At 46.7% G+C, this 144,179-nt stretch overlaps 2 protein-coding genes across 5 annotated transcripts; both read right to left on the bottom strand.

Moving 5' to 3' along the window:
* Positions 1–28,254: 28,254 nt before the first annotated feature.
* On the bottom strand, positions 28,255–61,468 carry Cxxc5 (CXXC finger protein 5). Of its 4 annotated transcripts, none has more exons than XM_026401223.2 (3): positions 60,936–61,468; positions 30,652–31,758; positions 28,255–29,291 (listed from the first exon to the last, which is right to left on the bottom strand). In XM_026401223.2, the coding sequence occupies exons 2-3, from the start codon at positions 31,597–31,599 to the stop codon at positions 29,247–29,249; spliced, it is 993 nt and encodes a 330-aa protein (XP_026257008.2). In that variant the 5' UTR covers positions 31,600–31,758; positions 60,936–61,468; the 3' UTR covers positions 28,255–29,246. The 4 variants fall into 4 exon arrangements, with proteins under 4 accessions (XP_026257008.2, XP_026257010.2, XP_026257009.2 ...); XM_026401225.2 differs by having other exon boundaries at positions 61,197–61,468; XM_026401224.2 differs by lacking the exon at positions 60,936–61,468 and adding an exon at positions 60,773–60,878.
* A 21,730-nt stretch (positions 61,469–83,198) lies between these two features.
* On the bottom strand, positions 83,199–140,557 carry Ube2d2 (ubiquitin conjugating enzyme E2 D2). The gene is made up of 7 exons (XM_026401241.2): positions 140,070–140,557; positions 99,341–99,404; positions 96,943–96,974; positions 96,785–96,862; positions 96,595–96,700; positions 85,959–86,052; positions 83,199–83,303 (listed from the first exon to the last, which is right to left on the bottom strand). The coding sequence occupies exons 1-7, from the start codon at positions 140,091–140,093 to the stop codon at positions 83,258–83,260; spliced, it is 444 nt and encodes a 147-aa protein (XP_026257026.1). The 5' UTR covers positions 140,094–140,557; the 3' UTR covers positions 83,199–83,257.
* Positions 140,558–144,179: the final 3,622 nt, after the last annotated feature.

Below are 144,179 nucleotides of genomic sequence, written 5' to 3'. Positions count from 1 at the left end.
TAGGGAATCGACCTGGATTGGCGCACCACACTGGAGCTCTTGCCAAGACGGCACCACCCGTGGCTAAGAAGGCTGTGGTGTCAGAACCGAACGTTCCTAATAATTTACTAGCGGTGTGACTTTAAGCAAGTTACAACCTTTCTGCGCCTCAGCTTGTTCATCAGAGAAATGGAATTGTTGTGAGACTAAAAAGTCCGTTTAACGCTTAACATCGTTTTTGGCAAGTGGTTCTTAAAAATTGTGGTTGAGGTTATTTTTTCCTGGCTGAGAAAGGAAAGGCCGTACAGGCTTTGATTAAGGGCGCACACGCAGAGGCTGCGAGTTAGGCCTCGAGAGTTCCCAGTTCCTTTGCCTAGGCACACACGACAGGTGAGGGCTGCACTGGGCCTGGGCCCGCCTGAGGCGCAGCACGCAGGGCTGGAGGCTTCAGAGCTGGCCACATCCGCACCCGGAACCCTGGAAACGCTGCCCCCCGCGGAGTCCTCCTCCCGCCCCCTCGTTCCAGCCCCATTAGCAACAGGCCTGCCTGCCCTCCCTCCCAGGACTGAGGCCGCACCTGCCCCACCGGATGGCGGCCCGGGGGCCGGACCGTGCCCCCCACCGTGCACATTTCCTCCCGGACCCCCAGCGCCCCGTCGAGTACGCTGGGGGAGGGGACCGGGCCGCCCCCGCCCCACCAGCTTCCCACAGCCCGAGCTGCCCGGAGCCGGGGAGGCAGGAAGTCTCAGAGCCGGGGCGTGGAGGCGGGGTGGGGGCAGGAAGTTGGGGGTGACTCTCCCAGAGACCCCAGACGGGGCCTCGGCGTGGGAGCAGGGTGGGCGGTGCATAGGGATTAAGGGCGCCCACCTCCTCTGCAGCCTTAGGCCGTGTGACCCTGGCTGGAGCGCCCTGCAGAGTGAGGGCGAAGGCTGCTACCTCTGGCGACCCCCAGCAGCGCGCACGAGGAGGGAGGGGCCGCCTTTGTCTACTTTGCCGCAGAGGCAGCCCCCCACAACCCCTCCCCCCGCGCCCCGCCGGGCCCTGCACAGCCCGGGTTTTCCATCCGGCCCGGCTCGGCTCGGCAGCTGTCAGGGGACCGAGCTGACCTTCGCGAGCAGGGAGTTTCAATTAGCCGCAGATCAGATAAGCGGGCGGGCCCGTCTCTCTGGGCACCGCGGGGGCGCAGCTCCGCCCCCGCCACGCCGCGCCAAACGCGCTCCAGATGGGAACAAAGATGAGGACGCAGCTCCACCTGCCTCCCCGGGGAAGGGGGAGAGGAGGCCCCTCCGGGAGTTGCTTCCCACCCGAGGAAGGGGTCTCACGCTCTGCCCTGTGGGCCTGGGATCCCGTGCTCAGGCAGGGGCATGGCTAAGATGATCTTTATGACTCTGCTTGCCTCCTGCAGTGACCTCATCCCTAGTTGGGCATCATGCCCTCCCTCCCCCAGAGGGAACGTTTTGCCATCTCTGATCTCATCCAGAGCTTCTCTGGGAAGCAAGGAGGAGCAAAGGCCAACAAAAGGAAACTGAGGCAGAGGGAAATTGGAACCTCTTGATCTCGGACACACCAAGCACACATTGTTTCAGATATTTATTGAGTGCCTACTAAGTGCCAGGCCCTATGTAAACTATGGGGACTCCAGAGAACAAATAATCTTGTTCTCAGCCTCACAGAAGTTACATTCTAGCTCAGGGAGGCAGCCCATAGTTAAGTAAACAAATAGTTGAACAAGATCACTGTAGAGAGTCTAAGGAGCCAAGAAGACAGTAAAATAGGTCATGTGAGACTGAATTCAGGGATGGAACCATATTAGCTGTTGTAATCAGGGAAAGCCTCTCTGAGGAGGTGACATCTGAGCCAAGACCAGGAAGAACCAGCTAAGCAAAGAAGGAGTAGAGCAAGGAGATGAGGAGCAGCACAGCTAAAGTAAGGTCTCCAAGACAATAGTTCCTACCTTGTTGAAGGTAGGGAAAGGCCTTTGTGGGCATGACCATAGACCCAAAGGGGATTCAGATAGGGGAGGGCCTTGCAGGCCACATGAAAGGTCATGATTTGTGCAAAGTGCAACAGGAAACTTTGGAGGGAGAAGGGTGAAGCTGGACATAATAAGGTCTGACTTAATTTTTTTTTAAAGATCTTTCTGGCTACCATGTGGACCTAAGGAAGGCAAAAGTTTCGAGCAGTGGGGAGAGGGAGGGTACTACTGGGTGGAGAGGCAAAAGGAGGTGGCTTAGTAATAGATTTTGGCAGATAAATTGGAGGCATAGGTGAGGTGGTGAGGTGGTGAGGTACAGTGACAAGCCTGATGGTACAAAGAGCAGGGTTTGAACCCAGATTTCCCTTTGGGATATGGAGAAGCTGCTTGGAGGCTAAGGGTAAAGCTAAGGAGCAAGAATGCCAGGGTTCAAATACTGATGCTGATATTCACTAGCTGAGTATCCTTGGGCAAGCATCTCAATCAGTTTCCTTAAGCATTTAAAATGAAAAGGAGTTGGATGACCACAGAGATTGGCCTGTGAAGTTTGAACATGAGATAATTTGAAGTGTTTGGCACAGAGCATGGGCTATAGATGGGCCAGTGATCTACACAGAAGGTTGAGGAAGGATGGTCAAAAGTTTGAAACCAGCCTGGCAAGGTGTTGCATGCCTATAATCGAGAGCCTCTGGGGGCTTGAGGCAGGATGATTGAAAGATTGAACCCAATCTAACCTACTTAGACCTTTTCTCTAAGTAAAATATAAAAAGGGGCTGGGGGGCAGGGTATGGTGGCTCAAGCCTGTAATCCCAGCGGCTGGAGACAGAAGGACCCCAAGTTCAAAGCCAGCCTCAGCAACTTAGCAAGGCACTAAGCAACTCAGTGAGACCCTGTCTCTAAATAAAATACAAAATGGGGCTGGGGATGTGGCTCAGTGGTTAAGCACCCCTGGGTTCAATTAAAAAAAAAAAAATTGAAACCAGCTTAGGCAAGATAGTGAGACCCTTTCTCAATATTTACATATAGCTGGGCCTGACACACACCTGTAATCCCAGTGGCTCAGGAGGCTGAGGCAGGAGGATTACAAAACCAGTTCAAAACCAGTCTCAGCAACTTAGCAAGACACTAGGCAACTCAGTAAGACCCTGTCTCTAAATTTTTTTTTTTTTGTAGTTGGACACAATACCTTTATTTTATTTATTCCTTTTTATGTGGTGCTAAGGATCGAACCCAGGGCTTTGCAACATGCCAGGCAAGCACTCTGCCGCTGAGCCACAACCTCAGCCCCAAGAGACCCTGTCTCTAAATAAAATACAAAAAAGGGCTGGCTCAGTGGTCCAGTGCCCCTGAGTTTAATCCCCAGTATCCCCCCTCAAAAAATATATATATATATATATTTTTTTTAATTAAAAATTTTATTGATGGGGGAGTAAACACAAGATCTTGCCAAGCAGTGCTGTACCACTGAGCTACATCCCAAGCCCCAAATTTAAAAAATTTAAAAGAGCTGGGCATGTATCTCAGTGGCAGAGCACTTGCCTAGCAAGTGCCAGGTCCTGGGTTCAATCCCCAGTATGGCAATAAGTAAATAGATAACAAAAGAATATATACTCACCAATGTTGCCTATTATTGTGGGTGTTGCTGCTATTCTACCTACCTCCACACACATACTTCTGTGCACCAGAACTTTCCCCAACACACTGCCTGACCTTTCCACCCCACCTTTGGCCCTATTTTCATTTGCAGAGAGCAGAAACTCCTCCCATTAACCCCCCACCTTTGTTTGGAGGGCAGTTTGGGGGATAGGAGTCATTGGGAAGGAACCCACCCAGTCCACCTAGTTAGTTCACTGAGCTGTCTGAGATGGGATTCTCCAAGAGTCACTCAGTGATCTCCATGGGAGTGCTCCCTCCCCAACTGTCAGAAAAGGTAAGAGCATTTAGTTATCATTCATCTAGTCAGTTGAGATACCTTCTCTCAAGCAGCGCTGTAGTAGGGGAAGAAAGAAGAAAACCCAGGCTCTTCCCTTAGGTTCATGCCTGGTCCTTTCAATTACAGTTGGTATAGCCATGTATTTTGTTCTCTGGGTCCTCCTAGCCAGTCACAAGAGGTTGGAGGGGTGGAGGCAACCTTGGGAAAGCAGTTACTGTCATTACAGTTGCCATCTATGGAGTTTGTACCTAGAGCCAGTCACCTTGCACTGGTCCATCCATGCTGTACCTGTTATTGAGTTCTTTAACCATCCCATGAGAGAAATACAATTATTGTTCTTAATTTATGAACAAATAAACAGAAACTTCTGGGGGCAAAGGCCTTGCCCAAAATCACACAGCAATCAAATAGTGGTGCTGGGTTTGGCTGAGGCCAGGACAGGAGAATTCAACCATTCTGTGATATGGTCGTACGTGTTGTTTAATACCCAGATGCCTCTGAAAGATCCTCAAGCAAAGCCCTGTGGAGATGGATCTGCCCTTCTTGCCTCGACTTTTCTGTGTGCCTGAATCCTCAAGGACAGAGTTTTCATCTGAATCCTCAGGAGCCCCACCTGGAACCAGGTATGCAGTAGGTAGGATTTGAATGTGGCATTCTCTCTACAAACAGCCATGATGTCTACTGTCACCTCCATATCTCCCCTTGGGTACCAGGCCCCACTACAGCCCATTTCAGAGCACCTTGGAGTTGTTGACTAGAAAAAGAAAGTTCTACTTTGCATAATATTTGCATCTGCTTTGCATGCTGTGCACATAACATCAAAATGCACAGAGGCCCAGCACCCTATCCTATACCCTATCCTTGTCTTGGCCTCACCACCCACCCACCCAGAGCAGGGGGTGGGGATTCTTGCAACTAGTCTAAGCTTATCTACTTCCAGTGTTGTGGGGGGAGAGAAATGAGAAGGCTCCTGCCTCCTTTCATCTCTGTCCCTCCTTCCTCTCCATCCATCCTTGCCTGGGGGGCCTAGTGGGTCAAGCAGAAGAGCCAGTAAACAGATGCCAGTGTGCACACACTTAAGAATACCTCTTATTCTTTTTCCTTAACCTTCACTGTGGGGCGGCAGGTACTCAGACCCCAGACATTTTCTTGTGCACTACTGTGTGTGTGTGCATTATTTCAAGTGTGCACACTGGCCTCTGTTTACTGGCTCTTCTGGCTGACCCACTAGGCCCCCCAGGTAGGGATGGATAGAGAGGAAGGAGGGACAGAGATGAAGGCAGGCAGGAGCCTTCTCATTTCTCCCCTCCACGACACTGCAAGTAGACAAGCTTAGACTAGTTGCAAGAATCCGCACCCCTGTTTTGGGTGGGTGGGTGGGTGGTGAGGCCAAGACAAGGATAGGGTATAGGATAGGGTGCTGGGCCTCTGTGCACTTTGATGTTGCGTGCACAGCTATGGTTGCTGTGGCTGCTCGGGGATGGCTGGGCTGCCTGTCCTTACACAGTGCCAGACCTCCAAGTTACACACCCTTCTGTTGGCGCAGCTTGAGCAGTCCAAAGAAGGATGGGGCAGGAAGAAATGGAGATACCAGTAATGGAATGGTAGCAAGGACTCGAAAGAAAGAAACTGCTCTGTGATCTTGGGGAAAAGGAGGAAAGTCTGGGCATAGACTGGTCTTAGCCTGGACCTTTAACTGGGTCAGGGCCTCCTAAGAGATGCTGTGTTATGTTTTGGATCTAGAATGTCTCCCAGTGGCTCATGTGTTGAAGTCTTGGTCCCCAATGCAGCAATGTTCAGAGGTGAGGCTTTTGGAAGTGATTGGATCATGAGGGTTCTAACCTCATCAGTGAATAGCTGAATGAGATATTAGGAGAAGGTGGGTCACTGGGGGCATGACTTTGAAGGGTTTATTTTGTCTCTGATCCTTCCTCTTGCTCTCTCTTTGCTTCTCGGTTGCCATGAGGTGAGTAGCTTTGTTTCTTGCATCCTTCTACCATGATGGACTGCCTCATCACTGGCCCAAAGCAGCAGAGCCAAATGACTATGGACTGAAACCTCTGCAAACATAAGCCAAAATAAATCTTTCCTTCTCTAGGTTGATTTTCTCAGGTATATTGTCCCAGAGATGGAAAGCTAACTAAAATACATCCTATGTGGGAAGGTAGGAGGAGGGAGATCTTGTGATTGGCTAATGAGGAGCAACCCATGTGAGTCAACAAAGGCCAAAAGCCTGTCCTGACTGGACCCAACAATCATTGTAATGAGAATCTTAAAGTCTGATTGGCCATGAGATGTCAGCGGTTGAGGACTGGGATTGGTAGAGGTATCTTGCAGCCTACCCATTCCCCTTCCTCACTGTAGGTTGAAATTTCAGACTTGAATGCATCTAGTAGGTGCCCAAGGAAGAACCAGAGATCCAGGAACTCAGAATAGTGAGTTGAACTGGTCCATAGATGGATGGGCCAGGATACTTATTGTCTTTGTTCTAGCCATACAATGGGCATGGAGGGCAACACAGGGTACCAACAGCTCCTGGGGATCCTCACACCTGCAGACAAGCACTGCACAAACACTAACCTGGAAGCCCTTCCTGGAGGAGGCAGCACAGGTGCTGAGCTTCAAAAAATGGATAGAAAAAGTGGTGAAATGTGACCGAAGATGCAGTGGGCAGGCACGGACTTCTCCAGGGCATCAAGGAAAGCAAGGGGAGAGGAGAAGAGAAAGGCAGCAAGGACTGGATCGTGCCAAACCTTGAATTCCAGGCCCAGGAGGCTGCATTTTTGACAGGCATGAGGGACATGAAAGACAGATGCAGACTGAAGGAAGAGGCTCTTAGATCCTCCTGCCTTCCTCCCCATCCTTACCCTGCCCTGGACACCGTCCACTCCATCTACCACTCCAGCACAGGTTCCACCCCAAACCCAGCAGAAGCTCCTGAGGCTGCTGAGCTCTCAAGAAAACTTCCACCCCAGCATGGATCCCCTGGCCCCTGGCCTCTCCTCTTCATATATTCCCCTGTCACCTCTGTGCAGCTGAATGGCCAGGCTGGAAGCAGCCTTTGCAATAAACTTCGGATCCCTTATACCTCTAGGGTACCACAATCTGGAGGCTCTTCCAGTTACCAGAACTTACAGTCACATATTCTCCTTGAGCCTTGGTTTCTTCTCCTCAAAATAGACATATACCAAGTTTCTTGTGAGAACTGGGTTGGATGAAGTACTTAACAGAATGACTGCATTTCATTTATTTATTCATTCTCTATTTATTGAGGGCCTTCTAGGTGTCTAGCATTGATTGAGGTACTGAGGTTTCAGCAATAAGTCACAGCAAAGTTTCTTGTTCTCAGGAGTTTCCAATCTGAGAAGGGGAAAATCAATATAAGTCACAAATATGTAAATTTGTATGGGTATGTGAGATATCTATATAGAGAGATATATACACATGCATACATACATCCTGGGTATCGAACTCAGGAATATTTTACTATGGAACTTCACCCCTAGTTTTTTTTATTTTTTATTTTGAAACAGGGTCCCACTAAGTTGCCCAGGGTGGCCTTGAACTTGTGATCCTTCCTGCCTTAGCCTCTCGGAGTAGCTGGGCTTATAGGCGTATGCCACCATGACCAGCCACAAATATGTAAATTAAAATTTCACATCATGACAAACACTGTGAAAGTATAAATAGGATAATCTGACAGTGTGACATAACAGGGTAACTGGAGGTGAGAGAGAGGAATTTTGGATAAAATGGTCAGAAACCTGTCTCTGAGGTGTCCTTGAAGCAGAGACCTGAAGAATGAGGGGGTAGTAGAGGAAGGTTTTCCAAGGAGCAGAAATGGCAAGTGCAAAGCCCTTGAGGCAGGAAGAGCTTGCTCTTCAGGAGGTTGGAGTGACTGGAGCAAGACCGGCAAGCAGAGAGGCTAGGGGCCTCTGGTCCTTGGGAGAAGTCATAGAAAACCATTGGAGGATTTACACAGTAATTGCTCAATAAAGGCTTGCTGTTATCATTATGAATAATATGAAGCCCAGAAAGGAATAGCAATTTGTCCATGGTCACAGAGTCCCTTCCCACAGCCCTACTCCTCTTCCAGTTGGTCTTCCTCCTCCCCTGAGGAGCCATGTGGATCAGCCCAAAGCAGGCAGGAAGAGAAGATGGTGAGGGTGGCTTCTCTTCTCTCCTTCCTGCTCCTTCCCTCCGGCCATTTCCCGTGCTCCCGGCGCCTGTGCCCCAATTAGCTGGCGAGGCTGACGGCCTCAGCTCCGAATGACAGACACCTCCTGTCACCCCCTGACGGGCGAGGAGATTAACTCAGAGCGGCGCCGGCTGGAAGGGACAACAAGGGAAGGGAAGAAGGGGGAGGGAATGACCGACTGGACCTTCCCCCACCAAGAGTCCCCAGTATCTTGGAAGGAAGGGGAACCAAAGGGGACCCCTGACCTCAAACAGCTCGGAAAGCTGGGGAGAGCCATCCCTACTCTCCTGATCTGCTGCTCCAAGGTGGGGCCACACTGCCCCAGTTTCCACCTTCAGCTTCTCCCAGGGCTGGGACCATGGCTGAAACCTCAGCTCCAGGGTAGCTGCCCAATAAATATCTGTGCTAAGTACTTTCATACAGATTCATTTAATCTTCAGTCTTTACAACATCACCATTTTACTGAGTCTTTTTTTCTTTTTTTTTTTTTAATGCAATGGTGGGGATTGAACCCAGGGCCTCATGCACACTGCCTCATGCATGCTGGGCATATGCTCTACTGTGGAACCACAAACACAGCCCCTATTTTTTTTTTTTTTAGTTGTAGATGGACACAATATCTTTATTTATTTATTTTTGTGTGGTGCTGAGGATCGAACCCAGTGCTTCAGAGGCAAGCGCTCTGCCACTGAGCTACAGCCCCAGCCTCTGTTTTGAGACAGGTCTCACTCTGTTGACCAGGCTGGTCTTGAACTCAAGTGATCCTCCTGAGTGTTTGAGGCTACAGGTGCACCATCACCTGGTTAATATCCCTATTTTTTTAATTTTTAAAATTTTTTTGGTAGTTGTAGACAGAGAGAATGTCTTTATTTTGTTTCTATTTTTTTAATGTGGTGCTAAGGATTCAAACCAGTGCCTCACACATGTGAGGGAAGTGCTCTGCCATTGAGCTACAGCCCCAGCCCTAATATCCCTATTTTATACATGGAAACTTTTATGTATTAGAGATAGGGTCTTGCAAAGTTGCCCAACTGGTCTTGAACATTTGGGCTCAAGGGATCTCCCCACCTCATCCTCCTGAGTAGCTAGCTAGCACTCTTATGTGTATGCCATGATGCGCCTGGCTGTACCCTCCCAATTTTATTTTTATTTTTTTTAAAGAGAGAGAGAGAGAGAGAGAGAGAGAGAGAGAGAGAGAGAATTTTAATATTTATTTTTTAGTTTTCGGTGGACACAACATCTTTGTTTGTATGTGGTGCTGAGGATCGAACCCGGCCCGCCACAGGAATGCTAGGCAAGCACGCTACTACTTGAGCAACATCCCCAGCCCTCCTCCCAATTTTAAAGAAGGGGAAACTCAGAGGAGGAGGGACTGGCTCAAAGATCAGTCACACAGATGGGCTAGAATTTGAACTGAGGTTGCCTGATGCCAATAGATGCCAAACTTCTAACCACTATTCTTTTTCTTTTTTTTTTTTTTTTAAATACTAGGGATTGGGGGCTGGGGATGTGGTTCAAGCGGTAGTGCGCTCGCCTGGCATGCGTGCGGCCCGGGTTCGATCCTCAGCACCACATACCAACAAAGATGTTGTGTCCGCCGAGAACTAAAAAATAAATATTAAAAATTCTCACTCTAAAAATAAATAAATAAATAAATAAATAAATAAATAAATAAATACTAGGGATTGAACCCAGAGGTGCTTTTCTCCAGAGCCACATCTGCAGCCCATTTTTTATTTTTTATTTTGAGACAGGGTCTTGCTAAATTGCTTAAGGCCTCAGCTCAATTACTGAGGCTGGCTTGAACTTGCTATCCTCCTGCCTTAGCCTCCCAAATTGCTGGGATTACATACATGCACCATTCTTCTTTATAGGAGGGGACTCAGCTCATACTATTTAGGAATTTACAGTCCACCCTAGGGCTGTGAGAAGCAAGCCCGGAAAATTAACACATCAGTTGTAGGCATAGACACTAAGCCCCAAGGTCGGGGTCAGAAGTTCCAGGTAACTCTCTGGAGAATGGAGGAGAGAAGGAGAAAGCCTTCTGGAGGGGGTGAAATGAGCTGGGCCTCTAAACAGGCACTGCTGGTGAGTAGAGGACAATAGGAAGGCAGAGGAGCAGTGCATGGCCACAAGCTTGCAGACAGAAGTGGGCAAGGCCTGGGACAGAAACCACAAAGGCTTAAGCAAAAGTAGAACCTACTGATTTATTCTGAGGCTCAAGAATACAAGAGTGTTTGGCTTCCAGTGGATCAGGAGGCTGAGACAGGAGGATCCTGAGTTCAAAGCCAGCCTCAGCAAAAGCAAGGCGCTAGGTAACTCACTGAGACCCTGTCTCTAAATCAAATACAAAATGGGGCTGGGGATTGGCTCAGTGGTCAAGTGCCCTTGATTTCAATCCCTGATACCAAAAAAAAAAAAAAAAAAAGTGCTTGGCTTCAAGTACAAGGAGATCAATTTCCCTTTGTTGGCTTCATGGGAAGCTCTCTTTAGAAGATAGGAGCCCCAAATTCCCATACTACAAGATCAGACATCACCTGCTTCTTCTCAATAACCAAACCCTTAGGATTCAGCCTGTTTGGTCAGGCCTAAATCACATGCCTGAAATTCTCTGAAGGAATCAGAGTGGTCAGGGAGGCTGGGTCTGCTGATTGGCCAGGTTCTCCCCCACCCCATCCAAACTAGAGGTAGTGGGAGGAGACCCCCTACATCCCTAAGGCTGGGGAGGAAGGGAAAAGTAGTTCTTCCAAAAGGCAGTGGGGACTGGGTGCCCTAGTGCCAGGACTGGATTCTGGGCCCTGGGTGATCTTTCCATGGGCAACCTAAGGACCTCCACTCCTTCTGCACTTGTCATATTTCCCACCTGTGCTGATGATATCCTGCAGCCCCGTTCTGTTCTTGCTAGCTGAAGGGGGAGCTCCAGTAAGGCTCCCAATCCAGGACAGGAGGTGTCTTGAGGGTTTCTTCTGCCCAGTTGGCTGGGATGCCTTGGTTGTCTCCTTGGACCTGTCTGTTCTCCTCTCCACCCACTCTTCACCCTTAGCTTGGCTATTTCCCCTAGAGTTTGTATTATTATCAGCATCTTTACTTACCTTTTACAAAGTTGTAAGCTTTGATTGAAGCCCAAGAAGGGCAGTCTTGCAACAGGAAAGACTATGGCCTGGTGCCAGGAAGGACTTTCACAAGGAGAACATTCCACCCTCTAGACAGGAAAAGGTATAGCTGTCAGTCTTATGAAGCAAGAGGACAGTTACTATTGGGCCCAGCCCCCAAGTTAGGGTGAGAGTTGCTGCAGTACATCCTGCAACTAGTAACCTTGGAGGTAATGAGCTCACTTCACCAGGAGGGGAGAGGCAATGGCCTTTCCTCTGGGGTTTGGAGCATGAACTTGGTAGTCATATTGACAGAGATCTGAGTTCTACGTCAGGTGGCTAAACTTAAGGCTTGCCCTCTCCAGCCTTGGTTTTCTCATCTGTAAACTGGGAAAAAATGCAGGGAAGTCCTGACCTTGAAGGGTAGTAATGTTCCCATGAGATATTGCAAACCAGGTGCTGGCCACACTCTTGGCACAGTGACTCTTCCATAAAGGGACAGCTGTTTTACTACTAATATTCTTCTAGCTCTAAGATTGGCCCTTTGTATGGGGCTCAAGTCAATCCTTTCTGGACCTCAGTTTCTCCATTTGAACTTCCAGCCCTCTCACTCCTAGAGTGGGTGACTTGGATGATTTCACTGAGGGGAGGACCCCTCCCACGTGGGTCAGTCCATGGGGGGGATAGGGGGTAGGAAGGCGGCAGTGCCCAACCAACATTTTCACCAGGCTGGGCAGGCAGCGCCAGGCAGGCGGGAGCTGGTCAGGTTTTTAATTGAACGCGATGCAAATGAAATGTAAATACCATGCAAATAAGCTCTTGCCAGGAGGCGCTGGGCTGGGAGCAGAGGGAGCAGGGAGGGGACTGCAGAGCAGGGCCTCCTTCCTGGCCCCCCCCACTTTTTCTCTCCTGTGGCTGCCCACGCCCACCCCCTGGTGTTGCCCACCCAGCCAGGCCATTCCATTTATTCCATTTGGGGAAAGAAGCTCTTCTTCCCTCTACTCCCCCTCCCAGACTCACTTCCCTAAATGGGAGGCTCCAGGTGACAGTGGGTGCTCAAGGAGGAGCCAAGGACCCCATGGACAGGGCAAGGCCAACACAGGCACTCACAGTCACACAGAAAGACCCACACAGAGACATAGGAACAACAAACAGATATAAACATGAAGAAACACATGCCCTCCCAAGCCGCCTGTAACACTAAAACCCACTCAGAGACAGCAGGTCACACACACAAGTGCACAATCAGTCATAAATACACAAAGTGAGACAAACAGACCCAATCACAGGAGCATGTGTGTGCAGAGTGTGCACTTGCAAGCACATGCACACACACACACACACACACACACACACACACACACACACACAGCCTCCCCTATCATGAGGACTGCATACTGAAGTCCTGTACTGGCTAGAGGTCAGAGAGGATGAGAGTTGGGGAAGTGGGACAGGCACCCTGTGTGGTCAGAGCCTGGTGGCCTAAGCAAGGCCAGACAGGCAGTAGGCGGTAGAAAGATCTTCGGGGTGGCCTGAGCCTTTGCCCAGCCCCCACACCCCAAGACACATGGCGTACCCCAGAGCTCACAGCCCTAGAGATCTCAGGTGTTAGTCTCCAAGTCCTCAGGGTACTCTGGGCCCCATTCTGGGAATTTGGAGTCCCCTTGTGGTCCCTCAGTCCCCTGCCCTGAGGCAGCCAGACATTTGGGGGAGGTTGGCCCAGGGTGACAAGATGGCCAAGGGGAGGGGGGTGAGGTGCAGGGGAGTGGGGAAAAGCTGAACAGTCTGGACAAACCTCCCTTCCACCCTCCACATCTGGGGGTGGTCCCAGCCCGCTCTCTGAAGTGACTCACGCCCTACATTTAACTCTCATTAGCGCCTCTGAGCCCAGCTGGAGGGACAACTGCCAACTTCCCCCAGCAGACAGGGAGCTCTGGGTGGGCCGGCCTCGAAGCCTCAGTTTCCCCCTAGGGGCCTGGCCCAGGGACAGGGGCTGCGTGGGAGAGGAGCACTCAGTCCCCTAGGCCTTAGCAAGGGCTGTCCTCCACCCCATGGAATGAGGGACAGGGTGTGGCCTCTTCCAGGAACCACCCTCCCCAGGCCCCCACCGGATGCGCCACAGCCTCAGATAGTCCCCCGCCCCACCCAGGGCCCAGGCATCTCAAAGGAGGGGAGGAGGCAAACTGTCTTGGATCCAAGGAGGCCTGGGTTGCCGGTGATCCCGCCGCCCGTGGGCCCTGGCTGCTCCTGCTGACCCTGCGCGAAGCGCTGGGCGGGGGCAGATGAAGAGGGATCAAAGAAGCAGAGATGTGGCCGGGGATCCATGGTCGTCCCGGGCCTTCTTCCTTCTCCCGCTTCACAGGCGGACCCTGCTCTTATTCACTGCTGGGTGCAGAGCGCACCATGTGCCCGGCCCTGTGGGCGCGGCCCTAGCCGGGGTGCGAGGACCCTCGGCTTGCCCCCGAGGGCCCCGTTCGCCCGCCCCCCCGACTCTTCCCCACCCCACCGCCTTCCCTGCTCTGTGGGAAGGAGGCAGCTGGGGCGGGGGTGGCCGCGGGAGCGTCTTGCCGGTGTGATCGTGCCGAGCAGGGAATTCGGGGCCATGTGGGAAAGACATTAGTGCCGGCCGCCCTGCCAGCCAGGAATGCGCCCCCCGCTCCGCAGCCGCCGCCTGCCTGGCCCAGAAACGGTGACTCACCCGCTCCGTGTTCCCACCCGCTTGTCGTGCACCCTCCACAGCCCACCACAGGCCTGGCCGGGGCTTCCCAGCCTCCCTGCCTTTGCTTCTGCTGGCCCTGCTACCTTCCTTGCCCATCCTCCATTCTCCCAGCGTCTTAGAATACTGAGCCAGATTGCACAGGAGGTGCACAGGGGGAGTCCTGAGACACGCGCCCCCACCCGCCGCCACCACCACCACCGGCCTGTCTATTCTCTGGACTCGCTCTGATTAGAACACTCCTTAGGAACCGGTTGGGGTGGCTCACGACTATAATCCCTGCGAAGCCAGAGACTGAGGCAGGAGGATCCTAGGTTCGAGGCCAGCCTGGGCAATTTAGCGAGACCCTATCTCAAAATTTAAAAAACAGACCCAGTCAGAAAAGTGTGGGGGGGGGGGACGAGAGTGGGTAGGGATGAAGCTCCCTCGTAAAGCACACCTGGATTCAATCCCCAGTACCAAACAACAACAAAAATCTCTCCTTTGGGATTTAACTCTTGATCTGTCTCACTCCAGAATGCTACATCCACACCTAGCAGAGGGCAGGTGGGGTAGGGGGAGAAGGGAGTCAGGTTAGGAAGCAGAGCTTTGTGGGGGACTGCTGTTCCCAGGGCTCTTCCTCTTTGAATAATAAAGGAATGCCACCTCACAGGGCCTGTGACCTTGGACCCTTATCTCCATGTCGACCTTGCTTTCCTCATCCCACCGAATGAGAAGACAGGACCCACCCACGTGCTAACATGGACAGCCTCTGCAGGAATCTCTGTCTACACAGTTCTAAACTCAGAGCCTTCTGCTTTCAGTGATTCAACTGGATGAAGGTGGTTATAATATTAATAGTAATCTTGGCTGTTTAATGAATACCTACTATGTGTCATGCCCCCGGCTGGGTGCTTTCTAGACATTATCTCATCTAATTCCTACCTCAGTCCTATGAGATAGGATCTGCTATGATCCCTCTTAAAGATGAAGAAACATAGAGGCAACTGGGCATGGTGGCACTCACCTGTAATCCCAGATACTACTCTAGAACCTAAGGCAAGGGGATCACCAGTTAGAGGTCAGCTTGGGCAACTTAGCAAGACCTGACCTCAAAATTAAAAAACAAAACAACAACAACAACAAAAACAAACAAACAAACAAACAAACAAACAAACAGAAAATAAAAAGGGCTGGGAACCAGGAACTGGGGCACATGCCTATAATCCCAGCAGCTCTGAAGGCTGAGGCAGGAGGATCACAAGTTTAAGCTAGGCTCAACAATTTAGTGAGGTCCTAAGCAATTTAGTGAGAGATCCTGTCTCTAAATAAAAAATAAAAATGGGGGTTAGAGTTATACCTCAGTGGTAGAGCTCTTGGCAAACATATGTGAGGCACTGGGTTCAATCCTCAGAACATAAAAATAAATAAAATAAAGGTATTGTGTCCATCTACAACTAAATTTATTTATTTATTTATTTGTTTGTTTGTTTGTTTATTTTGGGGGTGGTGCTGGGAATCAAACCCAGGGCCTTGTGCATGTGAGGCAAGCACTCTACCAACAGAGCTACATCCCTAGCCCTAAAAAATATTTTAAAAAATAATAAAATAGGGTTGGGATTGTGGTTCAGTGTACAGCACTTACCTAGTACGTGGGAGGCACTGGGTTCTAACCTCAGCACCACATAAAAATAAACAAAGTAAGGGGGCTGGAGATGTGGCTCAGTGGTAGCGCGCTCGCCTGGCATGCGTGCGGCCCGGGTTCAATCCTCAGCACCACATACCAACAAAGATGTTGTGTCCGCCGAGAACTAAAAAATAAATATTAAAAAATTCTCTCTCTCTCTCTCTCTCTCTCCTCTCTCACTCTCTCTTTAAAAAAAAAAAAAAACAAAGTAAGGCATTGTGTCCTTCTACAACTAAAAAACAATATAAAAAATAATAAAAAAAAAAGGGGGTGGGCGTGGCTCAGAGGTTAGGTGCCCCTGGGTACCAAAAAAAAAAAAAAAAAGAAGAAAGAGAAAGGTGCTATTCCAGGGACCCCCACAAGAGGCAGAATTTATGCCCACAGGGATCCCCCCATTCTCTCCCCCCAGCTCTCCAGTGCCCATACAGGAGCATCCCCTCTGTTTACCTCTTCCAAAGACAAAACTGGGCTCCAGTGGGCAGCCGGTTCTAGCCCTCACCCTCACCAAAAGTCCTTCACGCAGCCTCCACCCAGGGCCACTTCTCATGTTTTTTTTTGCAGGGAGTGGTACCAGGAATTGAACTCAGGGGCACTTGATCACTGAGCCACATCCCCAGCCCTATTTTGTATTTTATTTAGAGACAGGGTCTTACTGAGTTGCATAAAGCCTTGCTTTTGCTGAGGCTAGCTTTGAACTCAGGATCCTTCCACCTCAGCCTCCCGAGTCACTGAGATTACAGGTCTGCACCACTGCGCCCAGGTCTCATAAGAGGTAATAAAACCAAGCAGTGGGCATCAGCTTCATTTTTAATTATCTAATTTACATTTAATTTTCCCCACCAATGTGTTGCAGTTTATTAATGTTTTACCTAAGACCATCCATTAATGGACTGAAAATATGTTCACAAAACTAATGAACATTTTTGGAGGCCCCTAGTTCAGAGTAGGGGACCCCATCTAGAGTCTCAGGCCCCTAGATCCAGCAGCCAACACAGTTCTCAGAACTATAATAATTTTTTAAAAATATTTATTTTCTAGTTTTTCGGCAGATACAACATCTTTGTTTGTATGTGGTGCTGAGGGTCGAACCCGGGCCGCACACATGCCAGGCGAGCACGCTACCACTTGAGCCACATCCCCAGCCCTACACTATAATAATTAATAAACAAATGTTCCAGAATTCTCTCAGAGAATGCTTCTTTCCTGTCAGCCTCCAGAAATAACGATTACCCTGCCAGACATTTTATGGGAATATCACGTTCATTTCTTATACCTATTCTAGAATCTACCCCTAGAGACAGGTATTTCCCCCCTAAGTGCTGGTAATTGAACCAGGGCCTCAAACATGCTAGGCAACTTCTGTACACTGAGCTACATTCCCAGCCTGACAAATACTATTAAACACCTGTTTTCATAGGTGTGACTAGGGAGTATGACTCAAAGCCCAATCTCTATCCTGCAGGATTGAGTAACCTCTTCAGAAAGTCCACATACTGGTCTTGCCAGTACCAAATCCAAACTTTGAGACATTGGGTCTATGAACAAGGGTGCCCTGTGGTTTTCAAGATGTCTAGGGAAAAGAAAAAGATGTCTATGGGCATGGTGGCACATACTGTAATCCAGGTGACCTGGGAGGCTGAGGCAAGAAGATTGCAAATTGGAGGCCAGCCTTAGCAATTTAGTGAGAACCTAAACTACTTAGTGAGACCCTATCTCAAAAAAGACGGCGGGGGCGGGGGGGGCAGGAAGCTGGGGACATAGCTTAGTGATATTGTACCCCTGAGTTCAATCCCTAGTTAAAAAAAAAAAAAAAAAAAACAAGATGTCAAGATGTCCTTGGGCTGGTAGAAAGAAGAATAGGAACCTAGTGACTAGGGTTCCACAGTGGTAGATCCCCAGACTTCCATATTCCCAGTGACCAATGTGACTTCCATGGTAGATTTTCCCTGGTACTCCCAGAAGTTGTGTGTGCTCCAGCTTTCCTCCACTGTCACCAAAATGAAGCTAGGTCTCCTTTAAAGCAGAGACAATGAACAACTTTCCAAGAAGAAAGAGAGGATTTGAAATCCAAACTGAAATCCTGAGCCCAGGGCTGGTAGTAAAAAGGCTTAGACCCAGGGCAATGGACAGTGTAGATTCCCCTTGACCACAGCTCCAGAGGCACAGGGTGAACCCTCAACCCAACGTCAGCCAGCACCAGGCAGACAGGCAGAATGCACAGGCACCCCAGCCCTGGTCCAGCCCAGGCAGTTGGGCAATACAGATATTCATTCTGTGCCTTGGCCAGGCCTTGCCTAAATGAACGGTGAGCCTCAGACTCCCTGATGAAGTGGGACTGTGAACCTTCACCGGGGCTTGGGCAAAGCCCCTGGCAGATAGGAAGAGTGGATGAGCCTCAACCAGACCCTGGTAGAAGTCACCGTGGACTCCCCACCACATTCTGTCATGCTGGCAGAACCCAGAACTCAACTGAGATGTCATCAACTAGGCCCCTTTCCCACTATAGACACAAATCTACTTTTCTTTTCTTTTCTTTCTTTTTTTTTTTTTAGTTAGACATAATATCTTTATTTTATTTATTTATTTTTATGTGGTGCTGAGGATCGAACCCAGGGCCTCGCACGTGCTAGGCGAGCACTCTGCCGCTGAGCCACAAACCCAGCCCACACAAATCTACTTTTCAACAAATACTTAGAGGTTTCAGAAATACAACTGGCCACTTCTGGGCCAGAGGGCCTCCATGGAACCCAAAGGCTTGGGTTATCATCCCTTGAGCCTCCTTACCTTTCTCTCCAGCCTCGTTGTGCTCATCTGGAAAAGGGAGATTCTGACTCAAGGAGCTGTCAGACTGCTGTGATAATGAAGGGTGATGGGGTAACCGGATTCTGGATTCTTTTTTTTTTTTTTTTTTAGAGAATTTTCAATATTTATTTTTAACATCCTTGTATGTGGTGCTGAGGATCGAACCCGGGCCACACGCATGCCAGGCGAGCTCGCTACCACTTGAGCTACATCCCCAGCCCTGATGATTCTGGATTCTTAATCTTCCTCAGCCTCCCCTCTTTCCTGTGCCTTCTTTATTATACAAAAAGGAAACAAAGGACCAGAAAAGTCAAAGGACTACCCCAAGAGCACACAGCAAATTGGGGTCAAAGGTGAAAGTGGAGCCTAGATCTCTTAAAGTGACATAGAAGAGGAACTTTGGGAACCTCCATAGACCAAAGCATTGTGTGGTTAAGTGGCGCAGTCTGGTCCAGTGTGCGCCTGGGCATGTGTGTGTATGTGTGTGTGTCTGTTGCTGGGGGGGGGGTAGGCAGGGTGTCGGGAGAGCTGCTGCCACCGCCTCCCTGGTATTTTTAGAATGAGCTGAGCTCAGGGCTCTAAGCTCCCATCAGCAGTGAGGGAAATGGGAAGGTCCCCACCACTCTCCCTCCCCCCATCAGCCTGTAGCTGGGTTGAGAGAGAGTGGGCCTGGAAATGGAAAGGGACCCTAGGGACTGGGGGCTGGCAGGTCCTGACCCCTTGCACCCTAGCCCACCCCATTTAGGTCATCCTGCCAATGGCCCCTTCCCGAGGGGGAATCCAAACTGGCAGAAACAGGCGCTCCCATCTGCCTGGCTACCATCAGCTTCCCTGCTAGGAGCTCCAGGCCAGCTCTCCTCTGCACCAGGTCAGAGCTGCAAGGTTCCCATGACAACGGATGACAGCAGCAGAGGCTGCTGGCCACTAGGTCAGGGGTGAGGGGGTGTGGGTGGAGGAGCAGGAAAAGAGAGGTGGCCCAGCATGAGGGTGGAGGAAGAGCTAGAATGAAGGACCCCTAAATGATAGCCCCCTCCTGAGGCGTGAACCCCCAGGAGAGTCCTAGAACCGCGCCTGATTGATGCTACAAAGTACTCCAGGCACTGATTAGGAAAGCTGGGCGCGGAAGGGCTGGCTATGCTTTTGGTCATGAGCTCACGAAGCCAGCTAGGGGTGGGGCTTAGAGATGAAGCAGCTGGGTTCTCGGTCTTCCTCAGCTTCCCCTCTTCCATGTAGCTCCCTTATTATACAAAAAGGAAACCAAGGACCAGAGAATTCCAAGGACTTCTAGAAAATGGAAACCCTAGTTCCCCTGCCTCCCAGCCCATATTCTTCTTCTTCTAGTTCAAGCTCCTAGACACTCATCTCCACCTCCAGGAATTGAAAGGGTCCTGAAGTCCTCCAACCAGCCTGACCATTCTGTAACTTGGATTCCCCATCCTATAACGAGTGGTCAAGGCCCCCAAACAGACAGGTCATTTCCTGTTAAGTCTAGTCCCCAACTTCCGGAATGTTTTGGTTCCCCTCCAAAGAGATATGGCTTGGGTCATGGCCTCTGGCTGACTTCCCACCTCAGCCCCAGGGGCCCAGAGTGGGATTGAGAAGTTGCCCCACAACCCTGGTTGACCAAAGGCTTCCTTCCAAATTTTAGCCCCTCCAAAGCTGTCCAGTTTGAGAACCATCATTGGCTTCCACGGTCCCCAAGATAAAATACACCCACTTATCCTAGACCTTGATATTGAGGCCTGTGGTCCTCTGAGCTTTCTCCAGTGTGGTGTCACTGCCTCAGAAGTACCAGTCCCCAAGCCTTCTAGGAAAGTGGCATGGTCCTTCCTCCTCTAGGAAGCTCCTTGGGTCTTCCCACCCAGTCAATCCCTTGCTTACTTACCATGGAGTATGAGCCTAGAGAGTTCACAAGATCTTTCACACAGGACCTCTTGTTCCAGCCTCATTGTGTCTCTGAGAAGTGACATCACTGACCTATGAGTGAACTGTCTGCGGGGGAGGGCAGCCTCTTGCAGAAGGTCATATAACTGGTGAGTGATGCCTGGATCTAGACCCTCTTTTCTTCTGACCCTTCTTGGGGCACCCCCTTGACTTCCACTTGGAAGCTCCTGCCTGTGGCAGGCACTGTTCCTCAGATCCTCAAGCTCAGACAGAACAGTTCTTTCTCCAGTGCAACAGGCGCTGGCCTCCTCCCTCGGTGCATCTACTTATTCAACATGGTTGAGCACCTGACGCTTGCCAGCCAGGCAGGTCCCTTCCCCCAGTCCTCCTAGCTGGGAAGACAGCAAGCAAACAGATGAGTTCACCCAGTGGGGTTCCAGCAGGGCTGTGAGGGGGCCCCTGGGGCACTGGGTACACAGAAGGCCTGTAGGCCCAGATTTACCATCAAGACAGACTCCGCCTCCCTTAGGTCCTCTCTGCCTTGACCTCAACCCCACTTGCTGCAACCCATAAAGACTTATAAGGGGATAAGTGGCTGAGAAAGGCTTGTCTCCAGGCCCTGGACCCCGTGGCTGTAGCAGCCAAGCACCCTCACTATTTCTACCCAGGACCCCCTCTCTCTATTATCTCCCCAGGGCCCCCAGGATGGGCAGAGGGGGCTGCTAGCTGAACAGCAAAACCATCAGGTCCATTACGCCTCTCTGAGCCCCCCCATATAAACACTTTGGATCCAGAAGGTTTCCTGCAGCAGCCCCCAGCTCTAGCTCTGCTTTGGGGCCAGTAGAGCCATGGGAGACCCAGGGACACCAGGGCCCTCAAAATGTTGGCAGGCAGGCCAGGGTCAGGCCCTCCCCCTCCCAGGGCTGTTAAGCCAGATTGGAACAGGGGGAGGGAAAGAAACCACAGGATTGCTGCTTGCTCCTTAGGGTCCCTCAGGGCCACCAGGAAAGGAAGAGAAAATGAGAAAGAAACTCTGTCTGGGCCCCCAAATTCCTCCCACGAGTTAGACTGGGGGCCATGGGAGCAGGGCAGGTTCCTGACACGGGACCCAGAGCCCCTCCTGGGGATGGGGGTGTTGAGCCCTGGGCGCCCTCGTGATGAGGCCGACTGCAGGGCGATTAATCTTGTGAGGGCTGCGCGACAGCACCCCCTCAGCCTCCCATGGCCAACCCCGCCCGTACTGCCCCAGGAGTTAATCTCTGCTCGGGGGACTTCTCAGCCGCTGTCACTGCTGCATTAATTCTGAGGCAGAGGGAGGCAGGAAGGAGGGAACATGGTTGGGGGGTGGCGGTGAGTAGGTTCCTTGGGAAGGTTTTGTTATCAGCAGCTGGTGAAGAGGGGTCCCAAAGGGTGAGACCTGGGTCTCTTTCAAGGTCCAGCCCTAGAGGAGAGGTGGGGGGCATCCATATTACCCCCCTCAAACCATCAGAACCCTTGCACCCCTGGCCTCCAGCTCTGGTAGTCCACCAGCTGAGCCCCAAATGCAGTTTGCAGTTTTGACAGCAGATGTCTCTGCTATTATGATTTATCAAAATGCTTAAGGTAAATAATACACACATATTTATAAGGAAGGAGGGAATGGTAGAAGGGGAGGAACTGAATGGGTTAAGGGGACTTTGGGGGACACCCCTGCCTGTTCTCAGTCCTCCCTACTCAGACCCAAAGGCTGACCCCAGCCTGGCCCTGGGATGACACTAAGCCTGCCCAGCTGCTAGCCTAGCTCCCAGGAGGGCAGAGTCAGACAGCCAGTGGCTGGACTTGTCTTGCTGGGCCCCCTGCCAGGCTTGGGAGGTGGCCACCTGGGGGAAGTGGCTGAGCCAGCTTCACACCTCAGCCATGTTTCCATGGCTTCACTGCGTCCCTGTTCCTGAGGGCTCCGTCACCTTACCAACGCGCAGCGGGCACTGCACTTGCCCTCGCCCTCGCAGCCACTCCCCCAGGGCCCCAGCAGCTGCTTGTGGATCCTACTGCTGCAGAGCCAAACCTCAGCCCCAGGGCTGCAGTTCCCGGGCAGGCTGGGTGAGGGGCTGTGAGCCAGCGTGCCGGGCTCCAGGGAGGTGGAAGGGCAGGAGCTTGTGTAGACGCAGGCTGTGCCCACCGTGGGCCCCCAGAATACCCAAACCCTGTCACACTCGTCTACTTCCTCATCTCCTACCCTTCTGCCACACAGTGCTCTTTGTTTCCAGACCTTTCTGGACTAGAGAACGTTTGCTTAAAGAATTTATTGGGGCCAAGCCTGGTGGCCGCATGCCTGTAATCCCAGGGACTCAGGATTACAAATTCGAGGCCAGACTCTGCAAGTTAGTGAGACCCTGTCTCAAAATGAAGGTGTCTGGGGGCAATTCGGAGGTAGTGCCCCTGGGTTCAATTAATTCCCAGGACTGCAAAAAAAAAAAATGTATTGGGCATTCTGATTTGAAAAACAATATACAAGAAAAGGGGGAAACCCCAAAAGTCAGAAAATGCAGAAAAGTGTAAGGGCAGGGACATAGGTGGCATGTCAGGTGGGGTGGTGGTGGGGAGGAGTCCTTGCAGCCCACCCCCAAAGCATAACCAGGTGTTAAAGGCTAGCTTTGAAAAGCAGAGGAACCTAGCTAAGTGACCTTGCATGGTCTCTCTACCTCTGAGCCTCAACTGTCTCATCTATAAAATGGGGATAACTGATCAATGCCCTCCTCACGAGATTGTTGGGCATGTGTGAACTCAACAGATTGACCCCATTTTTGGCCCACAGCCATAAGTTCTACGCCCTGGGAGGCAGGATATGATCAGCGTCTCTAACCAAGCACTCCTGGAGGTTCCAGGGGTTGGGAAGGGAGGCTTGTTGGGGGGGGCTGGGGAACAAGCACGGAGCCCTGCTCATGCTACCAAGTGCTCTACCACAGAGCCCCAGCCTCAGCCCGAGGAGTCTCTATTTACTAAGTTTCTCTCACCTGTCATCAGCACCCCAATTAGAGTCAGAAATGCACAGGTGGGGGGGAAAGGCCCAGAAAGAGGAGACGATGTTTATTTAGCCTACAGAGGCTTTCCACCCCTTCTGTGTGTGAGCTGCCAACACTTCCTTTACTGAGCCACAGGACCATAGGTTACCAAGGTGGTGCCCTCGATGGTCAGCCCTGGGATGGCAAGGGGGGCTCAGGGAAACCTGACACAGCAGGGGTCAGGAAGGTCTTGCGGTGCTACCTGAAGTGGGAGGAAGGCACCCACAAGGACGAGATGGGGACAGGAAACAGACGTGCATCTCATTGAGCACTGGAGGCTGAGGTAATGGCCACCTGAGCCCCCAGATGAGATCCCACCGGCTCAGTGGCTTTGCACCCAGGCTAGAGCCCTGGAGGACCTGGCTCACCTCCCCTGGGCCGCCTGTCTTCACGCCCTGCTGCCTGGAATCTGAGGCAGCCCTTGTTCTCCGGCAGGAGCGGAATTTAATGCCGCTCAGAGATGGCAGGTCGACAGGCGGAGAGAGATGAAAGTGTCCGCTCTGGCAGCCTGGCCAGCCTCAGGGGACCCTCTTATGCCCCCACTATCCTCCCCAGCAAGAAGAACCCTCAAGGCAGGTGTGGGCCTCCAGGGACAGGACTCGCTGCGAGGCTGTGTGACCTTGGGGGACAGCAAGTTCTCTCTGTGCCCCACTGATTCCCTGTCTGCAGGGCGTTTGGGTCAAGGTCTGTATTATCACCAGGCTGGTGGCTGCCTGTTCCTGCCCCAACCTTGGCTGTCGCCAGCAGTGGCTTGTCAGCCCAGGGCTGTGGGCGGGCAATGAGGGGCTGGGGGGGGCGCTGTGCAGTGACCTCCATCTATCCATCTCTGGCACCTTGAGGGGTGGGAAGCTGGGGCTACAATCGAGTCAGATGCAAATGGACTTGACTACATTCAAGCCATGGCCATCACCATCTCCTTTGTGGCAATGTGAGCTGGGCTGAATCTAGGAATGGACACTGGACCCTCAAACCACGGTCCCCCAGGCCCACCAGGCCCACCAGCCTCATGTCCCTGCTGGGAAAGATGTGGGTCTTGGCACTAACTGAGGTGATCTTGTTGCTCTGCAAAACACGCTGGCAAGGGCTCTCTTCTACACCCCCTGGCTATGTTGTCCCTCTTTCCTGAGAACACAGAGGCAAGGGCATTTGGCCAAGATCATCCAGCAAAGACACACACACACACACACCAAACACACATGCACAAAATGCAGTGTTGACACAATGACCAAGAAATGAGGGGGAACCCATGTCCAGACTCCCATGCCCCCTCTGCATTCTCCTGGGGGGAGCTGCTCCTCCTCCCCTAGGCAGCCAGGAGCCTGGGTTCTAATTAGGTCTCTGACACTATCTTGCTTATGGGCCAGTCACTTAATTTCTTGGACTTCAGTTTCTCATCTATAAAATGGGTAATAATCCCGGTACTGATGATTTCTTAGAATCAATGAAGTAAATTTACTTAGTAAACTGAAACTGTCCCAGACTAAAGTCTGTGCCTCCAACAAGTCTTGGGCCAAGGGGAAGTACCCTGACAAAGAGCCCAGTTCAGAGCCCACAATTACCCAGTGCAGCCACAGAAGCTGTCCTGCTTCCTTTTTCCTGCAGAGATCAACCATAGCAAGCTCAGAGCAGAGGTCCAAAGGCCCTGTCTGGAATCCTGAATCAGGCCCCAGAGGTCTCTGATAAGGGTGACTAGAGACTAGGTCAGGCCAGGCCTGGCTGCTGTGGTGGGGTAATGGGGAGGGGGCGCTGCCAGGCCATGGGCAGGCCAGGTTGAGGGAGGCCTTTGGCGGTCACAGAGAACAAAGAGGTTGGGGTTGCCAGGATTCTGTGTAGCTGAAGCAGGCGGTGATGGGTCTGGGAGAGGGGCCGCAGCAGCCGTGGGAACTGTGCCTGCTGCCCCCACGCCAGCTCCCCCATGTAGACTGCGCCTCAGGACCAGGCGAGGGGGCAGGCTGGGGATAAGAGAGGCCGCCAGAGCCCTGCTCTCCCTCTAGAGTTGCAGGCTGTCAGGGCAGAGACCCAGGAAAGACAAGGAAGCCAAGACATGGCAACAGTGTCCCCATCACTGAGGATCACAGGTGCACGCTGACATGGTGTCATGGCACACACCCAGCGTTATTTAGGTAGTATCACACGGTCAAACCGAGGTCACACTGACACAGAGAATCCATGTCAGTCTCAGGGCCACATCCATGAATGGTCTTACGGACACAGCGTTACACATTCATATAATCACCCAGTTTTGTCACAGGGCCACACAATGCCATACAACAATAATGCTGTAATCAATGTCACACATTTAGTTGTCCACCCTGGTAACGCACTGGGTCTCTTATAGGATTATGTCAAAGGATCACACAAGCAATGTTACAGAACATCCCAAAGTGTGGCCACTGGTGTCATATACTAACCTCCTGTGTGGTCACAGGAGGTCCCATATCATAGTCTTCCACACAGTCACACACCCATTTTCACGTCACACTTGATGCCAAGTATAGCCACCTTGCTGTGTAAGACCTCAGGGGCTTTTCAGGGCTTCGTAGCATGTCTCCATCTCTTTGACACACACACAGGGTCCTTGCAGGAGCTGGACTTGGGTTCAGAACATCCATACATCCAGCTTCTCAAACCCCCACTTTGCTGGGCATGGTGGTGCATGCCTATGATCCCAGCAGCTGGGGAGGCTAAGACAGGAGTAGGAGGATTGGGAGTTCAAAGCCAACTTCAGCAATGTGAGCCGCTAAGCAACTCAGTGAGACCCTGTCTCTGAATAAAATACAAAAATAGGTCTGGGGGTGTGGCTCGAGTGTCCCAGACCCTCCCCCCCATAAAAAGAAAAAGGTCACTAGGAGGTCAGACTCCCAGCTGCAGCAAAGGGGAGTTGAGGAACCCTGGAGGGTATGGAAAAGGGCACACTACTCCCAGGGAAGTCTGCCTCTAAGTGCCTTGTGAGGCAGGGGAGCAGCGGGTGGGGTTTGTAGGCGTGCAAGATGGGGATGGAGTTGCCAGCTATAGAGAGGTGTGGAGCCAGGAGAGATGAGTGCCACACAGAGGTCAGAGGTGTCAAAAGATGAAGAGACTCATGACACATGGAGCAGAGACCATCAAGTTGGAGCTGCAGACAGCCAGCCAGAGACAGAGGCAAAGGAAGCAGGGCGAGCTCGGCGGGCTGGGGCTGGGGCTGGGGCTGGGGCTGGGGAGGAAAGGCCTGCTGCTGGCCACACCATGGAGGTGGGCGGCCTGGCTGGCTAGGGTGGCAGGGAGGATGCAGAGTCTGGGCAGAGGTGGGAGACGTTTTGGAGAGGTTTAAGTAGTAAGAGCAGCTGCCATTGCCTGAGTGCTGACGGTGGTTCGTGTGATCTCAGTTTCCCCTCAGGCCACTTTCTGTGGGAGAGATGATTATTGTCCCCTTTCCCGGATGAGGTAAATGAGTCCTCATCACATGTTCAGCCTCACAGCTATGTCCTCCCCCTGGCTTCCTCCAGACCCAGGAGGCAAGAGGTGGGAGAGGTGAGGGACTTTGAACTTGGGGTGACTGGGCTGGGAGGTGGGTCCACGCGACTCAACTGGGCCATGGGCTGGCACACTAAAAGCAAGGCCGGCTGAGTCACAGCACCCCCCCATAGGGACTGGCACCAGAGCCATCCACCCCACACCTGCAGGCGTGCCAATGAGGGCCAGCCGAGGCCATCTGCAGCCAGTGTGCTGCCAGCCCTGGTGGAGGCAGGCGGGGCCTCCAGCCAGCCCGGTGCCCCCTGCTGGCCGGGCTCCCCCTCCCACAGCCCTGGGGGTCCTCCCCACCCCCTTGAGATTCTGGAGGTGCTGCAGTCTGCCTGTGCTAGGGGTGAGGGTGCCCCCCAGCTGCCAACACCTCCCCCTACTCCCTGCTGGACACCCCCCTTAGGCAGAGCCGCCTGGAGAGATCACAGGCAGCCACATGAAAGGGAATTTTCCCAGGCAGAGATGCAGTTGAAAGCTGCCTCCCCGCCCCCGCCTGCCCCCGCTGTGCCAGGCCAGGCTGCTGAGCCCCTGGTGCTCCAAGGGAGCCTGCGACACCCGGGAAAGGACACCCGGGAAAGGGTTGGGGGTCAGCACCCCACCCCCCTGCTTTCTCTTTCCCAGAACAATGGCAGAGACAGCCCATTTCCCCCACCTCACCACCCACTCAGCTTTAGAAGTTGCCCCTTCCTTTGTTCTGAAATCCCTCACCCACCTGAAGCAGGGTTTCAACATTGTCAGGAAGTCCTTCCTTAAGTCTAGCCTCCATCTCTGCCAGGCTCAAAAGCAGCTGGGTGAAAATAATGCTTCCCCCAGTGGATGGATAGGAAATATCTTTCAGGCTGGCCTCTGTGATATGTAGAGAGGGGCATGCAACTGCCACTCCTTCCTGTTCAGGCTAGAGCATGTGGCTTCCTAGACCCTGTGGCTGTGTGTGTGATGACTTCCCCAGAAGTCAAGTCTAGCAACTCTTAGGCCTGAAGAATGGAGGGAGGGGTCTCTGTGTGCTTGGATACAACCTGGCCACAGTCTGAACCTGGGCTCAGACTGCTCCATGGGGAACAGAACAGTGGCTGGGGAAGTACTAGATCCCTGCCATGGCACAAGAAAGGAATGGGATTCCAAGAGGCAGCCCAGACCCCTCCTCAAGACTGCAGGTTGCTTTGCACCATGAGGCCCGATTAATCAAGGGGAATAGAAAACATGGCTCCAGGTGAGTGAGGATCCTGGCGGCCCAGGTTCTGAGGTCCGGGGTGTGAGCAGGCAGGTGGGGCGCTTCAGGATAAGCCCCTTCCAAGTGGAGGCCATTTCTATCCTCTCTCCAGGTTGCTCCTTACTGGATCCAGAAGGCCTCTCTTACCAAGAGACCCCACTCTAAATATCCCTGGGCCACCCTTCTCCCCCCTCAAGATGGTCCCAAAAAGCCCCAAACCAGCCCCCCAAAACCAGAGAGCAAGAATCCAGTGGTGCTTCAGTGACACAAACATGCATTCGTTTTATTCACAAAACAGCCTGGTTTCCTAAAACAATACAAACAGCATGTTCATCAGCAGGAAGCTGGCCATGGGCAGGGGGCCCCAGGCCGCAGGGGGCCCCCTGGGCACCCACCCCCACCGGCAGGGGACCACGCAAAGAAGCCCTTTCTTCTGCTGCTATTAGCGAAGCTGAAAAAAGGACTTATTTTCTCTAAGGGAAAGTAGCCAGGATTGGAAATATCAAGACACGGCCCCCCCCAGATCTCAGTGGATAAACAGAACTTTCATCTTTCCAAAATCATCACGGTTGGGGTGGGGGGGAATCCCGGTCAGGGACAGTGGGTGTAGCATGGCTGGCCTGGGCCCGGGGGTGGGGGGTGCCCCCTCCCTGCAGCGAGCTCCCACCGACAGCTCTGCACACGTGGATGGATACAGAAGGGGCTTCTACACGGCGCCATCAACAATCTCTTTATAAACGTGAGTGGATTCTCCAGGCAAACTATGCACTATTTCATGATCGGAAAGAATCAAAGGAAGTTTAAATGAGGGTGGAGTTAAACTGTGCTAAATTACAGTAGTGCTTATTAGTAACTAGATTTCAAAAGGTTACAGAAAATTTACATTCTCTACACAAAAACGGCATCTCCTGCACAGACAACATCGACATCGACACAGGAAGGAGACTGATTGTCCATTCTTTGCCCAGGAAGTCTCGGTACTTTATAGATTCGTCTTTACCTCTTTGTTGTTGCTGTTGTTCTTCCGAAAAAGCAGTTAAATTTTTTTCTTTTCTTTTTTATACTAGGGACGTGGAGATGTTAAAACGACAACAAAAAATATATATATAAAAACAGGAATGAAATCTGTGAGAGAATATTTTTGGTTCTAAAGACGGGTGCATCCGTTTGTCTTCGCCCGAATCCCTTGCCGGAGACCACGCGAGCAGTGACATTGCACGGAGAGGGCAGCTTTGGATTCCCGCCGCCGTCACTGAAACCACCGGAAGGCGGCTCCCGTCGGAAGCATCACCTTCTGGCGGGGCGGGAGACAAAAACAAGGAGAGAGTTCAGTCAGGGTCCAGGTGGGCCAGGCGCAAGATGCTCCCCGTGGACGGCCTCATGGCGGAAGGGTGGGCCTGGAGTAAAGGCAGCCACCCCGTAGAGTTCCTGCTATCCTGGCCAGGCCAGGCCAGGCCAGAGAAGGAGCTGTGACCGCTGGAGGGCCCAAAGCACCCTGAGGCCTCCCGAGCCACTGTGCCCAGGAACCCTCTTTCCATAGGAAAACCCCTTCCCCTGGCCCAAAGGCACAGAGCACCCGATGGCCATGCTGCAATCTGGGGGCTGTGTCCATGTTTCTGTCAAATCAGCGTGTGCACTGGCTATGTACAGGGGGTGTCTGTCGCGCTCTGCTAGACTGTGAGGTGCACGTGGAGCAGTGTGGGGAAGGAGGGTAACTGGTGGTCAACAAGCAGCTGTGTCTATAATGAGATATGAGGACCAGGCAGGTGTGCGTGCTTCTCTACACCAGACGAAAGTGGGTGCCTTTGTTTGCAAATAGGCAAACACACCCATGAGGTCTGGGGCTGGAGGGGGTGGCCAGGGGCCATGGCCAGGATACCATTGTTGTTTTCCAACCATTCTGGAGATTTGCGTCAAGCCCACTGGTAGAGGGGCGGTGCCAGGGGCAGGGGACAGAGCAAGCTGAAAAGATGCTTTGTACCCAGGCCTGGCACTCCAGCTAGGTTGTCACGTCTGGGGGCACAGAGACAGGCCCTGCCACAGGGTGGAGAGAAAGCAGCATGGGAACTTCTTTGCCTTCTCTAAATCCACCCCATGGTAGACAGGCCCTTGCTGACTTGCCCGTACTGCATCCAGGCTCATGGCCACCCCAGCCCAGGCCCCCAAATCCGTGAACTTGGTGCACAGATTCAGGAATCTTCCAGGCCTCAGCGTAGGGCAGACTGGACTGGAGCTGCTCTACCCTTGGGAGGCCTTGGGGGAAAGGCTGAGCTCTACGGGCACAGGGGACAGAATCCCTCAAAAGGGACAGGGGACAGTTCCAGAATCTCAGATCACGGATTGGATGCTGTAGGACATGTGTCAGAGAAACGGGACCTATATGGTAATCTCAATCCTTGACCCAGAGCCCAGGTGGGGCATCGGCATCCCAGTGCCTTGCAAACTACAGCCTGTTCAGGTTTCAGGATGTGGCTCTGACTTTTAGGGCAGTGAACTGGTTGGTGTCTTGAAGCCAGACCCCCAGGCCCCAGGACTGGCCGGGCCTTCCCCCAGACACTTGCCCAGGTAGGAAATTTGGGCTCCAGGGCTGGGGGATGGGTTTGGACTGCCAGACGGATCAAGAGCCCACACACCTCCCTCTAAGGAGCCGTTACCTCCAGAGCAGCGGAAGGCTTCTTTTTGAGTTCCTCACATTTTCTGAATTTGCAAATCTGATGGCCAGTCTTTCGGTTCCTACAACTGCTGCACTGCTCACAGTTGATGCGCCGCCGGCAGGGCGCACACATGCCGCAGCGTTTCCGCTTCTTCTTGCCCGAGCTGATGGCAGAGGCTAGCTCTCCCTGCATGGGGTACTCGGCCAGGCCGGCCATGTGCAGCGCGCTCTCGGCCAGGAACACACCTGCGGGGGTCATGATGAAGAGGCCTGGGTTGATGGGGAAAGCGCCCAGGTAGGGGAAGTCGGACTGGCCATTGAGGGCCTCGGCGCCCGCCACGGCCTCCATGTCGGGCAGGCCAGCGCCCGCCTCGCTCATCAGTGGTAGGTGCTCCTGCACCACGCGCTTCAGCATCTCCGTGGACTGCGCGAACTGCTGCAGTGTCAGCTGTCCCTCAGCTGCCAGCTCCGAGGCCCGCTCTGCCTTGCTCAGCAGGCTGGCGACAGCACCACTTTTGTGCTTTGAGGTAGGGTTGCTTTTGTCCACTGCCATGGCTGCCGCCAGGTCGTGACCATTGGCCAAGAGGGAGGCCGCGGCCGCAGCAGCCGCTGCCTTGTCAGCAGACTCCCCGCCCATCAGGCTGCCACTGCCACCACTGCCACCAAAGGAAGAGTAGTGGGAAAGGGGACGGGAACGACGCAGACTCTTGTTCAGGGGTTCGCTAATGATGCCACTCTTGTTCCGACGCTCTGGGGGTGGTGTGTCATCTGCCACCGAGGCTGACGCAGCAGTTGCCACTGCTGCACCCTTTTCAGTTGCTCCTGCCTTTGGGCCACTGCCACTGCTGCCACTGCTGGTGGTGGTGGTGGTGGTACTGCTGCTGCTGCTGCTGCTGCTGCTGTTACTACTGCCGCCAGCCTCTTGGGAGCCACCGCTGAGGCTCGACATGGTGGGGCCAAGGCCCAGACCCTGCTGCAGAGGGAGGCTGCCAACTGCTGGGGTTCACAGGCAAGTGTTCGGCCCTGCTGCCCACAAAGGAGGTGCCTGGTGGGCCTTGCTGCTCAGGGCCGGCACATGGTCAGGTGTCCCCGTGGAAGAGTCTTTACTCTGTTGGGACAAGAGAATATAGGGTGAGAAGAGCAGCAAATCCCTCCTCCTTCAACTTCCCCACCATCACCACGGTAACCACCACCAGACTGATGAGGCATTTATTAAGTGCCAAGCCCACCTTGGTCAGGGAATTTTTTATTTGTACCACCTCAGTTCTAAGACTCAGAAGAACCCTGCAAAGTAGTGGCTGGTAATCCTCTATTTCACAGATGCGGAAAACAAGGTCTAAGAGTATTACTAGCCCAGACTACAGATGGAGCTCAATGGCAGAGTGCTTGCCTAGCATGCATGGGACTCTGGGCTCCATCCCTAGCGCTGAAAAAGGAAAGAAAAAAAAAAAAAAAAACTAGCCCATGGACACATGGCTCTCAGGTGGCACAGTGCAGGCTCAGACCACAGCTCCAAGACATGGATTTGTCCTGCTTTGTTCTAGAAGACCTGGTAGAGACAGGCACTCCTTCCTTGCTGGGGTGGAAAAGAGCTGGAGATACTTATTAACCTTGGAGGATTAAGGTCACTTCTACTTTCTAACCTTCCTGCCCTGGACCTTCCTAGGGAGAGGAGTGCTTAAAGGTATATATCAAAAAGTCTGGGAAGCTGTTCTTGGATTCTCGTTTGGAGATTTCTAATATACATCTGCTATTTCAAGGCTCTGACAAGTACTAGAGGAAAAGGAACCTGGTTGCTATGTATAAACCAGAGTCCCCAGAGTCTGCCAACAGAGTACAGAAACCTTCCTTTTCTTTCCTTCCTTCGTGTGTGGCGCACGCGTGTGAAATCACGAGTGTTCTACACTGAGCTACATCCTCAGCACTTTTTTATTTTTAGGTAACAGGGATTGAACCCAGGGGTGCTTAACCACTGAGCCATATCCCCAGCCCTTTTCTATTTTTTTTTTTTTTTTTAAATTTTGAGACAGGGTCTTGGTAAATTGCTTAGGGCCTCTTTAAATTGTTGAGATTGGTTTTGAACTTGTCCTCCTGCCTTAGCCTCCTAAACTGCTGGGACTATAGGCATGAGCCATTGTGCCTGGCCACTTTTTATTTTCATTCGAGACAGGGTCTTACAAAGTTGTTAAGGATCTTGCTAAGGTGCTAAGATTGGCCTTGAACTTGAAATCCTCCTGCCTCAGCCTCCTAAGTTGGTGGGAGGACATAGGCCAGGTTTAGAATCCTTATTTCAAGGAACATCTAACTTCCTACTAGAGAGCAGGCAGCACTGAACCAGAGGACAAGCCTTCCCCTGAGAGGGGGACAACATGCCTATGCATATACTTCTTCCTCAACTCCCAAACCACAGTCATTATCATCTCAGACTCTACTCTCATGTCTACTTGGGTCTCTGCTATGCTCTGGCCTGGCTCCCAGATACAGTAGGGGCAGAGGCCTCACAAGATCTGTCAAGAGTCTGGCCTGGGTGAGGTCCACATGAGAACCCAGGGGTGGACTGCAGGCAGGAGGGGACCCTGGCTGGGGCAGGCAGGAACCAAGAGCAGCTGTGACCCTAGAGGAGTGGAGCCACGTAAAAGTGTGTCCTTTAGCCGCTTCCACGTGTGCCCCTTCCCAAGACAAGGCCTCTGTATGCGGGCTTCAAGGGTAAGGCATCTGAGCAGCCAGCCTCCACAGCTGGAAGGAATTGGCCCACATGGAGCAGGGTGGCAGTTTCCTCATCAGTTCTGGCTCTCTAGTGTCCCTTCTCTGCCTGCTTCTAAGTCAGCACCTGTCAGAAGAGGGGTGGGAGGACAGGGCCCAGCAGCTGGTGGCTCAGGGGGGAGGCACACATCTGGTGAACCCCGTCCTGCCCTGGGCTTGAAGGAGGGAACACATTGGATCTTTGTCCCCAGACAACCCTATCATCCCCCAGTCCAGCTGCCCCCGACACTCAGCCTGTCCCAGAAGATCATCTAGTCCTTGGCATTATAGAGGGGGAAATGGAGACCCTGAGCAGGCAGAGCCTGCCCCAAGACTGCCAACAAGTGACCACAAAGAGGGACGAACATGGTCAAGGAAAAAGCTCCAGGGTGAGGCAATGCTGGCGTCAAGAGCCGCAAGTTCCCTGGCCCACCCCAGCGACATGAGCCCACCAAGACTCCTCCCTAGTGAAGGCAGATGCCTGAGGAGGAAGAGCTGGGCAAGCTGGCTTGAGTCCAAGACAGACCCAGGAGGGCCTGGCAGTGTCCTGGAGGGGCTAAGGGGTCAGAGGTCAGAGATGTAGTGAGAGCAAAAGGTCCACATTATGTCCAAGGATCAATTCTTCAGCTCAAAGACTGGTGAGGCTTCAGGCATCAGAGACCCTGGTTAGGGGTAGCGGTCCAGGGCTAGTGGAGATGAGGGTGGTCACCACCGAGTCACCTCTCCTAGCTCCTGCTCATCTGAAAGGCCAACATGCCCTGGACCACACCCCAGCAGCTCCAAATACAGCAGAAGGGAAAAGGCAGGGTCTTCACGCTATAGAGGTAGGGCAGGGAGCACTCTGCACCCCGGCCCCTGCGTGCGTCCCCCACTTCTGTGGCCTGCTGGCTGGTGGCAGAAATCAATAGCTGCATTAACGCTGCTCTTGCTCTGCTCGTCAGCTCCCTCCCTCCTCGCAGCTCCAGAATCTGGCTCTGCGTGCCGGGCGGGCAGGTCAATTAGAAGTCAGCTCCCTCCAACAGCCGGCCCGCGTTGGTTCAGGGCTGGCGCTCTGGCTGAGCCCCTGCTTTTGTCTCCAACCTGAGTCTCTCTTGGTGGGTACAAACCTCCTGTTCTGTTCATTGCTGGCCCCCTCTTAGAATTTCTCTGACCCTCTACTTTACTGTCCTTCCTCAGGGACCACCTGGCCCTAGCTCCCCAGTTCCTGGAACATGATCATGAGCTTGGGACAGAGAATGTGATGTTACTAAACAGGTGCTGCAGGCAGAACATTGGTGTGTCAGCTCCAGAAGCTGAAGGTAGGGGAGGATACACAAGGGGGACTGGCCCCAGGGGGTTAATTGTCCTCAAAACCCCAGAAAGGGCAGACAACTGCATTTGGTTTTCACGGCCTCTTCCTTAAGCTTGTTCCAAATTTGCCCCTGAACCTGCTCATCTCCTTCAGACCTTGGGAAAAGCTGATGCCCTGGTCCCAGTGGACCCCTGATCACGGACCCCATCTGCCCTACTCACAGAAGGGGAGGACATGGAAGCGACATTCTCCTAGGACCCGGCCTTCTACTACAGGGCACACAGCAACATCTCCCAGGCCAGGAAGGGCCTGGCAGTGCCCAGGCAAGCAGGGGAGGAGCTGGGGCTGCGTTGAAGCGGAGCGGGAATGAGCGGGAGGGAAAGCTGGCGGGCAGGCGGGCGGCGGCGGGCGCATCCATCATCGGCCCTGCCAGGAACGCATCCAGCCCCCAAAAAGAAATACTGCGCCTGAGGAGGGACAACAAAGGGCTCCGTTTCATCAGCAATGCGGAGCCAGCGCCCCGCCGCCCCGCCAGCCGCGGTCAGCCCACAAAGGACCCCTTTGTCCATGCAGGAGCCGGGCGGGCGAGAGCTGGGACCAGGGGCTGACGGGCGGGGACAGAGCCTAGGGGGCAGGGGAACAAGTCATGGAGAGATGGGGACACAGGAGGACATAGCGGCAGAAGAACAGAGACAGGTGGTAGGGATAGAGAATGGAGAGACAGAGGTAGGTTTGAGAACAAGGGACCTGGTGAGGAGGGGGCAAGGGTCAAAGTTAGAGGACAAAGGGCAGATAGGGGACCAGAAACTGGGGTGATGGGGCTCAGAGAGATCTAAGGACCCAAGGTACCTAGTCTGGGCTCAGGTCTTCAGGGTCTAAGAGATCCATAGCCCTGAGAGTCCTAGACCCCAGGGGCATAAGGACCAAGAGAAGCAGTTGGACAAGTCTGCAGAAGGAGACCAGCTGAGATCCACCAGGCTTGGGGAGAAGAGAAGGAGAGAGGAGGGTAGAGGGCAGTAAGTTCTTGGCCACAGGACCTGGCCATGGGGCCAACACCTTTTGTGGCTACACTGGGAAGAGAAAGTCCGAATAGGGTCACCCTGCTACAGGGGACCACTCCCTGCCTCTACCCTAGAAGGCACAGATCCTCTACTTCCGGATCCAGTGTCAACCAAAGTTGACATGCCGGTTCCCTTAACTAATCCTATCAGCTTGCATTTATTGAGGACCTACTGTGTCCCAGTGTTCTTATGCTTCACATGTTAACGGAACCCAAGGAGAGAACTATTAACCAATTTCAGAGATGAGAAAACTAAGGCTCACTGCAGTTCAAGCAGTCTGCCCAGGGTCAAAGAGCTGGTGCCCAGTAGGGGCAGAGCTTGAGCCTGGAGCTCAAGTATTAGTCACCCTGCTTTGTGACTGCCTTTGTTCTATTTGGGCAATTAACAAGAATGGCCCAGGGCAAGGTGACCCAGTTAGCCAACACCCCCCCACCCCAGAACTGTTACCATGCCTGTCACCTCTCTGTGGTCAGGGGCCAGCTGTCACAGACCCCAGGGGAGTGCCCCCACCTGGGGGCTTGGAGATGCACAGGCAGGAACTCAGAATGCTAGACCAGCGATGTCATAATGCCAGCAGGCAATGAGGTCACTGGAGGTAGTGGTGGTACCCTCGCTCCACCCTCAGCCCCAGAAGAGCTTCCCTTCACTCCTGTAGGGCTGGGCAGCGCGGGGGAGGAGGTCATACTGTGTGCCCAGACATACATGTACACAGGTGGTCCACAGCTGGATGTTCCAGATGTTTGGCTGCACACAGACCCTCTACCACCTACCTGTTCCAGTGGCAGCCCTTGCCCTGTGATACTTGAGGAACAAAAGGACACAGACTCCGGTCTTGCCTCCAGGAGTGCACGGGAGTTGGACTGGTGGCCACACGAGCCAGTGGGAAGCAAGAGCTGGAATGGGACAGAGCAGGGCAGGAGGCCTTCCTGGAGGAAGGGGCTGCCACAGAGGTTCCCAGAGAGGATGCCGCCTGAAAGCATCACTTAAGAAGCAGGGAGGCAGGTGTGAGGTGTGGCCATGAGCTTGAATGGGTCTCAACTGAACAGGGCCTTGAGACCAAGGGCATGATTTTTAAAAACAGTTTTATTCAAGTATAGCTTACATACTGTAAAATCTGCCCATTTTTAAGGGTGTAATTCAATACACCCTTATATATAAGATTTTGAGTACATTTTTTACTGTGCAATAGTCACCCCTTTCAAGTACAGGGTTTGTCTAAGACACCTACCCTCCTTGATTCCTTGCTAGCTGTACCAGTCTTCCAGGTCTTTCCTGCCTGCAGATGAAAGGCCTTCTGGAGGAGACTGCATTTGGGGACCCCAAGGCACTGGCCACCTGGATGATAGTAGGTGGGCTCTGCAAACCCACATGCCCTGGCACAAGTCCATTTCTACAGTTGCTCAGAGCCCCACCACAGCCCTCCACCCACTTTGGTAAAGTGGTCTCCTCGGTCTCCAAGGCGAGATGGACAGACAGATGGCATGCAGACCTGTGGTGGCAGGAAGTGCAGACCACAGGCTACGGTGGGTGAACTAAGCTGAGCAATGGTGTGTGTGTGTGTGTGTGCGCGTGCGCATGTGCGCTCTGTCTCTGATCTCCATGATTCAGCCTGGGGAGTTTCCAGAGGGGAAAAAGCCCCACTCAAGTCCAGGAGAAACACCCTGTGACAGTGATCTTGGAGACAGAAACACAGCCCCAGCTGATACCATAACCCCAAGACCAACCGTCAAGGACAGAAAGGGCACTGTGGTCGCACTTCCTGGACTCTACCCTGACATCTGGCCTTCCTCTTAAACCCCTTCTCCTAGGGCAGGTGCCACCCCTTACTTAGTCTGAAACAGGCTGAGACACAAGTTTCCAGAAAAACCACAGGAGCATGTGGGCCTCTGTTCTTCTTCTAGAGCTCCCCAATACAGTGGGCGGAGAGGCTCAGCCCATTCATGGAGTAGCACCCTAAACCCCAGGCAGCAGGTGTGCTCTGACCTGGGTTCTAGGGAGTGGGACAATGAGGAGCCTAGGATGCCTCTGAAAGACAGAACCCTCCTCAACTGACACCTCCTACAGGCCGGATTCTGAAGGCTTTAAAGGACCGGGCAAGTCTTTCCTTATTTTGTGACTTTGGCATACAGCCTTTGAACCCTGTTTCCTCATGTCACATAGGACCACAAGGGTCACAACTAACACACTCCTTCCTCTGTGCCAGACATCATGTATGCTTTACCTCACACCCACCCTCTGAAGGAAGAAGTGGACTGCCCTGTTTAGGGCAGGCAATTTGATGAGCAGTTGTGATGTACATAAAATGCTACCCTGCCTACTGGTGACCCCTGGATCTTGGGGAGTGCTCTGTCCTTTGGAGTTCCTGTGTGAGGTGTGGGTTTGTGGCCCTGCCCTTTCCCATCTGAAAAATATGAAGAATGGTTCTTTCCTGGGCCGGGGGTGGGGATAAAGGGGATTGAACTCAGGGGCACTCAACCACTGAGCCACATCCCTAGCCCTATTTTGTGTTTTATTAGAGACAGGGTCTCACTGAGTTGCTTAGCTCCTTGCTGTTGCCGAGGTTGGCTTTGAACTCACCATCCTCCTGCCTCAGCCTCCCAAGCCACTGGGATTACAGGCTTGCGTCACCAAACCTGGTAGAATGGTTCTTGCTCCTCAGCCCAAACTGCAATGACCCCACAGGGTCCCATGGGGAAGGAGAAAGATACGGGGCGGGCGGGGGGAAAGATTCCAAATAGTGACTCCCCATCTACCCTCAGAAGGCCTGAATCAATGATATGACTTGCAGGGAGGGAAGCAGACCTGAAGAGAAGGGTTTTGAACAAGTCACATGGTTTAGAATGAGCCCCAGATGATGCATAGCTTACTGGGGCAAGTAAGTGCTTCTCCAAAGGACATGACAATGGCAGGTCCACTAAGAATAAGCACTCACTCTCTGCCAGGTCCTATGCATTTTACCACTGGATTCTCTCTATATCCCTTTATTTTGACTGTCATCATCCTCATTTTATAGATGAGGCAACTGAGGCTTAGGGAGATAAAGTTACTTAAGGTCACGAGGTCAATAGGTGGCAGAGCCAGGACTTAAATCCAGGTCTGTGTTATTCCAGGGCCTGGCTCTCCAAGGACTCCAAGGAAAATGGTGAGAGGGATGTCAGCTGGAATATGAGGCCCAGTTCAGCTCTCAGCCTGGGGTTACCCCAAAGTTCCCCATGGGTCTTGGGGGGTGGTTCTCAGGCTTTGGGCAAGTCACCTTAGGGCACTGTTGCAGCAAAGTCCTCAGCTGTACCTCAAGGCCCAGGAAGACAGGGGAAGGGGCTCTGGGTGGGCCGGACAGGCCAGGCTGGGCCAGAGCTCCGGGCATTCCGGCAGCCTCCGCAGGAAGCAGAACGGGACGGAAACCGGCTCCTGCCGCCTCCCCCAGAATCCTGTGGGCAGCCCAGCCGGCTGCACAGAGGCCCTCTTTGTGCCTGCCCCAACCCGCCACCAGCGGCTGGCCCAGGGTTTTGAGTTTCCTGGGGGGTGGGGGCCCAGCCACCACTAAGCCTCCAGCTACCTCCCTCTCTTGGGGGCAGTCACAGCAGTCCACAGCTGGAGGAGGAAGTGAGTGGACGGACAGGGCTGCCCAGAGACCTTGGGGACCTGGGGTCTGCCCACACCCCATTTCCCCAACATTCACATATCTTAATCGGGGGTGATAGAACCCAAGCAGTCATCCCCCTGAGCCTGTTGGCAGCCACCAAACCCATCATGACCCACTTGGACCCACCCCCCCATCCCACTGCTCTTGGGTCAGAGCAGTGCACATGAAGAGACTGGCCAGGTGCAGGGGGGATGTACATCTGTCCGGCCACCATTTCCCACTTTCAGGACACAGAGGGCACATCAAGCAGAGTCCTCAAGTTCATGTCCCAAATTTCAGGAGACAAAAGTCCCTAGAGTATATAACTGCACAAGAAACAAGGGCACGGGGGCAGAGTGTGTGTTGCGAGGAGCAGCACTATGTATGCGTGTATGAGTGTATGGTGTGTCTAAGTATTTATTTGGCACTAGGGATTGAACTGGTACCATAGGGCTTAACCACTGAGCCCTTTTTTATATTTTATTTAGAGACAGGGTCTCTCTGAGTTGTTTAGGGTCTTGCTAAGTTGCTGAGGCTGGCTTGGAACTCATGATCCTCCTGCCTCAGCCTCCTGAGCCGCTGGGATTCCAGGTATGTGCCACCATGCCCGGGATGAGTATATTTAAACGTGTACTGGAAGATATGCCAGACAACTGCATGCTATGTGTGTGTTCGGTGGACTGTGGCTGTGCCCAGGTGCATGTGTAGTTTCAGATGTCACCCTTGGTGGACTGGACCGCACTGCTGTTCTCACAAGTTTTATATGCCAGCACAGGTGGAGGTGTCTGTGTGACCTCCCTGTGTGTAAGATAGAGGTGTGTGCTGTCCACACCTGTGAATGTGTGCAGAATTGTGTGGTGTATAAGTAGATCAGTTTACATGGCAGGAGGATGTCTGTGCAGATCAACCTGCCTGCACCACGGGAACACCAGTGTGTGCACACTGAGCTGTCAGGGGCACTGGGAAGGATGTGAGGCTGCAGCCTGACTGGGATGAGGATGGTAAGGATAGGAACTAGTGTCAGCTGCTAGGGCCTCTATGGAAACAGGAAGCTGCCCACAGGTGCACCTGTGCTGTGGTGGGGGCTGGGCTATACCCAGGTTCAGTCTGTCCCTGTGAGAAACCCATGGTTCTACTAGCAGAGAACCTGTCTGGGCCATGAGGGAGGCACCTGTCTTGTCTGCTGTTCAAGGTCCAACAGCTCTGGCCTGAGCACAGGAAAAAAAAAAACAACTGGAAAACAAAGCCCCCAGACCGCAGGCCTTCCCTGCAGAGGCATGGGGGAGGCAGCAAGAAGGGGAGGGAGGGAGGGAGGGAGGTGTCGCTGCAGCCCCGGAACACAAAAATAATGAGGCGAGAGGGGCCATGGGGCCGAGCCGGCTGGTTCCGGAGTCGCTATCTGACCTTGACAGATGCCACAGCTGGGCGCCTGGAGAGGAGCTGCCGCCACCCGCCGCCACTGTACAGCAGACCCCCCCACCTCCCCTAGGCCAGGGTCGATGGAGGCTCAGGCAGGCCAGCCACTGGCAGCTCCCTACCAGGCGTGAGCAGGGAGACCTCAGTGTGCCTCCCAGAAGCCAGGTGGAGAGGAGAGAGGAGAGAGAGGGTCTGGAGGCAATAGTGAGGCGGGAATGAGGTCTCCCGAGGGTGCCCTAGCCCTCAGGTGTGGCTGTGTGTGTGAGAAACCCACAGAGCTTGTCATTGTGCTTGTGTAGCTTGGCTATGCTGCCAAGTAAGTGTGGAGAAGGGAAGCAAAGTGTGAGTGTGGATGTGACAGAGACAAAGATTGTGCTGTGTGCATCTGTCCTTGGGGTCACACAGAACTAGAGGGACAGGCTAATGTTCCTAAAGTGGGTGTGGACACATCACTCAGGGGTGGTCAGTGATTACTACCCCACCCCCTTCCAGAGCTATAGCTGTCCTGGAGGGCACAAACCACACTTGGGCTAGGAGTGGGGGGAGGACAAAGAGAGCCATAACAGCCCCCAAGTCCTATCATTTGCAGATGGAGGAGAGGTACCCTACCACCCTTCCTAGCCTACCCTCTCTCCCACTGTGGTAGACGTGTCCACACTCAGTAACAGGCACAGGGCTGGGCACGCCACTCTGGGGATGACAGCAAGGGGCCAGGGTGTGAGCTGCAGGAAGGGATGCTGGGCTGGAGGTGGATTAGCAATTCCGAGCACTGGCTGCATAATTAAAAAATCATTACGGAAGGCAGGCGGGCAGAGCTGAGTGTGAGCTCACGCTTGGAGCGGGCGGGGACACAGCCATGGTGCTCCCCCTCAACTGCTTCCCCGAGGAAAAATCCCACCTGCTAATATAATTATGGAAAAACACTAGCACGGAAATTCTGTTTCAGCAAACAACGGCCTGAATGTCCAGGGCCTGCCTGGCCCCCCATATAGCTAGCAGGCTGTCATTGGTATCCAGGGCTCACAGCAGGGAGGCAGGCCCTGTTGGGTCCAGATTCTGACCTCCACACCTTAGCACCTCCAGAGAGGAGAGGAAAGTGGTTGGGGTGACATATAAAGCCCAGCTCCCCAAGTCCCAAATCCAGGAGGAAACTGGTGGGTCTTGATAGTTTACAAATGGGGAAACTGAGACTAAGGAATCTAAATAAGGTCACTGACTGAGGCAAAGCTGAGCAGGCAATGGATGCCAGGAACCAATGCAATACCCAAGAGCTCAGCACTGCCCTTCCCCTGTGGCCCAGCTACCTTCTCATCAGCCACCCGCAGCCCCTTCTGCTCTGGCTGCTGATAAGCATCTCTCCCTGACTCTGAAGGAGACCTGTGCACCCCAGCACCTCAGGAGCTGTGCTCCACCGTGGGGGGGTGCTGGATCCCAGGTTCCAGTTCAGACACAGGGCGTCCTGGGCTCATCTGGGTTAAGCCAGGCAAGCAGAGCTGGCTCCTGCCTGAGAAAGGCGGCCAGCTCTGGGGCACAGGCCCCAGAAGGACAGGAACAGCCGCCATCACCTCGGGCCTGGAGCGGGCAGCGGGCGGCGCGGGGAGGGAGCTGGGCCTAATTAGTCGGCCTGGGACCCGGCGGGCGCCGGGCGGCAGACGCGGCGGCCGAGCCGCACAGGCACGTCCGCGGCCGGCCGGGAGGCGGCGGGAGCCGGGAGGCTGTGGCGCCCTGAGACGCGGCGGGGCAGGCGGCCTGGGAAGGCCTGGGCCAAGGAGATTCCGCAGCGCGCAGGCCTGCCTCCCCTCACTCTCCGGTGCCACCAGGCGCAGCAATTAGAGGCTTTCAAAGTTTGTCCTTAATTGGTTTCATTTTTGCCTCATAAATGATTCATGGCCCCGGAGGTCTGGGAGGCGGAGGGAGTGGCAGGGGAAATTTGGGGAGGATTTCGCCTGGGGCCAGCCCCCCTACCTGGTTGGGGAGGGGCATGGCTCCAGCCCAGTGGATGAGAGGGACTGGGGAAGCCTTGGGCAGGTGGGACCCTGCAGCAAAAATAAAAACCCAGGCCTTTTTACAGCTAATTAGGCACTGCAACTTCTCTGCAGACCAAGAGCTGTGTCCAGGCCCAGCTACCACAGCTGCTGGGCCCTGGGAACATGAACAATAACGCAATGACAACAAAATAACAACGTCAGAAGTAATAATAACGGTGGCAAACACTCAGAGCTTTTACTAGGTCCAAGCACCAGCTAAGAACAACATAGGCATTATCTCTTCAGCTCCCCACCTCCCAGCACTAAACGAAGAGGTACTTAAATCCCTGTTTTACAGATGAAGAAACTCAGGCTCAAAAAGATTTAAGGTCCCCCCCACCCTGCCTTTAAAAAATATTTTTTAGTTGTGATGGACACAATTACCTTTATTTTAATGTGATGCTGAGCATCAAACCCTGTGCCTCACCTGTGCTAGGTGAGCAGGGAGAGCACCCTATCACTGAGCCACAACCCCAGCCCAAGTTCTGCCCTTTGACCCCTGCCTGATGTCCGAATCCCTCACTCCCCAAGGTCACGGACAAGGATGAAAGTCTGGTATTAGGAACATAGCCTGTCAGGTGGGCCAGGGCCCCCAGGAAATCTAGGAATGGTAATTATTTCTTCAGGGAAGGCCCCAGAGGGCACCAAGTGGTCCTACAACCACCTAAGCCAACTTAACTCTGCCCCTCAAATAGGCTGCATGACCTTGGCTGAACAATGTCTTCATGTGACCCACATGTAAGATGGAAACACACAGAAGTCCTATGACCAATGGGTCTGTCAAGTGCTAACCCTGTGCTGGGCACCGAGACAGTGAAGAAATTTCATGGAACTCACCTCAGGGACATACACAGAAGAATTTAACAATTTGTGCAGAGAACCTTGAATATTCAGCCAGGGGGCTAACGGGATGGGGAAGGATGGGGACATAGAAGGGAGAGTTTCTTGGAGGAGGCGAAGTGGGCAAAGGAAGTTCCCTATTACCCCATACTCGGCCCACACAGGATGGTCAGGGTGTGGGTATGGCCACAAAGATTGGGGTCAGGCCTTGAAGAAACCCAGAACTATGGACACACCAGACAGATGTGAGATATGAAGTTCCCAGATCTGCCTGCCCATGAAGGGTACTTTTTTCCCCTGAGGGTGGATGCTGGATAACTGACACCCTCCACCCAGGCCTGCTAGTTGTTTGTTCTTGGCTGCTTTGCAAACATCACCTCCTCTCAGATTCTTCAGTTCCTTGGTCCCAACCCCACGCATTGAGTTCCCCTCCCAAACCCACTGGCCTCTCAGGCCCCATTGACAGCTCGGTCCCATGTGGTTGGCTCCCTTCTCTCCCACCCAGCCCGCCTCCACCACGCAGTGAAAAAGCCTGGTGCCAGGGCCAAACACTTCAAGTGGTTATGCCTCCCTGTACTGACCATGGCTTCTGAATGGCTATGTGATCACTCCTACTTCTTAGATGAAGAAATGAGCCTCAATGAAAGGAACTGCCCAAGGTCACAGAGCTTGGGGAACCCGGACCAACAATCTGGAGAACCCCTTGTTTCTCACCTAGGGATTTAGGACCCTGACCTGTCCCAGGCCTGCCTACCTCTTGTCTCAGCCCTTCCCCTACCTGGAGAAAGTCTGCCCACACTCCTCCAGAAATAGGGACTTAGTTCAGCTGAAGCTTGTGGTCAGTGGTCCTGTGGGGAGTCCAGAGGAAGTGGGGGTCCACATGTACCCCAAGACCCTTGAGGTATGTTGCCTCCAGTCTCATCCCAGCTGGGTCTTGCTGAGGATTGGGTGTGGGAAGCCCCTACCTGTATACACAAAGGACAACAAATATGTTGGTGGGGCAGGGCAGTGGGAGGAGAAGGATACAAAATAAATACTGCTGGGGTGATGGGTTGGAGGGGGCTGGCTATGTTCCATGACCCCCTCCTTAGGGAACAGTCAATTTTAAGGGCTCTATCACCCACTCTTTGAAGGGGGCTGCTTATGGGATTCCAAAGAGCTGGGGTGTTCATCCCTTGGGATGAAGACTAAGCTTCATGCCCCTACTACTTGATGCTGCTAGAGGACAGGTACAACAACCTGGGCATTTGCACAATGGGCCCAGTAGTGTCCTTCCGGCCCTTTGCAAAAAGCTTTAAGAATAGGCTTAGCGGTTTTTCTTGAGAAAAGAAGTTTGAAAAAAAATGGACAAAACATTCATTGGTCTATATTGGCTGGGGGTACTTGAGACACTGGGATCCACGTACAGTGGAAGCTGACAATGGCTCACCAGACACACAAACAAGTGGCTAAGATTCACCTTCAGTGAGTCTAGTCAATAAACCCTGTCTGTGTGCCCACTCTGGGCCAGAACACTGGTCTGCTCTTTGCTCCTCACTGTCCATCTACCTGTCTCAGGGCTGCCCAGCTGGGTCACTGGGGTCCCCCTCCCCAGCCTGCCCAGGAAGCCACATGTCTCCTGTGGGTCAGCACTGACGTCAACAAGACCAGCCGGGCGTGGAGCCCGCCACCTCCGGAACCACCAATTAATTAACTTTTCTCAAATTAATTTCCCAAGCAAAATTCCATAATTACATGTGTCTCCATCAGCCCAAGCTGAGCAGGCAAGAGGACCCCACATGAGGTAGAACATGGAATGAGGGGTGTCCACGCTAGCCCTGGGACCAGGTTAGAGAAGCCACTGGGGATTTGGTTTCACTGTGGCAGTGTGTTTACTTGGCTTCCTTATGGGTAGGGGGCCAAGAGGCCAGAGCCCTCAGCCAGTAAGCCAGAAGGCAGGGACTCAGAGACCTGTGGCCTGCCCAGCTCATCCTGCTGCCCCCATCCTCCACCCCAGTGCCCCTAAACCACAACGGATTTTGGCATGGCCCAGTAGCAGTACAGGCATTGCGAGGCTGAGGAGGCCGCGGCTGTGGCGTTCTAATTTCCCAAAGGGGCTGAGATTAATTAGCTCACACACAGGCGCAGAGAGGGAGAAGAGAGGGGGAGCAGGGGCGGGCAGCTTCAGGAGAAGAGCTGGCTGGCGCTCCCCCCTGCCCGCCCAGCAGGCAGTCAGGCGGCCTTGACAGCCTGGGTGCTCTGAAGGTCAGTGGCCAAGTCGGCTGAGCCAGCAGACTGGCACCGTCTCCTTCCCAGAATTCTCAAGACCAAGGCTGGAGGGACAGGAAGCTGGAGGACTGGGTGGGGGAGGGGCCCCCACTGTCACTGTCTAGCTAGGTGCTCTGTCCTCGCCATCTTGCTCCACCCTCAGAGCAGTCCAAAGAGGTAGGCACCATTTCACAGATGAGGATGCTGAGGCTCAGACTGAGTGCGGCAGTGACTGGCTGAGGTCACACCCAAGTTCTAGACAATGAAGGTGAGCGAGCCTGAAATGCAGGTTGCCCAACTCTAGTGTCCACCCTGCTCCCATATTCCTGTGCCATAGTAGAAGCTCAGGACCTGGGGGGACCTGAGGAGTGAATGCCAGTCATGGGTTTGTGAGTGGGAAATGAACTTACCCCTGCCTCTGAGCATGTGTAGGGTGGACGCAGTCATTTCACAGATGAAGAGACAGAGACCAAAAAGGGGAAGTGATCTGACTGAGGTGAGGAGTAACCTCCAGCAAAGTCAACCTGGCTTGGGGACCTTTAGTGAGTCCCCCAGGGCCACATGGAGCCTGGGGAATCTTTGGCTAAGCAACAAGATTTGGGGGTGGAGGGGATCCACAGGCTCCTCCTGTGTACTGAAGAGGAAGTATACACTGAAGGGAACTTTCTCAACAACTGCCTGCAGGGTTTCCCAAAGAGAAGCAAGGAGCCCCCAGCAAGGTGGGGATGGGGGAGGTGTGTGACCCTGAGCAAACCCCTAGGTGGCTCTCCTAAGCCTAGCAATGGAGTTTCCCAGAACTTGTTTGCAGATCCTTGCAACCTCAAGGGGCAACAAGCTGCTCTCAGGGGCATTCCCTACCCTCAGCCCCCAAGTGAGACATTTCCCATGCTGAAGCCATAGCCAAAGGGGCTCACCCTTCCAAGGACTAAAGGCCCCAGCAGTCCCAAAGCCCTTGGGTTCAACTTGGGGAGTGCCTCCAGTAGACAGCAGAGAGTCCTAGGACAGTTAAAATGGGGGAGGGAAAAGGGCTGGCCCAACTATGGATATGACTCAGCATGTGTGATCACGCATGGTGGGGAGCCCCTCTTCTCAGAGGCACAGGCTAAAGCCATGGAAGGGTCCATCTGGACTCCAAGAGTCAGGGTTCCTTTCCTTGCTCTGCAGTCTTCAGCCTAGGTGACTGCAGACAAGTTGCTGAACCTTGCTGAACCCATGTCTTGAGCGGTGAAATGCAGATGTCAGCCCCAACCCATCAAAGCCCTGGAGAAGACACATGCGAAACTCTTGGTTCTGGGCTAGCATGCAGTAGGTTCTCAACATATGATAGCTGTGTTATTTTTATTGTCATCATCTGCCAGCAGGAGTGTCAAGGACAGCTCAGGCCTGGAACATTAGATGGATGACCTAGGTGGTAGCCCTGTTCGAATTTAAGCTCAAAGCCAATCCCCTCATGACTATTTCCCCAGCCCCAATACAAAGGACCCCCAGCCCTCTACCCTGCAGGCCCATGGGGAGCTGATGATGGTTCCGTATAAGGAGAGTAATACCAGCTGGCCAGACCTGTACCTGTACTTCCTCTTCTGGCCACAGGAAGAACCCACCTATACCTCCTGCCGTCCTTTCCTCCTACCTCCCCAGCCCCCAACCCATGCCCGCTCTAGTTAGCACTTCTTAGATCTTCCAGTCCCAACAGCCCTAACACATGGGCAGGTGCAAAGCCCCTCACATTCTGCTAAGGCCCCATTTGCAACCTGGAAGTTTCTGCTCAAGTCCAACTTGTTGTGGCCTTGTTGTGTGTGTTAGGTTAGAGAACAGAAAAAGCCTTGGAACTAAGGTTGGCTCTTTCCCTTTTCTCCCATATTGTGAAGCCTCCAGGAATTTATCCAAGAGATAGTCTCCTCTATCCTGGGCCCAACCCATGCCCACCCAGCTTAGCCTCCTCACTCAATCAAGCACATGCAGCATTCCTATCAGACAACAGTCTTAGAGAAAGCTAAGATATTCTAAGTAAGCCAAGAAAAATTTCAGGCACAGGGTGTTGGACTCCCTGGAAGGTGTGACAAAGTAAGTACTGATGAGAATATACCCTGTCATCTACTTTTGTTGTTTCTGTGGTGATGGGGATTGAACCTAGGACCTCACAAATACTAAGCATGCACTCTACCACCGAGCTACACCCCTAATCCTCACCATTTATTTTAGGTCCTACAGCTTTAAGACAGATGAGGTTTATATCTATTTTATAGGTGACAAAAGTGAGGTCAGAAAGGTTGGCAGGCTGGTTATAATTACACAGCAGGAAGCCAGGCACCCAGGCCTGTCTAATTCAGGGTCCAAGTCAGGATGGCATCCAGTCTTGTTTTCCTCTGGATGCCTGGGTTCTCTTCTCTCCTTGACCACTGTCCAGGCCCTTAGGGAGGAGACCTCTAAAGCCAGAAGGTGGAAGTTTTCCTGGGCCCAGAATGATCAGCCCAGCTCCACACCAATTTGCAGGGCTACAGACTAAGAAACAGGGATGTATTCTAAGTCTCAGGGTGCTGGTTGAAAGGTGGGGGTGAGGGGCACTGGATAATCGGGGCCCTGGGAACCAAGGGGACAGAGAAAACCAAGAGGAGTAAGCAGGGAGGACAGACTCTTGGGATACAGTTCACTGGATCAGGGGCTCTTGTTCCTTTCCTAATCCCTGGCACTCCCCATTTCTCATAGACCCCACCTTGAATGGGGAGAGCAACTGGCCACTGGGCACTCCTGGGGAAATCAGCTTCTCTGCTCTCTGCCCCATCTACCCCACTTACTTTGCTCAGGCCAGAGCTCCCCACTGGAGGGTAAGTAGGTCCCCTAGTAGGGCCACACCAGCCTGGTGATAGGGAAAAGCCCCTATCCAAACCTTACAGAATCAGATGACATCATGGCTAAGGGGCAGGCCTCTTTTGTGTGAGCCTTAGTGGGGGAATGGAGCCTTAACCACATCAGGTGGGAACACGTATAGGTGTGTGCACCAGGATCTACTGTCAGTCCTCCTGGACCAACCCTATGGTCTCATCTGGGCATGAACTATGACCTCAGGACCACTGGCCCGAGCTGTGACAGGATGGAGGAGACATACAGCTGCCTTATTGGTGCAGGGTCTGAAAGGGCAAGTGTGGCCTCCTCCCAAGGGGCCCACCCCTGTGTAACCATGTATGTCTGTTTCCCTAGGTCTGTGCCAGTTACGCACACACCAGGGGTCAGGGTTGTAACAGTGAGTGTGCTTCTGAAGGGCCCACAACATACGTGACCAAGTCTGTGCCACACCTTGTAGAATTAAGTGTGCTCTGTATGACCATGTCTGTCCTGTGTGGCCCTAAGTGTGCCACATGTGGGGGTGCATGAGTGCGTGTTCTGCCTGCCAGGCCGCAGGGCCTCGCAGGGCTGCTGGGGATGGGGTGACTCACGTCTCCTGAGCTAATCCCGCCACCCGCCTGCCCAGCTCACCCTGCTCTGCTGGGCTCATGGCCGCCAGCGCAAGGGGGGGGGGAAGCGCGGGCAGACGCGGCAGGGAGGCTGGCTTGATAAATAACCTGCTGCTTCCCCAGGCCTTTGCGAAGGGGAGGCTGCATCAGAGAGCAGAGGGAGGGAGAAGCGGGGGAGGCAGCCCTGGCCCCCCAGGCTCCTGGCTGCCCTGGCCCCCACAGTCCAGGCTGCGGCTCCGGTTCCTGTTTCATCGAAACCTGAGCTGGGAAAAGCCTATCGGGTCATCTTGCCTGTCCCGCCGGCCGCCAGGCCCAGGCAAGCTGCCCCTCAGGGGACAAACCCGCAGCCTGGCCGCCCAGCCAGTGGGTGGTGGGTGGGGGGGAGGATATTTCTGTCCAGACTAAATGAAGCTCCAGGCCTGTGTGTGCACCCCCCATCAGCTGCTCCTAGAGGGGCCCCTCAGCTCTGCAGAACTAAATATAGCCCCCACCCCAGCAAACCCCAAAGTTCACCTCTTCCCATTGGCCCCACCCACATGAGGGTGGAGGGAAGGTTAGGAGTCCACTGTTTGACCTCAGGGCAGTGTATTCACCTCTGGGCTCTCAGCTGTGAAAAATCAAGTATTACTCAGCTCTGGGCCCCTGTCCTGTTTAATAGGATCTATTGGGAATAGACCACAAAGGCAACTAACTTGAGGTCTTTGCATAAGGATAACAAGGGCTTAGGTCCTCTCTCCACAGCACTCCAACTGCTTTTAGGCTTATAAACATGACCCCCTCCATCCTGCTTGTTCCTTACCCAGCCGGGCAATACCAGGCTCCTCCAATCTGCCCCAGCCGGACCCTGGCCAGGAAACAAGTTGTGCCAGGCTTGGGGTGGGGTGGGGGCAGAGAAGACAGCTGCTATTTCCTGGAGGCCACAGTTGGGTACAACCCGGATTCTTGCCTGGCTCCACACTCCACCAGAGAGCCCTGGGCCCTTGACAAGGTGCCCCCTTCGGGTGTTAGCACCACCATCAGACCCCAGTCAGGATAGTCCCCACTCTCCTCACTGCCTTGGCACAGGCAGGAGAAGATGCCTAAAAGGACTGGGTAGAAACAGTATCTCTGCAGGGTTCAACAGGCCTGCAGGCAGCCCCAGCTTCCCTCCTCCTGCCTGCCTGCCCACCCGGCTGCTTCCCCCAGCCCCACATGCACCAAATTCCCCACATGCCTGTCTGTCTCTGACAGCTCACGCAAATACTTGGCTGCGCGGGCACCCGCTGTTCTGAGCCCGCTGTGCCTCCTCCCCTGCCTTCCCGGGGGGCTCTGCAGTCGCAGCCAGGGATGGGAGGGGGCCAGAGACAAGAAGCTTGGTGGGCAGCAGCAGGGAAGCAAGGGCTGGAGGGACCAGCCTCAATTCCAAAGCACCACCTCAAGCCTGGGGGCCTGAGGGACCTGGGAGGCCACTGTGAGCCAACCCTGGCTGGGCAGCAGCTGCCAACGCCCCCGCTGCCCCCCGGAACCTCCCAGGAGGATCTTCCGGAGGCCTCCCACTCGCCTGGGCCGAAGAAACAGCATCTGCCACCCCCGCGGTGGCAGCTCAGGACAGGGTGGAGGGTACCACGAGGCCCCAGGGGAAAGCTTTAAAATTTGGACTATGGCCGGGCCCCTCCTGGCAGCCCTGGCCCCCCACCACACAGCACGGGAGGTGTGTTCCAGCCCTCGGCAGTGTGAAGGGCACACCCGCCCAGCTGCCAGGCCTGGGATGTCTCCACGTGGACCGAGAGGGGCCTCCCACTGCTCTCTGTCCTGCTTGCCTAGTCTCTCTCCCAGGAGACCAGAGGAGGAAACGCTTCCTGAGAACAGCTGGGATTTTCCGCTGGACACTCCCTCGCTGGCCAGCTTCTTACCTCTCCTGTCACCCCTTCCACCCAATCACATCCCATCCCATTTCTGGAGTCAAGGATTCCAGATTCCCCATTCCCCAGCATCCAGCACATATCCAGGTACAGCGCAGCCACTAAATGACTGACCTAGTAGAACAACATCCTCCATTTTGCAGATGGGTATACTGAAGTCAGGGGAGATTGCTGAGAGCTCTAAGCCTCACATTCTGGGATCTTCCTAAAAGAATGATTTAGGTCCTCTATCATTGGCTTCCCATAATTTCTGCCCAGGGAACCAGGTTGACCCCCCCCAGGTTTCTTGGGGCACTAGGGTGACTCCAAGCAGGACTTCTCAGTATATGAGGGCCAAATGCTCTGTGGCTCTTCTGGACCACTCTTTAGACTCTCTACTGCCTAAAAGTGGCCCTGGAAAAGAATCCTAGTCTTATTGTTTCTATAACGCTAGGTTGTGGGACAAAACCTCTCCCCATTGCACAGATGGGGCTGCTGAGGCCCCCAGGGGAGGGGAGCTGCAGGCAGCCATGAGTCAGAGGGGGAGCTGGGAAGTCGCCCGGCCCTGCCGGCTGTCGCTGGGAGAAACAGCCCGCATTTCCTCCTCACACTGATGCCTCGGGAAGCGTGGGCAGCAGGCAGCCGCAAGGAAGACCCCTCCTGTGCCTGCAGGCCAGGCCGTCCCTGAATCCCCTCACTGCCTGATGGCCCACAGTCCACCCCTGCAGGCAAAACTGGCATTTTTGTCTCAGGTTTTGTCCCAGGCTTGTGTCACCTGAGGGCTCCAGGCTCTATGACCTTAGGGAAGCTCCTCCCCACAGAGCATTACTGTCCCCTACCATCAAACAGAAGACTGAAACATGACGGACCATTCATACTTCCTTCCCACAGGAAAACCCATGGTTCTGTGATTCTAGAATCCCAACATGACAAGAGTCATGACTTGAAAAGCCTTCTATTACAAGGAGTTTATGATTCCAATCTCTTGTCACTAAAAATTCTAAACCACCAAGATCAGACAGCCCCAGGAAGAAAGAGGACCATGTCTACCCCTCCTACTGCTGTAGGTCCAGTCAACCAATTGCTCATCTAGCTTTTGGGGAGGTGGGTCAGGCAGGAGAGGGACTGGGTTTCTCCCATGGGGTCAACAGGAACTAACAAGAAGCTGCAGAGGGGCGGGGAGAGTCTGGGTCTGGGGAGGAGCCGGACTAGGCCAAGGGACAAGCCACCTCCTCCTGGCACACAAAACCACTGATGTCGCAGACGTCAGGAAACAAGCCTGCACCATAGCAGGAATGGGAGGCAGGGGGGCTTGACAGCCTGCATTCCCACCCTGTGGCTCAGAGAGAGGACTCTATGGGTCAGGTCAGGGCTGATCTCCCTGCTTCTCAGGTTCCAAGCCAAGCTCCACGCTTCACCTTCCTGTCTTCACCACCCACTACTTCCTCCTTCCAGCCACAGTCCCCTCACCTCCCATGCCAGCTGGCAGTCAGCCAGAACAAAGGCTCCCAAGCCCACTTGACAGATGAAAAATTGAGGTCCATGGAGAAGATAGGTCCTGCCTCACTGGCTCAGCAGACTGTTGGTCTCTAGCTGTGTCATTCAGCCCTGACCCTACTTCACTTCCCAGAACCCTCTATGGGCCAATGGGTATCCACACAGCAGTCTGTTCACCAGCACATCCCACATGCCCATTTTCCTTGAGAATACTCATCCTCACATTGAGTTGTCTGGTCATTCATCAATTCATTCCTTTATTCACCCAACTAGCCCATCAGCCCATCTCCTTGCCTCATGTCAGGCCCACTGCCAGGGGTTAGGGAGCCACAAGGGGGAAGCAGAGCAAGGCTTGTGTTCACAAGCACTTAGGGAGTCTGTTCCATGTAACCAGGTACCAGGGAAGATGCTGGAAACACCACATATATAGACCAACGCTGGCTGTCTTCATAGTGTTCGTACCCTGTCAAGGGCTCTGCCAGAACTCAGTCCCACTTGTCAGTCACAAACTCTCCCAGCCTCAGTTTCCTCCTTTCTCTAAACAGATGTTAACAGCACCCAACTCACTGGACTACTGGGAGGACTAAAGGAGGCAAAGGTCAGAAACACAGAGGCTGCCCCTGCAAGGGCTTAGGATGGGCCAGCCATTGTCACTGCCATTGTTACAATATCCAATCCTAACAGTGATAATAGTTGGGGGCTGCAGTTCAGTACAGCAGCAGCGAAATATCTTCAGCACTTACTTGGTGCCAGGCACTGAGGGTACAGGAAGGAATCACTGCCACATCCCATTGCAAGGCTGGCAAGGAGCGGGCTCAAAATATCCCTGTAAGCATCTGATGAATGAGGGAATCAATGACAGGAGGCAAGGACCTGCCTCCAAGGAAGGAATAATCCAACATGTGTGTCCATGGGAAAGGGAGTCTTTCTGCATATGTATGTGCAAGCACTCAGCTGCGCACGCATGTGTGCTTGTGTGAGGAACCAAGGGGACCAGTGATACAAGGACACAGCCACTCAAGCTCTCCCCCTTCCCCAGTGATTGCAGCTGAGTTGAGGGGACTGTGGCAAGAGTAGGGACCAGGCCTGGTGAAGAGAAGCCTGGAAAGATGTTTTGCATAATTCTGGCCATCAGATTACAGACATAGGTTAGGCCCCTGAGTAGGGGTGCACAGGAGTGTGGTGGGGGGGAGTACTGGGTGCCAGGACTCCGTGCCCTCACTGTATACCCATACCAGCATGGGCCACATGAGTTTCTCCTGACAGGCCAGGCAAATCGGAGGTCAGAGGAGGTCACAGGCAAGGGGGGAGCAGTGGGCCCAAGGGCTATGTGGGGTCTGCCAGACAGAGGAGGGCGGGCACAGGGCTCCCTGGGGGCCACCAGGCAGGCCTGGCTCTGCCCTGTTGGGGACAGCAGCTGGAGGGGAGTAAATATAGCGCGGGACGTCCCAGCCACATTCCTGGGAGGCCAGTGCAGCCGCCTGCTCACTGCTCCAAGCAGAGCAGCAGCCAGGGCTCAGAGTTGCCACTGCCCTCTTCCCAAACAAACAGAAAAATAAATAAAACCAGCTCTCACAGGGCGGCCAGCACAGCTGGGGGGAGGGGGCAGGAAGGGGTAGACCCAGGGGGCAAACAAGCAGGCAGACCAGTTGCAGAGGTTTCTGTTCCAGTGGGAAGGAGGCAGCCGACAAAAGAGGAAAATGGAGGAAAGGGGCAGAGGGACAGTCAGAGATGTCAGGGAAGGGGACAGAATCATATGAGAGATGGAGGTACAGACCGATGGAGAAAGGCAGGGAATGCAGCAGGGGCACACGCAGTGGGGGACAGGCAGGCAGACAAAGGGGGCCATGTGGGCTGGGGCAGGGGGCTGGTTTGAAGGGCCATGAAATATTAAAAAGCCCAGGCTAGTGAGTGACAGAGGTCACAGAAAGCAGGAGACTAGCCAGGGAGTGCTAGGGGACCCCGAGGCAGAAGGCTGCCCCGCCACCTCCATCACAGCCAGTCTCCCCAGCTCTCCTGCTATGAGTTCTCCTTGCTGTCTTTCCATTGAGAGAAGACAGGCTGAGGATGGGAGGGGCTGCAGGGGTCAGTGATGGGAGGGAGACCTTTGCAGTTCCCTTCCCTTGGGCTGATCTGGGCACAGCCAGCCTTCCACAGAGCTGCCAGCCACCCTAGCAAGAAAGCCAGGAGGCCTGTCAGCACAGCCACTGCCATGGGCGCCTCCTGGGAAAGGAGGGGCAGACATTCAGCTTCCCCTTCCCAGAAAATAATCAGCCAAGCCACCAATTTTCAGAGACCTGCAGGGAAGGAAGGCTGTGCCTCACAGCTCAGCTGAGCCAGCAGGTCATCCCTGGGCCTCATTACCAGTCTCATGACCTTGGTCAGCCCCCGGTCCCAGAGCCCATATCTTCACTAGTCCTATCCACCCCAGGCTTGGTGTGAGGAAAGAAAGGGCAGAGAACTTGCTGGGGCCAAGCATTTAATCCTCTCATGTGACCTCTAAGGTCAGCCCTCTGTCAGTCCCATTTTACAGATGGGGGAGAGAAACTCAGGCAAAGTGATAAACTAAGGTACACACCTGTAATTAGCAAAATGGAGAAGAAATGCTAAGTGTGAGCCAAGTGCTTTTTCTCCTTCCTATTCACTGAAAGATATGAAGAACTCATCACTATAAAAGCCTGTCTCCCTCCATGACTGGGAATGCACCTATGCGAACTTTATGCTCACCAAAAATGGTCTTGTGAGGCAGCCATTCTTAACTACCTGTTTCAGAGATAAAGAAACTCAGATTTGTAGAGATAATGCAACTTGCCAATATATCATACATCCACTGAGACATTGGTGGGGCCAGGATTTGGAGCCAGGTCTGAAGGACTTCAGAGCTACTGCTCATACACACTTATCTGGGTGGGGCCAAGGGAGGGGATTAGAAGAACTAAGTAGGAGGGGAGCTCAGTGGTCCTACTGGCTCCTAGAATGGACAACATGGAAAGGTCAAAAACAAGGTCACAACTGCTGTGCTTGGGGGTGGCCAGCAACTGCTCTGGGATCAGGAGGTAGGCAGGGCCTACTGGAAACCAGGAAAGTATGTAGCCTAGGGACTTGACTAGAGTGACCTGTCTGGTCTACCCAGAGCCCCTATATTAGGTAACATGAGCCTTCTTCCCCAGAATGGGGATACTGAAGCTGGTCTAAAAAGGGTCAATGGAGCCCCATCATTTTGATCCCTCAAATATAACCTGGACTCCAGGGTCCATGTACCAGGAATTTATTACCACCCCCCCTCCAGCCTCTAGTGCTGGTAGAAGGGGGGGGGTCAAGATCCCTCCTCTCTTCTAGTCACTGCTAGCCCAGAGGGAGGCCAGCATCAGAGGCAGGAAATGAAGAAGAATTTGTGATCTAATTGAGCTGGCGGGGGATTAGGCGGCAGAATGCAATTACAGGGGCTGGAGCTGGGCCAGGGGCACTGACACCCTGAGATGTGGCTTTGCCCAGGTAACTAGGCCCAGGCAGCATCCAGCTAGAGACACTGGACTCAGGGAGGGGGCGCAGGTGAGCAGCGGGTGGGGCCTGAGTGCCCTCCTCAGCATATAGAAGACTGCAGGATTCCAGGTTCATGTGATTCCCAGGAGCAACTTTTACTAGGAATTCTCCCCCAGGGGAATCGATGGCAGCCCCCAGACTCTCACATGAGGAGCAGGCAGATAGGCATACTCACTCTCACAGATTCTGCTCATGCATGTACACGCTTGTGTTCATGCTCCCAGGTAAGCTCCACATAACCATGTTCACTTTCACAGGGGCAGACTTTCCAACCTGCACACACACACAGCTGTGGCCCTTTGCAGCCACTGACTCCACCAAAGGGGGGGACATAAAAAACACCCATGACCTTAAAATCCTTTTATTCCCGTAATCACAGGCTGCCATCACCGTGGATACGCGCTGTCACCCCGGCCCCAGCCTGTCTCCCTCCATGGCTTCCAAAACTCCCAGCAGGCAGGCAGACGGGGAAGCTGCCCAGTTACTGGGGAGGGGGGGAGCCGGGTAGAAGAGGTTTGATGCTACACACACACACACACACACACACACACACACACACACACACTCTCTCTCTCTCTCTCTCTCTCTCTCTCTCTCTCTCTTTCTTTCTCAGGGCCTCAAACAACCAGGAAGGAAGAGACAGAGGGGCAGAGAGAGATACTAAAAGAGAAAGGAACACATAGCTACCAGCTACTGAAGGCCCAGACCACGACCCATACAGCTTAGATAGGCTTACTCCCAGATTTATAAGCATATACAAAACACACAAATACACACAACCACAACCAGACTCTCTGAATTTTTCAGGCACACACGTAGAGAAAATATACATTCCTAGATCCACAGAGACACATCCAATTTTCCAATTTACAATCTCAGACTCAGAAACATACATTGGGTTTACATGTATAATGCAGCTACACAAGCCCACATCCACAGATCCATGCATGCTCAGACTCCTGAGACACACATGCAACACACCAATTTCTAGACATACACACACAACTTAGAAACACACATATCCTGAGTCATAAAAGCACACAGGCCATCCAGTCCCACAATGCAGACCAACTGACTAGTACCACACAGCCTCATCTGTCAGCTGACATTGCCTCTGGCTTTAGCAGGCAGGTGGAGGATTGGAGATTCCTGGGTCTTTGAGGGGGCAGTCCTTTCTCACTGCCTTCAGCCTGGATGGGTGGGCTCAGCACTGGGGGGAGTCAGAGAGAGTGAGGGGGAAGTAAGGGAAGCAGAAAAAAAACTTTAGTGGGATATTCTTGTTGGGCAGTAGCGCGTGAGTAACGGGGGAGGCTTTTTGTGGTCTGGTGAGTTCCAGCTATGAGTGAGAGTTTAACTATTAATACACTTAATCAAGAACACTTCACACACACACACACACAACCACACACACAGGGCCAGGATGGGACCAGTAGGTGGGGGCAGGATTGGGAGAGCCCCAAGGGGAAAAAAATAAAAGGGAAAGCCCCAATCAGGGCCCCAGGAGGCGGGGAAGGGGGTGGAGCTTCTGCCCGGAACATGCCTACAGAGTTGGGGCAGTGATTATGCACCCCCAGAAATACATAGTATGTATAACATTTATATCTTAGGCTAATGAATGAATAAATTAACTACATATAAGCAGAGAGCAATAATAACAACAATAAGTGAGCCTGCCCTATCCCTAGCCAGTTAAAGTATGCTCCAGAGCATTATAGTTGGTAACTAGTTCTGACTGGTCACCACGGGGCTCTAGAAGTAGGCCTGAGTCTGGCTCACCTATATTCCCCCAGACCTCTACCCCATTCTGTACCCTAAAAAGTCAACTGACCTCTGCCCAGCATATATCATTCGCTTCTTTCTGAAGGATACCCCCATCTCCATTCTACCCTCCCATGAAATAGGAGGTGGGGTCCTAAATTCCCAGATGTGGGTTCTTTATCCAGATGCAACCCTGCCCCCAGACTTCTATGGGCCTCAGTTTCGCACATGCCAAAAGGGTAAAAGACAGGCAAAAAGCTGAAAAGAGGCAAAAAGTTGAGGGTCATGGTGGAGCACATGGACAGACAGCATGCTTGTGCCATCCTGGGCCCTGGATGCAGAACCCTTCCCAACAGTCCCCTCCCCTTCCCCCGCGTAGCCTAACCCAGCCAGGCTGGGTGGACATTCCAGGCCTCACGTGATAAAGAGGAGGCCGCTGGTCCTCGGATAAGTCAACAGGCTCTGTTGCAGGAGAGATAGGAGGCCCAGGCCAGGGTCACCTGCTGAGCCGGGAAAACAACTGAGCCCAAACACACATAAATAAGCCACCAAGAGTCAGTCAGCCGGCCAGCCGGCCAGCCAGTCAAGGCTCTGTCTTCTGCACAGGAACCTCTCTGCCTCCACCTTGGAAAGGAAAGTGGCTTGGGGGAGAGGGAGGCTCAAGGCTGGCTCAGGGCTTCCTGGAGAGTCCCAAGATGGGGAGGGGGGCTATATCAACCAAGCTCCCAGGGCTGACTGAAAATGCAGAGGCCAACCTCCCTCAGCTGTTCCCACCCCTTTCCAGGGGGGAAAAAAAATTAGACTGTCAACCCCCTCTCCCCCCTCCCCAAGGGGAGAGAACAATTTCGTTCTGGGAGGGGGGTGACAGCTGCAAAGCGGGCCACTCCCCCCCCCCCCAGAAGCTCCAGCTTGATTCTCATCTCGGGGAAACTGCTAAATCAACACCACGGCCGTTACGGGGAGGTAGCGCCCTATGTCTCCCCTCACGGATCTCAGAAAACGGGATTGGAAGGTGCTTCAGGTTCTAGTTTCTGGGTTCCTAGCAGCAGTTGGAGGGGGGTCTTTCAGGAGGAGGACAAGTCAATCTTAGGCAAGTAACATCCCCCAAATATCTCATTTAAATGCTCCTAATTTCAGGGACCGAACCCCTGCCAGGGGCAGCTGAGGTGGCGCCGGGCGTTCAAATCGCGCTCCAAACAAGTCCGCAGCGACTGTGTTTGCAGCCCCCGCCAGGCGGCCCCAGCGGAAAACTTGAAAGGGACTCTGTTTGCCGGCGGCCCTGGGGCGGCTCCGGAGGGGGAGAGGACGGAGGGATCACACACGCCCCCCTCCCCAGAGCTTCCAGAGCAAACGCCAGGAGCGGGGTGGGGCTGGGCCCACTACAAAACCGAGGGCTGCAAACAGGGCCGGCGGCGCAGGGAAAGGCGGGGATCGGGACGACCCCCCTTTCTGCAGCCCCCAATCCAAAGATGCGACTCTTGGACCACCCAGGATCCTGGGGGCAAAGAGGGTGAAACTGCTGAATCTCAGACCCTCGTCGCAGGAGACTAGAGAGAGCAGGTCTTTCAGGATGAGTCACTACAGAACCCCCCCAAATCCACTGGTGCCTCCTTGCAGCCCATGGCACTAACCCAAACTCCGTGTACCCCTTCTGATTCTCGGAGAAGAGGAAAAAAAGAGGTCTTGCTCTCTCATTGGATGTTTCAGCTCTTCTGACAGGTCCCGAGATGGACCCCCATTTAAAAACTGGGGTCCCTCACTTTCTGTCGATCCTACAAATAAACAAAGCCAGGCGCACCCCGCGCTCCCCGCCGGAAAACAGCCCATTCCGGGCGAGGACAACTTCCCCCAGTCAGAAAATTAACACATTCCTCTCGAGGCGGTTCAGCCCTTCGCTCCGGGGAAGCGAAGGGGAGGGGGGCTCGGGCAGAACTTCAGGGGTAAATTCGGAGCCAGAGCTGCACCGCAGGAGCCTGGGACGCATCCCCCTCCAACAGCCCTGCAGCTAGGGGAAAACCCCCATTCTCCCTCCCTGGCTTTGCACGCTATTTAGCCCACGCGGGGCTTGGGAGGCAGCCCGAAAGGCTCCCCATCGCTGTGGTGGGAGGGAGAGGCTGCGGGGCACGGTGGAAGTGGGGGTGATACTTTCACCGATTAAAAAAAAAAAAAAAAGGTCAAACTTGATCAGCCCGCCAGGCACCCCGCGGGCAGCGGGGGCGAGGAGCTGGAGGGGAAATGCAGAAGTGGCCGCCGCCTCTTCCAAGAGGAGGGGGAGGCTCAGCCACGCATGGTCGAAGCCGCTCAGGGCAGTTACCATCGCCCCCAAACACAGGGTTGTGAGTGGGGTCTGCTGCGGGGAATGCACGCCAGAGATCTCCAAGCAGTCACCCCCGCAGGCGGAGCGCCCACCTAAACACCAAGAGGTGAGGACCCCGGGGCGCCCGCCACCCCAGTGCCCACGATCTGGAGTGATTTGGAAGGGGACGGCACCTCTCAGGAAAAGCCCCAACCCCATTCCACGGCGCCCAGCCCGCCGTCCCCGACCCTAAAACCCCTCTTTTTGTCTGAACTCAGTGATCTGCGACCGAGCATACTGCAGCTTGGGGAGGCTTGGGTATAGAAGCGGCCACCAAACGTTCACCGGCGCTAGGTCTCCCAGGCTTCGCGGCTCCGCGGCTCCGGTTGCGGGAGCCCCCCGCCCTTCCCAAACACGGACCCCTCCTTCCCCGTCCCTAGCTTTCCGCACCTGAACTTCGGGGGAACCCGCGCAGCCAAACTTTCCGCCGACTTCCAGCGAACTCCGGCCCCGGCCGCGCACCGAGCCCCGGGGGAGGAGAGGGAGGTAGGCGGGGAAGGGGAGGGGGCCGGTCTGGGGGGGGGTCGGGGGAGGGCCATGGCCCGACACCTACCGGCTCTCGGAGTCGTCCGAGCCGCCACCACCGCCGTCGCCGCGAGGCCGAGGGGGAGGGGCGGGGCGGGGAGCTGCGCTCCTCTCTGGGCACTGCCGCCGCGGTGCGCTCAGCTCCAGCCGCCCGCTGCGCCTGGGTCCGGAGCCGGAGTCGCGCCGCCGCGGCTGGCCCGAGGCGGGGAGGGGGGGGAGCCCGCAGCACCTGCCCCTCCTCCCCCTCCCCGCGGCCCAAATTAAAAAACAACAAAAAGCAACTAATCACCCCGGAGCGGAGCGCGGCGCGGCGGGCGGAGGGCTCAGCGTGCAGCGCCCGGACTCAGCAGGCGGCGCGCATGCTGGGCGCGGGCTGGGCAGGGCTGGGACGCAGGGTCGGACTATTGGGTTATGAGGCTTCGCTGCTCTTCTTGCTCAGCTCAAACGCCTGCTTTCGCCGCCACCGCCGCCGCCAGTGCCGCCGCCTCTACATCCCCGCTCAGGCTTCGCCGCCTCTGCCGCCGCCGCCGCCGCCGCCGCGCGCCCGCCCGCCCGGGCAGGAGCTCTGAACGCTGCCCGGGGGCTGCCGGCAAAACCTGGACCGGACTAGCCGCTCCCTCCCCCCCCCTCCACCTCGGCTCCCCTCCCTCCTCCTGCCGCCTCCCTCCCAGCGCAGCTCTGGCCACTTGGACGCCGCAGGCTCTGAGCTGGAGCCGCAGCCGCTGCGCCTGGAGCTCCCTGCGCCGTGGCGAGGTCCGCCTAGGTTCAGCTTCCCCGCGCTCCCTGCTTCACCCTTTTTTCGCGCAACTTTACAAAAAAAAAAAAAAAAAGCCTCTCCCTTTTGTGATGCCTGGGCCTGGAAACACACCTTTCGAGAAAACCTGCCGTCCTCTGCCCCCTGGTAAGCGGGGCAAGAAGCTACAAGGATCGAGAGAGTTAGACAGCACCTCCTCCCCTACTAGGTGTGCGTTGGGCTGGGGACTTTTGGCTCAGGGCTGTGGAACCTAGGCGCGTGTTCAAAGACCATACCCTTCCCAGAGCACCTTCCTGTAATTCAATAGACACTAGGTCCACTGAGAAAAAAGGGGCGGAATTTTTGTTCCCATTTCATAGGTGAGGAAACTGATCTGAGAAAGGACATTCTGTTTCTTGGGAGGCTGGTGCCAGCCCAACCTACTGAGCCCTGGGGTTAAGGTGATGACACTGTAATGGCTTGGGACTCAAGAGCCTACGAACTCTTGAGCATGAAACAGTGCAGGGAACACAGCTGGGCTCAATAGATACTGGTTAAAAGAGAATGAAACCTCAGCTCTGGCAGAATAAACGCCCACCCAAAACATAGATTTGGGTGGGTATATCCTCGTACTTATTCCAGTACCCTCACCACCCCTCATCTGCCCGGTTTGGGCTAATCCTACAGCTGCAGATGTCTTCTCAGGGACCTATAGAGCAAGGCCCTGACTCCTTCCTAATCCTAAACTGTATATAATCCCAAAGTGGAAGTTCTCAATTCTCGGGATTGGTGGGGGTGGGGTGGGCAATGCATTGGAGAAGTTGGCCTCCTTCTGGTTAAAAGTTACAGTTTGAGCTTGATTGGGGTACAGATAACAGGGAGTTAACTGCAGCCAGGGTGCCTCAGCCACAGGCCTCCCTGGGAGAAGCGAAACCTGCTCCCACCTTGCAGCTTCCTCTCTCCTTTTGTGCTGTGTGGCAGTTTCCCAGCCAGGGCAAAGGCCATGGTCAGTGTCCCCCTGGAGTAGCAGCCGACAGCCACCTTTAAGCCTTCTAAGTGTGGATTTGAAGCTCAAACCTGTTGGGGGTGAGGGTGGTGTAAAAGGGCAAGACTCCTCTGGAATGTTTGCCTCTCCCACTCTGACATCCCAGGCCACAAGGAGTGACTCTTCCCAGTTATCAGGGATATCCCCCTCCCAGCCAGTTCCTTCCTTGCACAAATGCTGAAATGTTCTTCTTTAACTATTGTGTCAAAGAATGACTTCTTGCTGGGTGTGGTAGGCCTGTGATCCCAGCCACTGGGGAGGCTGAGGCAGGTGGATCAAAAGTTCAAGGCCGATGTCAGCAATTTAGGGAAACCCTATGTCAAAATAAAATTAAGGCTGGCTAAGTAGTAGAGCACCACTGAGTTCAATTCCAAGTACCACTCCCCTCCCCCCAAAAAATATATATATATCCCTTAGGTGAGGCATTTAGCCTCTCTCCACCTCTCCAGCAGGCTTCTTCAAAGACACCTCAAGTAAACATACCATGTGAGTAAAAATTAAGGTTCTTGGTTTGGAAATACAATTTTAAGACAGTGTATACCCCTGAATGTTCACCCCTAAACTGCTTAAAGATATTCTGGGCCTCACCTTGAGAGGGCAGGCACTGTTTGTCACTGAGCATACGGGGAAAAATGAAGCAGAATCACAGGTCTAGATCCTCTAGGATGGCTAGCACTTAATCCACTCCCATCTACCATTTCAGGGAAAGCAGAGGCACAAACTGTGAGGAAGGACCTGTTTCCTGGGAGTTAAAAGCAGGCCTCCGAGTTAGGACTCAAAAAGTGAAACTAACCTACAAACCCATGAAACCTGATATGAAGTGCAGAACCTGGGGCTGGGGGATGTGGCTCAAGCGGTAGCGCGCTCGCCTGGCATGCGTGCGGCCCAGGTTCGATCCTCAGTGCCACATACCAACAAAGATGTTGTGTCCGCCGAGAACTAAAAAATAAAAAAAAAATAAAAAAAAAAATGCAGAACCTGATTCTGTACGCCTGAAAAAAAGCTTAATGCCAGGATCCATGGGAGGATGGTAGACAGTTACCCCATTAGGGAATTATTATTAATTATCCTTTTTTAAAAATTTATTTTTTTATTATTTCTTACATACATCACAATAGAGGAGTACATTATCCATTTTTTGAGATCCTTATTCCCACCTCCACCCAACTACAAAGGTGAAGGTCTACGGGCTACAGTGGAAGAAGACCAGGTGATCCCAATGGTAATGGTTTCCTCAGGGAAGCGATGATGACAATTACCAGTCCCAGTTCAGAGGGTGAATCTTGTAGCCTTTTCCTTCTCCTGGAAATCAAGAACCGTGGAGACCCCGACCCTTACCTGTTCAACCCAGATGGGAACAAGGGAGGACAGGGCCAGAATATGGAAAATGTAATATGACAGGAAATGTCAAGTGAAAGCTATCCACATAGAACTCTCCATTATGGACGTTGAGACAAGCAGAGGGCACCCAGGAAGGATGAGGTGGGGGCTTTTGCCCTTGTGGAAACCATTCTAACCTTATCCTCTTTCCCCAAGAAGAGAAGTCACTCTGACTTGCTACCCCTCTTCTACCTCCAAAAAGGAATGCTTGTCTCACATCGTTATTAAACTTTCTGCTGAGGTGTTTTTATTTTTTGGTACTGTGGATTGAATCCAGGTGCATTCAACCTGAGCCACATCCCCAGTCCTTTTTTTACTTTTTATTTTGAGACAGGGTCTTGCTAAGTGGCTGAGGTTAGCTTGGAACTGGCAATCCTCCTGCCTCAGCCTCCTGAGTCGATGGGATTAAAGGCCTGGGCCATCCACACTTGGCTCTCTGCTGACTTCTTTCAAGTAATCATTCAAACTTCAAGTCAGGATGCCAGTTCCTCAAGTCTCCAGCACCTTTGGGGAGCAAGAGTCCTTGTACCCAGCTGCCCTGTCTTCTAGGGAGGAGTGCTGGTGTTGTGCTTCTTTCTTGTTCTCTTTTGCAGTGCTGGGCATGGAATATAGGGCCTTGCCCCAAGCACCCTACCACTGAGCTACCTCCCAGCTTTATGGTGCTCTCTTGAATCCTGCTGATAAAATTCATGTCTGGCATTTATAAAGCCTTACCCTACCTCAGTAGGTCATTGTGCTAAACAGTTAAGGTATATTATCTCATTAACTTCTTATATCATCTCCATTTTTCAGATGAGGAAAAAAGTGAGACTACACTGATGTTGTTTTCTAACCCTGAGATTTGCTGTGCTCCTGAGGTTTCTCCCATACAGATCTGACCAGGAGTTCACCTGAATCAAATCCTGTAGTGCCTTCCCAGAGTGCACAGAATCAGCTCAAGCCCCTTACTCCCAAATGATTCCTTTCAATTCCAGGTCTCTGCTGACCAACACCACTTAATATCAGCAGTCCTCTCAGACACTCCAAGGCCCTCTTGCAGATTCCCAGGACTTTACATGTGCTCATCCCTCTGCCTAGAAGAGCTCACCCCATAAACTCCATTGAAGACCAACAGCACATGTATCACTTCCACTGGGAGCTTTTTGTGTCAATTCCAGCCTGAGTTTGGGCCATGCCTACATGGCCACCAGTAGCATTTGTACAAATTAGAAAAAGTCATCCACTTAGAACATATATAGAAACCTATGCAAGAGGCCCGTGGACTGCCCTTTAGCCTTCCTAGCTACCTTAGCTAGGTGCCTTTTTGAAGTGCATGCACTGCATAGCTATACTCTGGCCTGCTTTGGGCCCCTTGTCCCCTCCTATGGCCACAGTGACCATACTGCAGAGAAATTTTTGTTTTGGTTCTGAGAATTGAACCCACAGGCACTCTACCATTGACCTACATCCCTAGTCCTTTTTATTTTGAGATAGGGTCTAACTAAATTGCCTAAGGCTGACCTGGAACTTGTAATCCTTCTATCTCTGCCTCCAAGAGTCACTGGGATTACAGATGGGTGCCACCCCACCTGGCTAAAATAGCTTTTGTGTGTGTGTATGGCACTGGGGATTGAACTCAGAGCTTCATACATGCTACACAAATCCTCTACCACTGGCATATATCCCAACCCCCCAAAAGCTTATATTTGCTCCTCTGTTCTCCACTGCCACAATCAATGAAAATTCTTTGAGGCTACCAAACTGCCCAAGACCTGAAGCCTGGCTCTAGGTAGGTCAAATAATAACAATTATAGCCTACCTCTTTCTAAGCACTTACTATGTGTTGGGCACCATATTAATTGCTTTCTGTGCACATACTTATTTAATCCTCAGGCGTCACCTGTTCAATGTTACAATGTAGCAAAACAAGGATTTCAATCTATGCCTTGTCTGAGGCATTTTCTACAACTGCCATGTATCAGCTAGTGGCCAAGACTGATTAAACATCCAGTGACCAGAAATGCTGCATAGAGAGGAGTCTTAAGAGTTATGGTCTCAAGGATGGAAGCAAGGGTGTTGGCATCCCTGCCTGCTAGGACAGGGTACAGGATAGTCTTCAATGGGGTCATACTGGACAGTGATCTCAGTCAAAATTCCAATATGGGCAGAAGCAGGGAGGGGCTTAACTGCCCAGGGCTTTGGGGTCTCAGCCTTCACAGTAACCACTGGACCTTAGGTTTCCCTCACCATTGACCCCATGATTTTTGAAGGGGCAAGAGAGCTGTGTAACTAAAAGGAATATTCAAAAAGCTCATAGGTCAGAGCTGGGTGTGGTGGTGCATGCCTGCAATCCCAGCAGCTCAGGAGGCTGAGACAGGAGGATTGCAAGTTCAAAGCCAGCCTCAGCAACTTGGTGAGGAACTTAGCAACTCAGTGAGACCCTGTCTCTAAATAAAATATAAAAAAGGGCTGGGAATGTTGCTCAGTGGTTAAGCACCCCTGAGTTCAATCCTCAGTACCAGAAAACAAAACAAAACAACAATTAAAAAAAAAAAAACACCCTCATAGGTCTGTCTCCCAAGTGGTCCAGACTTACCCATTTCTGAGCAATCAGTTTGATGGCTCATGCCTGGCATTGACCTTATGTAAACAGAAGGGAAGGGAGTGGGGCAAAAGGGGACTCTAGCCCCAACACAAAAAGCCTGGGAAAGAGCAGAAATCACACTTGGCTCGTCATACATACACTTTCCCATGCCCAACCACAGTTACATACATGCCATAGACAACCATAGATATAGCTTCACATCGTCTGCCAGGAACAAGGAACTCAGTATGTAGAGGTGGGAGAGGGAGTAAGGACAATCTGGCAGGGTATCATGCCCCTGACAGTAACCCTTGGCTTCTCTAGACAAAATCATGGTTCAGCTGCCTGTGCTGTGGGAATGGGACTGAGTGCTCCCAGAGGCCAAAGCTGTAGCTCAAGCCCCACCCCACCCCCCTCATCATGAAGAGGGAAAGGCAAACATTGCTGAAGGGAGAGAAGGTAACTGAAGAGGAGGCCTTGGGGGAAGGAGAGGGCATGTTTCAAACCTGAAGGTCCTAGACCTGCAGGAGGATGCCTAGGCATTGAGAAGCCAGCCTGGCCTGAAAGTGCTTTGCCTAAGGCCTGCAAGATGGAGTGAAGTATGGGGGAGGCCTGCTGAAGCTCTGCTGCCTCTCAGCTACCTGGCCCCAGGGGCTGAAGTACGGTTTTAAATGCTCTTCCCACCAGGACTTCCAAAAATGGACCAGAGTAGGGGCCCCAAACACCCAGTCCACCAACCCCTCCTCTGCCTTCCTCTTTAGACTCTACAAAATGGGGTGCTCAGGAAGAGCAAGGGGTGGGCCCCAGGATGAACTGCTCTTTGAACTGGTGGGACTGGTTCTGTGTCTAGCTGCCTGGGCAGTCACGGGTTGCCCGCTGGGCCAGGGAGGAGGGAGGCCTCAGGAAGGGGCCCCTCGTAAATCGTTAACTCCCAGAGCCGCCACTGGGTCCCCTGGGCTCCACCCCCGCCATGACTCTGGCCTGAGTACCCCCCACACCAGAAGTCAGAGGTCTCAGCACCTGGGCAAGTCCTTCCCCCAACTATCAAAAGTAGGAGGAGGGGCATTTCAAAGGGAATGGCCCTTCCCTCTAAATTCTGAGAGCTTCTCAATCTAATTTGCCCTCCTGTCTTGTGCTGTATCCCTGACCTTTGTTTCTCAGAGGAAAGAGCCAGACATTGGAATGGGTGGGGGCCCTCTGGGGGAACCCCTGGGCAAGACTCAAGTCTCAGCAGATAATTATGCTTGTCCCACCCACTCCACCTGGGGTGTCACCAGGACTAGATAATGAATGGGGTGAGAAATAGACACTGCTCAGAACTGGGAGAGTATCCTCAACATTCTTCTAACCTGTTTCCTGGTGTTGGGGTCCTGAGGGTGAGGGGGGACAATAAAGGCTGCCTTCGTGGAGGAGTTATATTAAAACAATTTACCTACTTGGTAGGTAATCTGTTTAGCAACTCATTCCTATTTTGCTGATAAGGAAAAAAAAAAAAAAGGGAGGTAATTTACCCAGACTATGGCAGCTATATAGGAAGATGACCTGGATTTGGACCAGTTTTGTACTTGTGAGCTGAATCCTTGAAGGGGTTCAGCCCATCCCCTTCTCAAATTCTTAAGCAATAGATGAGGAGACACCCTAATGGCTAGAGGGGCTGGACAAGCCCTCTCCCCAATATAATACTGCTCAGGGCCCCATAGGAGTAGGGAGATGGGGGGTTGTATGAGCAAGAGACTATCAATGTCCCCTAGTGTGCCGCCTCTCTGGGAGCCCCTTCCCTAGCTCACATCCTCCACATGCTATGGCCAGGGAGGCTTAGCTGCCCCCCCCACCCCAGGAAGAATTCTTCAGACAGGCCAATGAGGGAGGATTGATGCTGCTGCCACCCTTTTCACTAGGGAGGCATCTCAGAAGCAGAGGAGACAGAAAAAAACAACATCAACTTTTAATCGAGATTGCAGATTCAGAAAAGATTCATAAGTGAAATGATTCCCTAAGGAAATATAAAAAGTTACTTACGGCATGACTAAATTAGGCATGCTTCAATCAGGGCTGTTGAGAAATCATTAAGATATACAAGATGATTTTTTAGATAAATGTGAGCTCTGTCAGGAGGACTGGCCATTGCTCCATCTAGAAGGCACATGGTCCTAAACTGACCTGGCCTCCTATGTCACCATCTCCCCCACTGTGACCCAGAACTGAGGAAGAAGGGAAAGGCAGGGAGAACCCCCACCTGCCAGGTCCCAGGAGCCACTATCCAGGGACTCAGAAACTAGTAAGGAAGAGTGGAGCAGAAGGGACTGGTGTAGATAAAGCTTTTTATTGTTGGAACTAATTTTCTCCTACTTTCCAACAACATAATGGGGAGTAGCAGGGTATCTTCCTCCCTTGAAAAACTAAAGGGACTCCCTCTTAATATCCCTGACCTATCTCCCTATTCTTTGGGTTAGCCTGAGGAAATGGGTACCTTATGTGGACACATTACCGGAATAAACTGGCAGGCCTTTGCCTGGGCATGAGAGGATGGAGGGTACCAGATCATTCTCTTGGGTCACTCCTTACAGGGGAAACAGGCTATGAACCTCCCAGGTTAAGCTCTAGGATGATTGCTAGCTTTTGAAGACATTTTCTCCTCCTCATTGTAGCTACCTTCCTGTTCTCAGGTAGAAGGCTTACCTAAGGTCTTAACTTTCTCTCTTGCTGTTGCCTGTGGGTGCGTTTCTTCCTCTTGCTTTCCTCAAGACTAGAATTTTCAGGGTGAGGCTGGGACATAAATGAAACATGGGTCCTTGGGACAGGATCCCTGATGCATATTGATCACCCACCCCTTCTTGCATTCCTGGGGCCCAAGACAGGGATAAGACCTTACCCATCCCCATGCCCTGCCCAGTGTCTGGCCCCCAGTTGGTGCTAAATGTTTACTGTGGAGGGAGGCCATCAGAATATGGTTGGAACAAGTTTTGTGTCTTCTGGTGGGGCTGCGTATGGGAGGCCAGTGCATGGTCAGGAATCTGTAGTGGCAGTGCCTGAACCCCCTTCCAGAGACCAGAGTAGCCCCCTCCTCCACTGCCAAATCATCAGAGAAGTGGAGAAACCTGAGCTGGATGGTGGTAGCCATGCTGCCTTGTGGGTGACCCGAACACGATCCTGGCCAGGCCGAGGCGCTATTTTAAACCTTAGCCCCAAGCGGTGCTTTAGCCCGCCAAGCCCATCTCTGGTTACAAAGCCACTGCCCACCTCCCCAGCCATTCCCTCCTCCTTACCCTGGGACCCCTAGGCTGGTGCTGGGATCAGTGGGTGGTATGATATGGCACCAATCCTATCTCCCCAGCCTTGTCCACTTAGGCATCCTCATTTGTCCATCCACCCAGGCAATGGTTGACCTGTATTCTGACTGAGATTTCCCCATGGGTGAGAATTCTCTTCCCCAGGAATGAGGGCACACCCTGACCTCAATGTTGGGCACTGTTTTTGCTAGGGCAGAGCATGCAGGCCAGTACAGGGCTGATGCTTTAGGAAGAAGGAAGTAGGTTAGACAGAAGTAGGGACTTCACAACAGTAACACTGTACACCAGAGAGCTTTCCCTTCCCTGCCTGCCTGCCTGGGTGGGAAAAGGAGAATGACTCAAAGGAGTCCCCTCCTCAGTCCTCTGGTTCAAGGGCTGCAGATTAGGATACTTAGTACCTTTTATCCAACCCACATTATAGCAATAGCCTCCACTGGTTATGAGTCCTGTCAGCCCCATCCCTACCCCAGCGGTGACCTAGAGGGAGGCAGCAGACATTGGCAGGGCATCAGGGGAAGGGAGGCGGCTAATCATCCATGCTGGTGGCCCATCTCAAGATGGCTGAACAGAAGGCCACCTAGGTAGCAAGTAGCCCAATGACCTCGTCTACCTCCCCCCACTTCCATGACTCGTAGTCTCAGCAGTGAGATGTTGGCATCAAGCCTGGCACAGCTGAGCAGTGACGCCAACAGCCCTGCCATCTCAAGCAAGCATGGTATGCTCCAACCTGGCAGTTAGAGCCAGGGGTATGAGATATTTCCCACACTTCTGGACTCGAGATAGCTGGGGACAAAGCTATTTTAGAAGATCCCTCCCCTGCTACTGCAGATCTTTGGCATCCCCATGGGGTCCTGGTTATCTCCTCCAGAGGGTTGGTCCTGAACTACAGAATCTCCCAGAGGATATCTGGTAATATCTGGAAACATTTTCTACAACACTGCTGCTACAGGCATCTAATGGTTAGAGACTGGAGGTATTAAACATACTACAATGTACGGGACAAAGAATAAAATGTCCTATGGCTCAAAGTGTCAGTAGTGCTGAGGTTTCGAGACCTGGGTTAAACCCTGGGAGGAACTTCCATGACTAATCTGGGAGCCTGGATGGAAATAGGAGGTATCTTCCACCTACCCACCCTCACCCACCCCCAGCCATCCACTTCCATAAAGGGGCCAAGGTTCATCATCTCTCACCTTCTACAGGCAGAGAAGGCCTAATTCTGCCACTCTGGCTTCAAAGACCCCTTGTGGCCTTAGAAATGTGTTAAGTTGCCAGCCTGCCTACCTACCCACATGCCAGCCTCTGGACATATAAGAAAAAGTATGGACCTGGTAAAGCATTTCATTTGTAAATGGAGGGGGATTCACACATCAGACTTTCAGGCAAACCCTACAAAGCCCTCCCTGCACCAAGGATTCTGGGCCTTTGGAAAAGGGTGAAGGTTGCCCTGCTTCAAGCCCACCCCCAAAGGGCTGCCCCAGCCTGGAGATGGCTGGTTGGAAGCTCAGGCCTCCTCCTCCTTCCTCCACCCCCTCCCATTTCTATTTAGGAGGCAGCCATGGTGGCTCAGCTCCTGTCTCTGGTTTCCTAGGGAGCTCTGCTGAAGCAGCCCAGCCTCCGTGGGTCCATCTGTCAGGGAGGCTGTTCCGCCCCATCGATTGCTGTTCCCAGGGGGGCTGTGTTGCTCCAGGGACCCAATGTGGCCGCCAGATAGGAGGGAACCACACGGATAAGAGGCGGGGAGAGGGGCAGCTTGGCAGCAGGCAGAGCCAAGAGGGGCTGACACTGCAGTAAGAAGGCACAAAGCTAGATAGGCATGAGAATTGTAGAAAGCCAGGGGCAGTGAGGCAGCAGACTGGCTGTAATGACCTCTGAAGATGGTTGGCACTCTCAGGACTCAGTTTTGCCTTTGGACACACCAAGTTCCCACTTGCAAAGACAACAATAACAATAGCTGACATTTATTGAACAGGAACAATGTGCCTGGCACTGGGCCCGGCCTTTACACACCTCTGCTTTCACTTGAGGATCATACCCATTCATAGCAGGTGCTGTTATTCTCCAGCAGAAAGGCTCAGAGAGGTTGCAGCACTTGCCAGTAGCCACACAGAGGAGCTGCAGCTAGTCTTGGAGGCGTGTCAGCCTAGCCCAGTGGCTGTGCCCCAGCTCCAGACAGAAGTGAGCCAGGTCCAGAGGGGGAGGAGGCAGTCTCGCCTGGCCAGAGGCCCTGCCCACCCTCCCCGCCTTCCCCGCGGAGCCGCCTCCTCCCCTGGGCTGCGTGACATCTGCCCCGCTTCCCGGCCCCAGACAGCTGCCCAGAGCCACGTCAGCACTTCCACCGGGGAGTCTGGAAACTGGCTCCGTCCCCTGTGTGTGGGGGAGTGGAGGGTGTTGAGGGGGAGGGGTTGCTGGTCCCCGACAGGATGGTTTTCAGAGAGTGACCCACTCAACTGAGCAAGGGATGGGGTCCTGTGACCTCAGGCAGCGCACTTCTTCGGACCTCAGTTTCCCATGCTTGGGTGTGTGTATGGTGGTGGAGGTTCTTTGAAAAGACATTCAGAAGAAGACAGTAGCATACAGAGTGGACAAGAAGCAAATATTTCCACGTAGTCACAATTCTGGAGACACCCGGGGCAGCCTGCGACCTTCACGGTACACTTGGGGCCAACTGGTCATTTAGTGGGGGTCACTGGAATGAAAGGGAGGATGAGAAGGTCTGGCTGGGCCCAGGTCTCGCACACCAGCCGGCTGAGGCCAGAGATAACCAGCGCCTCCTGGAAAATCATTAGCATCTGTTTGGGTGGCTACGCTGGCCCGTTGGCCCGCTGGCGCCTCCATCAGCCGGAAGCGGCATGGCCCCCACCCTGTCACTTAGGCAGGCGCACCTATAGGGAGCAGCCACCCCAGACCAGACAGCTCAAACTCGTTTGGGGACAACATCCACCCACCCATCCTGGGAAATGGGCGGCCAGGCCAGCAATGAAGGGTCAGGCCGCGCCGTCGGGGGCTTCCTCCCAGGATGTGGGCGGTCCAGTCCGCGCTCCGGGCGATCCAGGCCGGCTCTTGGCGGCGCCCGTTGTGGTGGCAGCCCAGGGAGTGTGTGGAAATGACACCGCCAGGGCGGCGGAGATCCCCCCTCCTGACATTGGCTGGAAAGTGGAGCAGCTCGTCAGGGACAATCAATGGCGATCGATCGCCGCACGGCGCGGGCGGACAGCACGGGGGAGGGGCGGTGCGGCCGGCAGGAGTGGGGGCACTCGTGGCCGAGGTCAAAAAACACAAGAGATCCACAAAAGGGCACTGCAGGGTCTTGTGGACACAATCTGTACAGGGAGATATCACTTGGGCCACCAACATCACAAAGGAGTCACACTTACCACAGTTACACAAGTCTCTGATAGAAGTCACAACACAACAGGACCAAACACCTAGTTTGCAGGGACATACAACAGGGTCACAGGTATATAATAATGACACAGGATTCAACATACAATCAGTCACGCTATAACACAACCAGTACACCACACAACAGGGCCTCACACCATCACAAGACACCCACCAAATCACCAGAACACAGAATAAGCCAAACACTCCACTAGCGGTCTCAATCACACAACTCTGCCTGCACAACAAAGCAAAAAAGTCACATACCCATATTATACATCACCCATCAACATTGTCAGACTGGGTCTCACACTATACAACACAAAGGGATTAAGAGCCCAAGGATAATATACAACAGGGGCACCTCCTGCTATGAGGTACACCCCAGTAACTAAAATAAGGATAAAGTTTGCATACCCAACACAAATACAATTGTGTTCCCCTCAACCTCACATGACACAAGCACTGTGGCATAGGCAAAAGAGCATTAAACCCAAGGGTTCTCACAGGAATGATGCAAGTAAAGTGTTTAGCACAGGGCCAGGCACATAGTAAGCACTCAACACATAGGGGGTCTTGGGTTACACTATTAATGGCTATAAATTACTAAGTCATATCTACATAATGCTGCAGGTACTTGGCATCACTTCCAGTTTGGTCCATTCCTCTCTGGAAACCAGATTCACCCCAGTGGCAAAACTAATTTTGCTATTACATATACCTGGGAAGAAACTCAAGTGTCACAAACACAATTCAGGCTACTGCACTCACTGGCATAGCAGGCCACATTTTCACTTCTCCCAATATACAGCCAACCCAGCCCAGACCCCCTTCCCCCAGGGCAGCAGTGTTTGCCCAAGCAGCAGAGTGCCATGGCTCTGGCTCTTGGTGGGGAAACACCCCCAATCTATCACCAGGTACAACTCAACTAGTGCATACTACTGGCCTAATTTCCTTCTACTCCCACAAGGTTGTGGAATATACAACATTTCTCCCACAAGGGTCACCCACTCAGGATACCAGAGCCTCCAAAATAAGTTTCTCGGCTTTATCAAATTAAAGCCAGTCCCTCTGACAATTCCTTCATTTTCAACAAGACAAACTGAGAGTCCTTGCGAAGGCCTTCCCCATTCCACATCTAAAGCAGGAACTGGCTGGACCCAGATCTCAGCATGTCCCCAATCCCCATTCCCAGGAGTGCATGTGAATGGAAGCAGGGCCAAGATCATTAGTCCTTCAGTGTACCCTGGAGTGGTTCCAGTGCAGGGACAGCTGGACTTCTAGCCCTCACTTCCTCCAGTTTAAGATCTGGGCCCACCCAGGGGTTTCCAGGAATGTCTTGCAGCTGGGAGCTCCCCCTAAAGGTCTGGGCTAGACTCCCAACATTCCTTAGTTTTGCCTAGCTGTGACTCTGGTTAATTCCCTAACCTGTGTCTGGATGCCAAGTCCTGCCCACTAAACCAAGAACCCTCCCCCCCAGAGGGCATCCTTGACTAATGTGTGAGGAGAAATGGGTCCCTAAACTAGGATGGGGACAGCAAGGCTGCTGACTCTAGGGTGCTACAATCAACCACTAACTTATCTCTCTCCTTAACCCTTCAGCAAAGACTGAGAAACAGGGGAGATCTGGTTTCCTTCCACAGCACCTCCAACTCCATGCCTAGAGGTGAATTCTCCCACTACCCTCCTTCCCAGCTTTTATTCACCAGGATGGGCAGCTACACACATGCCAGCCAAGCATGTCATTTGCCTACTACCCTATTCATTGGGCAGACACTCTTGCAGGTCTTAGGGGATGTGAGTTGTAGGCCCCAAAGCCTATCCCAGGTCCCTGGATGTCCAAGAAGCTGGTCCAGCTCCAAGAAGGACAAACCTCTGGCTTTATCCAGGAAAGATATTCCACCATCCATGCCTACCTACCCTCCCAGAACCCACAAACGCTAACAGTCAAAAAAGTATTGCTTATGGACCAAGCTGGGGGCCAAGTACCAATTTTCTAGATGAGAAAAATCAAAAAGACAGAAAAATGATTTGCTTAAGATCATACAACTGAAAAGCCTTGGGCCTATGGTTTAAACCCAGATCTGATTCCTGTTCTTCAGACTACTGACTTGGGTTCAGTACCTAAATACTAACCTGATTTATGCATAATCATTAAGAAATGTCCACCTTCACAATTCTCTCTCACAAGCTCCTGAACTCATACATATAACGCACATACACACATGCTGCCCTATGCTATTCCAGGTCTGGAGCCTGTCAGCCACATTCTCTGTGGCTTCCTCTGTAAGTTTCCACCCTGACCCTGACTTCCCACCCACTAGAACTCACGTTTCTCCTGCAGCAGCCAGATAATCAGCCCCAGGGGCAGGCTTGGGGGCCAAGCTGCAAGCCCTACTGTGAGATGCTTAAGCATCTGTTCTATTGCCTGGGTCTGGCATGGTAGGAAGTCAAAGAGTTTTTCCCTTCAGCCAAGCTAGACTGGAGAGTTTCCTCCTTACTCAAGGGACTTTCTTCAGTCCAGAGCTTCCTGCAAATCCCCTACATGGTTAGGAACTAGATGAGGACTTGAAGAGCTCCCATGACCTCCCTCCCTAGAATTTATCAGTAGGCAAAGCCCTGTGTTCCAGGCACCAACAGCCCCTAGGCAGCTTTCCCCATCTGGGGGTAGTGTAGTTCTCACAGCTCTGCCTGGGTTGCAGCCACTTGGTGGGTTCAGCAAATCTGGAGATATTTGCATACCCAGATGGCCAAGCCTAGAATTTCAAAGAATTCCCCATGAAGAGGCAGCTGGCTTCCGGGTGGTGGCCCTGGGGGCTCACAGCTGTTGGGCAGGAAGACTGGGGAGCCTGGGGGCCTTCCCCTGAACACTAGATTGAAATGCACAAGAATATTTCCCAGGCACTATCACCAGCCCTGCTTTTCTCCTCCTGTCTCCAGGCCTCCATCCTCAGGATCTAGAAAAACTATGTCATAGTTGCCTAGACTAGGTAGATAGGCAAGACTTGGGTTAGTCTGGTGTGGGCACAGGGACTGCCTGCTTCAGTAGGTACCAAAAATATGGATCCCCTTATTCATATGAAGCAATGGATAGGTCTTTGCTCCCATGTAACCTGCAGATAATGGCCCCGCCTGGACAACATTTAGCCTGTTCACACACAGTCTACAACAGCCATAAGGAGGTAAGACAGAAGATAACAGCTTGCTACTACTGGTAGGCCTCTGGGTGGAATATAAGTCACTAACCTGTTTTCCTCACTGTAAGGTTCTCTTAGAACCTGACTGAACCAGGCACTGACTCATCTGGTCACTGACACACCAAACAAAAGCCAAGCCCAGAAGTCTCCCCACCCCAACAAAAGCCCCTCTCAGGTTCTGTCCATGCAGATTCACTGACTGCACACTTTACAGCTGTTTAAAGCTATGGGTCATCATTGCCCTCTGCTGGCCACTCAGGTACTAGCATCCACTCAGAAACTAAGGCCACCTTCACTCCCCAACCTGGTAAATGGCACCTGTATTTACCTGATAAATCCACCTGCAGGCACTGAAATGTAACCACATCCAGTTGTCACCTGAGTCAGGACCGGACTGGGGGCAGAATGAGCAGAAACCACCTAGGGACCCAATGTGACAGGGCAATTCTCCCCCACCACCTCCAAGTATAATATAAGTCTAAAACTTCAAACGTGCCCTTTCTATGTGGCTTAGAGATTTGAATCCACCTGCGGAGAACCTGCCCCCTTACTCGTAATAATGCACCACAACCTCCCCAACCTCTTCTCAAATGCCCTCCCGGTGTTTCCTACAAAGGAGGACACAGCTGAACTGGAGCCATCTTTCCAAAAAGCTCAACTTTACTGGCAGGTCTGGGAAAGTCTTGGTTTCCAGAGATCCTTTAATCACTTTGCAGCAGGAAGCCCTGAATGACCTCTAAAACAAGAATAGCTCCCCTCAACTCTACAAAACATCCTTGAGGTAACCACACTTTCAAAGATGGCCACACTTTCCCCCTGGCTTGAGGGGAAACTATCCAGATGAACCATACCAGTATTGTTCCTTGGGTTAGTTGGGGGAAGCTCCAGACACCCCTGCTATCAACTTTTGTCAATTACTTTAAGCATACAAACTTCTCTTACCTCTGACACGGTACGGTGCTGGTTCTGGAGCCCAAATGTCTGACTGTATTTGTGGGCTGTTTCTAGAACCCTCCAAAGCCACCTCATTATCTATGGAAAACCTAAGAAAGCTGGCAATCTGGGGAATAGCTAGTCTTAGGGTTAACATAACTAAACCCTCCCATTTAAAAAAAATTTTTTTAAAGTTGTTGATGGACCTTTATTTTATTCACTTATTTATATGTGGTACTGAGAATTGAACCCAGTGCCTCACACATGCAAGGCAAGTACTCTACCACTGAGACACAACGCCAGCCCTTCCCACTCACTTTTATTCCCTAGAGGCCCTGCAATTTAGGGCAGGGGGATACCTGTAAAGATTCAAGATTTGTGGCTGGATCGTGTATGCCTGTAATCCCAGTGGTTTAAGAGGCTGAGGCAGGAGGACTGTAAGTTCAAACATAGCCTCAGCAACTTAACAAGGTCCTAAGCAATATTACTGAGACTCCACTGTAAAAATAAATAAATAAACAAAAAGGGCTGGTTAAGTACTACTGGGTTCAATGCATAGTATATTAGACAAAGGGGGCTGGGGATATAGCTCAGTTGGAAGAGTGCTTGCCTCGTATGCAAAGGCCCTGGATTCAATCTCCAGCACCCCCCCTCCCAAACATACACACAAACAACTCACAAGGATTCAAGATTTATAAGTACTAGTCAGGCTCAGGGACATAAGCCTGTAATCGCAGTTACTAGGGAGGCTGAGGGAAGGCAATCACAAGTTCAAGGTTGGCCTGGACAACTTAGTGAGACCCTGTGTCAAAATGAAAATGACTGAGGATATGCTCAGTAGTAAAGCTCTTGCCTAGCATGCACCAGGCCCTGGGTTCAATCCCCAGTACCCCCAAAAACAATGGGGGGTGGTAGTCCTCTTAGGTTCAAATAGGAGAACATTGAGAACACCTATCTTAGGATAGACAGAAATGTGCCTGGGGAAATGGCCACTATTCCCCCTCAAATCTTAAGTCTGAAAGAGAACACGGTACATTCACCAAAGCTGCTGCTATTCTTCCTTGTATAGTAGCAGCATAGGACAACTAGCTTGGGCATTCAATTGTTTCTTCTTGTTTTTCCACAAGTGGTAAATCATTTGCCAGCCCCCTCCCCTTTTTTAAAGTACCAGAAATTGAACTCAGGGGTGCTTTACTACTGAACTACATCCCCATTTTTGAGACAAGGTCTCACTAAATCACTGAGACAGGCCTTAAATTTGCAATGCCCTTGCCTTATCCTTTAGTCGCTGATGAGCATCAACATGTCTGACAACCATTTGCTTCCATAGTACAATGTAGGGCAATTAGGCACTCCAGCCCTGGAAAAGCCTATTCTACAAGTAGGCTTATATGCAAACAACACAAAACCACTTAATCAAAGAACATATATGTGTATTTATCTGCAGTCCTGGCGATTGAACCCATGCTAGGCAAGCACTCTGCCCCAAGTTACATTCCCAGCCCTGAAGATGGCTACTAAACTGCTGTCTTAGGAAGATGGTATTCATAGTTTTTATCTTCATTATTTTTATATGGTGCTGAGGATCAAACCCAGTGCCTCACACGTGTGCTCTACCACTGAGCTACAATCCAAGCTCTTTTATAGTTTACATCTGCTAAGAGGCCGATTATATTGTGCCTCTGACCAGATAAAGCCCCACAAATATTTAAAAAATAAAAATGGTCATTTGTTTAAAAAATGTCTGACCTGGCCTCAACCACCCCAAGAGCAGTCACTGAGAAAAAGTAAAAGCTGGTTGGTAACAGTATTATATAAGGCTAAAGGACTTAAAGGCTTTAAGTAAGTCTAAACCTTTCCACTTATATTGACTAAGAAAAATATAAGGGAACTATTTCATGAATATTAACCCTGACAATGTGATCTCCTGAACAGTTTCCCTATTTCTTTCATTTTTTCCCCCATAGTACTGGGGATTGAACCTAGTGATGTTCTACCACTGAGCTATATCTCCAGCTCTTTTTATTATTTTTTAAAAAATTTTAAGACAGGTCTTGCCAAGTTGCTCAGGCTGACCTCAAATTTGCAATCCTATTGCCTCAGCCTCCCAAGTACCTGCAATTACAGGTACACTCCACTGTGCCCAGCCAGTTTTCCTATTTCTAAGCTCAGCCCAGGAATCGATCTGGAAATATTAAGAGGTCCCTGAACATGTACCACTATACCAGCTTCGGCTAAGTAAAGTTACAGTGTCAGTTAAAGGCTTACGAAGACTTCTGTGAGGTAAAGAGAACTTAGAGGAAGCCAGTTTTCATCTGAGTACGTGCATAGCACAAAGATGGATTCTTAACACCAGTGACAAAATTTGCTGTAGGGGTAATAAAGATGCCTATTCCTGATTCAGAAGACCAGAAACAGAAGAGACTTCTTCTATTAAAACCTCATCATGGCATGTTAAGGAGCACTACAGAAAAAGCCAGCATTTCACATTAATTGCAGACAATGTTTATAAGCATTCTAACTGTACTTTAGAAATAACCCATTTTTGTTGGGCAGAGTGGCACAGGCCTATAATCCCAGCATCTTGGGATGCTGAAGCAGGACACTCAGAAGTTCAAAGCCAGCCTTAGCAATTTAGCAAGGCCCTAAGCAGCAACTTTGTGAGACCCTATCTCAAAATAAAAAATAAAAAGGGCTGGGTAATATATCTCAGTGGTTAAGTCCCTCCTGTCCCCATTCAATCCTTAGTACCAAAAAAAGCAGTATTCCATTTCTCCTGACAACCCAGCTAGGTTTCAAAGTAACTTGCTGAGGCAAAGAGGAATCACTTAGAAAGTAGAATATTGCAGCAGGTGGAAATGGAAAAGGAACGCTTCTATTTTTTAGCTATGTCAATGCAGAGAAAGGTCCCCTTCTCTGACCATCGAGTTTTCCTTCTCTACAGAATTTCCCACCATTCCCATCCCTATAGCCCTTCCAAGTCATTGTTCTAGGCAAAGTGTAGAAACCTGCAGGACAAACCAGGCAAGATGGCACATGCCTATAATCCAGGATATTGAGGCTAACAGAGACAAGTTTGAGGCCAGCCTCATCAACTTAGTGAGAACTTGTCTCAAAATGAAAAATAAAAAAGACTGGGAATGTAGCTCAATAATAAAGCACCCCTGGGTTGAATATCCACTACAAAGAAAGAAAAACAAACAGGACAATGCTCCCTTTGACTGCTGGCCAATAACAGCATGCAAATATCTGAAATGATTTAGTTTTACCAAAAGAAACTGATCCAACTCTAACTTGACAAAGTATTTCAACCTGTTATTAAATAAGCAAACAAAAGGAAACCCATACACTAACATTCCCTTGTAACTATTGCTTGAAGATAATCAAGGTTGCTGCAAACTAGCTTTAGAAAGCCACAGAGCAACATGCTCCTAGACGAGAACCACCCTGAGTAACACGTTTTTTCTGAGTGGCAAAGGTGCCCTTCATTCTGGGCAAGGCACATGCACATGACTGAACCAAATGTGTATAATACTCAAATGAGCAAGACTAAATGAAATTTCACTCAAGAGCTTAATGTTGTTTGTGACCATCCAAACCTTTAATCTGGCACCTGCACACCAGGATGGCAGCTTTCATGTAGCACAAAAATACTTTACAGCACCCTTGTGAAAATATTCTCATTATGATCTAATAAGTGGTAATAAACTGGTTGCTTTTTACCACTAGATGAGAGGCAAATAAAGAAGGCTTTCAAGATCTATGCAGCTGACCCATAGTCAACAGCAGAGTTAATAGCAAGTCAAAAACTGATAAATTTGTCAGGCTAGGGATGTAGCTCAGTGACAGAGCACTTTCCTAGCATATGCCAAGTGTGCAAGGCCCTGAGCCTGATCCCCAAAACTGGACAAAAACAAACAAAAAACCCTCACAACCCTCCTCAAAAACAAAAAAACAAAACAAAACAAAAAACCCACAACCAAATTCCCACCTTCCCATGGTATTAAATAGGGTGATTTTAGGTTCCATCCTCACTCCTTTCCCACACCTATTCTACAAGGTTCAGGATGCTAATAAGCACCCTTGAAATGCTTATAAGCAGCCAGCATCCAAAGATGCAGAACTTAAAGAGGGTTTTAGGTTGTATCACAGGTAGGTTCTTTCTAAGATGGAGAAGTGACACTGAGAGATAAGACAAGGTGGACCAAGTTTAAAACCAAAAGCAGTGGACATTTATTCCTCAATTTTTGTGCAAGAGTGTAAAGATGCATTTAAAGAACCTGATGGCTAGAGAGCATCATTCAAGGCCTTCAGGCTGGCCTGGTTTACATTTAAATTAGGAAAAGAAGGGGGGTGGGGAATGGTAATTTGCCTAGTTCACACACATGATGTTTCTGGCAAATACAGTTGTTTACAAGTTTCAAACTACATTTTACCAGAGTCAAGGGAAGACTTCAAAAAGCCACATATAGTACAATTTAAAACTGGATGAACATCCTACAAATGTTAGTGCAAAGTAATTATGTAGACTCTCCAATACAAGATTGTGCTCAAGTTTGGTCAAAGTTGCTCTTCTAAAATTACAATCACAGAGGATTAACTTACCAAATAGCATCGCCTTCGTGTTTTATGGCCTATGTACCAAGGGAATGTCACAAGGTTTTGGTGATGCAGCTTAGTTTCATTAATAAAGAAAATTTCTTATTTAGTTTAACAGTCATGTTCCTGGAATGCTGCACATACGTTTCATGAAAACACTTTTAAGCTTATGCTTCTCTTTGTTCAATAAAACTGCTCAAGATGTCCTTTTTTCTAGGTAAACTGAAATTGTTTCATGATTTTGAAATGCAACCATTATCAATGAAAACATTTCAGGAGAGAAGGAAAATCCACCACTAATCTCAGCTAGACAAAGTTCTTAAAATCAAAAAGCCTATTCACACAAAATTATATGTAATGACTGTAGTAATCAGTTTATTACACAGATTAATCATTCTTGAACGTACAAGCTCCAGAGGAGCAATTGGGTCTTTAAATATACACAAGTATTTCCATCAAATGAATTTTCACCCTTACATCCAAATAGACCTAAGCAGTTAAAAACATAAGAAAAATAAGAGCTATTAGCTATGTATTAACTGAGAAACCACATACAAACCAAAGAATATGGAGAAAGGGGCTGAAAGGACGAAGGTTGAAGGGGCAGGGAGATGTAAAAGAAGTTGGGAACAAAGCCCATCACACTTTATATACTAATAGCTCCAATCCATTTAAATGCTGACCAGTTAAACTTAGACCTTAAAATATATAGGATGTGGGTAGAGTTTAATCTGGTTGGTCATAACCTTCTCACCTAAGTTGTAGGTCCTTTGGAATAAAATTAATACAGAAACAGCTTCATGTTCTTCATTTCATAACTGTTTTGAGTTTAAATGGATTCCACTTAAAAACAATCTCCTACAGGTCAGTGGAGCTTTACCCCATCCAAGCATACACCGTGTACCGCCCACCATTCCTCACACCTTGTCGTTATCCAAATTTAAGTCAATAAGGAGAATTTTTTAGTCTCACACCTAGGTTACGCCTGGAGAATTGGCTTGTCACACACACACTTCTCTGCTAGGAGGCAATGTTGGTACAGAAGTACAGTATTTCTAGTTGTTCCAAGTATGTACAACACGCAGCACTGCTGTATCAGGTAAACATGTGCACAGGGGAAGATGAGGCGTGGGCTCATAGAAAGCAGTCAAATGGAAATCAAAAGGACTTTCTCTTTCAGAGTTCCCCTATCTTTATTTGTAGAGGTTATCCAATAATTTCTTTAATTACATCGCATACTTCTGAGTCCATTCCCGAGCTATTCTGTTGTACCTGTACACACAAAGAGAAGCTTGGCTTAACATAGGTGAGGAGTCAGTTATTAAGCAACAGATTTTATTTTATTCCATCTAATAACTTGAGGGAAATAACTTCTAGCAAAGCTACCTTATTTTAACCTTAATTTTTTCTTTTTGGTGATACTGGGAACTGAACCAGGGACACTCTATCACTGAGTTACATCCCCAGTCCTTTTTATTTTATTATGAAACAGGGTCTCAGTTGCTGAGGCTGGCCTTAAATTTGCAATCCACCTACCTCAACCTCCCAAGTAGCTAGGATTACAGGTGTGTACAATCACACTGGGCTACCTCAAATTTATAATGAGCCTTTACTCAATGGTAACAGGAAAGACTTATAAAATGCACAATAATTTTCTGTAAATGATACTTATGGAGAATTTTACTTAAATTTTGGCATTTGCTGGCATGTACTTTTTGTAAACTTGATTGACGTATTTCAATGAAAGATCTTCAACTCTCTTTAATTCATTTATTTGAAGTTTTTAAAACTGGAATTCTACATTGTATGATTCTTCAAATCATATACTAATAGTTATTAAACTGACATCATGCTTTCAATTATATCAATAAAATAACTGGTTCTGAAAGAACTTAACTTTGCTTGACAAAATGTATGGGCTTACTACTCCAGAAAACATTCCAGTAGTTTGTAATTTTTATGCTAAAAGAGAGATGTGGAGCTGGGGTTGTGGCTCAGTGGCAGAGCACTTGCCTAGCATGTATGAGGCACTGGGTTCGATCCTCAACACCACATATACATAAATAAATAAATAAATAAATGGTACACCAACAACTAAAAAAATAGAGAGAGAGAGAGGGAGAGAGGGAGAGAGGGAGAGAGGGAGAGAGGGAGAGAGGGAGAGAGAGAGAGGGAGAGAGAGAGAGAGAGAGAGAGAGAGAGAGAGAGAGAGAGAGAGAGAAGCAAGGCTAGGAATGGTGGCAAGTGCCTTTAGTCCCAGCTACTCAAAGGCTGAGGCAAGAGGACAGCTTGAGCCCAGGAAGACCTATCTGAAAACAAAAAAGCAAACAAAACCGAGCATGGTGGACGCCTATAGTCCCAGCAGCTCAGGAAGCTGAGACAGAAGGATCACCAGTTCAAAGCCAGCCTGAGCAAGAGTGAGGCACTAAGCAACTCAGTGAGATTCTGAGTCTAAATAAAACATAAAACAGGGCTGGGGATGTGCCTCAGTGGTCAAGTATCCCTGAGTTCAATTCCTGGTAGCCCCCCAAGGAAAAAAAAAAAAAAAAGCAAACAAACACAAAATCCAGTGTGGGGGGGGGGGGAGATGCAGAAAAGTTCTGGTAAACATTACTACCACAATAACTTAGGATCTGCCTTTTGGTAAGCATTCATGGCCACAATTCTAGGCAGTAGGCAAAATGGCTAGTTAAAAAAAAAAAAAAAAAAAAAAAATTAAGGACAATCTAATTTTATTCTGAATGAGCCAGAAACACAAGACTACAATTCTACTTGGACCTAAACACAAACAAAACTAAGAATCAAATGCTATTCCCAGTGTAGCTCCATAAAAAAACAAAAACAAACAAAAAAACCCACAAAATACTATGTCTCTCTAATCCATCAAAATTCAAATAATTCTTTAATTATGTGTGTGTGTGTGTGTGTGTGTGTGTGTGTGTATATTCCTCTTTTTCTTTTTGGTACTGGAGATTGAACCCAGAGTTGCTTGACCACTGAGCTACATCCCTAGTCCTTTTTATTTTGAGACAGGGTCTTACTAAAAGTTACAAAGGGTCTCACTGAATTGCTGATCCTCGAACTTCTGATCCTCCTGCCTCAGCCTCCACAAGTTGCTTAATTATAAGCATGTACTATCATACCCAGCCAATCCTTTATATTTTAACTTAAGAAAAATATCTATCTGCTTCCATCTAGTTTGTCCTACAATCCCACTGATTAATACATAAAACAAAAATAGGAAGAACACTATCTGTTGATATTCTGACCACTCTTCAATAATTCACAGTATACAATTCTGAAGCATTTAAATTTTTTTTAAGCTGTAGATGGACACAATTTTTATTTTTATTTGTTTATTTTTATGTGGTGCTGAGGATTGAACCCAGGGCCTCACACGTGGGAGGCAAGTACTCTACCACTGAACTACAACCCCAGCCCTCAAGTTTTGTTTTAAAAGAAATTTGGGGCTTTCATATTCCGTAGCGGTAATTTGTTATTCTTCCTTTAGACTGGTAGAAATATCAATTTTCTTTCCCATTAATTTACAAATACCTATGCAAAACAAATGGGAACTTGATGCAAATTATTTTATATGTCAAAAACCATAAGGGCTGGGGATGTGGCTCAAGCGGTAGCGCGCTCGCCTGGCATGCATGTGGCCCAGGGTTCGATCATCAGCACCACATACAAAGATGTTGTGTCCACCAAAAACTAAAAAATAAATATTAAAAAGTTCTAGAGATAAAATCAATATAATCTATTTATAATGATACTTAGTGCAAACATTCCTCTTTCTTGTTCACAGGAAAGTATATTAAGACTTCGTTTAAGATATTTGGCATATGTTCAGTCCTTAGACAAGAAAGATTTGAGACAAACATTTCCATCCCACCATGATAGCTTTCCGTCTAGAGGCATACTTACTTTTCTCTATCTGTTTTGTAGATCCGAGCAATCTCAGGCACTAAAGGATCATCTGGATTGGGATCACACAACAGAGAACAGATGGACAAGAGTACTAGGAAGAAAAAATATACATATAAATATGTAAATTAATAGAGAATAAATGCAAAGAGCTAGCCAGGTGCAGTTGCCCAGGCATGTAAACCTACTCCAGAGGCTGAAGCAGGATTGTGAGTTCAAGGACAGCCTAGGCAACACAGTGAGCTATATCTTAAAGAGAAAGAAAGGGCTGGGGGTACAGCTCAGTGACTGAGTGCCCCCGGGGTTCAATCCCTAGTATCAAAAAAAAGGGAGGAGGATGGGGAGAGGGGGTAGAACACTTGCAATGGGTTGAAAAAAAAAACACAAGAGAAAACTTCTAACAATCGATTTAGGGATTGGGAGTGTAGCTCAGTGGTCAACTGATAACACTGCCTTCCCACACCAAAAACAGAACTTATATATAATATAGTAACTAGAAACTTTGTAAATTCCATCTTTCTTCTTTTTCTTTTTTGCAGTGTTGGGGATTGAACCCAGGATTGTTTTGCCACTGAGCTACATCTTTGGCCCTGTTTTATTCTGTGACAAGGTTTTGCTAAGTTGCTTAGAGGCTCATTAAATGGCTGAGGCTAGCTTTGAACTTGTGATCCTCCTGATTCAGCCTCCCTAGTTTCTAGGATTATAGGAGTGTACCACTATGCCAGGCCCTTTCTATTACTACCAGTAATCATCAGAGATTTTAAGTTGAAACAGCTGTCTGATTCAGTCATTAAAAAATTAAAATGAAGGCCGGGTGCAACAGCACACGCCTATAATCCCAGTGATTGTTAGTTCAAAGCCAACTTCAGAAAGGGTGAGGCACTAAGCAACTCAGTAATGACTCTGTCTCTAAATAAAATACAAAATAGGGCTGGGGATGTGGCTCAGTGGTTGAGTGCCCCTGAGTTCAATCCCCAGTACTCACCTCCCCAAATTAAAACAAACAAACAGAAAATTTGTGGTGAATGACAGACACCTTGGCCTCCCAGGTAAGAATATCTGGCCCCTTTGATTCAGTGTCACAATTACCCCATGATGTAAACAGCATAGACAGGACTGCTTTTATGCCTAAATTCCTAAAGAATCTGGCCCAGAGTTAATGATTAGAATGAAATTTAAAAACTCAGGTCTTGAGCTCAGAGTATAGCTCAGTGGTACAGCACTTGCCTAGCATGCACTAGGCCCTGTGTTCTATCCCCAGCACCACCAAAAGAAGAATAAAAAACAAATTTAAAAAATCACTAAACAAAATAGGTCTTCCACAAATCTTAGACCAAGAACACTTGTCAGAACACATGAAGTTCAATTTTCAGAAGCCCAGACTCAAGAAAATATATGGCTTTCAAAATTACAAAGACAACCACATTACTGAATTCTCTTAAGCAAAAATGACAACTGTGAAATTCAACAATCACTGTTTTGTCAATGGCAGGTACCATTATCAGATACACTGGATTTTTTTTTAATATATTTTTTTGTGTTAGTGGGCCTTTGTATAGATATATAAGTATTGGAAATCAAACCCAGTGCCTCACACATGCCAGACAAGCATTCTACCACTGAGCTACAACTCCAACAGATTTGTTCCATTTTTAACTGAAAACAATTTAGTCCAAGTCAAGAACATGAAGGTAACAATTTGCTACCAAATGGGGATAGCCACACATATATAAATACAACACATACTTCTACTAAAGTCTTAAATTCTTTTCAGCAATGATTTAGATTTCATCTAAGCTATTTCCTCAGTGATAACCTGGGATGCATCAGATAAACATTAATAGTATAATTTTTTCTATTTAAATATGTCATTAATGTATGCATTCCTTGTTGAATGCAAAAGGGGGGAACAGGTTACTGATAACATTAAGTAGTCTCTGATATAATGAAATAAATTCAAATTCTTTTATTCTGATGGTATCAGAATTTATCTTACTTCTCTCTAGTATTCTGTGCCAAGACGCAATGACTTTGAGTACACTTTATTCCCCAAACACTAAATTCAACAAGAAAAGGGTTTACTAATTTTCCTATGAATCTATTCTACAGAGATCAAGGGCTTCTGAGAGACAAAGAAAAAGTTGACATGCCCTTTTTATTCTTCAGTTTGGTAATTAAAAAAAAAAGCTATTTCCTTGCCTTATATAGCAAATAAAAAACATCAGGAAATAATATTTTCTGACTCTTCATTTCCGTTGGGCACAATTCAGGTAGATGGTAGTCCAAAAACATCTTTTCTTCCCATCATGTACCATCACCTAATGCCCTCTTCAAGCATGGCACATTCTAATAGAATTTGGAAAGACTGCATGTATTTTCCGGAAATTACAAAAGGGAGTTATAGATTTTTGAATGTTCATGAAAGTGTTGACTATAAAAAGAAGAAAGCAAGAGTACCACTGGTTCTTCTTTCTTTCTTTCTTTCTTTCTTTCTTTCTTTCTTTCTTTCTTTCTTTCTTTCTCTCTCTCTCTCTCTCTCTCTCTCTCTCTCTCTCCTTCCTTCCTTCCTTCCTTCCTTCCTTCCTTCCTTCCTTTCTCTCTCTCTCTCTCTCTCTCTCTCTCTCTCTCTCTCTCTCTCTCTCTCTCTTTCTTTCTTGATCAATGGACCTTTATTTTATTTATTTATATGCAGTGCTGAGAATCAAAACCCAGGGCCTTGCACATGCTAGGCAAGTGCTCTTCTACTGAGCCACAACCCCAGCCTCTACCACTGATTCTTCACATAAAATCAGACATACTTCAAAATTAGTATGTGTTACAAATTCCCTTTAATTTTTCTTCTTATTTTTCCAATTATACTAGAGATTAAACCCAAGGTTATACACGCCAGTCAAGCACTCCACCACAGAGCTAACCCTAGCCCCTTCCCCTTCTTTTTTATTTTATTTTGAGACAGGGTCTTGTTTGTTACATTACCCAAGCTGACCTAGAATTTATCTTCTGCCTCTGCTTCCAGGTGGCTGGGATTAAAAGTTTATGCCATCATGCACAGCCCTTTACTTATTCTTCTAGACAAATTTAAAAGGATAAATTTTAGGGCTGGGGATATGGCTCAAGCGGTAGCACGCTCGCCTGGCATGCGTGCGGCCCGGGTTCGATCCTCAGCACCACATACCAACAAAGATGTTGTGTCCGCCGAGAACTAAAAAATAAATATTAAAAATTCTCTCTCTCTCTCTTCTCTCTCACTCTCTCTTTAAAAAAAAAAAAAAGGATAAATTTTAAAGAAGTAGCTTTTCTGACTTTCTTTCTAGGAAAGAGAAGCAGGATAGTGATTATCTGGACCTAATGAAAGGATTCTTAGTACACCACTTAGCTCCTTTAATTCAGGGAAAATTGATTTTGGCTTATAACCTACTGTATTTTCTTCTTCCATAACAAGAATAACTTCTACAACCTCACTGATAATGAATAAACTTTTACTTATATTTACACACATACATTTTCTGTATACTTAGGTTCCGAACATGTATCTTGAAAGTGGAGGGAAGCTGGGGATATGCTCATTGGTAGAGTGCATACTTAATATGTCAGACCCTGCATTCAATCCCCTGCACTAAGGTTTGGGGAAAGAAAAGGGGATTTGAGGTCAAAATTATTGTCCTTGAAAATGATCATAACCAGGAATGGTGGCACATACCTGTAAATCCTACCAACTCAGAAGGCTGAGAGAGAATTGCAAGTTTGAGGTCAGCCTGGACAACTCAGCGAGATCCAGTTTCAAAATGTAAAATATAAAGGACTGGAAGTGTAACTCAGCGGTAAAGCTCCCGTGGGTTCAATTCCCAATAATGGGGTGGAAGGAGGGGAAGCATATGTTAAAGGACAATTATTATCACACACAGGATTAAGGCCTTTTACAGAAATACTTAAACACACATTCAATTTATGAAAAGGGCTCAATGAAACATTAAAATCTATGATAGGTGACATATTCAACATAATGGCACTACAATTATCTTAAGAGATACCTATCCAGATAGAATATCAGTTAAATAAACTTCTAACAGTCCTTATAATTTACAATAGTGGGGCTGGAGGGGTGGTGGTGGTGGTAGGAATCAACATTAGACATGAAAAAGGGAAGGGATAAAAAAAAATGATGGCAACAATTTCAGCTATCAAGCTAACCCCTCAAACATACACATACTGCACACAGTTCCACCTCTCTTGGTTCCATTATTAGATTTATATCTCTACTGCTCTTTAGCAAAGAAAGAGAAACCAACAGAAACTTCACCAGGTTAGACAATGACAAAAACACATAATAAACACTTTCTCAAATAGCCCTTGAATTGAAAGAAAAGCCCACTTCTCTGAAAAAAAAAACAACTATTTAATTCACAACTTGTAAAATTGTAGTTCTCTCTCAGTGGCTCAGGAGGTCGAGGCAAGAGGTTCATGAGTTAAATAAAGCCAGCCTCAGCAACTTAGCAAGACCCTGTCCCAAAATAAAATATAAAAAGGGCTGGAGGGGATGGGGTTGTAGCTCAGTGGTAGAGCACTTGCTTCGCATGCGTGAGGCTCTGGGTTCGATCCCCAGCACCACGTAAAAATAAACAAATAAAAAAGAATAATAAAGATATTGTGTCCATGTATAACTAAAAAAACATTTTTAAAAGGGGGGAGGGACTGGGGATGTGGCTCAAGTGGTAGCGCGCTCGCCTAGCATGCGTGAGGGGTTTGATTCTTAGCACCACATAAAAATAAAATAAAGATATTGTGTCCACCTAAAACTAAAAAAAAAAGAAGGGCTAGAGGGCCCTGGTTCAATCTCCAGTACCAAAAATAAAATAAAAATATGAAGAAAAATGTGGTTCTCTGGGTTTTTTTGTTTCGACTTTTACTTAAGACTCCAGAAATTTTAATTTAATGCTGTAGAGTTTTGGTTTCCTTTAAAGAATTAATTTTAAGAGTATACAAATCTTAATATTCAAGTTATAACATGACAAACTTCTAATACTGTGACAACTGTGCTTTTGTCCCACTTTTGAAGTGTTTATAAGGAAAGAGTTGACTATACTTTTTTCTTTAATCTTTATAATAACAATGAAGAAACCTATTAAGCATCCCTATTCTATAGATAAAAAACCTGAAACACAGAATTCTATGTCTCAAGTTTCATTCAATAAGAGGTAGCACTGCAATTTCAACATATGCAATTTGATTCAGAATCTATGTTCTATTCATTGTGCTAGGGATTCAACCCTGGGGACTTCCACATGGTGTTTTGCTAATTGCTGAGGCTGGCCTCCAACTTGGGATCCTCCTGCCTCAGTCTCCAAGAGTTGCTGGGATTCTAGGTGTACACCACCACGCCTCTTGACTAGATTCACTGAAGAAATGGTATATTTGGGGCTTGGATTGTAGCTCAGTGGTAGAGCGTTTCCTAGCACATGTCAGGCACTGGGATCATTCCTCAGCACACATAAAAATAAATAAAGTAATGGTATTTTTTTTTTTTAAGAGAGAGTGAGAGTGAGAGTGAGAGAGAGAGAGAGAGAGAGAGAGAGAGAGAGAATTTTTAATATTTATTTTTTAGTTCTCGGCGGACACAACATCTTTGTTGGTATGTGGTGCTGAGGATCGAACCAGGGCTGCACGCATGCCAGGCGAGCACGCTACTGCTTGAGCCACATCCCCAGCCCCAAGTAATGGTATTTTGTTCATGAAGAAAAAGGAAGGAAGGGAAGGGAAGGGAAGGGAAGGGGGGAGAGGAGGGGAGAGGAGGGGAGGGGAGGGGAGGGGAGGCAGGGGAGGGGAGGCAGGGGAGGGGAGGCAGGGGAGGGGAGGTAAGGGAGGGGAGGGGAGGGGAGGCAGGGGAGGGGAGGGGAGGGGAGGGGAGGCAGGGGAGGGGAGGTAAGGGAGGGGAGGGGAGGGGAGGCAGGGGAGGGGAGGGGAGGGGAGGGGAGGCAGGGGAGGGGAGGGGAGGGGAGGGGAGGGGAGGGGAGGGGAAGAAGAAAGAGTAAATTTTAATTTTTTCTGGTACTGGCCCTCTACCACTGACTGATACAAGGTCTTGATAAACTGCCCAGGCTAGTCTCAAACTTTCACTCCTCTGACTCAACCACATAGCAGGGATTACAGGAATGCTCCATTGTGCCCTGCAGAAATGGTGATTTTAAGTAGACAGAAAAAAAAATTTTTCATATATCAAATTTTACTACCAAATGCAAAAACTTGGACTGTCTTATTTCTAACTATTTAAAACTTTATAAAAAATTTTTATAGTTGTAGATGGACAGAAAGCCTTTATTTAATTTGTATATGGTGCTAAGGATTGAACCCTAGCATGTGTGAGGCAAGTGCTCTGTCACTGAGCTACAACCCCAGCCCTTAAAACTTTTTAATATAACTCAAAGTATACAAATTTTCCCCATTTTGGGAGGGATACTGGGAATTCAACTCAGGGGTTCTCAACCACTAAGCCACATCCCCAGCCCTATTTTTGTATTTTATTTAGAGATAGGGTCTTAACTGAGCCATTTAGAGCCTTGCTTTTTGCTGAGGCTGGCTTTGAACTTGGCGGATCCTCCTGTCTCAGCCTCCTGAGCCACTGTGCCTGGCCCTTTTCTGCTTTTTTCCACACATATTTTTCCATTACAATAATTTTATGTATTTTCAGAGAGGGGTTGATGGGAATCAAACCCAGAACTGTGTGCATGTTAGGCAAACATTCTACTAATGACTTTAAGTGCCATACTTTTTTGCAGGGGCATACTAAGGATTGAGTGCCAATAGTGTTCTACTTCTAAGCTACACTCCCAGTATTTATTTTATTTATCTTTTCCTAGTCTATTTTGAGACAGGGTTTCAACTAAGTTGCTAAGACTGGCCTTGAATTTGTGATCCTTCTGCCTAAGCCTCCAAAGATGCTGGGATTACAGGCACACACCACTGCCTGGCTAGTGTCATAACTTTTTAAAGGCTTTTTTTTTTTTTTGCAACACTAGGAATTGAACCCAGTGCCTCTCATATGGAAGGCAAGCACTCAACCCCTATTTAAAAGTTACAAACCCAGCCTTTCATTTTGTTTTTTAGATAGGGACTTTTTATGTTGCCCAAGCTGGCATCGAACTTGTGAACTTCCTGCATCAGCCACCCAAGCAGCTGGGATTACAGATGTGCACCAGCATACCAGGCTATAATTGATCAGTACTCTTAAATGTATGTGCTAGAACTTATTTTATTTCTTCCTCTACTACTGCACCTGTATATAATCTCCAATTTTCAGAAATAACACCGCTGTCAGCCAGATACCATGGCAGACAACTGAAATCCCAGAGGCTTGGGAGGCTGAGGCACGAGGATGGCACGTTCAAAGCCAGTCTCAGTAATATGGCAAGTCCCTCATCAACTCAGTGAGACCCTGTCTCTAAATAAAATACAAAAAGAATGGGGGGGGGGGGGCTGGGGATGTGGCTCAGTGGTTAAACACCCCTGGGTTCAATCCCAGGTACCAAAACAGACAAAACAAAACCACATCACTGTCACAAATGTACTTCAATACAAAGCTTTTTTAAGCATTTGCTATTGTTGTAATTACTGGATCAGGAGAATGAAAGTCTCTTAACATGTAACAGTGTACAATCTACCCTTCTACTGTATATAGTACTCATTATAATGTACATCATCAGCATTTAGTCTGTGTGTGGGAGGAGGGGTTACTGGAATTTAACCTAGGGGCCCTGTGTCACTGAGCTACATCCTCAGCCCCTATTTAAAATTTCAGGAAGATTCCAAGTTCAAGCCCAGCTTCCCAACTTAGTGAGACCTGTCTCTAAATAAGGAATGAAGCTCAGTGGTAAAGTGTCCCTGGGTTCAATCCTCATTATCACTAAAAGAGAGGGAAGATGATGGTGAAATGGTTTACTGGTGAAGAGCTGACTCAGGATGTATCTCAGTGGTAGAGGTTGGCTTAGCATATGTAAGCGGAAAAAAATGGGAACTTAAAAATTTTAAGTTGGGCTGGGGTTATATGACTCAATGGCAGAGCACTTGCCTAGCACATGTGAGGCACTGGGTTTGATCCTCAGCAGCACATAAAAATAAAGGTATTATGTCTATCTACAACTAAAAAAAAAATTTTTTTTTTTTAAGTTTCCTTATTCTTTGGTTCTTTTTTGTGCATTTGTCTATTGGGACTGGGGTTGTTTGGGTTTGATTGGGTTGGTTTGTCTGTTTTTGCAGTGCTGAGGGTTGAACCCAGGGGCACTCTACAGAAGACAAATTCACTAAAGAAATGGTAAATTTTATTTTTTCTGGTACTGGAGATTGAATCCAGAGGCCCTTAACACTGAACTATAATCCCAGCCCTTTTTATTTTTTATTTTGAGACAAGAGTCTCACTGAGTTGCCTAGACTAGGCTTTCAATCTTTCTACCTCAACATCCCAAACTGCTAGAATTACATACAGCTGTGTGCCATTGCACATGGTGAGATATTTTTTTTCCCTCTTATTAAGTTCTTCACATTTTAAACATTAACCCATTTGATTTTCTTTTATTTTTTCTTTTAACTCTTTCATTTTCTTTTTTTCAATACTTTTCATATTAGATAATTGAGATCTAGGGCCGGGTGCACACTCACCTGTTATCCCAGTGACTCAGGAGGCCAAGGCAGGAGGACTGCAATTTCAAAGCTAGCCTCAGCAATCCAGCCCTAAGCAATCTAGCAAGACCTTATCTCAAAATTAAAAATAAAAAGCCTGGTGATGTAGCTCAGTGGTTAAGCACTCCTGGGTTCAATCTGTAATAGCCTCTCGCCCAAAACAAAGTTGAGATCTGACAAATCTTCCCTTTATTTTTTTTCGGGGAGATGGTGCAGGGGTACTAGGATTGAACTCAAAGGCACGTTACCACTGAGAGACATCCCCAGCCCTAGTTTGTATTTTATTTAGAGACCAGGTCTCAATGAGTTGCTTAGTGCCTCGATTTCGCTGAGGCTGGCTTTAAACTCCTACCTCAGCCTCCAGAGTCACTAGGATTATAGGCATACACTGCCACGCCTGGCTATAGTTTAGCTTTTAATCCACTTTTAATTTCATTTAGGGATAATATTAGGGGGATGCAAATTTTCAAATTAACATTTAAGACAATTCTCATTAACTATCTCACCAGTTCATTAGTACCAAAAAAAAAAAAAAAATCCCTAATTTACTCATGTAATGATTTAGTAGAACTACTGGTCTTTCATTACAAATTTAGCAATTAACTTTTTTTTTAAAACATATTTTCAAACACACATAGAGCTATACTAATCATCATTGGGATGTTCCGAGGGAAAAAAAAATCGACAGGGGGAAGGCAGTGCTGGAGGATCAAACCCAGACCCTTGTGCACGTTAGGTAATCACTCTACTACTAAATGACACCTATAGTCCAAAAATATTTATGCTAAACTGATCATCTTAAGAGGATGAATCTGTTCCTAAAAATAACATTGGGTGAAATAGTCTCTACACCAATTTACCTACATCTGGCTCTTCAAAAATCTAGTATCCAGCTGGGCACATCAGCGCATGCCTGTAATGCCAGTGGCTCAGGAGGCTGACGCAGGAGGATCACAGGTTCAAAGCCAGCCTCAGCTATTTAGCAAGGCTCTAAGTAACTCAGTGAGACCCTGTCTCTAAATAAAAATATTTAAAAAGGGCTGGGGATGTGGTTAAGTGCCCCTGGGTTCAATCCCCAGAACCAACATGGCCCCCCTCCACCCCCATCTAATATCTGTGTACTGTATTTATAGCACAAGTAATGCTATCTTCTAAAGAGCTATTTGTTTTTTCCTTTTTTATTGGGGGTGGGACACTCGGGATTGAACACAAGGGCAATTTACCACTGAGCTATATCTTCAGCCCTTTTTTTATTTTGAGCAGGTCTCGTGAGATTGCTTAGGTCCTTTATAAATTGTTGAAGCTGGCCTTGAACTTGCATTCCTCCTGTTTTAGTCTCTCAAATTGTTTAGATTATAAGCATACACTACTATGCTCAGCCAACCTAATCCAAAATAACATAATCAACAGACTAGTTACCATACCAAGGAATTTTTAGGCTCAAAGCCCCAACCCTTTCCCATTGTCATGATGTCTATTTCAGACTAAGGGACATTGTTCCTTTTAAAAGGAATATGAGCTGGGCATGGTGTCCCATGCCTATAATCCCAGCAGTTTAGGAGATGGAGGCAGGAGGTTCATGAGTTCAAAGTAAGACTCAGCAACTTAGCGAGGTCCTAAGGAACTCAGTGAGACCTGTCTCTAAATAAAATACAAGATAGGGCTAGGAATGTGACCCCTGAGTTCAATTCCTGGTTACCACATCCCACCAAAAAAGAATGAGTAATCTCTTCAAAAATAGATAATCTTTTTTTTAAAAAAAATGATTTTTTAATTGTAGTTGGACACAATACTTTTGTTTTATTTATTTATTTATTTGTATGTGGTGCTATAGATAGAACCCAGGGCTTCGCACCTGCAAGGTGAGTGCTCTACCGTTGAGCCACAACCCCAGGCCCAAAACTGGATCGTCTTAAGGGGGAAAAAAAAAAGTGTTTAGCTTGGTATCAAATATCCATTCCATTACCTTTTGAAATAGTTAGTGCTGGAGACCACTGTGACCGTAGAATATCGAGACAAATGCTGCCATTACTGTTAATATTTGGATGATAAATTCTTGTTGTAAATGCAACCTATAGAAAAAGGAAAATTTTTGTAAATTTGTTTAATAGTATCACACAGAGCACATTAAAAAATAATTATCATATCCCAATTACCTTAGGTGGTTTGAAGGGATAATCTGTTGGGAAATGAATTGTCAAGAAAAATACTCCACCCTGATAGGGACTGTCATTCTGTTAATGATAAAGAAAAGTGGAATTAAAAGGAATAAATTACATAAACTATTTATTCTGAAATTAATCTCAATACTTACTGGCCCCATTATTGTAGCTTGCCAATGGAACACTGAAAAAGAACAAGAAAAAAATCACCACGTATCAATCTCCACATTGTACCTTATCAAGTAAGTCATCATTCCCCATCTAATCCATATTCATGTATAATCCATTCATCCTTCCTTTGTTTTCTTTCTTCCTCCCCAACCACTTCCTTCTTTCCTTCTGTACCAGGGATCAAATCCAGGGGTGCTTAATCACTGAGCTACATCCCCAGCCCTTTTTATAAGATCTGGCTAGGTTATTTGGACTGGCCTAGAACTTATGATCCTCCTGCCTCAGCCTACTGGAGAGCTGGGATTATAAGGTTATATGCCACTGAGCCTGGCTAAGCCACTTTTTCAAATGAATGAAAATAGCACACCATTGTAGGTATGTCATATGATATGGCAGAACGGCAAAAACTGGAATAAAAAACACTAAGAATGACTGCTAGGCATGGTGGTGCATGCCTACAATCCCAGGGGCTCAGGAGGCTAAAGCAGAAGGATTGAAAGTTCAAAGTTGGCCTCAGCAATTTAACAAGGCCCTATTCAATCCCTGGTACCAAAACAAAAGAAAAACAAAAACAAAAAAAAAAAGAGAAGAATGTATCCACTTCAGAAATCTCTATGAAGCTCTTATTACTTTTTTCTAAGCTACTTTAAAATCTCTGACCTACTCCCTAGCCAGTTGTACTTAAATCATTTTGTATTGTTAAAGTGTGTGGTCTGCCCTGCTTGGTATTAAACACAGTAAATATTAATGCTGGACAGGTCAAACTTTAATAATGTAAATCAGATTTTTCCACACATGTACATACTTAGTCTCATAATTTATTTTATTTATTTATCTTTTTTATGTGCTGCCGAGGATTGAACCCAATGCCTCACATGTGTGAGACAAGCACTCTACCAAGCTATAACCCTAGCCCCAGTCTCATAATTTATTTTATTTATTTATTTTTTAAGTATTTTATTTTTATAGTTGGACATAATACCTTTATTTTATTTCTTTATTTTTATGTGGTGCTGAGGATCGAACCCAGGGCCTCACACGTGTGCATGCTAGGCAAGCGCTCTACAGCTGAGTCATAACCCCATACCCTCTCATAATTTATAATTTATGATATCAGTTTTATCTTTAAAATAATCCTCATACTTAGTGATGCCCTAAGCAACTCCCTGGTACCAAAATCATCACTGTCATCATCATCATTCTCCTTATAGTAAGGAAAAAGAAAAAAGAAATCAGAAAAAAAAAAAATTCTTAATAAAATCAAGGAACTGGGGTAAATAGTTCAGCAACAGAGCGCTTTCCTAGCATATGTGAGGCACTAGGTTTGATCCCTAGCATCAGAGAAGACAAGATAATCTCATTCTCATACTCATTTCTGTTTTGTTGTTTTTTTTTTGTTGTTGTTGTTGTTATTGTTACTGTTTTATTTTGGTACCAGGGACAGAATCCAGGGCACAACCACTGAGACACAACCCCAGCCAAGTTTTTTTTAGGTGCTAAGTTCCTTAGGGTCTTTCTCTTTGTAAAAAATATGTATAATTTTCTTATACAAATGTTTCTGCCAATCATAATCATTTTTTTAATTGATAAACATTACCAATTTTTTGTGGATTTGTCTGGTGTTACAAAACAGAGTCCTTCAAATATCCTCCCTTCAAACAAAATTGGAAGATTCAGGGGGAAAAGCTACATTGAATCATATTAGAAAAAAAGGGAAATTATTACTCAACCTATGTGGTAAGATCATTTAATAAATTATTTTAGATAGTAGTAAGCATGTAAATTAGACATTAAAAATACATTAGGAAAACCTGGCAAGGTGGTGAGCACCTGTAATCCCAGCAACTTGGGAGGCTGAGGTGAAAGAATCACAAATTCAAGGTCAGCATCAGCCACTTAGAGAAGTCCTAAGTAATGTGGTGAGATCCTTTCTCGAAATAAAAAATAAAAAGGGCTGGAGATGTGGCCAAGCATTTTAAGTGTTCCTGGGTTCAATTCTCCATACCAGAAAACAAAAAAAGACTGAGAATGTAGTTCAATGGTAGGTAAAGCACTCTTGAGTTTCATCCCTGGTACCAACAAATAAATAAACTAGATGTAATTAATTAACTATTTTACCCCACAAAAATACACAGAAGGAATGAAGGAGGGGAGAGGAATAAACCAGAACAACGAAGATAATGCCTAGCACAGGGGGTTCAAAATATAATAGAAAATGACTGAATGGCTTCTTTCATTGGAAACTAAAAGTATACACTCCCTCCTTTCCTTAGCAAACTATCTCTTAAAACAAAGATAACTTTAAGAGATTGTATAATACAGAGCTCCCCAGAGACATTGTTATGCTGTTTTACTCCATAATTCCTTTTAAATACTTACTATCATCTCCAACAGGACCTGCAGAACACTGTGCTGGAGGGTCCCTTGCCAGGTCATTTAATTCCTTAAGGAAAAAAAGAAAAAGAAAAGAAATGTATTCAACATAAATGTAACTACATCGTGACTAAATTTTCATTGTTACCAATATTCTCTGTCCTACTTACTGTTGAAGCTCTTAAGGATCATTCCTTCAAATGAGGATTAGATAGATAGTGAACTTTTAAATTGAAGTTACTTTGGACTCTTAAATGCAACTATATGCTTTTAAAAGTGAGAGGGTATACCTCAGAGGTAAGGATGCTTGCCTAGCATATACTAGACACCTGGGTTCAACCCCTAGCACTGAAAAAATAGAATAGTAAAGTGCGGCATTTTTGCTTTGTTTAGAATTTAGTAGGCAAATATAGAACTAAGAGCTGGGCAAAGAGCTACATGCCAGTATTCACAGCAACTCTGAAGGCTGAGGCAGGAAGACTGAAAATCTGAGGCCATTCTGTCTCAAAGTAAAAAAATAAAAAGGCCTGGGGGGTAGTTCAGTGCCCTTGGGTTCAAAATAAATAAATAGATAGATTAGATAGATAGATAGATAGATAGGGGGTTGAGCTTGACATGGTGGCACATACTTGTAATCCCAGCTACTCTGGGGGCTGAGGCTGAAGGATCTCAAGAATAGCCTCAGCAAGTCTGCAAGACCCTATCTCAAAAATGTGAAAAATAAATAAAAGGACTGGGGATGTAGCTCACTAGTAAAGTGCTCCCAGATTCAACCTCCAGAACTGCCCCCACCAAAAAAAAAAAGAGGACTGACTTTAGTAATAAAACCCATCATAGCTGGGCGGTGCAGTGGTGCATGCCTATAATCCCAAGGGCTCAGGAAGCTAAGGCATAAGGTTCTTAAGTTCAAAGCTAGCCTCAGCAAAACCAAAGTGCCAAGCAACTCAGTGAGACCCTATCTCTATATAAAATACAAAATAGGGCTGGGGGTGTGGCTCAGTGGTCACATGCCCCTGAATTCAATCCCTGGTCCATCTGTCCCCACTACACACACACACACACACACACACACCACACCACACACCACACCACACCATAAAGCTCTACAGACTGATCTACTTAAGTAATGTTCTACAATCAGATGTCAGCTCTTTAGCTGTTTTTGTTGTTTTAGTTTTTGGTATTGGGGATTGAACCCATAGGCACTTTACCAGTGAGCAAGAACCCTTTTGATTTTTTAATTTTTAATTTCTTTTTTTAAAAATTTTTAATATTTATTTTATTTTATTTTTTAGTTCTCGGCGGACACATCTTTGTTGGTATGTGGTGCTGAGGATCGAACCCGGGCCGCACACATGCCAGGCGATCGCGCTACCGCTTGAGCCACATCCCCAGCCCTTAATTTTTAATTTCTAATTTTGAGACAGGGTCTTACTAAGTTGCTTAGGGACTTGTTAAAATGCTGAGGTTGGCCTCAAAACTTCTGATTCTCCTGCCTCAGTATTCTAAGTGGCTAGGATTACAGATATGCACCTGGGTGCCCTTACTTCCTAGCTAAACTTGAGAACAGTTAACAGTGGGTATGCCTGAATAATTATAAGGCAGAAAATCATGCAACTTTCCCTTGGCTTGGTTTTTTCATTTGTAATACCAGAAATTGAACCCAGAGCAGGCATATGCTAAGCAACTCCTACCACTGAACCACATTCCCAGCCCTCCACTTGTGTTTTATTTATTTTATATTATTTATTTATTTGTTTATTTGTTGTGTGTATGTGTAGTACTGGGGACTGAACCCAGGGCCTTGCTAGACACTGTATACTTTCAGTACCCTTTGTTTTGGTTTTGGTTTCTGATTAAAACAAGTTCTGAAGAAAAACTAGTTTTAGAGTATACTTTACAAGAACAACAGTAAAATCTAATATTTTTGAATGCTATAAACTATTTATAGACTTACCAATGTTTTATAATTGTATGGCTTTAGTACTCCAAATATTATATATTAATTTGCAACATACTTTTTTTTTCTGGTTTTGGTGTTTTGTTTTTGAACAGTTTGGTTTTTTGTACTGGGGATTGAACCTAGAGGCATTTAACCATTGAGCCACAACCCCAGCTCTTTTTTAAAATTTTAAGACAGGGTTTCACTAAGTTACTTAGGGCCTTGCTAAATTGCTGGGGCTGGCTTTGAATTTGCCATCCTCCTGCAAATCCCAGCCCCCCAAATCACTGGGATTACAGGTGTACCCAACACATATTTGTTTCTGAGAGTTGTCAGAGTTAAAGTTATTCAACCAGTCACTTTACTACAACTATTATGCTCTTTTACTCCTATGTGTGAACTTGGAGTACAAAGCATAAATAGAGACGAGTCTTGGAAAGAAAAAAAAAAAGGTGCTGAGACTTGAAATCTAAAACATTTCCTCAAGTATTTCAGTTTTTAGATTTTGCTTCCCTACAGATTTTCCACCCATTTCAAGAAGAAATATAATTACTGTATAATTCCCATTCCCAAATAGTCCTTCAATATAAGTCAGTATAACTAAGAACTATGGCTTGATTTAAGACACTGACTGCTATAGCAATAGGCTACTATTAAAATATAATTTGAATTTAACAAGCTATTCTGAAGTCTTGCTATGTTCATTAAATGGAATTTCACTTCTGATTTAGCCTTAATCTTTTGCCCCTTTCAAACTGATTTACCTTTTTTTATGCCAAATGATATCAAGGTTTGACCTCAAAAGCTAAGATTTATCTAAGCTGAATTTACAATCCATCAGTACATTTCTTGAGTCAGTATGATACAATCAATTTTTAAAAACTTACTCAAATGTAGGCTAATATACATTTAATACACTCATTGAACACTTCTTTGGTTCAAAGGCAGATATGCATGATGCTAAGTAAAAGAAGCCAGACAAAAAAAGGCTTACATACTGTATGATTCCATTTATTTGACATTCTAGAAAAGATAAAACTATAATGACAGAAAGCACATTAAGTCAGGCATGGTAGCACACACCTGTAATCCCAGCAACTTGGGAGGCTGAAGCAGGAGGATCATTGAGTTCAAAGCCAGCCTTAGGGGCTGGAGATACAGCTCAATGGTAGACCACTTGCCTATCATGCACAAGGCCCTGGGTTCAATCCACAGCACGATGACCACCCCCCAAAAAAAGCTTCAGCAATTTAGTGAGGCTCTAAGCAACTTGTGGCTCAGAGGTTAAGAGCCTCTGGAGTTGATCCCTAGTAACCCCCCAAACAAACACAGATCAGTGTTTCCAGAAGCTGGAGATAAAAGTGAGAGTAATGGTTTCCCGCTAGGAAACTAAGAAATAAATGTTCTTCCCTGCTCCAGAAAGAAGGAAACCAGGGAGGCCTTAAGGAGCTTCAGACTCAGATATGCAACAAACTTTGAGGAGGGTTCTTGGGATTGAACCAGGGGCTGCTGCATGCTAGCTTCAGCACAGTCAAAGTTCTACCTGCAGGACCCACCGAACGACCAGCCGAACTGGCTGAAAGTCGGGCTGACCTTGGGTACCACCGTCTTTCTGTGGTTCTATCTCATCAAACAACACGATGAAGATGTTTTAGAGTATAAAAGAAGAAATTTTGGGGGAGTAAACTTTGGAGATAATAATACAGTTTGTTCCATATAATGATTATTGAAGACCTTCTGGATCACCAATCTATTGAGTTTCAAATGTCAGAGAAAGTTATATGTGAATGTGAAGTCAAAATTTGTGTTTTGCTTGATTAAATGAAAATACTTCTATGTTCTGCAAATAATACATATTATGAAAACATGTAAAAAAATGTGTAAGGTACATTATTAGAAATTCTTAAATACGGAAGACACCATCTTATAACAAGGTCAGTGGTATTTTAAAAAATTCATAAGAGGACTTGTTCTAGGGGCTGGGGTTGTGGCTCAGTGGTCGAGTGCTCACCTAGCATGCCTGAGACGCACTGGGTTCGATCCTCAGAACCACATAAATGTAAAATAAAGATATTGTGTCCACCTAAAACTAAAAAATATAAAAAAAAAAAAAAAAGAGTGAGTGTACTGAATACAAACGGACAGGAGGAAAATTTGGGGGTGATGGAAGTGTTCTGTATCATAATTTTGGAGAGTGAACAACTTACATATACTTATCAAAACTCAAACTGTATAATTAAAACTTTAATTTAAGGGGCTGAGGCTCAGCAGTTAGCACACTTGCCTGGCATGTGTAAGGCCCTGGGTTCGATTCTCAGTACTGCATATAAGTAAGTAAATAAAATAAAGTTCTATCAACAACTAAAAATTTTTTAGCTTAAAATTGTTGAACTTAACTTTGAGATACGTATTACAAATGTAAAATTCAACATCTCGGAGCTGGGGTTGTGACTCAGTGGCAGAGCGATCACCTAGCACATGTGAGGCACTGGGTTTGATCCTCAGCACCACATAAAAAATAAAATTTTGTGTTCACCTAAAACTAAAAAATAAATTTTAAAAAAATTCAACATCTTGGGGCTGGGGTTGTGGCTCAGAGATAGAGTGCTCATCTAGCATGTGTGAGGCATTGGGTTCGATCCTCAGCACCACATAAAAATAAAATAAAGGTATTGTGTCTACCTACAACTAAAAAATAAATATTTAAAAAAATTCAGCATCTCAAAGTTGTTTATTTTTGTGGTACTGGGGATTGACTCCAGGGCCTTACATATACTAGGCAATTGCTCTGCCACTAATCTACATTTTCAGCCCTCAAGGTTGTTCAATTTTGCTGAGCAGACCTATAATTCCAGCTCTTTAGGAGGCCAAGACTGAAGGACCTGAGGTTCAAAGCCAGCCTGGGCAACTTAGCCAGACCCTGTCTCAAAATAAAATAAAAAGCACTGGAGGTATAGCCCAGTGGTAGAACATTCTAGGAAAACAACTTTTCTACAGAAAGAGCAATAGAGAAATAAAAGTATGTATAATTAGATTCTGGGAAAATGTGGGGGAAAGCTGGGCATGATGGCGCACGCCTGTAATCCCAGCGGCTTGGGAGGCTGTGACAAGAGGATTGCAAGTTCAAAGCCAGCCTCAGCAAAAGCAAGGCCTTGAGCAACACAGTGAGACCTGGTCTTTAAATAAAATACAAAATAGGGCTGGGGACGTGGCTCATGGTAGAGTGCCCCCCCCCCAGTTCAATCCCTGGTACCAAAAAACATTAAAAAATAAAAAATAAAGAAAAACGTGGGGAAGTCAGTGAAGCCTGACAGTTAAACTAGAATCCTCAAATTATAAAAAGATTTTACATTTTTAATTTCCTTGACAGCCTTTAAAAATTAAAATAAGTATCATTTGGGGGAGCAAACTATGTATTTTAGCCAATTTAAAAGAGTTCTTTGTCAGCAGGGCACAGTGATGTACACCTGAAATCCCAGCAGCTCAGGAGGCTGAGGCAGAAGGATCCCGAGTTCAGAGCCAGCTTCAGCAAAAGCTAATAAACAACTCAGTGAGACCCTGTCTCTAAATAAATACAAAACAGGGCTGGGGATATGGCTCTGTGGTCGCAAGCCCCCAAGTTCAATCCCCATACAAAAAAAAAAAAAAAAAGTTGGTAAAGTACCCTTGGGTTTAATCTGCAGTATTAGGGGAAAAATTATTTCCCTATATTAATCTTGTATATAGGTATATGGTAGAACTAAGATCTTTAAATAAAGACGATGAACTATAAATAATTTTGCTTCTCTCAAACTATCCTAAGTGTTTTTGTCTTAGTTCAAACAGCCCTGAACCTATACCAACTGTTTTAATTATTTTCAAGTAAAGTTTAACTTTCAATGAAACTTTTAACACTTTTCCTACTATCTTTTTTGGTTCAGGAATGTGATTTCTAATGCAGAAATAAGCAAGACTAGTAATAATCCCTTGTTATTCCTTAATACCCACTTCCCAAATAATTATTCCTTATTTATTTGTGTGTGTGTGTACATGCGCGCGCATATGTATACAAACGTTTTGCTGGGATTAAATTTTGGGCCTCACCCCAGGCACAAGGCCATTCCAGTGACTCAGGAGGCAGAGATAGGAAGATCAGAAGTTTGAGGCTGGCCTCAGGAAACTAGTGAGACCCTGTCTCAAAATAAAAAGTGGTAGTTCAGTGGTAGAGTGCCCCTGGGTCCAATCCCTAGTGCCCCTCTCTCTCTCACACACACACACACACACACCACACACACCACACACAACCAGGAAAGAAAGTTTCCTGAATTTTTTAGAGGAAGGGATCCTGCAATCCTGCAAGGGATATGTAGATTTCTTTTCATTTTATCTAAGTAGTAAAGCCATCTTGGGTAAAAATTAATGCCTCTTGCTTGCCCACCACCACAAGACCAGGTCTCCCTAGGTTACCCAAGCTGGCCTTGAATTCCTGGGAAGGGATCCTCCTGCTTCAGATTACCAAATAGCTGAGACTACAAGCATGCATCATTATGCCCAGCTTTTCTAGTTATTCCCCAATCTTAACCATTATGAAGCAACATAAATACAGCACAGAAAAGGTTTGTTTTGCTCTTTTGGTCCTCACCTTTAGTCTAGAGTGAGCAGAACAAGATGGGAAACTACGATGTTATAATTAGCTTGGTAGAAAACTGGTTTTAAAATCAAGTATTTTGGGGTGCTGTGCTACATGCCCAACCATTTTTATTTTATAGAGACAGTCTAAATTGCCCAGGTTGGCCTCCAACTTGCAGTCCTCCTGCCTCAGCATCCTGAATTGCTAGGATTACAGGTGTGTGCCACCATACTTGACTAAAGACAGGTTTTAACAGTTTTGAACACTGCTAACAAATCAAGTATTTTGGGTGGTTCTTTTTCATGATATGAAAAGATTTAAAGAGTTTATGATTCACAGGATTATAACCTCAAATTCAGAAGAGATAATCTAGACCTATTCCCAAATTTTATAACAAAACAAAAACAAAATGTATCTAACATAAGGGTAAGAATTTGGGTGTTTTATTATACCATGCTTCTTCAGTCTGGATCTAAAATATTCTAAATATGCAAGGTCTAAAACATTAGAAATTCACAAGTTTAAAATGTTTTAAGAAACTCTTTGCCCAGGAAATTAAGCTAAATCTCATTTAGAATTACTGACCTGCCAAGAACAAACTAGTAGTTCTCGAAACTGAGGTCCTGGGCACAACAACCTGGTCATCATAGGAAACTTATTAGAAATGCAAACTTTCCAGGCTCCATCCTACGACTACTGAGCAAAATAGTCTTCAGCAATTTTTGCCATTCCTCCCCTTCGCCAAACCCGGGGGTGCTCTCTACCACTGAGCTACATCCCCAGTCCTTTTAATTTCTGAGACAGGGTCTTGCTAAATTACCTAGGTTGGCCTTGAATTTAATTTAACCTTAATTTAAATTAATTGTCTATTCCCAATTTATATGCCAATCTTATATTTAAGCTAATATTTGAAAACAACTGCTAGCATATTTTAAATTACCATATGATATTAAATGTATATAATACTGTTAATGAATAAAGTAACAGCTTGGAAGATATAGATACAAGCAATTCACATTTATCTGAGTTTGACAAAGAAATACGATTTTTGATAATATCAAATTATCCAGAGCCAACAGACTTAACCCCTTGGCACACTTAAATATTATTTCCTTTTTCTCTCTTAATAATGCTACTTTTTAGTGACAAATTGATGGAAAAGGATCTTTATGAATCTTTTTCTGAAATGACTACAAGAAGTGACACCCTTATCAGAAATAAGCCTATTCTTCCTTTAAAATAATCCAAGTAAATCTTAAAATACAGAAAATAAGCAACCTGAACCTACCACCCAGCTTTGTACAGTCTTTGTTTTTGGGGGGGTGGGGTGGGTACCAGGGATTGAACCCATTGATCCACATCCCCAGCCCTCAGCTTTGCCCAATCTTAATACTGCCACATTAACTTTGAATCTTTACAAAGTTCCCCATGTACCATTCCATAAGTAATGATTAACCTAAATATAGTGTTTTTTATTCCCATGCAATCCTTTATACTTTTATCTGTGTCCATAAACGATATAGCACTGTTTTCATATTCATTTATTTATTTTGCAATACTGAGGATTGAATCAGTGGCGCTCAACTACTGAGTTACGTCTCCAGCCCTTTTTATTTCTTTTTTTAAAATTTTTAAACAAGGTCTCACTAAGTTCTGAGGTTGGCCTTGAATGTGCCATCCTTCTGCCTCAGCCTCCCAAATACAAGCCTACATCACTGCACATACAATTTTTAAATTTATATTTAGAAAGCCTTACACGGTTACATATATTTCCATACTTTGCTTTCCCCCTCAAAATATTGAGATATTTTCCCATGAAAATACACAGTAGACCTAGTTGATCCTTTTTCCATTGCTGTTTATTCTGCTACTCACAACAATAAAACCTTTCTTTAGTTTATGGATATTTACAGTTTATTTCCTATTTTTCACTATTAAATGCTTTACTAAATATTCTCTTTTATTCATGAGTTTCTCAAGGTAAACACTAAGTAGAAAGAACTTCCTCTTTTAAAATTACATTTCTAATTCTATAGCTATTGGTTTACAAAACAAATTATTTGCTATTTATCTAATTAAAATGTTTCCATTATTAAAGAGGAATTTGCTCTTAAACAAATCTTTCTTTCCCCCTCCTTTGTTGTACTGGGAATTGAATTCAGAGGTGCTATACCTGAAGGCACTACATTCCCAGCCCTTATTATTGGACAAGCAGTCCATGTGAAAGCATGAAAATAAAACTAAGGACTAGGCATGGAGGCACATGCCTGTGATCCCAGTAATTGGTGAAGATGGGGCAGGAGGATCACTGGTTTTATTTTGAGACCCTGTCTAAAAATAAAAATTCTACCGTGGAGCTCAGTAGTAAAGCACTCCAGGTTCGATCCTCAGTTCAAAAATAAATAAATAAATAACTTCCTTATATTCTTGCTTATAATCACTAGGGGTAATATGCAGAATTCAGGTTTTCTAAATGCTAATATACTTCAATATTTTTCATTATATGCTCTGACATAACTTAAAGCAAATCAGTCAAACAGTCCAGATCAGAGTTCTCATATCTATAAAATAAGGCCACTTTCTAGGTAGCAAACACTGGTAAGTCTCTACTACTCAGAAAGCTGAGGTGGGAGGGTCACAAGTTACAGACCACCCAAATAAGACCAGGACTGAGGGGCGGAGAGTTAGACTGAAAAGGAAATTTACACAGCATGGTTTATTTATAGGTCTTTAAGGGTCAAAGAAATTTGGAAAATGTTGTAATCTACATTCTTACACATTAGAATATTCAAGGTTCTAAAAAGGTTCTGCATATAGAAAACAGTTTGAACACAAAACCAGCCTTTACTTCTTTCTTCCTTCTCCCCCTCAAGATTTGATTCTCACAAAATACATAATGTCTCAAATAAGTTTGAAAAAACCAAGAAAAATATTTTTATCCCAGACAAGAAATGTTACAGTTTCATGAATAAGTCTTTCAACATGACAGAGAAATCTGCACAATACAGCTAAACTATCCAATAGATATTCCTCATCTTCATTTTAGCTCTATCCAAAAAACTACTTTGAAGTTAAGCAAATGTTTAAAGTAAGAAAAAGTTCAAGTTTAGTAGTTTTTCAGATAAGGTTAATACAACATAATTACTTTTTTCCATTAAGTTTCATCCACAGCCCCTTTTAAAATTCTGAGACAGGATCTTGCTAAATTGCCAAGGCTGCCCTACAATTTAGGATTCTCCTGCCTCAGCTCCCAATTAGCTGGGATTACAAGAGTGTACACACCCATTATAAATTCTTCTTTATTTTTTTCAATCTTCACATTTTTTTAAACTTTATTTTATTTAATTTGTTTACATGGTGCTGAGAATCGAACCCAGTGCGTCACACATGCTAGGCAAGCACTCTACCATTGAGCCACAACCCCAGCCCAATCATCATAAATTCTTTCCAAGGCAGATTACATGTATTATCTATGAATTTTCAGAGATTGGTTTTATTTTTATGTACTTTATTTATAGGCAGTAGTGAAGATTGAACCCAAAAGGTTTTTATCTCAAACTAAATCACCAATCCTCTGAAAATTGTTTTTTTACACTCACCACTGACCTCAAGTATAAAACTAGGTCTACACATCAGAAGGTAAGGGACAGCAATATGGAATCAGGAAGTCAGAGAATAATGAATATCACTTTGGCAAGCAGGAAAAATCTACCTTGAGAAAAGAAGTTTTAAAAAGTCAGTGAAGCTCCTGTAGTCCTTGCTACTAAGGAGGCTGAAGCAAGAGAACAACTGAGTCTAGGAATTCTGAGATCAAGTCAGTGAGTTCAGACTTGTAAGATATTTCTCCCAAATAAATGACAGCTGATTTGATAAGACATCTGAATTTGCTTACCATGTTCTTGTTTGGTTTTGGTACTAAACCAAGAGCACTTTATCCCAGTACTTTCTTTTTTAAATTTTTTTTTTTTTTTTTTTTTAGTTGTAGGTAGACAATACTTTCACTTTATTTTTTATGTGTTGCTGAGGATTGAACCCAGTGCCTCACATGTGAGGGGCAAGTACTCTACCACTGAGCTACAATCCTAGCCCCATATCCCAGTACTTTTTATTTATTTTTATTTTCTATTTTGAAACAGGTTCTCACTAAGTTGTGGAGGCTGTTCTTGGACTTGCAATTCTGAGCCACTGAGATTACAGACATGCACCACCACACCCAGCAAATTTGCTTACCATTGTTTAAAGTTTCACAATGGAGAAATCTATATAAAACTGACAATGCACAACTGACCCAGTATGAAACAGATTTAAAGAAAAATATATTAAGTTGCACCCAGATCTCTCCTAAAGACCCCAGTACTGGGGATCAAACCCAGGCCCCTGTGCATGCTAGGCAAGTGTTCTATCACTGAATTGCACCCCCAGCCACCCCTGGCCCAGATCATTTTTATCTAAATCCACAATAGCACATTTGTGATTTTAAAATACAGCACTAAACATTTCCAATTATAAAGATAGTGTTTATATATGTGAACATGTTCTTAACTTTTTAGACCCCATAAATCACCTTCCTTTTCAAAGCTGCTACTTTATTCATTAACAGTGTTATATACATTTAATATCATATATGGTACTCTACAGTTGTACTTCATGTTCAATTAACTATCAAAAGTTCACTTCTATATTCTCACCCTCTATTCCTTGAATGTTTAAATTATAAACTCTTTAAAGTGAGAGATAAGATATGTCACATTCTTCAGTACATTTCTCAAAGAGTGGAAAATAAGAAGCACTTAAATACCTAAATGAAAAGATTCTTAGCACAGTACCAAGCAGAATTGATACAACAAAAAGAATGATAAAGAGGAGCTGGAGCTGTGGCTCAGTGGTAGAGCACTTGCCTGGCATGTGTGAGGCACTGGGTTCAATTCTCAGCACCGTATATAAATAAACAAAATAAAGGTCAACTGAAAACTAAAAAATATTTTTTAAAAAAAGGACAATAAAACATAAAACCAGGATTGCAGAATATAGCTGAGTTGGCAAAGTGCTTGCCTCATAAGCACAAAGCTCTGGGTTCAATTCCAGCACCACCAAAAAAAAAAAAAAAAAAACCCATATAAAAAACATTTCCAAAGGCCATGTGCAAAGCTGCATGTCTGTATTTACAGCTACTAGGGAGGCTAAGGCAGGAGAAGCACAAGTTCAAGGCCAGCATGAGCAATTTAGTCAGATCTGTCTCTAAAAAATATAAAGGGGTAGGGATATATAGCTCAGTGGTAACAGTAAAGTGCTCCTGGGTTCAATCTCCAGTGTGACAGTGGGGGTGGGACAATGTGAGGGGTATACTTCCAAGGACAAGTCCAATTTGCTGAGCCTAATCACCTATAGTGCCAGAAAACAAAGTCTATAGTGACACACAGAATACATTAAGATTTATTTATTGAACCTGAATGGAAAAGGCATTTGGGGCTAAGACCAGAAAACAAACCAGGGGCAGTGCTACAAGTTTATAATCCCAGGATGAGAATCCCTGACTGCCAAATTCTAGGCCAACCAACCTCAGCAACTTGGCAAGACCTGTCTCTAAAAAAAAAAAAAAAAAAAAAAAAAAAAAAAAGTTTGGAAATGTAGCTCAGTGGCAAAGTATCCCTGGGTTAAATCCCCAGTTCCAAAAAAAGGGGGGGACTGGAAAACACTAGAGAGAACACTAAATTTCTCCCTTTGAGCAGAAACCATTTAGATGGAAACGTTCTGCTATAATTAATGACAACATCTTCTTTTCATAATTTGTTTTAGTCTCCTTTTTTTTTGGAGGGAGGGGAGTTCTAGGGCATGAACCCAGAGGTGCTTTACTATTGAGACCCATCTCTAAACCTTTTTATTTTTTTAAAGAGAGAGAGAGAGAGAGAGAGAGAGAGAGAGAGAGAGAGAATATTTTAATATTTATTTTTAGTTTTTAGTTTTCAGCGGACACAACATCTTTTTTTTTTTTTTTTAATTTGTATGTAGTGCTGAGGATCAAACCCGGGCCACACGCATGCCAGGCGTGCGCACTACCGCTTGAGCCACATCCCCAGCCCCGAAACCTTTTTATTTTAAGACTAGATCTCATAGCTGGGCACAGTGGTGCACACCTGTAATCCCAGCAATTTGAGAGACTGAGGCAGGAGGACTGCAAATTCAAGGCCAGTCTCTGCAATTTAGCAAGGCCCTAAGCTACTTATCAAGACTGTCTCAAAATAAAAAAATTAAAAAGGCTGGGGAAGTGGCTCAGTGGTAAAGTACCCCTGGGTTCAATCTGCAGTATCAACTTTAAAAAGACAGGGTCTCACTAAATTGCTTGGGGCCTCACCAAATTGCTGAGGCTGGCCTTGAATTTTCGATCCAATTGCTTCAGCCTCCCAAGTCACTGGGATTACAGTGCCACCCAGCTACTTATTTCTTTTGAGGTCTCATTATGTCGGTCAGCTTATCTAAATTTCTGGCTCAAGTGATCCTCCCAGCTCAGCCTCCAAAGTAGCTGAGACACTGGCAATTATCACCATGCCTATTTTCCTCTGTTCATTATGAGGATCAAGAACTTTTCCTAGGGCTGGGGGTGTAGCTTGGTGGCACAGCATATGCTTACCATGTATAAGGCCCTGGGTTTGATCCCCAGCACCAATAAATAAATAAGTAAATAGACAAATAAATAAATCTTCCCTAGGCTTTATTTCACTTATTTGAATTCATAATTCAAAACTTTTTTCATTTATTAAAACTGACAAAAAACATATGCATCATTTACAAAATTATGTAAATATGTATACAATGTTGAATATAGCAATATTCAGCTAAAACACACACACAAATCTAACATACTTACGTTTTTTGCAGCTAAGTTTTTTTGTGCTTAAAAACACTCTCCTAGGGGCTGGCGAGGTGGCTCTGAGGCAGACCACTTGCCTAGCACATGTGAGGCACTGGGTTTGATCCTTAGCACCACAAAAAAATAAAGGTATGTGTCCATCTACAACTAAAAAATATTTTAAAAAAACACTCTCCTAGCAATTTTGAATATGTTGTTACTAATTATAGTTACCAGGTTGCACAACAGATCTCTTATTTATTCCCATCTAATCGAAACTGTATCCTTTGACCAATATTTCCCTAACCCTCAAACCCTGCTCAGGTAACCACCATTCTACTTATAAGAGTTTGACTTTGATTCCACATAAAAGTGAGATAACATGATCATTTGTCTTTTTAGTGCATGGCTTATTTCACTTAACAATAATATCCTCCAGATTCATCTACATTATTACAAAAAGGCTGTCCTTCTTTTTAAGGCTTAATAATATCCCATTATGTATAATACTTAATTCATTCATGTTTGGTTTGTGGAGGATTTTTGTTTGTTTTTTGTGGTACTTGGGGATCGAACCCAGAGCCTTGTACATGTTAAGCAAGAGCTCTACCACTGAGCTACACCCCCACCCCAATTCACTGACTTTTTAATTTCATCACTTTAGAACTCCAGGAACATACTGCCTGGAATACTCTTCTCTTTATCCCTACCTCCTCCAGATACCTTTGGGTTATATGTACATGTCGCCCTTAGGCATTCTCTGAAATTCCTTGCCCCCATTCTTCTTTCTTTCTTTTTCCTTTAACTGCAGTTGAATCCAGGGGTGCTCTACATCCCCAAACCTTTTTATTTTTTGAGACAGGGTCTCACTAAGTTGCTTAGGGACTTGTTAAATTGCCGAGGTCACTTGCCATCCTCCTGCCTCAGCCTCCCGAGTTGCTGGGATGACAGGTATGTGCCACTGCATCTGGCCCATTTTTCATTAATTTCTCCTTAAATACTACAAAGAAGCAGAAGATACTCTTCCGACTTAGCATAGTTCATATTTCTGTTTTGGTTGGTACTGAGGATTAAACCCAAGGCCTTGGGCAAATTAGGCAAGCATTCTATCACTGAGCTACATATCCAATCCTTTTTATTGAGACAGGGAATCAGAGGTTGCCCAGGCTGGCCTCTGAGCTTTGTGTACTATTTAATGTCTCATGACCCAGTACCAAACAGGAACCTAACTTAAAGCGACAGAATAATAGGGAACTCATAATAGAAGTAAGATGGCAATCTGATTCTCATTATACCCTGTAAAACTATGCCCCTCTCCCAAAGTACCTATGTGAACTATTTTTGTTAAGCAGCATATGGGTACTTAAGTGGTGTGATGTGCTGAAATATATAAAACTGTCAGAACTGTAAATCCTTGAAACAAAAAGTAATACTTCTCATGGACTTTCATCTTCACTCCTCCACAGTAAAGCCAGTAGTTTTCATTTCACAAATTTTCAATGACTATCAAGAGTTTCAAAGGATGAAACTGCTGGGCACAGTGGCACACATCTGTAATCCCAGCAACTCTGGAGGTAGGCCCTCAGCAATTTAGTGAGACTCTTGTCTCCAAAGAAAAAATACAAAGCGCTGGGGATGTAGTTCATGGTAAAGTACCCCTAGATTCAATCCCAGTTATCAAATAAATAAATACGTAATAAGAAATCTGACTATGGTTACATCAGTCTTCCCACAGATTGACAAACTGTATGGTACATGATGGGTAAAACAATAGTCAAGTAAGCTGTTAAACTGTACAATGGTAAACCAAGCACAGTGTATATTCCTGTCACCCCACTTGAGGCTAAGGCAGGAGAACCAAGTTATAGGCCAGCCCAGGAAACTTAGCAAGACACTGTCTCAAAAAATAAGGGGTTGGGATGAAATTCAGTGGTAAAGGGCCTGTGGGTTCAATTGCCAGTACCAATCACTAGAAGACTCATTATATATCTGCAAAATTGTCTCACACAATGAATTAAAGGCACAAGAGTTTGTAATCCCAAGTATTTGACAGGCTAGGGGGGCAGGATAATTGCAAATTCAAGTCCAGCCTGTGCAATTTAGCAAGACCCTATCTCAAAATAAGAAAATGGAGTAGGGGACATGGCTCATGGTAGAGCACTTGCCCAGCACACACAAGACCCTAGGTTCAATCTCTAGCACTGAAAAAGAACAAATCAAAACACCAACTAACAGAAAGAGGTCTTATCTCTCCCTGGAACATTTCAGTCTCCAAAACTAGACACTATTAACAAATGTGACTTGGTACATATGAAATAATGTTTTTAAAAATTATATTGTATGTAAACTTAAAGATAGGAGTCCTTTGTCTACATTAAAAGCACCTGAGATAGTATCTAATCACCTTTCTTCTATACAGGAACAGAAGCAGTTAGTACAATCTTGGGGGATAGACTACTTAGACAATAAGAAAATAGAACAGTTTGTTTTCCTGTGATGATGAAAATTCACACCCTGAAAGTACTGTCATGCTATCTGCAAGTGAAAGTGGAAGGGGCCAAACAGGAAATTCAAGTCTATAGCTAGGCTAGAGTACCAACCTGCATTGCCTGTTTCAAGAAAACATTTAGAAACCTCAGCTCTAGTAAGCAGTTTAATAAGGTGGGGGAAAAAATACTAGGTCAATTTATTTCATTAAATACAAAAATGGCAGGCATAAACTTTTCATAGTATATGAATATTTTTTTAATTTACTTTTTGTGGTACTAACAATTAAACCCAGAACATTTTAGCACTAAGTCACATCCCTAGTCTTTTTTATTTTCTATTTTGAGACAGAGTCTCACTAAGTTGCTGAGGCTGACCTAGAACCTGGGATTCTCCTGCCTCAGCTCAAGTTGTTTGTTTTATAGGCATGTGCCACCACACTTGGAAATCATTTATTTTTATAGTACAATGAAGGACAGTCAGGTGCTCCAGTTCTGGAAAAGGTTATTCTACAAATAACAACTTACATAGCCAGTTAAAAACAAACAACACGAAACCACTTAACTGAAGAAGAGTTTCTGTGATCATAGGTGTATGCCACCATGACCAGCTAAATTTACTTTTTGACATAAAAATTGTATATATTTATGAGTACCATGTGATGCTTCAATACATATTTATATTGTGTGATGTCCAAGTCAGAGTAAACATATCTATCTTCTCAAACATTATTTCTATGTAGTAAGTAGTTTACAATATGATAGATATGATTAAGTTTTAGAGGATATTTAACTCATACAATCATTACAGTGGTGCTACTTGAGGATTCCAAGAGCATTTTTGAGATCAATACAGAGGAGGCAGAAAGTAGAGAAGTTGTTCTATGGTACAAAAGAAGTATAAAAATATTATGAATGAAGTCCTTCCCCCTAAAAACACAATCTAGTCAGTCTCAAGTTTCTTAACAAGTGTGTACTATCAAGTCTATGACTCTTAAGTGAAAGTTTCAAAAGTCTGTAAAAGCATGAAATTTATCTGTTATTTAATTCTTTTACCTTTCTAACTTCTTTCCCTTAGTCTCTTAGCACTAGGCTAAACAAAGCAAATTTGGAAGTTATTCTGACAGGAAGCACCACGTCCTCAAACTAGATAACTTCTCAAAACAATCACATTTTTCCCCTTCCATCTCCTTCTCTATTCCCGCCCACTATTCCCAAACAAATCTTGAGAAAAGAAGTTTTGTTGGATAAACATTTAGAAAAACATGTTAATTTAGGGCTAGAAATGTAGGAATGTAGCTCAGTGGTAGAGCACTCCCAGAGCATGTGTAAAGCCCTGGGTTCATTCCCAGCACCACAAAAAAATATTTAATTGTAGATGGACACGATATCTTTATTTTTATGTGGTTCTGAGGACCAAACCCAGTACCTCACATGTTCGAGTCAAGTTCTCTACCACTGAGTCATAATGCCAGCCCTCAACTAGCTCTTTTTTGAGAGAGAGAGAGAGAATTTTGATATTTATTTTTTAGTTTTTGGCAGACACATCTTTGTTGGTATGTGGTGCTGAGGATCGAACCCGGGCCGCACGCATGCCAGGCGAGCGTGCTACTGCTTGAGCCACATCCCCAGCCCTCAACTAGCTCATTTTTAATGACTCTATAGCAGCAAAAATTACATTAAAAAATAAATTTATGGCACATGAACCTTATCCAAGAATTATGTTAAGAAAGCATTAAATATCTTGCCGGGCACAGTGGCACACACCTGTAATCCCAGCAGCTTGGGAGGCTAAGACAGGAAAATCGAAAGCCAGCCTCAACAACGGTGAGGTAGCTAAGCAACTCAGTAAGACCCTGTGTCTAAATAAAATACAAAACAGGGCTAGGGATGTGGTTCAGTGGGTGAGTACCTCTAAGTTCAATCCTCAGTACCTCACCCCCGAAAAATAAACAAAAATAAAACATTAAATATGTCCTGAAACACATAATCTTCAATGATGGCTACAAACAATTTCTTCCCTTGTTATAAGCAGGGCTACTTCTCTTATCAGTAAATAGAGTCTATATCTCCTCCCTCTGAACCCAGGAACACGTCTTGTTTAACCAATCAAATGTAGCAAATATGAAATTGCAATTACAGGTCCAGTATTTAGAACTTTACTAATTTTTTTCTTTTGCTCGATTACACATTTGATACAAAAATTATTGTCCATATTTTTAGTTAACTACTGTGCACTTTTTAAAAATCCTTATCACACCAGGCATGGTGGATAGATGCCTTTGATCCCAGCATCTCGGGAAGCTGAGGCAGGAGAATGGCCAAATTCAAAGCCAGTCTCAGCAACTTATTGAGTCCTTTAGTGAGACCTTGCCCTGTCTCAAAATAAAAAATAAAAAGGGCTAGGGTGGTGACTCAATGGTTGAGTGCTCCTGGGTTTTTCTTTGGTACCACATAAGTAAATAAACAATAAAAAGTCTTATCTTGGTGTTTCTCAATCTTAGCACTACTGACATTTTGGGACCAGATAATTCTTTGTTATTCTTTCTATGTACTGTAGAATAGTTAGCAATTTCCCTTATACAGCCATCCCTCAGTATCCACCATGGGCAGCAGTGAGGAGAGAGGACCAATCCCCAGGGATACTGAAATCTGATGCTCAAGTCCCTTATACAAAATAACATAGTATTTGCATATACAAAATATAACCTAGCACATCCAACCCTGTCGCAAAATAAACTGGGTGGTGCACACCTGTAATCTCAGTGGCTTGAGAAGCTGAGACAGGAGGATAAATGAGTTCAAAGCCAGCCTCAGCAACTTATTGAGGCCCTAAGCAACTTAACAAGACCCTGTCTCAAAATAAAACATAAAAAGGGCTGGGGATGTGGCTCTGAGGTTAAATAACCCTGGGTTCAATTTCCGGTACCAAAAAAAAAAAATGTTGAAGATTAAAAAAATAAACTGGGAGCTGTGGTGCATACCTATAATTTGAACTGCTGAGGATGGTTACAAGTTCAAGGCCACCCTGGGCAATTTAGTGACCCCCATCTTAAAATTTTAAAAAGTTCAAAAAAAAAATGAAATTAAAACAAAAGGCTGCGGGCCGGGGTTGTGGCTCAGTAGTAGAGCACTTGCCTAGCATGTGTGAGGTACTGGGTTCAATCCCTGGTACCACATAAAATTAAACAAACAAAATAAAGGTATCATGTCCATCTATAGTAACAAAAAAAAGGGCTGCGAAGGTGGTTCAGTAGTTGAGTGCCCCTGAGTTCAATGCCCAGAACCCCTAAAAAAAGTTTAACAAAGAACAAAAGGCTGGGGATGTAGCTCAGTGGCAAAGCACCCCTGGGTTCAATCCCCAATACCAAGAAAAATAAATAAAGCTGGGAATGTAGCCCAGCATGCATGAGGCCCTGGGTTCAAATCCCCGGTACTGCAAAAACAAACAAACAAAAAAACACTTAAAACAATCCAACAAATGAAATTTTCTGAGAATGAAAATACTTTAATTGAAAGGCTGGAAGACAAAATTGAGAAGACCTTCCAGAAAGAAGACAAAGACAAAGATGAAAATTACAAAGGGAGCATAGTAAGACTAGTGCAGATACTCTTCAAACTAAGCTATAGATTCTCAATGCAATCTCTACCAAAATTGCAACTATTTTTACAGGAAGTAAAAAAGCTGATGATAAAAATCATATGGAGTCAAGAAGAGCAGTGGTGCACACCTGTAATCCCAGCAACTTGGGAGGCAGAGGTAGGAAGATCAGCCAGCCTCAGCAACTTAGCAAGGTCCTAAGTAATTTAGTAAGACCCTGTCTCAGAAAAAAACAAAAAAAGTTAAGTGCTGGAGCTGTCAGCTCAGTGATAAATTGTACCTGAGTTAAATCCCCAGTACCCAAAAAATAAATAAAATGAAATTCACATGGAAATACAAAGGGCTCAAAGAACAGAAACAATCTGGAAAAGAATAAAGCTGGAGGACTCATTTATGGACTCAAAATGCAAATCTAAAGCATTCAAAATAGTATGGTAAGGCCAGGTGTGGTGGTGCATGCCTGTAATCCTAATGGCTTGAGAGGCTGAGGCAGGAGGATCCCTAGCTCAAAGCCAGCCTCAGCAAAAGCAAGGCATTAAGCAACTCAGTAAGACCCTGTCTCTAAATAAAATACAAAATAGGGCTGGGGGTGTCGCTCAGGGATCAAGTGCCCCTAAATTCAATCCCCAGTACTCCCAACTCCCCAAAGAAAAAGACAGTATGGTAGTGGCATATGAACATAAAGATCAGGGTTAGGGTGATAACTTAGTGGTAGAGTGCTTGCCTAGAACATACGAGGCACTGGATTCAAGCCTCAGCACGACATAAAATAATAAAATAAAGGTACTGTGTCCATCTACAACTAAAACAAGATTACAGAGATCAATGGAATAAAATTGAAAGTCCAGAAATAAACCCAAACATCTGTAGTTTAATGGTTTTCAATGCCAAAACAATTCAACAGGGTTCAAAGATATAATCTTTTCAATAAATAATATTGGAACAACTGCATATTCACATACAAAAGACTAAATCTGGACCCCTATATTATTAAATTAAAAAATTATCTTAGAATGGACTAAAAATCATCACTTCATATCCCCTGGGATAGTTATTAACAAAAAAAAAAAAGAAAAAAAGAAAGAAAGAAAACAATTGTCAGCAAAATGCAAAGAAAAATGAAAAAAGGAACCCTTGTGCATAACTGGTGGGAATGTAAAATGGTACAATCACTGTGAAAACAACATTGCAGATCCATGCAGGGACTGGAGGCATGCTCACTGATACTTTACCTACACACATGAGGCGCTGGATCCAACCTCCAGCACCAGAAAAATTAAATTAAATTAAATGAGGGTTGATGAAGCATCATGTTGGCAACTTCCTCTGAAATGGCTCAAGGAAAAAACAAAATACTCTTTATACTGTATTTGCAACTTTTGTGTAGGTTGAAAAACAGTGTGAAAAAACCCAAAGGCTAGCCAGGCCTAGCAGCACATGCCCATAATACCAGTGACATGAGTTGAGTCAAGAGTCTCATAAATTCAAGGCCAGCCTCAGCAACTTGGTGAGACCCTGTAAAGGACTAGGGATGTCACTTAGTGGTAGGAGCCTCACCCGCCAGATTCAAGACCCAGTACTGCTCCAAAAAAAAAAAAAAAAAGCAATTGAGTGATTGAGCTGGGCACAGTGTGGCACATGCCTGAAACCCCAGTGTCCTGGGAGGCTAAACCAGGAGGATCTACAGTTCAAGCCAGCCTCAGCAAAAAGTGAGGTGCTAAGCAACTCAGTGAGGACCTGTCACTAAATAAAATACAAGATAGGGCTGGGGATGTGGCTCAATGGCCTAATGCCCCTGAGTTCAATCCCCAGTATCTACCCCCCCCAAAAAAAAACCTGAGTGATTAAATGCTCTCATGTTGAGGTTGGGCATGAAGTTTGGTGGTACAGCACTTGCCCAGCCTTGGGCTCAACCCTCAGTGGGCTAAATACCCCATCTGAAAAATAGATACCCACATGCCTTAACTCCTGGGACCTACAAATGTCACCTTATTTGGAAAAAAATGGTATCTGCAGATATAATTATGAATCTTTAGATAAAAATCATCCTGTATCACCTGGGTGAACAAATTTTTGGATTTGTCTGATTGTTTTTTATAGTATTGGGAACTAAACCCAGGTACTTACCCATGCTAGACAAATGTTCTACCACTGAGGTACATCCCCAGTCTTCGGCAAATTTAATTACAACTGTCATATATATAGGAGACAGGGCTGGGGATGTGGCTCAAGCCGTAGCGCGCTCGCCTGGCATGCATGCGGTAGGTTCGATCCTCAGCACCACATACAAACAAAGATGTTGTGTCTGCCAAAAACTAATAAATATTAAAAAATTCTCTCTCTTAAAAAAAAAAAAAAATATATATATATATAGAGAGAGAGAGAGACAAAAGAGAAGATAAGACACAGAGAAGGTGCTATAAAGATGGAAGAAGCAATGCCTGAAAGAGATGTGACCACAAAACAAGGAACCAAAGAATGCTGACAGTCACCAGAAGTTGGAAGAAACAAGGAATCATTCTCCCCTACAGCATTAAAAGGAATGTGACCCTGCTGACACACTGATTCAGACTGCTGTACTCCAAATCCAAGAGAGCACATTTCTGTTGTTTTAAGCCACCCACTTTGTGGTAATTTATTATGACAGCATGGAAAACTAATATGCATAGTATAAAGAAAAGCATACTTTACCTAAAGAAAAGCACTTACCTTAGTAGGTTATTTTTCAATCTTTTTGTTTCTCCCCCCAACTCCTCGTACTGGGGATTGAACACAGGAGCCCTCTATCACTGAGCTACATACACACCCAGACCTTGTTATTTTTTATTTTCAAACAGGGTCTCCCTAAGTTGCTAAAGCTGGCCTTGAACCTGGGATCCTCTTGCCTTAGCCTCCAAGCCCCTAGAATTACAGGTATGCAACACTGTGTCCAGCTAGTGAACTACTACTTTAAGAGATTAATTCCTACACTCTTTATCATTGATGCTTCTGTAAAAAACAAATTTGATTTCCAAGTTTTTACCTGACATAAGGCCTGTAGAAACTGACAAAGAAATGCTATCACTTTTTTGGAACGATCCTCTATGGATGGTGAAGGATGTCCTCAAATAACAGTTGATACCTCTATTACTAGGTAACATTTAAGAGAACTAGTCACAATTCTAGACTATGAAACTTTCACATGTTATTAGAGGGCAGATGTAATTTAGTGGTAAACTGTAGTGAGCCGTTTCTGTGTACTGTGGCCGCCATTACAAGATGGCGCTGGTTTCCGCTGTAGTCTGTGACAAACAACTCCTTATCAGAATGAGTTGGCACGCTGTGACTTGGCACCCTATGAGAAAAGTCCACGTGGTAGTTGTGCTTTGGGGCTTTATCTGCTTTATTAAGGCTGGGGCACACGGGAGTAGAGGGAGAAACAAGCTAAAAGACATGTCAAAACAAAGGCCTGAATAAACTGCTGAAGGAAGAATCCTGTGTCATGTTTCCTTTGCTGGCGAGGGGTCGCGGCAGTTGGTGGCCCGGACGGGGACACCTCCTCGAACCCAGGATCCAGAACCTTCAGCAGTCAGGGTGGTGCACCGGTAAGTTCCCGAATAAATGGGAATCCGCAAATGAAAGCGGGGCGCTCCTCTGTAGATAAAGAGAGAGCAGGAAAAAATAATAAAATAGGGCGCTCCTCTGTAGATAAAGAGAGAGCAAGAAAAAATAATAAAATAGGGTGCTCCTCTGTAGATAAAGAGAGAGCGGGGGGGGGGCTGGGGATGTGGCTCAAGCGGTAGCGCGCTCTCCTGGCATGCGTGCGGCCCGGGTTCGATCCTCAGCACCACATAACAACAAAGATGTTGTGTCCGCCGAGAACTAGAAAATAAATATTGAAAATTCTCTCTCTCTCTCTGTCTCTCTCCCCTCTCTCACTCTCTCTTAAAAAAAAAAAAAAGAGAGAGCGGGGAAAAATAATAAAATAAAACGCTCCTCGGTAAATGAAGAGAGAGCGGAAAAATAATTAAACAGGACGCTCCTCTGTAGATAAAGAGAGAGCGGGGCTTTTGTACTTTCACTTTCTTCATAGTTTTGAAAACATCTTCATAGTTTTGAAAACATTATGGGTGTTAACTCCTCAAGCCCAATTTTGCTGGCCTTGGATGGGCTGCTGCGTTCTAAGGAACTTAAAGTGAAACAGAGCACATTGCAGATGTTTTTGAGAAAGGCTGATATCGCAGCTCCTTGGTTTGCTTTTTCAGGGAGTCTTACAATTCCCAGCTGGGACAAGTTAGGAAAAGACCTTGACTTTGCTTATAAGCAGGGAACTTTAAAAGATGGCATTATTCTAATATGGAAGCTGGTTAGAGGATGTATAACAGATGGTAAATGTCAAGAGGCTATAATTGAGGGTCAAGCTGTTCTTGAGCAATTGCATGAGGAAAAATCTGAGGGATCCCACAGCGAAGTGGCTTATTTCTAATGAGAGGGGGGCCACGGCCGATATTTGGCTCAATTGCTTGGAGCCAAAAGTTGGCTGTTTAATGTTTCAGGCTCTATATATGAGATTACAGGACAAGGTCGTAGGCTTGGAAATATCTCCCACAATTCTCAACTGAGCAATGCGACACTGCCCCCTGCAGGGGTGTGTCTTCAATCCCCATTCCTATTCTTATTAGCCAATGATACCACAGGGGATATGCTGGATTGTACTAATGTTACTTGTTATCTAGCAGAGTGCCGGAATGGCTCCTGGTCTTTAGCAGTAGTTATGAAAATTCCAACTTTTATCCCAATTCCAGTTGAGGCGGACCCGGAGAAGTTCCCTCTTATGGAGCTGCTAAGAGTCCGCAGGGATTTTGGAATTACAGCAGCTATAGTGACAGCCGTAGCAGTGTCTGCTGCTGCAGCAGTTACAGCTGGAGTAGCCATGACCAGCCAGGTACAAACTGCTGTCACTGTTAATGAAGTTGTTCAACATACTTCCACCATACTTGAGTCTCAAAATAAAATTAATCAACATGTTTTGTCAGGGATTTTAGCTGCCAACCAAAGAATAGATTTACTTCAGGTTCAGGTGGAAGAATTGACTAACTTGGTATGTTTGGGTTGTGTTGACCAACGTGAACATTTATGTGTAACCTCTGTCAGATTTAATGATTCCAGGAATGCTTCCCACATCATCGGTGCTTATTTGGCCGGAAATTGGTCCATGACAGCGGAAGAGATGATCCAGTCTCAACTAACTCAGATAGCTGCCTTAAACAACACCCGTGTCGATCCAGTGACCTTGGGTCAATTTACCAATTGGTTGTCATCTGCCTTTTCCTTTTTTAAGGAGTGGGTGGGAGTAGGCATTTTTGGTACTATGTGTTGCTTTGGTGTGATTCTTTGTTTGTGGCTTCTCTGTCATCTCAAGGCCCGCAATGCTCGGGACAAGACAATGCTCGTCCAAGCTCTTGCTGCTTTAGAAAATGGCAACTTGCCACAGGTCTGGCTTGCGCATCTTAAACAGTAAACCTTTGACATGGTCGTTGCACCCCAAGTTATTATAACATTGCACTGGGATCAACATGTCCTTCTTTTGTCATCCTTCTAGTGTTGGAAAGCCTTTGCACTCTGCGGGTCTTGTCACCATTGCACTCAGGTGGGTTTCCACACTGGTCTTTATCTTTTGCTTTACTGTCCGTGCCTTTCTCTTGGGGTGTTGCCAACTTAATTTTGTCTGTACTACGAAGGCAGCCTCAGCTGTCCCCCTTCGTCCACCATCGTCACGATACAGGATGCGAGGCAAGGCACTGCACTTGAGTGATCCTTGAAGTGGACCTCAAGGAGAGCATGTCCTATTGCATGCGGGTTGGACGTCCACGCCCTGCCCCACGAAAAAAGGCGTCGGCTGATATGAAGCCAGATCTGGGGAAGGCGCCTCCTTAGGGCTGGACCATACTATGCAGCCACTTCTGCACAGTGGGATAGGACCTCTACTCTCGCCTGTATTGTCTTAGTAAAACAAAAAAGGGGAACTGTGGTGAGCCGTTTCTGTGTACTGTGGCCGCCATTACAAGATGGCGCTGGTTTCCGCTGTAGTCTGTGACAAACAACTCCTTATCAGAATGAGTTGGCAAGCTGTGACTTGGCACCCTATGAGAAAAGTCCATGTGGTAGTTGTACATTGGGGATTTATCTGCTTTATTAATGCTGGGGCACACGGGAGTAGAGGGAGAAACAAGCTAAAAGACATGTCAAAACAAAGGCCTGAATAAACTGCTGAAGGAAGAATCCTGTGTCATGTTTCCTTTGCTGGCGAGGGGTCGCGGCAGTAAACCCACATGCTAGCTACCTAGCATATCCAAGGTCCAGGGTTCAATATCCAGTATTGCAAAAGCAAAACAAAAAACAACAAACAAACATAAACACTAAATAATGATTTTAAGAAGACTAACAGAAAAAAATTAAAATAAAAACAAAAGTAATAAAAAGCCTAACAGATCCAAGAAACCTCTTACTTCTGCAATGTCCTTCCAGTGCCCTCTACTGACAATGCCTAATATTTTGCTAAATGCAAAAGTGAAAGAGTCCAGCTCCTTACAATAGAGAAGGTTCTAAAGGCTGAATTTAAAGCTGAGTTAATATATAAGTGGCAGATAAGTATCTTTTATCTGCTCCTTTTTATTCATTCATTTATTTGTTTATTTTTGGTGCCAGGGATTCCACCACTGAGCCACACACATCTCCAGCCCTATGTTGTATTTTATTTAGAGACAGGGTCTCACTTGAGTTGCTTAGGGTTTGCTTTTTGCTGAGACTGGCTTTGAACTCTGGGATCCTCCTGTCTCAGCCTCCCACTGCACCAGGAACTGTTCCTTTTTGTTGCTGGGTAATACTACATTGTATGGATATCCTATATTTTGCTGTTATATTCATCTATTGATGGTTATTTGATTTGTTTCCAGATTGTGAAACAAACTAAAGGGCCATATGTTGTAAAAACAAAACTAAAAGCAACAAATAACCAAACAAAAAACAAAACAAAACAAGAACCTACACCTTTTGTGTAGTTCAAAGTACCAAGAATTAATCCTGTTAATATTTCCCACAGGCTTGTGGGCTATATGACATTATCCCCCTTCTATTCATAAGGAAACTGAGGCTTAAAAACATGAGTGAGAATACCTGCCTAATGCCACAGGACTAGAAAATAACTCAGTAGGTATGCTGCTCCAAAATCCTCTTATCTTTTCCTACCACACCACTGGAACTGGCATTCACTGAATACCTACCATGCATCAGGTATACTACAAAGAATAAAACAGAGATATTGTCCAGGAAAGCTAAGTCCAAAAGAGATAAAAATCATTCATGTACACATACTAAGAAACAATACTGGGGCTAGGGTTGTAGCTCAATGGTAGAGCACTTGCCTAGGACATGTGAGGCACTGGGTTCAATCCTCAGCACCACATAAAAATAAATAAAAGAAAGATATCTTTAGTTCCATTTTTTATAAAATCACAAGTAACTCTTTTCCTTCAACACAGATGGGTACTTGGGATTTATTTTTCTAGGTGGTAAGTGTATGTTAAACTGAAAAGGCTGGAACTCAGATAAACTTCCCCAGTTGGAAATGGACTTTCTCATTACCAAGGAGTCTGTCTCAGAACCAATGTTTCCAATCCTCTGATTGTTTCATTGTAAATTTAGAAGATATTCAGGATCTGAGAAAAAACCTCAAATAAGAAAATAGTTCTAATAATAAAAAAAAAGAAGAAAAAAATGTATTGTGTCCATCTACAAAAGGAGGAGGAGAAGGAGGAGGGGGAGGAGGAGGAGGGGGAGGGGGAGGAAGAGGGGGGAGGGGGAGGAGGAGGGAGGAGGGGGAGGAGGGGAGGGAGGAGGAGGGGGAGGGGGAGGAGGAGGAGAGCAGCAGCAGTTCTATATTAGTGCAAGCTTCTCAGAAGTCTCTAAGTTTGAATAAAGAATTTGGAAGGAGAGGAATGTGGGGTGAGAAGACATTCTTTGTATAAGGGAAAGCACTCAAAAAGAACAAAATAAAATGACTGAGCAGGATCAATGAGAACTGTTTCAATTACAAAGTTTTTCCCATGATAAACTACTATGTACTATAATAGTGAAGGCAGCAATATTTTTTGTTCTAAATTTTATCCACTTTTAATACATACTTTTGTGTGTTTGTGTGTGTCTGTGTGTGTGCTGCTGGGGATTGAACCCAGGGCCTTGTGCATGTGAGGCAAGCACTCTACCAAATGAGCTATATTCCTAGCCCAATACATATTATTGAGCAATACTTTTTTATTTTCAGCTTTAGAGCAATAATTTGCCTCAAGAAATCTGCACATCAAATAGCAAAAGCAAATGATAAGCCCAGCCAGTGGCAGAAACTGTAATCCCAGGTATTGGGGAGGCTGAAGAGGCTTAGGCAAGAGGATCACAAATTCCAGGCCAGCCTAAGCAACTATACCAGACCTGTCTCAAAAATTTAAAAAAAAAAAAAAAAAAAAAAAAAAACTATTTAAAGGCACTGGGGATGTATCTCAGTAGTAGAATACTTGCCTAGCATGTATGAGGAGGTCCTGGGTAGTTGAACTCAAGTAACACACACACACACACACGTGCAAATGATGCCAAACTTCTGTCTATCAATCTGCATAGAGATGCAATATTTAACTACCAGCATTACTTTCTTCTTGACCACCAATGAACCACTGATCTACCCTATTTCTTGTCATAATTCCATGTATATTTGAGAAGTTATTTAATCAAAGCTCACCATAATATTAACTATTTCTAGCATTCTAACCTATTTCCCAAAGACTTATAGTTGGAATGAACAGGTTTTAAATGGAAAGCAGAATCCCTTGATTCTTTAACCCAAGAAGTGAAATTATTTTTAAATAAACAAGCAAGAGTTAGCTGGGGTCGTAGCTGAGTGGCAGAGTGCTTGCCTAACAAGTGTGAGGCACTATGTTCAATCCTCAGCACCACATAAAAATGAACAAATAAAGGCTTTCTGTCCATTTACAACTACAAAAAAATTAATAATTTAAAAAAAACCATAAACAAAGCATAGTCTCTGGTTTTTAGAAAAAATTAGGTGACTTGTTCATGAAGGAAAATTAATAATGTTGGTAAGCTGGGCATGGTGGCACATGTCTATAATCCCAGTGCCTAGGGAAGCTGAGGCAGGAGAATCACGAGTTCAAAGGCAGGCTCAACATCTTAGCAAAGTCCTGAGCAACTTGGAGAGATCATGTCTGAAAATAAAATATTAAAAGGGCTGGCGATGGGTTTGAAGTTGTAGCTCAGCGGTAGCGCACTCCTCTAGTACATGCAAGGCCCTGGGTTCAGCCTCAGCACCACATAAAAGTAAAATAAAGGTACTGCGTCCAACTACAACTAAAACAAAACATTTAAAAGGTGGGGGGGCTGGTGATGTGGCTTATTGGTTAAGCACCCCAGTATTCAATCCTCAGTACCAAAAAGTGTTAGTGGTAGCTGAATTGCCTACATATGGCAAATAAGAATGGTATAAAATAAGCAGTAGGGGCTAGGCTCAGGGGTAGAGTGCTCGTCTAGCACATGTGAGGCCCTGGGTTCGATCCTCAGCACCACATAAAAATAAATAAATAAAATAAAGGTATTGTGTCCAACTACTTCTAAAATAAATAAATAAATAAATAAATATAATAAATAAAAGAAGTTTGTGTTCTTTCATTTACAACAATGTACCTGTTCCAAACAATTTTCATACACTGTAATAAAAATATCCAGTAATACATTAATGCAGCACCTGATGAGGATCACTTTTTTTTTTTAAAGAGAGAGGGAGAAAGGAGGGAGGGAGACAGGGAGAGAGAGGAGAGAGGGAGAGAGGAGGAGAGAGAGAGAGAGAGAGAGAATTTTTTAATATTTATTTTCTTAGTTTTCGGCGGACACAACATCTTTGTATGTGGTGCTGAGGATCGAACCCGGGCCGCACGCATGCCAGGCAAGCGTGCTACCACTTGAGGCACATCCCCAGCCCTAGGATCACTTTTTTTTTTAATATTTTTTTTCACTTGTCAATGGACATTTATTTTACTTATTCATATGTGGTGCTGAGAATCGAACCCAGGGCCTCACACATGCTAGGCAAGAGCTCTACCACTGAGCCACATTCCCAGCCCCAAAGGAATACTATATTAAGTAAGAAAAGTACTATTTTGTGTGTGTGAGGATGCTTGTACATGCTAGGCAAGCACTGCCAATGAGCTATGTCTCTGGCCCCCCAAAAATACTAGTCTTAATAAATATGAAAGATGTTCCATCTTGATATCGTTTTCAATAGTCCCTAACTTTTTTTGCTTATTATAGTGTATTTTGATTATATATTTAAATTAATAATGATCTCTTGTCTGAGATCATTAGAGCTATTTGTTTAGAAATCCTAGGGATTGAACCCAGAAACTGAGCTACATCCTCAGTCCTTTTTATTTTTTTATTCTGAGACAGGGTCTCCCTAAATTGCCCATACTGACCTAAAAATTGCAATCCTCCTGCCTCAGCCTTCTGAGTAGATGGGACAATAGGCTTAAGACAACACAACTGGCAGTGTGATGTCAAATTTAAAATATATATGAATTAATTAAAAAATATTTAGCCTGATGCAGTAGCAAGTGTCTGTAATCCCAGGGACTTGGGAAGCTGAGGCAGGAAGATCAAAAATTCCAAGGCAGAGGCTGGGGTTGTGGTTCGGTGATAGAGTGCTGGCCTAGCATGTGTGAGGTGCTGGGTTCGATACTCAACACCACATATAAATAAAATTAAAAGTCTAAAAAAATAAATCTTTTTTAAAAAAGAAATGACACAATTAACACACACTTATGGGCTGGGGATGTGGCTCAAGCGGTAGCGCACTCGCCTGGCATGCGTGCGGCCCGGGTTCGATCCTCAGCACCACATACCAACAAAGATGTTGTGTCCACTGAGAACTAAAAAATAAATATTAAAAATTTAAAAAAAAAAAAACACACACTTATATTAAAAAATTTTTTAATTAAAAACAAAAAGGGGTGGAGAGGGGTTGAGGCTGTATCTCAGTGGCAGAGCACTTGCCTAGCATGTGTGAGGCACTGGGTTCGATCCTTATCACCACATACACATAAAAATAAAGGCATCTTTATAAAAAAAAAAAAAAAAAGGGGGGGGATACCACCCCTTGGTTAAATCTCCAGATCCAAAAAAAATTTTTTTTTTCATTTGCTGGAATTGACAGTGTAGTCCAGTGGCAGAATGCTTGCCTAGCATGCACCATTCCTTAGTTCATCCCCAGCACCACTAAACAAATTTGTTTATTTAGAAAGGGAAAACACCTTGGATAAATTTGGATGCTGAAGAAGACTAGTAGAGCAGACACTGGAACTATAAAAGCAGACAATTTACTAGAGAGCAAGGACATTTAAGAAAGAATAGGATAGAAGGTAATTGTTTGGCAAAGGGAAAAGTACAGTTTCTCTAGAAACAAGCAGGGAGAAAAACAATGATAAAGACAGTCAAATGTAGAGAAGCAGTGGCTGTACAGTCAAGACCTGCATCTGAATACTGACTTTTTCTACCATAACCATATAATCTTGGACAAGTGTACTCCATGTCTCTGTTTCTCGTCTAACCCGGGGAAAGCAATTCTCATAGAACTGCTGAAAAGATTCAATAATTCTTGATATACAGTTAATCTCTAAATATAGTAGCTGGAATTTTTTTTAATGCCTCCAAGGAAATCTAAAAGATTCACATAATAAAAGATTCCTATTTTCTCTGTAGAATAGATGCTTTGGTCATGATAAGATTAAAACTATATTTAAGAAGGTAGGAGGATGGTTCTTAATCTTTTGTAAAAATTTAAGAACCGCGGCTGGGGATGTGGCTCAAGCGGTAGCGAGCTCGCCTGGCATGCGTGCGGCCCGGGTTCGATCCTCAGCACCACATACAAACAAAGATGTTGTGGAACTAAAAATAAATAAATACTAAAAAAAAAAATCGCCATTAAAAATTTAAGAACCCATTTGACTTTCTTCTTCTTCTTTTTTTGTTTTTTGTTTTTTTGGCAGTACTGGGGACAGAGCCCAGGAGTGCTCTACCTCTGAGCTATAACCCCAGCCCTTACTGTTTTTCAATTTTTTGAGCCATGGTCTTACCAAACTGCCTAGTTAGCCTCAAACTTGAGATCCTTCTGCCAGATCCTCTAAGTAGCTGGAATTACAAGTATGCACCACTGCACCCATTTTACACTGATGAAAAATATATAACGAGACTGGAGTTGTAGCTCAGTGGTAGAGCACTTGCCTCACATGCATGAGGCCCTGGGTTCGATCCTTAGCACCACATAAATACATTAAAAAAAATAGATATTGTGTCCATCTACAACTAAAAAAAATTAAAATATATATATATATATATATATATATATATATATATATATATAAATGAATGAATGATAAAGAACATCCAAGTGTGTGATCATGGATATGCTCTTAATGTGACCCCCATCAACAATTCAAAGGAAAGTTTACAAAGATATTCAGATTCCAGGACATAATTTAATCCTAATTATGTCAGGCTAGTGGAGCACATCTGTAATCCCAGTGACTAGGGAAATTGAAGTAGGAGGATTGCATTTATGGCTAGCCTGGACAACTTGGTGAGACCCTGTCTCAAAATATTAAGAGCTGGTGATGTAGCTCAATGGTAAAGCACTTCTGGGTTCAATTCCCAATTTTCAAAAAAAATTGTTTGAACAAAAGAAAAAAAATTGCTTCCTTTTGATTTATATCCTAACACCTACATAAAGGTATTTATTACCTGGCCTTCCAGAAAAGATATTGGATACAGTCAAGAAATCCAAATTTCTTTCCCTCTGCACCACCCCTGTACCCAACCGGACAGAACCCTGAAACACTTAAACTAAGTCACATACCCAACTTTTTTTATTTTGAAACAAGGTCTCACTAAGTTGCCAAGGTTGGCCTCTAATTTGCAATTCTCCTATCTCAGCTTCCCAAATTGCTGGGATTACAGGTGTACACCGCCATACCCAGCAATAAATCCAGGTTCTGGATTCAGGCCTAGTCTTCCCTAGCAAGTCACATGGCCTTTTCAGATAGCAATCCTGTGATATGTTGCAATATTTAACATTATGATTCTATTAGTTGAAGTCTCACTTGACTTTGAACAGAAAAAAATGGTACTTTATTTCTCTATGTTACAATTTAATATGATTTTGAAGATTAGCCTGATGGTTAGCCATCAAAACTTTATTTGTACAGGAAAACCAAGTGTGCTCCATATTTCCATGATGTGGGGGGCAGAGGATTCTGGAAATATCAGAAATGAGTCAGGAATTCCTATCCTGGGAGCTGCCTGAGATATTTTAGCAGCCATCCCTTTTTGAACTATAATATCCAGAATTTGGCCTTATTAAAACCTCCTTAGTCAGCATTACAATAATACACAATCCCTGAGGATCTCTAAAGAAAAATCTTCATTAAGTTCTCCTCAAAGACAGCTCCCCACCACCTCTGGTAGTGGGGACTAAACACAGGAGCACTTCACCACTGAGCAACATTCCTACCCCATTTTATTTTACTCTGAGATAGGGTCTTGCTAAGTTGCCCAGACTGGCCTCAAATTTGTGTTCCATGCTTTAGCCTCTGGAGTAGCTGGAATTATAGGTATGTACAACAACACCTGGCTAATAATGACTATTTAAATTATATTTAAATAGAAACCTAGTAGAACCAAAGAAAGTCTCTCAATTCAATGAAATGTTGCAAAGTAAAGTTTCTATTTCTTCTTTTTTTAAAATCATGCTGGGGCCTTATCATGTATACTAAGCACTGGGTATAAAACTGAGCTACACCCCCAGTGTTTTTTAAGAGATGAGATCTTTCAGTTACCTAGGCTGGCCTGAACTCCTTATCTCAAGTAATCTTCCTGCCTCAGCCTCTCAATAGAGCTAGGACTGTAGGTATGCGCCACTGCCCCCTGGGAAGAAATCCTTTTCTAGTGGAAGGAGAAAAAAAATCTTCCCAGAATACTTATATACTCATCCTAAGAGCTGGGGTTGGATGGGATTGGAGTTTAGTGATAGAGCACTTGTTTAGCATGTAGGAGGCCCTAGGTTCAAGCCCCAGCACCATCACCACCAAAAAAAAAAAAAGCTATTTTTTGGAATAAGGTACACCTACTTTCCAAGATAGAACTAATTCTAATTTAAATAGCTTTCTTTTAGCCAACTACTTACTATGTAGTTCCCAGCATTTCACAGGAATATTTGTTAATTTGTTTCATCGTTTTGATAGGAATTCATTTAGATGGAGCCCAGGAGGACCTTCCACCTGCTAGGTGAGAATACTCCCACTGAACTATATCCCAGCCCTCCTATGATGATAGTAATATACAATCCAAATCTCTAGTATTTCTTCCACATGGTGCTAGAGATTCAGCCTAAGGCTTTGTGCATGCTAGGGGAGCACGCCACAACCCAAGCTACGTCCCCAACCCCCAGTCAACTTTTAAGTAATATTTTAAAATTTATTACTGTTGCAGTATTACAACTCCTTTCCCACATCCTTAGGAATCACACTTGAACCAGGTGTAATGAGACAATTACACACACCTATAATCCCAGCAACCCAGGAGGTAGGTGGATCTCAATATATATAGAGGGCTGGGAACATAGCTCAGTCTTAGAGTGCCTCTTGAGTCAATCCCCAGTGCAAAAAAAGAAAAAGAAGGAAAAATCATTACTCTGGTAACCTCTCAACCTCAAGATATTTTGAAAGTGTACCGTCTACAAAAAGATGAGTAACAACATGAAACAAATCATAATGAAAAATAAGATGTATGGACTGGGGTTGTAGCTCAATGGTAGAGCACTTGCTTAGCACATGTGAGGCACTGGGTTCAATTCTCAGCACCAGATAAAAAATAAATAAAGGTATGATATCCATCTACAACTAAAAAAATATATATATATATATATTTTAATATATATATATTAAAAAGAATAAAATGGGGCTGGGGGTATAGCTCAGTACAGCACTTGCCTCACACATGTGAGGCCCTGGGTTCAATCCTCTGCACCACATACAAATAATAAAAACGGGCTGGGGATGTGGCTAAAGCGGTAGCACGCTCGCCAGGCATGCGTGTGGCCAGGGTTGGATCCTTAGCACCACAAACAAAGATGTTGTGTCCGCCGAAAACTAAAAAAAAAAAAAAAAAAGAAATAATAAAAACAAATAAAAATATTGTGTCCACCTACAACTAAAAAAATTTTTTTTAAAAAAGGATAGGATATATACCTCTAAATGGGATTAAATCTATTAAATTGATGTTTCCTATAACCTCACACCACAATATAAAGCTAGGTGCAGTAGCAGGCACTTGTATTCCCAGCAACAGAGGAGGAAAATCATAGGTTCTAAGCCAGCCTGGGCAACTTTGTGAGATAGTCTCAAAATAAAAAAAGGGTGAGAGATGTAGCTCAGTATTAGAGTACTTGTCTAGCATGCCTTTCACACTGGGTTCAATCCTCAGTACTAAAAAAAGAGAAGAAAAAAAAATTTGATTAGGTTGCCAAAAATCTGGACTTTCAGCTTCTCTTTCTTTTTTTTTTTTTTTTTTTTTTTTTTTTTTTTGAGAGAGTGAGAGAGAGAGAGAGAGAGAGAGAGAGAGAGAGAGAGAATTTTTAATATTTATTTTTTAGTTCTCGGCGGACACAACATCTTTGTTGGTATGTGGTGCTGAGGATCGAACCCGGGCCGCACACATGCCAGGCAAGCGCGCTACCGCTTGAGCCATATCCCCAGCCCAGCTTCTCTTTCATGGGTAGAAAAAAAAGGAAGATCTGGCAACACTGGGCCCAAGGATCTTGGCAATGGCAACATTTGGAGGGAACAGGGTAGCAGCTGCCCTCATCTGACACAACACATGCATTTGCTAATTCTCTTCTTTCTTCTTGCTCACTTTGGTTACCTGCCTGGATTTCATAGTCATCAGAGTTTTAAATCTTTAGCCGAAAACTTCATCATTTTGTTTTAGGAGGTTCAAAAGATTTAAGGCAGCTAAAAAATAAAATCTTAAACAAAAAACAGAATAATATAATATATACTAGGTGATGTTTTAAAGCTAGTATACCAAATGTTAACTATAACTAGAAGTAGCATTAGGATATCTTTTTTTTTTTAATATTTATTTTTTAGGTGTAGATGGACATAAGACAATGCCTTTTTATTTTGATGTGGTGCTGGGGTTCGAACCCAGGTCCTACCTGTGCTAGGCGAGCGCTCTACCGCTGAGCCACAATCCCAGCCCCAAGGATATCTTTTAAATACATGACTCTATTACTATTAAAAAAGAAGCTTGTCAGATATGGTTGCACATGCCTATAATCCCAGCAACTCAAGAGGCTGAGGCAGGAGGACTGTAAATTCAAGATGAGTCTCAACAGCTTAGAAAGGCCCTAAACAACTTAGTGAGATCTTGTCTCAAAATAAAAGAGCTGGGGATGTGACTGACTCCATGATAAAGCACCTCTGGGTTCAATCCCCAGCACCAATTAAAAAAAAAAAAAAAACCTTTCAGTATCCAAAGTTTGGTCAATCTTCAAATCATCAAAGATCAAGATACTGAGCCTTTAACCTTCCTAAAAAATACAGAAACTAACTTTGTATGTCAGCATTATGGGACTTACAAAAGAACCTCTGGCATCTATATAGCAAAAGAAAAACAGGAAGCAAGTCAAAAAGGTCTCTGATCTTCCAGAGACCACACAATTCACAGAACACATGAACCCTCTTCACTCAGAGCCTACTAGATCTTATTTTAGACACAATTTTAATAAACTCCATGATCTGGTTTCTTAGCCCACAACAGATGAGATGCAGCCAACTGGAAAAGGGATGGGGGTGGTGCTTCAAGGCACTCAAAGCATCAAAATCAAAGCTGAAGACCTATATAGTCAGCAAAAAAACCTCAAAACATAGCAGACCAGAGCCATTTAGTATAGATACAAAAACCCCAGATCTCAACCTTTGCCAGAACTACACTGTATATTCATAATCATCCTCTTTGGTATATTCTGCTTAAAGCATAGGTCTGACAACCTTAAACTGTATCTCAAAATAAAGCCCTTCAAAAGCTTTTTCCAAAAAAGACATGGCAATTCCTCAGCACAGGGGAAAAAAAAAAGATTTGAAGACTGCCAAATTCAGATACAAATAGTGTCCCTCCGTCAAAGAAACAAGATACTAAATTCCTAAAAATGCCATGTCAAATGTGGTTTTTCTTAGAAAAATTTTACTGGGGGCTAGTGTTGTGGCTCAGCGGTAGAGCGCTCGTCTCGCACACGCGGGACCCTGGGTTCAATCCTCAGCACTATGTAAAAAATAAATGAGTGAAATAAAGATATTGTGTCCAAATATAAAATAAATACTTAAAAAAAAAGAAAAATTTTATTGGAATCCAGATGTAGTTCTTGACATCTAAAGTTGAAAAGGCATTTAAGGAGAATTATTATTTCAGAAAATGATAATTGAGAAGGTTCAAGACCAAGATCAATATAAAACAAGTATGTTACTGGCCATAGTGGCACATAACTGTAATCTGGAGGCTGAGACAGGAAGGTAACAAATTTGAGGCCCTCAGCAAATTGGTGAGACCCTGTCTCTAAATAAAAAATAAAAAGGTCTGGGGATGTAACTCTGGTAAAGCACCCCTGAGTTCAAACCCCAGTATTAAAAGAAAAAAAAAAAAAAAGCAAGTGTCTTGCAGATTCCATTAGAGATACACTACTAGGACTGAGGATAAGATGGGACTGACTGCTCTGCCATTCAGCCTAAAATGGGCATCATATGAAAAGTAAAAAACTTAATTCCATCTTGTTTTCATAATCTTTGAATGGTATACCAGAAATAAATTTCATTTTTCTAATCTCTGGCCTCTGAGAAGTCAAGCCATACTTTGAAGAAGCCTTTAGTTAAAAACTAGGAAAAAAAGGAATAGCAGTTTTAAAAGTTCAAGCATTGCCAAGGGTGGTGGTACATGCCTGTGATCTCAGTAACTTGGGAAGCTGAGGCAGAAGGACTGCAAGTTCAAGGCCATTCTCAGTAGTGAAGCACTAAAACAACTTGGGTGAGAACCTGTCTCAAAAAATAGAAAGGGTCGGAGATGTGACTCAGTGGTTAAGCATCTGTGGTACCATTAAAAAAAAAAAAAAAAGCTATCCTTTCATTTCTAAACTTGATTTTATTATAAAAAATTTATTCCTTAAAAATATGTAGTAACATACCAGTATGATGGGGCACACCTATAATCCCAGAGACTCAGGAGACCAAGGCAGTAGGATTGCAAGTTTGAGGACAGCCTCAACAATTTATACAGACCCTGTGTTAAACTTAAGGCGGGGGGGGGAGGCTGCAGATGTATCTCAGTGGTAAAGTCTCCTAGATTCAATCCCCAGTACCAAAAATAAACTTAAAAAAACATGTGGCATATGCTTTCTGTAAACCCCAGGAACTGAGGAGGCTGGGGCAGAAGGATCGCAAATTTTGTGGCCAGCCTTAACAACTTAGTGAGTCTCAAAATAAAAAGAGCTGGAGATGTAGCTCTGTGACAAAGCTTTCCTGGGTTCAATCCCCAGAACCAAAAAGGAAAAAAAAAAAAAAAAAAAGATGTAGTAACTCAGAAGAAATCACATTACTGGGGGCAAGTAGCAAGTACAATTAGATTAAAATGTTGTTTGTAATCAAAATGCTATTTTCAATCAATGTAGGGATTAAATGCTACAATTCTTGATCTGATAGTTATCACATAGTATACTCAGTTGTAGAAGAGCACAATCCTCTATAGGTATAAACCAAGTGACATCTCCAAGTTGATAACGTCCCAGTTAGACTCTAGAAGTACTCAGTAACTCCTAAACACCTCAAAAATACATATTTTTTTTACTTGGATGATTATCTCTCAATTGTGCTTCTGCACCTTAAATGACTCTACCAGAAGCCTTTACTTAAGGTTCACATTTTTTTTAACAAATATCTGCTTCATTTTAGTATAAGATTTATTGTCTAAAGTCTGCCATTTTTCATTTGTAAGAACTGAAGCCAAAAAAGTGGGTAAGAAGCTAAACTAACCTATAGTAAGTGATGGGACTCATTCTACTCATTTAAAGGTCTTGATTGATCAAGAATAAAGTGAGGACTAGCCAGAGAGTGCAGTTCCCAGTTATTCCAGAGGATAAGGTAGGAGAATCACAAATTCTAGGCCAGGTCAGGCAACTCAGCCAGACCCTGTCTCAAAATAAAAAAAGGGATGGTGATGTGGGCTGGGGTTATAGCTCAATGGTACAGCACTTGCCTAGCATGTGTGAGGCACTGGGTTTGATCCTCAGCACCACATTAAAATAAATAAAATAAAGGTACCATTAAAAAAAAAAAATCAAGCTATCATTTAATTTCTAAATTTGATTTTATTATTAAAATTTATAAGGATATTTTGGAGAAAATCGATTCCTCAAAAATATGTAGTAACATGCCAGGTATGATGGGGCACACCTGTAATCCCAGAGACTCAGGAGACCAAGGCAGGAGGATTGCAAGTTTGAAGACAGCCTAAACAATTTAGACAGACCATCTACAATTAAAAAAAAAAAAAAAAAAAGTTTTTTAAAGGGGGGGAGAGGAAGGGATGTAGCTCAATGGCAAGTGACCAGGGGTTCAACTTTCAGTACAGTAGCAACAAGAATGAAATGAGGATCAACTACTGAACTGAGGTGTTTAAACTGTCAATCTGCATCCTAACTTGGTTTAAGGCAAAGTAAAAAAATGGTTCTCTTCCTCCTGCATTCCCACCACAGAGTTCAGAATGGATAATCCCAGGACCTACTTCTCACTAAGCAGCTAAAAGTTTAATTCAGCCAATCTGAGTAGCCAAGTGAAACACCTAACAAAAACCACCAATGGTGTCTCCCCACTTCCAAGAAAAAAAAAATTAAAGTGGCACTAAAAAAGTTACAATAGCCAGGTGTGGTGGCACACGACTGAAATCCCTTGACTACTAAGGCTAAGGTAGAAGGGTTGCAAATTGGAAGACATCCTCGGCAATTTAAGGAGGTCCTAAGCAACTTAGAAAGATTCTGTCTCATAGTAGTTAAATAAAGAGAAGTTGGAATGTGTCTCAGTAATAAGGCACCCCTGGGTTCAATCCCCAGCGCCCCAAAAATAAAGTAAAATAAAAATAAAAGGCTACAATATTAGATAAAGAACCCTAAATTTTCAAGACAAGCCCACACTCTTGATGCAATTATTAGGAAAACCTCCTTATCCATAACTGAACGAATAACCTTTCATTTCGAAGAGCAAAGAAATTCTTTCTCGTCGAAAATCAAAAGGGTCTCCCTGAACATACAACACTGTGTTGTCTATTTTGTGAATAGACGGTGAAAGGCTTCTGTGTGTAATTTCTCCAGTGGTTTTCAATGTTCAGTTTTTGAACTGGCTCCTACCCTTACCAATTTAACAGTTTTTCTATCAGATCTAATCTTGCAAAACTGAAGTGATAGTTTCTGACTACATATGGCAACCTCAAGGAATAAAAGGCTTCTCCCTCTAATTCCCTCCTCCTTCCTAAGAGTCACATTTTTTTCCTTCTAAACTTCCTACTCTAGCACTTTCTGCTAGTCAGATGGACCGAAGTACATAGTCACCAAAGAGGTAAGTGAACTCAAGAAATAGTTGTGGATCGGGCAATACAGCTTCCTCCGCCGGCCCAAGAGAGGGTCCCTGAGCCCAGGCAGTTCTCAGAAGGGAGCCAGGGCGTAGACGGATGGAGGAGCCCTTTCGAGCTCTGTCTATGGGGACTCCTAACGCCCTCGAACCACCCAACCCCTAGTTTAGCTGGACAATGCCTTGGAGCGCAGCCGTCCCAGGACGGAGAGACACCCGGGGACTCCACACCACGAGGGCCCGGAAAGGCAGACAGGAGGAACACTAGGAGTGGGAGCACCTCTGGCCTAAGCACGGGCCGCGCGCCGGGGCCTCCACGGGCGCCATCACTGGGAGTGGGGTGTGAATGCCGCCCCGCGGGGCCAGCGCCGGCAGCGAGAACCAGAGGCCGCGAGCCCGGCGGAGGCGACGGCGGGAAGTGCAGGCCGCAGCCTGCTCAGGAGGCCCGCCCAGCGGCCCATCCCCGCAGTCGACCTCGGGTCGCTTACCTTGTGGATTCTCTTCAGAGCCATGGTGGGAGGCGGTGGAGGTGGCAGCGGCCCCCGGGCCGGGGGCGGGGAAGGGGTGGGGAAGGGACGAGGGGGCCTAAGGCCGCCTCGGCGGTCGCGGGTCGGCCGGAGAAGATGGGGAGTTCGGGAGCGCGGGTCCGACAAGACAAGCTGAGGGCTGGGGCCCACTCAGCTTCTGGGCCTGCCGCAGCGGTCACCGCATCACCCGGCGGCGGCCCCTTTATGCGCTGCCGCCCCAGCCGCCGCCGCCGCCGCCGCCGTAGCTGCCTCTTCCTCCCAGTCTCAGAGGCTCCACAGCCGCCACGGATCCCTCCGCCGGGAGCAAGAGCCCGAGTCTCCGGCTCAGCAGGCGTCTCTCGGTCGGACTGCGAGAGAAACTGCCTGCCCTCCGGCCTGCTGCAGGTGGACCAAGGGACGCGCGGGCGGGCGGGCGGCGCCGCCGGGGTGGGGCCGCCAGAGCGCGGGGTGGGCCCAGGCCGAGGGGCAGGTCGGGAGGCGCGGGGATTGGCGGTCCAGCGAGGGAGGGCCGGGCCGCGCCGGCGGCGGAGGGATATGGTCCGCCCCTGTGAGTACCTTACGCACCGTCGCTGTCGCCGCCAGGGCCGCCACGGTCGAGGGGATGACGCCGCGAAGCGCTGGGAGGAGATCTCGCGAGAGTCGAGGAGCAGGCGGGTTCTGGATGCTGTGGCGCCTGGACCCTTTAGTTCCCAGCGCCTGGTATTTCTCGCGCGTGTCGTCGAAGATAAAAAAATATTTAAAGGCACATGTTTTGCATGTCGCTTTACCATCCCCGAACCAATCCCGGAAGGAGGCACTTAATCCCATTGCAACGTCCCCGCAAGAGGAAGGCTTGTCCACTGTCACACAGCTCTAGTCGCAAAACTAGGACTTTTCTGAAGTCTAATCAGATGCCTTTCCAAAAGCTGTGGTAGTAGCCTGGACACCCGCTGGGAATGAAATTCCTCGAGCTTGGGTGGGCAACCCCAGAAGATCTTGTTCTGTCCCGAGCCACTTTCATATCTGCCTTAAGAGAGGTGTCCCTTGGCTTGGTAAATTGTTACAAAAAAGCACTTTACCAAGTGCTTCAGGAAAAAAATTAAAAACTATATAGTGTATGCTCCAGTAATTAAAAATCAACAATGTGTTCCAGATCATCAGGAATACCTATTGATAAGCAAACCTGGAATACATGCATTTGTTTTTTAGAAGGTGGGGACAAATTAATTCACTGAGCATATACTCTGTGCAGAGATCTACATTAAGACCAGAATGAGCTACCAGGCTGGGCATCCCCAACCCTTTTTATTTTTTATTCTGAGACAGGATCTCCATAAATTGCTGAGGGCCTCCCTAAATTTCTGATGCTGGCGTTGAACTTTTGATCCAACAATCTTCCTGCCTCAGCCTGCCAAGCCACTGGGATTACAAACCAGCGCCACCACTCAGGGCAATGCCCACCCCCCCTTTTTCTCTTCCATCTACTGGAAAGGACTTTGCCTTCATTGTTTCTCACTCCTAAATTTATTAAAGAAAAAAAAACTACAGCCCAATTAAGGAAAGGATCTTGCCACAGTCACAGCAGGTGAGTGTGGCAAGATTTATACTGTCTCATATACTGAACAGAGAAGGGTTGAAATTAGGGCAGAGCCACTGTGGACCCAACGGGGAATAAAGATATTATATATAATACCCTTATTTTTCGTTTTGCTATCTGTAGCAACTATAATGGTGTCCCTTTTTCCTGACAGTAGTAAAGTGTGTTTTCTCTCCTTTATTATTATTTATTTATTGGTGATAAATCTAGCATAGGATTTATCAATTTAAATAATTCCTCCAGGGGCTGGGGATATAGCTCAGTAGTAGAGCACTTGCTCAGCTGCAAAAAAAAAATTTTTTTTTTTAAAAGTTGTTTTTTTGTTTTGTTTGTTTGTTTGTTGTTTTTGTTTTTACTAGGGATTGAACTCAGGGACACTTAACTACTGAGCCACATCCCCAGTCCTTTTTACTTTTTATTCTGAGAAAGGATCTTGTTAAGTTGCTTAGAGCCAGGTTAAGTTGCTGAGGCTAGCTTTAAACTTGTGATCCTTCTGCCTCAGCCTCCTGAGTCACATAAATTGATGAGGGTCTAAATTGCTGACATTGACCTTGAACCATGTTCAGCAAGAACAGTTTGTGTCCTTGTTGTTTTCTCTATTGTGCAATCCATTTCCTATTTTATTGACTTCTCTTATTATTTTCTTTTTACCTACTTTGGATTTAATTTGTTTCTTTCCTCTTGAAGTAGGAGCTTAAATCACTGTTTTTTTTTGTTGTGGTTGTTGTTTGTTTGTTTGTTTTTGTGTGTGTGTGTGTATTAGAGATTGAACCCAGGGATTCACTCATATTGAGCATGTGTTCTACCATGAGCTACTGCCTCAACCCCACACTTTTCCTTTTCTCTAAAAGTACTTCTTTCCAGGGACTGTGGTTTACACCTGCAATCCCAGAAATTTGGTAGTCTGAGGCAGGAGGATGGCAAGTTCAAGGCCAACTTCAGCAACTTAGTAAGCCCCTCAGAAACTTAGCAAGACCCTGTCTCAAACTAAAAAGTGAAAAGACCTAGGATGTAGCTAAGTAATAAAGTGTTAGTAAAGTGCCCCTGGTTTCAAAAAAAAAAAAAAAAAAAAAAAAAAAAAAAGTGCCCCTGGTTTCAATCCCAAGCACCAGAAATCCCAGTAGGGGAAAAAAAAAAAAAAAAAAACTTATTAATAAAGTACCAAAAGCATGCTGCTTTTGTTGTATTCCCCTCGTTTGATATGTTGTGTTTTCAGTTTTGTTCAGCTCTAAGTTTTTTGTTTGTTTCTTTTGTGGTGCTAGGGGTCTAACCCAGGGTCATACTAGATAAGCTCTCTACCATTGAGCAACATCACCAGCCCATCTAATTTTCTAATTTACTTTGTGATCTATTCCTTAACCAAAGTTAATTTTCAAGTATTTTGGAATTTATTAGTCATCAGGGAAATACAATAAGATGCCATTTGACACTGTCTAGAATGGCTAAATTAAAAAACATTAACAATAATTAGTAATGACAAGAATGTACAGTAATTGGAACTCTCATACATTGCCAATGGGAGTGTAAAATGATACAAACAGTTCAGAGAAATGTTGGTAATTTCTTATAAAAGTAAACACACCCATATGACCTAGCAACTTTATTATTGAGTAGTTACTCAAGAAAAGTGAAAATATATATCCACAAAAGTTTTGTATATAAATATTCATAGCATCTTTATTCATATGTAGCCCCAAACTGGAGACAGCCCAAATGTCCAATAATAGGAGAATGGAATAGCCCACTCTGATATAGTCATACAATGGAATGCTTCTCAACAACAAAAAAAAACAAGTAATTGAATTAGGGGTTGTAGCTTATTAGTAGTAGAGCACTTGTCTAGCATGCTTGAGGCCCTTGATTTGATACCTAGCACTGGAGGAAAAAAGAAAAAGAACCAACTATTGATGCACTCAATAGCATGCATGAATCTCAAAATGATTATATTAAACAAAAGAAGCAAGACACAGAAGAATATGGATTGTATGATTCCATTCACATGAAACCCCAAAATAGACAAACCCTATTTGGTGTTGAATACAGGAAATGATTGCCATTGTTGGGAAGTGATTTACCAAGAAAGGAATTGAAGAAATTTTCTGGGGTAATGTAAATGTACTATATGTTGTTTTGGGTGGAAGTTACACAGCTATATACAATTGTCAAAATTTATGGATCTGAATGTTAAAGGTCTGCACATTTTATTTAAGTTGCATATATACATATAAACAATATTATAAATTTGTACAGAGTGTGTAAATTTTCTTACATAATAAATTTGTCCTTGGGTGATTTTTCCTCCCACTCATTCTACATACAGCCCTTGATTTACCTTCCATTATTTTTCTAAAATTGTGAGCACACTGCACTGGGAATTGAACCTAGGAGTACTTAACCACTTAGCCATAGATAGATAGATAGATAGATAGATAGATAGATAGATAAAATAAAGGTCTATCGACAACTAAAAAAATACTTAAATTTGCAGTGCTGAG

The sequence above is a fragment of the Urocitellus parryii genome, chromosome 1, assembly GCF_045843805.1.
Source record: "Urocitellus parryii isolate mUroPar1 chromosome 1, mUroPar1.hap1, whole genome shotgun sequence".
Classification (NCBI taxonomy): Eukaryota; Metazoa; Chordata; class Mammalia; order Rodentia; family Sciuridae; genus Urocitellus; species Urocitellus parryii.
This window is presented reverse-complemented; position numbering and strand designations above follow the sequence as displayed.

Excerpts from the sequence above, each read along its gene's own strand:
- Cxxc5 (XM_026401223.2), bottom strand. The coding sequence starts at position 31,599 with ATGTCGAGCCTCAGCGGTGGCTCCCAAGAGGCTGGCGGCAGTAGTAAC. Across the intron at positions 29,292-30,651 it reads AGCCTTCCGCTGCTCTGGAG|AAGGTGATGCTTCCGACGGG; the intron begins GTAACGGCTCCT and ends CCGCCCCGCCAG.
- Ube2d2 (XM_026401241.2), bottom strand. The coding sequence starts at position 140,093 with ATGGCTCTGAAGAGAATCCACAAG. Across the intron at positions 99,405-140,069 it reads CTCTGAAGAGAATCCACAAG|GAATTAAATGACCTGGCAAG; the intron begins GTAAGCGACCCG and ends TTTTTCCTTAAG. Across the intron at positions 96,975-99,340 it reads AGGTCCTGTTGGAGATGATA|TGTTCCATTGGCAAGCTACA; the intron begins GTAAGTATTTAA and ends GTTCTTTTTCAG.